This window comes from Podarcis liolepis, assembly GCF_965112155.1.
Source record: "Podarcis liolepis genome assembly, chromosome: 2".
NCBI lineage: Eukaryota > Metazoa > Chordata > Lepidosauria > Squamata > Lacertidae > Podarcis > Podarcis liolepis.
In genome coordinates, this window is record NC_139555.1 from 72880015 (window position 1) to 73023818 (window position 143804).

A 143804-nucleotide genomic window follows, 5' to 3' on the forward strand; every position below is an offset into this window, starting at 1 on the left:
CTTGGCCTGAAAAAGGTCCCCAACCCCTGACGTACACAGTGCTGCAAGCATGGTTAACATATCCAGGATTGCTGTCGCAATCAAGTTTAGAAACCAGGGCTTGAAATGTGTTTGCATCAACCCCTGGCTACAAGGGAACCTGGCTACGTTAACCACCAACTGTTAGTATTTGCTGCATGTGTAAATGAGTTCCCTGGACAAAATTAGGCTTGAAGGTCATGCTTCCATCTTGTCAGTTGGTGTCCCCTTGCAAGAACTACATTGTTTGCATGACCTTTTCCCATATCACTGAACATCATAAAGTCCACCCAAGCTGATGAAAGATAAAAGTCAGAACTGGAGCTTGTCTGCATCAGTCCTCCCACATTGCTGATCTCCTCCATGGATTCAGAGGCACATGGTGGAGTTGCCACACATTCTCCCCCACCCTCCTGAAGCCAGCTAGCCATGCTGTGTGGTCTACTGACAACTGGTCCACCTCTGGTGTGAATTCATTGGAGAGCAAAAACCTCATGTGCATTTGTCACAGAATTCAGTAGAGATAAGGCAGGGGTCAGGGAACTTTTGGTTGTCTAGATGTTGCTGAAGTAGAACTCCCATCAATCCTAGCAAGCATGGCCAATGACCAGGGATGGTAGGAATTTAAGCAACATCTGGAGAGCAAAAGGTTCCCCTCACCTGATATAAGGGGTTATCTGAATAACAGAACAAACATGAAGACTAAAGATGGGGGGAACCAGAGATGGAGTCTAGAGAGGTATCCTAATGTTTTTAAAGGACTGATTTTTTTTGTTCTCACATCCAGGATTCATATGTTAACACAGTAGCTATTGCTAAAATCCACTGGCTTTGTAGTTTTGTATTTTTTTTATCTATCTATTTATTCATTCATTCATTTTTTAATTGTGTTCTTATTAAGAATTGTGACCTTGATTTCCTATTGGGTAGCAAGGCAATCGGAAATGTTTTATAAATAAATAATAGTGAGTCAACAGGCTGCTTAGAGATAACAGGAGGCTACCATTTGCACGGCCTTTATTGGGAGATAAAACATTCATATATCTAGGCTCTCTTGGTATGACAGTTCCACAGATAAAGTTGCCACATCTCTGGTTGAGGGAGGTGAGATATTTATGGCACGCTTGCACCCATTAATTCATTTCCAACATTTAAATTTGTGATCACTCATTGACAAGGAGGGAAAGCAATAAATAAATCAGAAGATTTAAAGCCTAGTGAAATGATTTCCGATTTATGTGCCTTTGAGACATAAAGGATCTGCTGGCTTTCTGCTCATCATGGGAGCGATATGCACAGAATATAACTGTGACCATTGGACTGTTAATAGATTGCCAAAATAATATGCACAAGGAAGGAAAAGCTAGGGAAGGAAATAGAAAATGTTCAACCACTTCATGGCTCTTTGTTCTAATTTCACCAATAGCTCTGCCAACCCCATCAAATTCAAATCAAGACTTCTGACAAAGCAGGTTACCTGATCCCTCTTTCATTTCTTTAATATGCTTTTGTGGTTTGAGGTTTGGTTCCTGGAAGTCTCCTATTGATGCAGCTGTCTCCATTTTCCTGTTGCATTTGTGAAAGTGCTGCGAAAAAGGCCTGAATTCTTCCATGGGTGCAAAAGCGAGGAAAGCTCACAGGTTAGACCGAGACTCCTACCTTTCCCTTGGATGATGCTCTTTACTAAAATGGTCATTTCTGCAACATCATTAATGTTAAATTGACTAATGGGGCAGGAAATAGTACCTTTGTCTCTTTGAAGCCATTCCCCTTATGTGGCACAGCTGTTTGCTCAGTTGAACTAGCTAAGGCTTTTTGGATACCTTGCACTTAGAATTGTGTTGGTGAATCTGCTACCATTAAACAAACTGGATTTTTTAGAATGCTGCACACCATCAGCAAGCAGTAAACACAAATGTGGTGCTCCAGAGTGAAATGGAGAGCACAGGCAATGCATCAATAGAGAGCTGGTTGCATAGAATGGCTGGTGGCTATGTAGCCAAAATGGGGCTACCAAGAAACAAGGAGTGCAAAAAGAAGAAGAAGAAGAAGAAGAAGAAGAAGAAGAAGAAGAAGAAGAAGAAGAAGAAGAAGAAGAAGAAGCAGCAGCAGCAGCAGCAGCAGCTTTAGGGAAAATAACCACAAAACACCCAGTGAAGACTGTGTGCTTAATGGCCAGGGGATGCTAACTTGACTGTGGAATGGAATGGAGTAGCCTGAAAGTGAGAACTGGACCATAAAGAAGGCTGATCACCGCAGAATTGATGCTTTTGAATTATGGAGCTGGAGGAGACTCTTGAGAGTCCCATGGACTGCAAGAAGATCAAACGTATCCATTCTTAAGGAAATCAGCCCTGTGTGCTCACTGGAAGGACAGATCGTGAAGCTGAGGCTCCAGTACTTTGGCCACTTCATGAGAAGAGAAGACTCCCTGGAAAAGACCCTGATGTTGGGAAAGATGGAGGGCACAAGGAGAAGGGGACGACAGAGGACGAGACGGTTGGATAGTGTTCTCGAAGCTACCAGCATGAGTTTGACCAAACTGCGGGAGGCAGTGGAAGACAGAAGTGCCTGGCGTGCTCTGGTTCATGGGGTCACGAAGAGTCGGACATGACTAAACGACTAAACAACAACAACAACAAGCCTGAAAGAAGGCATGGTTGGCTGGCTGGCATCCTGAACAGGTTATCACCACCCTGCAACATGTTGCTGTGGGTCCCGCTTGCAACAACAATTATGACTTTATGCAACTTTAACCATGAGTACCAGTACTTGCTTGTTTTTCCTCTTCCTCTATTCCTTTTGCGCCATAAGCCTGTTAGCCGAGCCTATGTTGTTATTCCTTAGTACAACACTTAGGAGATTGTAGGCACTTTATAAATGATGGTTTCAATGACAAAAGAAGAGTTGTGAAATGTCTCTCAATGATCACATTAGGAACTGAAGAATAATTTCAAAACTAAGGTTCTGCTTAAGTGATATTCGGGCATTTTACCTGGAGAGGCATCATGAAGAGAAAGAAATAGCCCCAATCACCTCAGTAGTCTTTTAAGGAATCAATCCTATCTTCTCACATACAATAAAATTCTTTAAAGTATCTCACATTGGGTTCCACCTTGGTTTCTGCCACAGAGAGTCTCCTGAATAATATGCTCTCCTTACACTTCTGATTAGATGGAAAACATGATAAATGGAAGCAATCAGTGACCATTCTTCATTAAGATTCTAAGCCCCACAATTAGAAAAGTATCAGCAAATACAGACGTGCTGTATCTAAATTAACAGAAGAAGAAAAAAATCTACATGAAATATGAATTAAGGCTGATTGTATTCATCAGATACCAACCAGAAAAGATAGGACCACTTAATGTGGTAGTCAACACCCCTTGACCCAATCTCACGTGTCATCCCAGCAGCAATGTCTCACAAGGATTTAAAATATATTTAATGGTTTTGAACTTAAGATGGGTAATGTTGAGTATATAGGATACATAGTCATTTAATTAAAAGTTGGTTACTAAATGAGAATAAGACCTAGGGTGAGGGACAGGTCACATGTTGGGATTAAAGCTGACTATTCACAAAACAGTCCCCTTGCCTTGTACTCTTTGAATGTCACATTGAAAGGCTGAAGAGTGCAGCTTGTAATACTGATGAATATTTACGAAGAACCAGCATCAGAATAACTGTCAGGATAACCCTCTGGCCTCAAACTGTGCAGTCCCCCTCACCCAGCTATGTATATCCATACCTGCAAGTCAAGATAATGCTTCATGCATCTGGTAAGGTGGACCGTAGTCCATGAGAGCTTATGGCGTAAGTCCATCTTGGCTGTGAGTCTGGGGGACCTGCTCCCTGCCTTGCAGGCCTTTTCCACCTGGCCTGGGAGGGTGGGGCCCAGACTGACCTCAGCTACAAAAGCAGAAGCTGCTGAACAGACTCTTGGGTTGGGGTATTGGTTAGCGGGTTTTGTTATTATTGCCCCAATTGATTAAAATGGTTTAAATTGTTTTTAACTTGTGTGCTTTTAAATTCAGGGTTTTTGTTGGACCCTCACAGGCTGGTTTATCCAGTGCATTTCCAGAAGGCTCTGGGGCGTTTTCTGGCTGATATGACTGGTGCCCTGTCAAAGCCCTGGCTGATCTCTGGAACATCTGAATGGCTTGGACCACTGACACGATCTTCCCTGAGCATCCTTGCCTGCTTCGTGGGGCCTGCTTAGCTCCCTGGTGTACTCCAGAGTTTAGGGTGAGGAAATAGATGGCTCAAACATGAGTGGAGGAAAATGTCAGACAAATGCAATTGAACACTGGTGAGGGCTCATCGTCGATCCTACCTAGTGGCAGTGAAGGCATCAAAGGAGGCATACTTTGCTGCCTCCATTGCATCCTTTCTATGCCATCCAGCAGAGCTTTTCTGGGTAGTGCAAGGCCTCTTACAATCTGGCCCAAAGGAGGTGGCAAAGCCAAATGGTAGCTCGATGCGACTAGGGCTTCTCAGACCCTAGTATCCCCAAAGATTGCCTGATACCTCTCTTTTCCCCCCTGGCAGGCTTCACAAAAGGCATCTCCACAGAGCCTTGCCAAGGAATGATGGCAAGAGTAACTGCCAGAACCTCTTTAAGGAACGTCAACAGGATCCTGAGCTTGAACCTGAGAGTCTCTGAAAAGAGCTCTCTGGGGGGAAGCGCCTGTGCATCCTAAAACCCTGGAGCCTATTAAGAGTTAATCACTGCAGTTATAAATGATCTGCAAGCATTTAAAGTCACTGAATAGCTGGCGGAGGGTGTGAAACACTGTTGCATTCCTATTAACTCCAAACAGCAGCTCTAAATCCAGAAAGTGGTGCCCAGATTTTCAAGTCAATATTAATTTTACACTTGGCACCACAGGAGAGCAAGAGCAGCTGAGTTCACAAGGGGTCAGTCTAATAAAGAGACAATGGGGGGGGAATAAAAAATGAAACCCCCTCAAGATTGAGCTCCCTTTCCCAGGCACGGAACGTCTCATAACAAAACAGGCTGCACAGGGTAAAGGGGAATTCAGCTTTGTAATGAGGGGTAACCAGCAGCAGGACTTGGGCCCTGCAGGAGATGTCAGATCCGTATATACGGAGCATTAACAATGGCGATATCAGCAAGTTTAACACAGCTGTCATTATGGAATGAAGGGCATACGAGGGGGGATTGTCTGAAGTCGCGGGAATCTGTGGGCAAGAGGTTGAGATTTGTCCCAGATTTAAAGGTGGCAAAAATCAACTCTGATGAAAAGTGCTTTTCCACACATGCTGTAATTAGGCTTTGGAATGCGCCAGAGCAAAGGCTTTCAAACTGTGTAATTAGCACTGCTATGAAATGTGCTAAAATGGGCAGTTTTATACATTTTTCCTCTCTGAGCCTCCCTCACAAGGAGGGAAGAAATGTCTGAGCTTTCTTTTCTTTAAAAAAAAAGTCAGTATGTACTGATTCACACAACCATGTTCCTAGTCAGAAAGCCACCTAGAGGTGAATTTCCCCCTTATGTGTTTGCAGGATAAAGAGGTCTTGTGAAAAGTACCTTCATACTGTTTTGTGTGTTTTAGCGACACAGGGAGGCGCATTCACAAGACTGCATTCTTGTCCTAAAAATGAGTGGCAAGCCTACCTCACAGTGCCCAATTGCCTTTAAAATTTGCCACAAGCACACTCACCCAGCACCCATTGGGAAGCCTTGTGTGGTTTTGCCCAGGGAAGGAGTTACTGGGAGGTGCAGGGGCTCATGCTCCCAATGGCGACTGGGCAGTAGATTGGCTTCTTAAGCTGGTTCCGTCTCAACTTCTTCCTCTTTCTTCATTTGAAGCACCCTCCTTCTCTGTATAATGTGGGCTTTGCTAGTTGTCGTTTACAGGGTTTTTAAAGGACTCCTCTTTCTCTCCTACTTCACATTGTCTAATTGGCTTTGGAATAACATACCTAGTGTTGAACTGGTTTAGTCTAGGCAAGTGAGGTAATTTGGACAAACCAGTTGGTTAAACCTGAGGCACTGTTATATTTATATATACATACATACATACATACATACATACATACATACCCCGCCCATCTGGCTGGGTTTCCCCAGCCTCTCTGTACAACAGAATATTAAAAACAGAATATTAAAAACATGGTAAAAGATCAAACATTAAAAACTTCCCTAAATAGGGCTGCCTTCAGGTGTCTTCTAAAAGTCAGATAGTTGTTTATTTCCTTGACATCTGATGGGAGGGCATTCCACAGGGTGGGCGCCACTACCGAGAAGGCACTGTTGAGTTAAGAACCCTTCTCCATCCCCTCCCACAGCCTTTGGCTTGGGTGGTGCTTGGGGGTGCCCTTCAGGCTTTGCATGAGCACCTTGGTGGACCTCAGACAACAAGGCCACAGTGTGCATGTCAGGTTCACATACCCAAGGTTCACATAGCAAGGAGCGAGAATTTACTTCCAACCATTTGGTGAATGGCCACAAACTGAGGTCCAGCAGAGGGGAGACACTTAATCCTTCACCACTTAACCTCTCTTCCCTGGGCTGCTGTGATTTAATTAATCGGTTTGAATGGTTGCAGACCTTCCAGACTGTTGCATTTAATAAAAAGAACCTTATATTCAGCACATGTTGCCACAAGTCTTCTTATGGGTATGCTGGCAATGTTTGGTTTGGGCACTCGTCAAAATTGTGTGGGGTAAGAGAGGGGTTACACTGGCTGGCTCTGCCCTCTCTGTTGCATCTCTGTGCCCAACCCCACCTCTCTAGGTGCACTGAAGGAAGAACGTCTGCAGCAGGGAGACTGCTGTCCTTGCAGAGGCTCCATTGGCAGCTTAGAACTCTGGTGGATTTCAGAAGATGGAAAACTTTATTCCTTAGGATCATTGGGGTCTGTTTTATACAGATCTACCTAGCTCATTGTTGTCTATAATTCACTGGTAGTGGCTCTCTAGGGTCAGATAGAAGTCTTCCTTGCCATACCTGGAGATACTAGGAGCTGAAAATAGGACCTTCTACCTGCAGATTAAGTAATCTGCCAAGGAGCTTCATCTCTTCTTAAATTTAGTGACTGGTGAGAGGTGCCCTCTTTATTGGATGCTTTCTCCAGGGAGGGTCTGATGCTTCTACTTTCTAGTGCTTGGTGAATAGTTCCCACCCGCAAGGCATTTTTAAATATTCACTGAATTTGGTGATAACATAGTTGTGTTTTACAACTTCTGCTGTTTTAATTTAACCTTGGTCGTCTTATCATTTGAACCAGGTTTGTTTTTTGTTTTTTGTACTATTCTTAGCCACCCTGAGAGTGTTTGTTCTCAAGAACTGGATGGCATTTTAAAAACAATAATATGTTTGTTGCCTAGTGCTGTCAACGGATCTGGTGGAAATTCCCCACTGAGAAGATCTATGTTGAAGACAACAGCATGCCTGTCTCTCATCCTGCCTTCATGTGACTAGCTCTGAAATAGCTGTTTAAAGGTAATTTTATTTAATTGCAACTTTTTATGGCTCTTCTATATTTAACTGCGGTTGTTGCAGTAATAACTTTGGCAATTTATTTTAAGACAGTAACCTTGGCTTGCTTATTATGATAGCATCGGCGGCAGCCATTGTCAGCCCAGAGCAAACAAAGCCTTCACAGCACTGCTAAAGTTCACCCATGCATTCTTTTACCGGCGTGCTGTTATTCTCCTTCTAGCCCATTGTAGGACACAGACCTTAGAACATGATTCCTGCTCATCCTTCCATAACATAATCTTTTCCTTTCTTTCCCTCCCCCTCCTCAGCCCACTGCAAGGAAAAGGGGAAAATCTCCCTAGTGCCTCTCTTGTCCATTACTCTAAAGCAGGGGTCCTCAAACTATGGACCGCAGTCCACATCCGGCCCACCAGGGTCCTGAACCTGGCCCGCCCGGCAATTGCAGAACCCGCCGCTGTCTAACAGGTCTATGGCGAAAGGAAGTACAGCGTTTATGGCTTCACCCATAGGGAAAAGAGGGAGCAGCAGCGCCCCAGCCATCGTGCCTGCTGCAACCGAGCTATGCCAAGACCCATTAACTGCGCCAATGAGCAGCTCCAAGCGGAGGGATCCCAACAGTGACCTAGCCATTCGTCACTGAAGCAAACCTGCCTGGTGCCTCCCATGCTGCTCTCCATCTCCTGGGCAGACGGGCCGTTGGGGTGAGGGGAGAGGAGAGCTCCTCCTTACCTGGTGTGGTGGGAGGGTGGTGGGAGAAGACATCCTACCACCCACCCACTCACTACTTTGCCAGCAGGGGAGGCGAAGGACCAGAGGCTCATCCCTCCATGGCGCCCCTTCCATGCTATGATCCCAAGGTGGGAAACCGGGCAGAGACAGTTCCCCACTCCTCTTGCAGGCCTCGCTGATCTCACAGGAGCAGGTAAGGGGTTGATTGAGTGGTCGGCCCTAAGCGATCGTGCATCCTCATCCCTTTCTCCTTAAAGCGCAAGCCAGATGTCACGCCTGCCCCCCCCCCAGCCACTTTGGTAAATGGGGCGGCTGTGGTGCGCGCTGTCACGCGAGGAGTGCCTTCTCCCTGCAGGGAATGCTTGTCAAAAGAGACCCTCAGATCTCATTCTGGTGAAATTCATTCCTTTTCCACGATGCTCCTGGCCGATGTTCTATTTTTAAGGAGAGCTCACTAGTCCAGAAATGCAGAGGGATCCTTGGGATTATGTGGGGTTGTTGGAGAAATCCAACCTGGGGGAATACCTGGGGTATAGGAAGAGATTTCCCTGAGAGCGGATTTCTCAATATATACTGGAAAGGGGCAACTAAATCATTTATTACATTATAAAGAAGAGGACAGAGAGCAACACATACACACCCCTTGCAAGCAAGCTTGCTTGGGGCAAAATCGTTCTTCATTTTAAATATTGTATTGTTTTTCCTGTTTTTTTGTGCACCACAAATAAAATATGTGCAGTGTGCATAGGAATTTGTTCATATATTTTTTCAAACTATAGTCCGCCCCCCAACAGTGTCTGAGGGACAGTGAACTGGCCCCCTGTTTAAAAAGTTTTAGGACCCCTACTCTAAAGCCATTCAATCCAGTACAGCTGATGCGCATCAAACAGGAGATTATAGTAGAACCTTGTCAGGCAAGGTCAATGCGCTAACTGTGGCAATTCAGAATTCCAGATGCATCCACTGGCTTCACTAGCAAACAAGAACCAAGAAGAGTCACAGATCCCTTCTCTTTGGCAGAGATGCAGCAGCTCCCTAAACTATTAGCAGGCATGAACAACAACATCAATTCACGGACTTTGGCCTCCAAGGTATTAGCATAATCTGATGAATTATAGAGTGTAAGTCCCTAGTGTATTTTGTCCTTCAGCAACTAGAAGGCATAAGGCACAGTCCTGTATTCTAGATGACCTAGCTGAGGTGCCATAGCATTCAGTGAAACCGCTGCCACATGAGTGCAACACCAGGTACTCTGCCACCAAAACAGCTATGCTGTCAGAACATGCTGATACCAGTGTAGATGTTCCACTGGCCAAGCAACATGACAGAATGGCTGGAATGGGGCAGAGTCATGCACAGGGCATGGGCAACACAGGAGGTGTGGATAGCACAGCTGTCCCCAGACCCAGCACACCAAAAACCCTCCCTACTGACTTCAATGGAAGAAAGAGATGTGATGTGATAGATGTGAAAGGATTTCATTTGAAAAGCACTGAAGAAGCCACCACAGGGAAAATAAAGAGTTTGTTAAATTTCCTTACACTCTACTTCAGGGTTGAAATCTCTCTCTGGGAGGCACATGGCAACAAGTGCAGTCCTACTCAAAGATTGTGGGTGCATTAAATAGTATAGCTGAAGATCAATTACAAGAGAGAGAAACTGTATGAGAGGCGGAAAGCACTGCAAACAAGATGCAAGAGCTAGTTTGTGTTCATGTTGACCCCATGGACTGAAATTCTCCAGTGCTTTTATTGCACAAGACAAGCTCTCCGAGAAGAAGAATTGGACTTGCAAACATGCGCAGACCTCTGCCAGTCATTAGCAGAGCACTTGCACACTTTGAGGAACGATCTCAAAAGATTTGAAGACATATCAAAAGGCAATCTTCCTGATATAGACTACAAAGAAGCCCAGTCCTACAAGCGAATCAGGAAAAAAGTGCAAATGATGGCAGCGCACCAGAAACAGCATTGAATCTCAGAGACAAATTATGTGTATACTGACTACACTATATTTGACACACCTGAAGCTAAAGTGTGGATAATATGGTGAAGCATACGAAGAAGTATCAAGTAGATTCTTTTCTAAACAATATAGACTTATCTGATGAACAATATGCACAAGGTCCTCAAAAGCTAGCTGACTCATACGCTCTTGTCTTGAACAGGCATCTCTGTAGAGCACTATAGCAGTTCTGCTGTTACACGTGCCCCAAATCTAATGAAATAGAGAAAAATGCAGTCACATTGAGCTATATGACACAATTGTGAAAGACAGAATACAATGTGTATGTCCATATGCAGAGACCACACTACATACTTTCCTAGCATTGATGCTTACTAAATGTTCCACACAGCCCTCTTTTTTCTGAGCTGAAAAGAAGTAGAAGTAGCAGTAGAAATAGAAATAGAAGAATAAGAAGAAATAATAATCACCAGAGAACAACAATGTGTCAGGACAGACTTGATTCACTTTCCCTCCTGTTCATGGAAGCGGAAATGCTTCGCCAAGTCGGTTTGAGGAACTTATCCAGAATTTTGCAATCAGAAAATTTCAAAAGAAGCTTTTGCATTTTCAGCATACATGTAAGCTTGGTGTCAGTTCAAAAAAATATATATTTTTATTTTATGGTTTAGTGTCATCTTTATTTTGCATTACGTATGGCTGGTACCATCATCTTTCCAGAGCTGAGGGCCTCTAAATGTCTTAATCTGGCCCTGGGTGGCATTTCTCCACCCTGCTCCCAGTCACATGCAAAGCAAATGTGGGGTTGTTCTGCCAATCTCCAGAGGGATCTGCTCTGTCTCCAGGGGTCCTCTTGGAACATGCTGGGGCAAAACACTCTTCAGAACAGCTCTGCAGCATCTCTGGCATCCCAAGGTGTGTAGAAGAAGGTCGCCACACTGTACATTTTTAATGGCCCCGGTCCTGTTTCTTAAACAGTGACTTGATGGACATCTACTAGGCAAAGCTTTAATCCATCGCTGATTTGCCGTGCCAGGAGCAGTTTCACCTTGTAAATGTCTGCATGTCAACTTGCTGCTAACTGCATGACTTTAAAAAAAAGGAAAAACATTTCTCTCCTTTTCTCAGTCAACCTCACCCCCACCTGAAGGAAGCTTCAGCTTAAAGTATCCTACTTGCCAAGGTACAGTGGTGCCTTGGTTTTCAAACTTAATCCATTCCAGAAGTCCGTTCCAAAACCAAAGTGTTCTAAAATGAAGGTGTGTTTTCCCATAGAAAGTAATGCAAAGTGGATTAATCCGTTCCAGACTTTTAAAAACAACCCCTAAAACAGCAGTTTAACATGAATTTTACTATCTAACGAGACCATTGATCCATAAAATGAAAGCATTAATCAATGTACTGTACTATAAAATAAATAAGACAGTATTGTAGATGATAAAAATTAAATTATTATTTTTTTCTTACTTGCACTGATGATAGTCATTGTTTGGATGAGGGGCTTTTATCCGTTTCCGCAGTCACACAATCAGTCAATCAGTAGCTGAACTGGGTTCCACACAGTCACAAAAACAAATTAAGCCTCAAAAACACCAACGCAAAATAAATAGCAAAAACAAAAGCGCCAAACTTAATCTGTTCCAGTAGTCTGTTTGACTTCTGAAATGTTCAAAAACCAAGGCGCAACTTCTGATTGGTGCAGGCACCCTGGAAACAATAGCTGACAACCGCATCGGATGTTTGGCTTCTGAAAAACTAACTTCCGGGTTTTCAGCGTTTGGGAACCAAGGCATTTGAGTCCCAAGGCACTTGAGAATCAAGGTACCACTGTATTATGAGTACACAAAGACAGTTTGTGCCTCTGATTTCTCTAGTTTTATTTTATTCTTTAAAATGTACAGCTCAAAATAAAGTGTTTGTTATGGTGGTTCAGGAGTTATTGAAAGTTGCCCATCCCCACACAAAAAAAAACCATGATCAACATTTTATAAATAGAATTCAGGCCCCAGTCTCTGCAAGGTTTTATAAGTGAAAGCCAGCATCTTGAATTGTACATGGATGGCCAATGCAGCTGCTTTCAAATAAGCTATATTTACAAGGTCCGCCATCTGTGCAGGTGCTAGACTTGTTCGCACAGCTTTTATGGAGCAAGCATAAAATCTTCATTCTGTTGCTGGACTCTGTGCAAACTAGTATGCAGAAGGAGTGACATGGAGAAGGATTATATCCCAGCACTGCTTAGAACCATCATTCCACTGGGCCCCAGCTGGAAGCCTTCATTGGGGATTAAGCACACACCATTGGCTGCAAAACCTCCTCCACAAACCCTGCGTGAACAGGATGCTGGTGCCAAGCACCTTGGGGCCAAGCCAGATCAACACCTGCAGCTGCAGCAAATCCCATACTAGCATAACAAGTAGGTCTCCTCATCTCAGGGGCATTGCAAGCCTGTGTAAATGAGTTTATATATTTTCTTTTCCAGGGCAAGGTGTCAACTCTAAGAGGCTGAAGGTGTGACCAAGGCTTAATCCAGAAGACAGGGAGCAGGTTGTACACCAGTGGACTATTCAAAAGGTGAGGCAAGGCTTGTCCTTGGAATGAAGGTGGAATTGGATTCACAACTTCATTGTATTGCATGTCTGACTTGCAGCTTAACTACTAGTCAAAGCAAACAACTTATCACGAAGGTGAGAGCTAGGCCATGTCTCCTTGTTTCTCGAATCCACCCTGGCTTCAAGCACTGGATATCAGCACCTAAAAGTGTGGGCGGATGTCCCACCAGCATCAGCAGCAGATGCAGATTTAGGGGAGCATGACTGGTTCACCTGCACTGGGCAGCAAGCCAAGAGGATATTACAGGGGATGCCACAAAAATGATGGACAACAGAAGTTGAGTGACAGAATTTTGGTGTTGCACAGGGCACTGAAGCCCGAAGTCCACCACTGTCATCAGTCCCATGCCAATAAGCTTTGAGGACTAGCTCCCTGCCCCCAAATCTCCCCAAGCCAGTAAAGGTAAAGGGACCCCTAACCGTTATGTCCAGTTACGAACGACTCTGGGGTTGTGGTGCTCATCTCGCTTTACTGGCCGAGGGAGCCAGTGTACAGCTTCCAGGTCATGTGGCCAGCATGACTAAGTCGTTTCTGGTGAACCAGAGCAGTGCACGGAAACGCCGTTTACCTTCCTGCCTAGGTGGTATCTATTTATCTACGTGCACTTTGACATGCTTTCAAACTGCTACATTAGCAGGAGCAGGAACCGAGCAACGGGAGTTCACCCCATCACAGGGATTCGAACCGCCAACCTTCTGATCGGCAAGCCCTAGGCTCTGTGGTTTAGACCACAGCAGCAGCACCTGCATCCCAGTCATCAGTCCCATGCCAATAAGCTATGAGGACTAGCTCCCTGCCCCTAAATCTCCACAAGCCAGTAAACAGTGTGTAAATATCCTTTCACCACTCTGATGCTTCTGTATTTTCCCCCTACCTGCACTGAACCTGCCACTTGTAATTTATTTAATGGCAAGGCCAAATAGAAGCCATTAGTGAACTCATGCTACGTGACAGAACAGAGGACATGAAAGAGGTCAGGTGGGCAGGTGGGCTGTCACTGCACTGAGAGCTGAGCAGTGCTGGATTTACATATAAGCTAAACAAGCTATAGCTTAGGGCGCCACTCTCTTGGAGGCCCCCCAAAATATACTTCTTCTTAATTGTATTTCACTATTAATATACTTCTTCTTAATTGCATTTCAGTTCAACAATTAGTTTGATAAAATACATATTTTGTGCAAATGGCTTTGGATACCTATTAGGTCCATAAACTACCATATAGCATATATTCAACACAAAATAACAGTGACAAATTGTTGTTGACAAAGGACAGCTGGACATAGAAAGGGCCCCATTATCTTCAGTAGCTTAGGGCCTCATCAAACCTAAATCCGGCCCTGTAGCTGAGTCTTAGGAGAGGGATTATCTACCTTCAATAAGCACTGCTGTCCCTGATTGGCTGGTATGCACAAACATCTCCTCCTGTCTCATCCCTCAAACGGGTCCATGTGAAATTGGCCCACACATGGCCATCAAGGTAGTCCTGGGGGGTAGACCAACAGGGAAGGTGGTGTCAGACTGCGTCGTCAGGCCAAAGCTTTACTGTGTAAACAATTTGCCCAGGAGGATGAAGAGCCAGGGAAGATGCTGGAAATGAAATCCCCATGGCTATTGGTATCAAAAGGCTGAGGAACATGCTGCATGTGCCAGGGAGCATGCAGCCATGCTTCCTTCTAACCATTGGCAGTGCCCAAGCACGATGGGTAACAGTCTGAAGGTACAGTTTCTGAAGGCTAGGGACTAGATCTGACAGTAGTCATAGGAGTTACCATAGGAGGTGTTTGGCTCTGCATCATACATTGCATTCCCTTACGAAAAGGCATGTACCCTTCCTTTGAATTGCAGTGTGATTCCGCGCCACCACCCCTGCACTTCACACACAGTCAGGTGAACACAGGTGTGGGAGCGGTTTTGTGAATCAACTTTCTTCTGCTCCTGCTGCCTTCCCCCCTCCTGGGGCAGGGGGAACATTCAGGGTGCATGTCCAATATTATAGAGAGCACATGTTCTATGTATCTTGTCAATGGACCATTCTAGGTACCCCTTGATGCTGTGGTCAAGATATGAGAAATCCCTGTGAATACTAACCATCCCCCAGCAGCCCAGTTATCTGTGCTCAGGATATTCTGTGAATATTTCAACTAGGGTCGTCATAGAAAAAAGAAGACTATTGCCCATTTGTATGTGCTCGTTCACTAAATATATACCAAATCACCACCATCTCCCAGATGTGGATTGTACATAATTAGAATAATAATAAAAACTATGCCGTTTTAAACTCAACCAGACAGGAACCCTAGGAATAAATTAACCCCATTGCAAAATGCAGCCGCTTTCACCAGGGGAATGTAAAGATGACGTGGTTGTGTTTATATTTGTCACTATTGAGTGGAAAGTGCAGACAGAAAGCCGCTCTAAGATATGTGATGGAAGGGCACCACCCCATGGACAATTGGAGTATTTCATCCACTGCTATAATGTTTGTTGGCTATTCCATTCACCCCCTCACCCTGAATTTTTAAAAATTCAGAAATCAGTATTTTGACTGCCTTTTACTTTTGTTTTCTTCTTCCATGAGTCACTCTTGCATTTAAGATTTTTGTAAGCCAATTTTACACTACGTTTCATGATAAAAATCTACCAGGCTTGTGTGTTGAGCACACTGCTTTGTGGAAGTGAGTTGCGGACAACTTAACAACCATCAGGAGTGACGCCTCAATGTGCTGCACGGGGAAGAATTTGGGTATTAAACAGCAGGATAGAGTCTCACTCAAGGATGTGTTCTTCCACACAAGATGTGGCACCCACCCACCATTTGAATGGCAATGCCTATTAACTGGGGGGGGCACCCTTTCAAATATTTTATTGCGAGAGCCGAAGGGGCCTTTGTCCCTAGGAGTTGGCTCCTATGTGTGTCAGCGACACCTGTGCTGACTTAGTCATGTCCACAGAATCCAGCATCATGTTATTTTAGTTCCTTGGAATTTCATTATTTATTCTAATTTGGTGGATTTCATCTGTAAAGTTGGTTGACTGAAAATGAGGGTTGAAAAAGGCTTAAAATAAACAACAATACCCCAATTTTCCCTTTCCTCATACCTCAACAGAACAAATTCCCATTTGAAAATCACATCATTTGGAGGTGAACTATTCCATCTTACCCTAAAGATAGGGATCAGATCTTCCATTCCCAAACCTTCATTTTTCTTTAATAAATGTACTGGGGAAAATGGTATATTGCATGCAAAATAATGAATATACAGTGTCAGTAATAAATATATCAGTTTGGCAAATATTCAACTCTTATTTCCTCAATATAATTCAATTCAGTACATTTAGTTCATCTTCATTATCCACATTACCACTATTTTTACTCCAATACGGAAAAAACTTGTTAAGCAAATGCCAATTTCTAATCTTCTTTATTTTTCTCTATACCAAACATAATGAGTTAACTTGAAACAACTAATCATGCGCCACCACTTATTTCCACACACATGAATAGATGGCACCTCTTTCTTCCCCAGTAATGAGCAATTAAACATATTGCTGCTGTTACTAAGTGAAACTGTTTCCTGTTTCATACCTAACTCATTAAAACATCCAAAAATTATATTTTGAGGGTGTAATGGAGCAAAGATCCTTGCTGTCTTGGAATGTTTTGCAATAATTCTTATCTAGAAAACCTGATTCCCACTTTCTTGATTACGTCACCCACAAGAAGAGCCAGCACCAAGACAGCTCTACTTTCATCTCCTTCGTCTTACAAACCAGCATGTTAACAATGTATAGTAATTCCCCAACAAATTGATACACAAGGATGATTTCATATATGCCTACCATAATTGCTGCCACAAGCTATCTGGAATCTCTTCAGCTATCAGAAATTTATTCCTTATTTCCATTTTCTACAATAGAATTAACTTTTCCTGCAAACCTCATTCAATACTTAATTGGAAAATTCACCTTCATCTGGTCACTCAGTCAGATGCCACAAAACAGTTTACAGAGGAAGGATGGGAGACCTTTAACCCTCCATCTGTTGCTGGACTCTGGCTCCCATCATACATGATCATTGGCAGTGCTGGCTAGGGCTGATGGGAACTGGAGTCCCAACACCAGAGTTTCCCCACTCCTGCACCTTAGAATGTAACCATTTAATTTTTGATGTGCCCATTCTCATAGCTGCAAATGCAGATAGCAAAGAAATATCTTGTCAAACTTTTGCTCTGATCAGTTTGTCCCAAAACATTCTGAACAGATAAGCTAAAACATTACAGTGGTACCTCGGGTTACATACGCTTCAGGTTACATACGCTTCAGGTTACAGACTCCGCTAACCCAGAAATAGTACCTCAGGTTAAGAACGTTGCTTCAGGATGAGAACAGAAATCATGCTCCGGTGGCACGGCAGCAGCAGGAGGCCCCATTAGCTAAAGTGGTGCTTCAGGTTAAGAACGACCCTCCAGAACGAATTAAGTACTTAACCTGAGGTACTGTACCACTGTATAGCATATGAAAGGCAGGGATTTGGGGGGACGTAAAGGGCAGCATGCCCAACCAGGTGCTTCCCAAGAGGGAAATGGTGCCTTTGCCAACTCATTTAAGACAAGGGAGTTGTGGGGTATGTACCATCACATCCCAGAAGAAGAAAGGGGAAATTCAGCACTCATGACATATCTAACCTTCTTCTAGCTACACAGCTGTCAACAGAGACAGGAACCCTATCCTGTATTATACCTATTCAGCCATTTGAGAACAGCCCAATGGAACAATCTCCCTTCTCCTCTCTTTGCATACTGCTCTGGGGATTCTCCTGACCCCCTGAGCCAATTGGCAAGGGAGCAATTAGGGAAGAGGGGCAGAATTCCCATTGTGCCAGTTGGCTTCCACCAGCAGGACTGGTTAGTTGAATCTGGCAAACGTGCAATCTAGAAAATGTCTAAAGCTCAAAAGAAATCTGTGTGCCATGAAACAGAGCAGTTGCAAGTCATAATCAGTCCCCAGAAACTGCCTGCAGAAAGTGACTCAAATGATTTCTTCTAATTTAGATTTCTTACTTGGTTTGTTAATGTTGAGGGAGAGGGTGTTTAATTTGGCCATGTGGATGTAACAGAAGGTCCCTTTAATAAAGAAGGGGGCTCCCATACCCTTAGAGCCCCTCAATGATACATCCTTTGCAAAGAGCTTTGTGAGCTTTGCCGTGGGACCTCAGCAAGGCAAGGATTCATATTATAGTGTGTGTGTTCCCCGTTCTTGATCTGGGATCTCCCATAATAATGTTAGTGTATTTTGAAAAGATGTTTGTGATATGATGAGTGCTGATACGGGGATTCTGATTCACATCACAAGATTAATTTCATCTGAGTGACCAAATAAGTCTCGATATGAGAGGAGAGAGAGAGAGAATATTAACCCCGTGAGAACCTGGGGTAACTGGGTGCATGAGTAGCACTGCCTCTGGCTCCATGTTCACCCTGTCTACCAACATCTCCAGATACATATATTCATCTAGCCTAGCTAATCTAGCCTGTGCACCTGGCTTTCTGTGTTCTGGAGAGGTCCTCTTTGCATTCCTTATCTGCACAGGTTCAGAGAGTAATAACTTGAAAACATTCTCTTCTGCAAAATGTGGTGTGCAGCCATAAATCACTTGGTGTGAGTGAAATCAGGAAGCCGTCATTGTTTCCAGTACAGTCTGCAAAGAGTGGAAATCCTACTACCACAGGCCACAGGGTTGTTGGTTTTTGCTGAGGATGTGGAATGAAATAAAGACCACACTGAGTTTGGAAGGACCCATCTAAGTGTCTTAACTGTTGTATTTCACAAAGATAGATGACTTCCCGCCTGTGTGACTTTGAGTGGCTTTCCCACCCTCCTCAGCTCCTGCTGGGTGAGACTATTTTTTCAACACTGTAGGTTTTTATATGCTGTTAATGCTTAAACCAGACTCACTCCCCAGCTGTTGCCGAGGACCCCAGATCTATAAGGCAGATCATTCTGCTTTGGGGTGAAGAATTCATATGTTTCACACGCACTTACTGACTCTTTCTTTTTGTCTGCATCTGGATCCAGCGGATCCTAAGCAGGGCATCTATTTCCTCTCTAAGGGTCAAGCAAGTCTACTTAGGGCCTCACTCTTTAACAGAGTAAAACAGCATCAATAGACTTAGGGGTGAAATATTAGCAGTGATGTGTAGCTATTTGGTACATGCTAGGATAACACGGGTGGTGCTGTGGGTTAAACCACAGAGCCTAGGACTTGCCGATCAGAAGGTCAGTGGCTTGAATCCCCACAACGGGGTGAGCTCCCGTTGCTCGGTCCCTGCTCCTGCCAACCTATCAGTTTGAAAGCACGTCAAAGTGCAAGTAGATAAATAGGTGCCACTCCGGCAGGAAGGTAAACGGCGTTTCTGTGTGCTGCTCTGGTTCGCCAGAAGTGGCTTAGTCATGCTGGCCACATGACCCGGAAGCTGTACGCCGGCTCCCTCGGCCAATAAAGCGAGATAAGCGCCGCAACCCCAGAGTCATCCGCGACTGGACCTAATCGTCAGGGGTCCCTTTACCTTTACCTTTACATTTACCTAGGATAACAGAGGTAGTCCTTGCACTTTGTAAGGCTGGTCCATCCAAAAAACTAAAAGGCAGGACTTTTCTGTTAGGGAATGACCTTCCATGGTTCAATGGAAGAGCACAAGCTTTGTATTAGAAGTTCCCAGGTTCAATTCCTGGCTTCTACAGTGGAAAGCCTCCTGTAGCAAATGACCTCTGGTTGAGTCCCTGGAGAAATAGGGAAACAGGACTGCAGGTTTAACTAGTCTTACTCAGTATAAGACAGCTTCACATGCTCTTTGGGGAGAAGCGAGTGCTCTCTTTCTTGTGCTTCCACTTGCTCACATTAGTGGCCGACTAGAAACTCAGGCATCTGTGTTGCAGGCCTGACCTTAGTTTAAATCCCTAGCTGTGCCTGTTTAATTCTAATCTGAGTAAGTTTCCAGTCCTGTGTGTCACTGTGAAGGCTGACGTATGACAAAAGCCCCAAAGAGTTTTGCATGCAGACCTAGAACCATTCTGCCTCATCTCAAACCCAGTGTATGTTTCATTTCTTCATATGAGAAAGCAGTTTTAGAGAAACAAGGTCGCGATGCATGGAATCACCCTCCTTTCGCTGCTGGTGCGTAAAAACGTTATGTCCTCTCTGTTCAGATCCCTCTTGCTCACTCTTTAGGAAATTGGTTGTATTTGTAGTAAATGGGGAAGCTGAGAGAACCAGCGCTTTCTGGTTGGGTTGGTGGGGTTCCCCTCCCTGTCTGAGTCTAGCTGAGTTAAAAAGTGAACGTTTTCAAGTTTCACTTGCTGCCACAGTTCAAGACTGCCATCACTAGAACATAGGCGGCAGCACTCAACCTGCTTTCCATATCACTAACCAGGAGTGAACTGCAGACAGGCATTGTAAAGAGTGAGGCTCCTGAAATGAACAGACGTAGCTTTCAAAACTAGCGATCCACCTCCCCACCCCTCCCCACCCCGCGCAGGAAAAGGGTGACTCACTGAACCACTCTTTCTCTGCTCCCCGCTCCCTTCCTTAGGTGTCTGAGTGTACTGGGGCCAGAGCAAGTTGTGCTATCTAAGTTCTTGACAGGTAAGCTTCCTCTTTCTTCATCACCTTTCTGGGTCTGTATCTAAAATGCACATGTGGATTGCCTGTTAAAAGAAACTGGGAAATCACCTTTGCCCTGATGCTGCTCAGACGATTCTCTTAATGAATCTTTGGTACAGAGGGAGGGACAAGAAATAGTGTTAAAATGTTGCAGGTGATCCTGCCTAGTATACCCTCCTCTTTCAGATGCTTTTCTCTGTCCTCCTTGGGGAGGAAGCTTATTTTTGTTGAATATTTGGCCACTAGCCTGAGTTGCACAGAGCTGAAAAGTTCTTCTGCATAACCCCCACTGAACTGGCTACCTCCAGTTGGTTCCTCCATCATTTATGGTAAGTTGCTGTGTGGAGCCTTCTGTGGGAGCCGTGTAGGAGAACAACCCTGAGCCCTTTGGAGCTAACACAACCCACAGATAGGTACTCCATAAAGACTTTGGGACTCGTTGAGGATGGAAGGAAAAGGTGTAAGAACATGATGATACCTTGTCCTAAGATTCATCCGGTGGGGTATTAAAAGCCTCGAGGGGAGTGCTCCGTCATTCCTCCTTCTGCAGTGTACAGCTGAGAGCAAGCAGAGTAGAAGTGGGATTGTTCACTCCTGTTCCTTTAAAAGGCTGCAGCGTGGGAAAAACCATTGGCTGATCATCTCCAGAGACTGGTGAAGTGCGCTATGAGCAACATTGGGAAGCAGGCGGGACCAGGGTCCACTGTTCCGACCGAGCTGCCCAAACGAAAGAGGGGACGTCCGAGGAAGCAGCCGCAGGTAAGTGTTCAGCCTCGGCGCTTTGCCTTCTCACCATGTTAAGATTTATAAGAAGGAAGCTGGTGACAGTTTTTTAGACATAAAGAAAGTGGTATTATTAGAATGACTAAACTTAGTTGTGACCCACCTCAGAACAGTTCGGCATGTCCAGAAAGCTCTAATGTTTGGGTTCAAGGGCTCTTTTTTTCTACTAGGCAAGACATTCTGCTAGGCAAGAAATTAACCTGTCTGCTGTTAAGTGAGTGACTGGTTGATTGTTCAACCTTAGCTAAACTGGGAAAGGCATATCTAGCAGCATATCTTACAGCTTCAAAGAGGAGCGTGATTCATTTCTTCAGTATCAGCTGCTAATACAGAATATGGTTGAGACAGCTGGGGCCACCTTCACAGGCATGTGAAGGGGCACATCTTATGTAGCCAGGGAGGTCTCCTTACCTTGAGAGATTGGCTGAAGATTAGAAAGGGAAGAGCAAAAGGTCTGGAGATGTCTCCAACCCCCATTCCTTCTTGAAACCAGGAACTGGGCTCTGTGCTGACTGGGGTTGGTGCAAGTTGTAGTTGAAAGCATCTAGAGGGCACCAGGTTGGGGAAGTCTGGGTGGCATCTTAACCTGGCTTGCAGTCAGATTGAAATGCACTTAAATGCCTCTCAGTTGGCAGGGCAATTGCTTTGTGAGCAAACTTGTACAGTTTAACATATGAATGGCAGCTGTAGTGCCACCAACTTTTGGTGGTGTTTGTGGCTTGCCTGAGCAGTCAGAGCAACTCCCAGTCAGGAACTCCAGGTCTGCAAGACCCTGCCAGTGCCACCAGCAAGAGTGGGACTATATCCCAGCTCCCTGGTATCCCTGAGTTTCTTCAGGCTTGCCAGTGCTGGTGCACTTTGAGGCGGAAGGAGACTGTGAGGGTTAACACTGTGAGACAAAATTAGGGATGGACTTCTGAATAATACTGGACTGCCAAAATGACCTTAAACATTTTGATGTGCAACATGGAATGACTCAGCTCTAAGTGGAGGGTGACATATGTTTGTTTATCTGCTGACCTGTACGCCCTGGGAAATCTCTTTTCTCGCCATACACCTATTTTTAAAAGGAACTGAAATTTACCAGTGATGCTCAATAACATTTGCACTACTCTTGCCCCATCTTGGGAAGAAAATGAAGTTGTTCTCACAACATTCTCCTCAGAATTCTCTTTTGCAAATATCGATGTCAAATACTCTCTTGAAGTTTCCTGGTGACTCAAATGTTCTCTCGATATTTGTGAGTTGATACACTGCAGCATTTGGATAGTAGTCTTTAAATATCTGACAGCGTTGCCAGTGGCGTAGCGTGGGGGGTGCAGGGGGGCCGGCCGCACCGGGCGCAACATCTGAGGGTTAGGGTTAGGGGGCGCAAATCCACGGGTTAGGGGCGCAAATCCACGGGTTAGGGGGCACAAATTACTTGCCTTGCCCCGGGTGTTGACAACCCACGCTACGCCACTGAGCGTTGCTGCAATGCTACACTTAGTATATAGTAGTGGTTTTCATATTTTATTTTTTTCAGGGAACACTTTCTATACCTGCCAAGGAACTGCTCCATGTTGCAAAGGATTCTGGGGCATGCTCTAGAGTTCATACTCCAAATGGAGCAGAATTCACCTAACTCTCATGCACTGTTAGAACATCCTAGAATATACACCAGGGGTCAGCAACCTAAGGCCCATGGTCCGGAAGCAGCCCACAGAGGTTGTTTGACCAGCCCACGAGCCACCCCTGAACTGAACCACCTGCTCATGCGCTGCACTAAGTTGCCACAGCATGGTGCAGGGACTTGCTTCCGGGGCATCAAAAAATGCATACATAGATGCCAAAAATTGCAGGCGTGCGTGTGATCCAGCCCATAGAGGGATCTCCGGAGGACCAATCCAGCCCAGGCAAGATAAACCTTGCTGACCTCGATATACACAGTGCCCCCCTATTGCTGTAACAGCACAGTAGAATATCAATACAGGGCCAGATTTAGGTTTGATGAGGCCCTAAGCTACTGAAGGTAATGGGACCCTTTATATGTCCAGCTGTCCTTTGTCAACAACAAATTGTCACTGTTTTTTGGGTTGAATATATGCTATATGGCAATTTATGAACCTAACAGGTATCTAAAGCCATTTGCTGTATGTAGGTTTTATTTTATTTGTTTTTTATCTTATATTTTGGAAATGTACATCCAGGTGTTTGTTTTTTTACTTTAATTTTTTAGGGGGGCCCCCAAGAGAGTGGGGCCCTAAGCTATAGCTTGTTTAGCTTATATGTAAATCCGGCACTGGTGATGGACGAGGTGTTGTTTTTCTCATTGGGAAATCTTTATCTAGAACATTTATACCATGCTTTATATCCCTGAAACTTAAGGCAGTATACAGGAGTTTCCCTTGAAATCTCCCATCCAGGCACTAACCAGATCCAAAGATGCTTAGCATCAGTATCATGGCTACATCATTTGCCCTCAGTCCACACCGGCAAATTCTTAATAGGCTTTCAAAGCACCTCACCACTGCAAGAACCTGGCTTGCAATTCACTGCTTTGGTTGACAGTATTTGATGGTTGGCGAAGAATGAGCAGCGTTTTATAGTCGCTGTGCATGTCACTTTTTATCTCATAGACTTGTATGGATAACATGAAATGGTAATGAATAGCTGACAGTTGGTTGCTTATGAGATTTTGGATTGCCAAAACTGAAACACTCCAGAGTTCTTAATCATTTGGGTTTTGCATGATGAGTTACAAATGTCACACATTCAAAGGCATACGCAAAATATTTTACTTTGAAATATCTTTATTCAAAATTACACATGATTTAAGTGGAACAATTGCCAAATTTCTAATCTTTGTAAATATTCATTTCACCTTTACTCCATGTTCATTTACAGCTATTCTTTCTCCCTCTCCTTTAATGATGTTTGTACTAGCTTTATTTATCCACTACTTCCTTTTTTTTAAAAAAAAATAATGTTAAGATCTCTCTTCTCATTGGAGGGCATTCATCATTCTCCCACAGAACGAAAACACTTGCATAATCGCATACCTATTTTATTTTATTTAAGCTTCTACGATAAAAACTCTTAACATTTTGTCTTGGATTAAGGCATGGCCCGAATTGAATTTTGACAAATGCAATGCAAGGGCTGCATGCAAGTCATACTTGGGCATAGAAACCAACTCCTAGGGGCCAATGTCCCTTCAGGGGGCCCAATAAAATATTTGATCAATTGTGTGGGACAGGGCTTACCTACCCACCCCCCAATATTTTACTCAAGTTGGCACCCTTGTACTCAGGGTAGGCCTATTGCAATCAATTAACTCAGCGAACTTAAATGATTTCTACTCTGAGTGTGACTTAGGCTGCAACCATAACCCCACTTAACTGGGGAATAAGCCCCACTGAAGTCAGTGAGACTTACTGTAGGTTAGGACTGTCCCTAGCTATCCATCTAAGAAATTGCAGTGGATATGAGCTGCTCCTTACTGTTTGTCCTGATAAAGAGCTTGTTGCACAAAAGCACCTGGGTTAATAAAATTCCTGTTCGATTTCTGGTTGCTTTTGTTTTGTGCTGGTGCTGCTGCCCTTTTAACGTGTGTGAAACACACAATCTTTGCTCTCTACTGTACAAGTAAATGCCCCTTCCCTATCCAAACAGGAGCCTGTTGGGCCATTGCCACCAAAGAAACCTCGTGGAAGGCCAAAAGGAAGCAAAAAGCTGAGTGCTGGAAGTGGACAGATGGTAAGAACCAGTGACAGAAAGAGCTTTCATGCTGATTGGCACTCAACCCATATCCCCCGAGAAGGGAGAGAAGGAAGGTGTCCATCTTTTTTATTATTATTTTCAAAATTTTGACATTACTAGCACCTCATTATTAGCTGGGCATTGCATCATACCATATAAAAAGCTGATAAGCAATAAATTGTAAGAAAAGGAAATGGTAACACACCAATATAAATCAAGAAATCGATACTTCCTGAGCGGACGTGGATGGCGAATATCGAGCAAAAGAAATAAAATCCCACCAGATGGCATAGAAATGTTCTGGATCCTCCAACCTCCTAGAAACTCACAATTTGTGTGTGATTCCCCCCATCCCCAATAGCCAAATTCTATAGGTTCTTATATCACACAGCCAAATGCTGATTTTTCAAGGTTTTCCGTTGCTAAGCTATTGAAATCCCAGCTGCAGATAACACCCAAGTCAGAAGCTCTTTAGAGTAACAAGCTCTCATGTTGTCCATCTACATATTCAATAATAACAGTTACTAGGAAGCCTGAACAGGTGATTTAATTATTTTAGTTATTTCTTGGTATGCTTGGGACCAGAATAATGAAACCCAAGGGCATTCCCGCCAAAGATTGAAGAATAACCTCACCAGCAATGCTGCATTAATTGTGATGCAATATGTGCCCATCTTTAAGCATTTGGCATCCTCTCATTCCTATAGCTTTAGGAATGATTAAATTCACATGTAAATTCCATGCAGCCTAGAAGCCTCCTTTAATTATCTACCACCTCTACATAAATATATTTCACCAGCTGCAAACTCACCATCGTCTCCCTTGGGCAGCTGCTGTTGTCCATTTGTTTTTCATAATTCTCCACTACTGTAATATAAATCACTGCCTGGTTCTTATGAGTGGATTAAATTGCATTAAAGAGCTCAGATGCCATTATGTAACGAATCCACTTTTTAAAGAGGTGGTGGGTTTGCAGTTAGGAAAGTGACAAGGAAATGCACAGAATAGATGAATGATGAAGAGGAAGCCACATAATCACTGTGCAAGCAAACCAAGATGAATTCAGAATGAATGCTCAGGAAAGACCCGGCATAGGCTAGCCTCTGCTAGGGACGACATGTCTCGTTTTGGTGCTTGAGGCAAAATGCACTGCACCACCTGCATCGACCTAAGCATCTTCAGCACCTTCCTCTCTGTTGGCAATAGCTTACTTAGAGAAGGACCCATAGCTCATGGGTAGAGCATCTGCTTAGAGGGTTATAGATTCAATTTCCAGGGAAGGCTGGCAAAGACCCTGAAACAGGTGTGTACCTAGGAGCTAGCCAGGCTGGCCCCACCAAGGGCGCAAGCACAGAGGGACACAAAAACCATACCTCCCCACTCTGGCTTGGAATGACTAGGAGCTGGAATGGCTGCCTGTGCACTCCCTGAGCTGCTCCTCTGCTGCTTAGGGCAGCCAACATTGCTTGCCAAGGCCACAAAGGGCAGGGGGCGGTGGTACAGCTCCTTGCCAAGGATGTAAGGGAGCCTAGGGAGCTTCTGATTGGAAAATCTTGAGAGCTGCTGCCAGTCAGCATAGGCAATAATACTGAACTAGATAGACCAATGGCAGGCCTCTATATATGGCAGCTTCCTCAATTTCTTTGTTCTGTCAGTGGTTTCCCAGTCATCTTCTTAATGCTCATGCTATCATGCATCACTGTTTATCTTTCACTGTGGCCCCTTTCCAAAGAAATCTCTCTCTCTCATACACACACACACAGAGAGAGAGAGAGAGAGAGAGAGAGAGAGAGAGAGACATTTAGGCACTGCACTTTGAGGAAAAAATATAGAGTTTCCCGTTCCTTTGCTTCTGTGACCACCTGTTGAATAAACAGAAGGTTCTTATTGATTCTCCATTATTGCAGGTACACACCTCGGTTGAAAAAAGGCCCAGGGGTCGACCACGGAAATGGGTAAGTTAAATGGAATCAAAAATGCCTTTTTTAAAATTTAAAAAAAGAAGTGGCATCTGATGTTCCTAAAGACTGATCACATAAGCCTGGGATCAAGTTACATCTGAGGAGTGACCAAGTTACATCTGGGGAGTGACGAGCTAGCACATCCATTCACATGGCATATTTGGGAAATTTGAAATTGCTCCTCATCAATAATGCCATGAAATGTGCAAGATCAACTCACATGCAAGAGATTGAGAACAAACTTTAGTATCAACCAGCAAAAAGAATGAGCCTGAAATCTTGAGGCAAACCACTGTGTTACTGATGGATGGACCAGCAGCCAGTCTATTCCAATAGCCTGATGGAAAATGTTGCCCTCCAGCTGTTCATAGAGTTGTAGAGTTGGAAGGGACCCCTAGGGAATTGTAGAGTTGGAAGGGACCCCTAGGGTCATCTAGTCCAACCCCCGCAAGGCAAGAATCTCAACTAAAGCATCCCTGACAGATGGCCATCCAACCTCTGCTTAAAAACCTCCAAGGAAGGAGAGTCCAGTACATCTGGAAGGCCACAGGTTCCCCAGTGTTGATCTACATGCAGTTTAAATTCCATTTTTTACCATCACTCCTTAGCAACCAAGAGGACAGCTGCAGTTCTAAACATTATTTGGGAATAGGCTCCACTGAACATAATAGGACTTGCTTCCAAGTAAATATGAACAGGCTTGCCCTAAGATTATTCATCAGTTAGTGCCCTAATTGCTTTGGTCCTTTTACTTTGGGCTCTGTGACAATTGATCTCTCTCCTATATGGAGACAGAAGATGTTTCTCAACAACAGAACCTAATAATCTGTTATATATTGTATCACCTCCCTCCTCCCCTGCATTTCTAGTATTTCAGTAAATTAGTTACCTCCTATCATCTGTGCATAGAGATCTCTTATTACCCATGTTCCGGAATGGTCAAGGCAACTTGCAGTTTTAAAAATCATAAACAATACCCCATACTAAAAATACAAGCAGGAGGAGGCTGTTCGCTAAGTATTCAGAACCGTCACAGTGACTAGCAGTAAGACACCTGCTGACATAGGCTGGCCTGTGGTTAAACTGCCAGCAACACAGAGAGGGGGAAAGGCTCCGTCATGACTCACACAACATAGCTTTGCAACTGTATATCTGATACACTGCTGGAGACAATGTGGAATCTGAAGCAGAAGGAGAGGTTTGTTACCGTAATACCTAAGCCTAGGTCATGTCCACACCATGCATTTAAAGCACAGCATAGGAGGGGTTGGCAGGACAGGTAAGCAAAGGGGTGCAGAACAGGAGTGCCAACCTGGCCCCGTAACCGTGGGTGCCTGGGGCCATGGGTGCCATACAGCATGCATGGCCCTGGCACCAAAATTTGTGGGTCCCCAGCCCATTCATGGGGGATTTTGTGGGTGCTTGGGCACCCAGGGCCTCAGGGAGTTGGCACCTATGGTGCGGAAAGTGGTGTTTTGGCGAGGGGGGTAGGTGGGTTTGGTGAGCAAAGAGCTTAGTGGGGAGGACTGAGGGTTTGGCAATGTGTAGAGATGGTTGGCAAGCAAAGCAAGCAGGGTCACAGCCCCTATCAGTGTCACAGGGCCATCAGAGAGCCCCTAGTGGATCAGACCAAAGGCCCACCTCGTCCAGCCTCTTGGGGCTGCTATGGGAAGCCAGAAGCAGAACCTGGGTGCAACAGCCCTCTCTCCATGTGACATGCTCAGCAACTGTTACTAAGCGGCATAATGGGGGCAGAAAGAGCCATCATGGCTAGTAACTGTCAATAGCCTTATCATTCATGTCAGATGCTTACATTTCTCTTGCAGCTTGTTGTCCAGGAGGAACAATTTCAGAAAGCTACCATTCAAGGGAGGAGCAACCCAAATTCTAATACATCGTGCCCTGCCACAGAAGGTTTGTGGCATTCAAGTGGGGCTTCTGCAGATAACATGAGAATCAGCCCTCGCATAAACGGGGGTGGAGGCACCATAATGCATTGAAGGAAGCCACTCATCAATTTTTGTTGTTGTTGTTAAGGCTTGAGGTTAAAAGGGAGAGACAGAAGAGATCTCACCCTGCTGCCTGTTAGGTTTGTTTAATCATGTGACGTATGAAGTAAGCTGGTGACTGACAAGCACTGCCTTGATTTCTAAGAAAGTTGATGTAGATGCCACCTGATAAATGCCAGGGTGTTTAACCTCACTTGTTTGAGTCCATTTCCTCTCCGACTTCTGCTGTCGTATCATTTCCCGCCTCTAAGGCGCCCGGTGATGTCAGCTACAGCCACAGACTCCTTTGTGATGGCCTCACTTCCTGCCCAGTTCTGCGTCAGGTTTGCACAGTAGGCAGCTCCTTCGTGCCACTTCAAACCACGGCTGCAGCAGGTTCATAGAATCATAGAATCATAGAATCATAGAATCATAGAGTTGGAAGAGACCACAAGGGCCATCGAGTCCAACCCCCTGCCAAGCAGGAAACACCATCAGGTTGCGCTTTCCTCTTCTGCTTAGGATAGCCGCATTCATGCGGCACCTCCTGTCCTGTGCCATTTGATAAAACATAGATGCAAAAGGGTGAAGCAACAGAGTGAGTATTGGGAAAAGATTACCCGTGCCAGACGGGCCCATTTATTGAGCATTTGCCCTAATTGTTTTGCACAGGGTTTATACAATGACACCATCAAGTGGCAGCTGCCAGTGCTTTTCCTATTAGTACTTTTCTTACCACAGACAAATCCTGTTGGGGGTAGAGGGATGAAAACAGGTTTGTTGTGCAAGAGCACCTCAGTGCTGTTGCTTGCTCGCAATGCACCTGCTTTCTTGGGGGGTTAGGAAGGTGCACTTTATAATGGACATATCTCCAGCATCTACCCAGATGGGTGAGAGATGTATGCCAAAAGGCTGATAGTCTGTAAGTGAGATATATAACCCAACTGATCCAGCACAGATCTGTTTTTAACCAGGTGGTCAAGGCCAACTCGAGGGGTACCACCCAATGAGGCCCTTCCAACACTCACATCCCCCCCCCATTGCAGGCACTGCAGCTTCCTGGCTGGCAACCAACACCTTCCTGTCATTGAACATGGATGGGTCAGAGGGCCAAGTACCAGCCAAGTAGCTTCAGGGCATTTGGACCAAAGCAGTTGCCTGACAATGCTGAGTGTTGCCTTGGGCTGTAGCTGTAATCCCGTGCTCACTTCCCCACTGAAATAAATGGAGCTTAGCCAGCCAAACTGTGCAGGTGCTGCAGCCTATGAAGTGAGGTCAGAAAGAGTGGAAAAGTTTCCCTGGAAGGTGACCTTTAGTCCATTTGCCGATTTCTCCCTACTACATTGTGCTGGGATACACATTTGGTTCAAGTGTGGCAATGCCCCACAGCCCTATTGGCAATATTCCATCAGAACTGGCTGTGCTCCCAATAACAGGCACCGCTGCTCCAGAGTCTTCTGTCATTCACAGGAATTCCTCCTTCGCAGACATTTCAGTGTTGAAAGGGTTGCCTGAAGGAGGAAAGTTTTATGGGGAAAGCTATTGTTTTAATGTACTCTTTGTCTCATGCTTTCTTTAGGCACATCTGGAAAAGGATGTCACAGGATCAACAGAAGTACAGAACCCAGTAGATCGTTGGACACCTCTCCAGCTGTGGTTCAGCAGCAGACGGCTTGTTGATGTGTCTCTAAAGTAAAATATATTACCATCATAGAGTTGGAAGGGGACTCATTGTTTGAGTCCAGAGCTAGACCATCCCCAACAGATGGTCTCTGTTAGACCTCCAGTGATGGAGAGCCCATCACCCCTCCAGGGAATTGGTTATATTGTCAAATTGCTCTTGCCATCAAGAAGTGTCCCCTGGTTGGCCACCGTGGGAACTTCCAATTCTTTGTTCTAATATATTAAATTCCTTCCCTGGGCCAACTGTGTCAAGCGAATCCCAATGCTTGTTCTTCCCCCATGCTGTTGATATCAATTTTTGCCCAGTCCAACAGCCAATCTCACAAGATTCAGACATTCACTTTTAAAATGGTACATTTGGGCTGAAGGAGGTTGATTAGAGCTCATCAGGGTTTGCCTGGAATGAAAGTAACAGTGTGCTCTTTAAAAACCTTTTTGTGCTGTGTCAGGATGAATGTTCACACTCCCAAAGTGTTTAATAAATTTAATAAATGAGAAAAAATTGAATGGCAAATAGCAGCAGGTTCTTATGTACAATCACTCAAAAGTCCATTGGGGTTTGTGTCCTAGGAACCGAAACTTAAATCTGTAGGCCTGAGTTGAGCAGAGAATCACTTCTTAGAGGCTTGATGCTTTATTATAGAATCTTGGGTTTTGCCCATGGGAAATGCTGACTCGCCACCTTTCCCCTTCTACTAAACATCTGCCCCATCAGCCTCAGCTTTCCTCTTCTTGCCTAGCTAATAGAGATGTTCAAAGAAAGAAGAAGAGGGAGGCCACCCGCCGCCACCTGGAAGTAGCCTTGGGAAAACTACAAATCCCAAGGACCACCACAGCTTTCCTACTGGTACTCAACATAGTAATACAGCAAGGGGCAGTGGGGACAGGCCTCTGTCCTTCTTAGATACCACCATTGCTCCTCCCACCACTTGCACTGGCCAGCTACCGTAAATAAAGGAGGAGGTGAGTGTTATGGAGAACTGGTGAGTGATGGGAAGGATGATTTGGAGGCTGGGACGATTGACAGGGGAGTGGGAGGGAAGCCAGGATTTTAATCCAATCTTCTCTGAGTCTAGTTCAGACAGATTTCACCCATCTCCATTTACTTCCAAGCTATCGGTGTTGGAGCAAGGTTAATATCACAGTAGCCACAAGGAAAAAGTTGTTTCTGTTATTCCAGAGAAATGATTGTCAATGCACAGCCTTACATAGTTTATGGCTGCATGTGGAGGGAAGCAAGAGGTAAACATGCCCTTTTTCAAAGAAGATCTGGAAAAAAGTAACCCAGGAGTTGCCCTTGGGTTTGGGTTCTTCTCATCTCTTTGGTCCAATAAAGGGCTGTTGTTCACCTTTTCAGCATAAATGGCTTGGACTGCAAAGATTGCCATGCAAGTCTAGTGTACCTGCTGCTTCTCAAGGAAATCTTTGTTTACTGGAAACAGTTGCAACCTTTCTGCGAGCAAATGTAGCTTTGGGATAGTGCATCGTGCTGTAAGAAGACTCTTCCTCAAGAAATGGATTAGTCCTTGATCTGTAAGAACAGGTCATTTTTACATATTTATCACACTGTAAGGGAATTCGAAAAAGTGACTTGGGTTGCCTAGGTCCTACAGCACCAGCGCAGCTCTCAGGAGAGAGCTAATGTGTTGTTTTCTGTGCTGCAGCGCCATCTAGAGAGGGGCACTGCAAATCTTCAGCCCAACTGAACCAGCTAGGTGATCTGGGTCACTAACTTATAGCCCTCCAGATGTTGGACTCCAACTCCCATCAGCCCCAGTCAGCAAGGGCAATTATCAGGGATGGTGGAAATGTAGTCCAACAATATGCAGAGGGCAACAGATTTCCCCACCCTTTGGTTAAAGAAAGAGAAATCCAAATGCATAGGTTTTTGTTTATTGTACAGTTTTATAGCAGGGTTAGAGAAGCTGTTGCTCTTCAGATGTTGTGGACTCACATCATCCCCAGCCAGCATGGCCCTAACACACTGCTGTTTGTAAAATCCTGAATGCCTTATCCTCATTTATGTGCCGCATTTTCAGATGGGCACAGACCTCAAAGATCCCTGGACTTTCTTATGAAGATAAGGTCTTTGAAATGCAGCAGGCCAGAAACAGCTGAGAAAATTGGGTTTATGTTTATTCAGAAGATCACTGCTTGAGATGATGCAGAAAAAAAGCTAGGATCTGTTTCATCTGAGGTCTAAAAATTTTTGGGGAGCTTTTGACAGCTGATACTGATCTACTGATAGAGCAAAAAAGAGGGGGAAGATTATGCCTTTAGAGGTGGGAAGTGGGGCTGAGGTCTTTGATTTCTCCGTTAATAAGCCTGTATCTCCAACACCACCTTTTGGTTCCTAATTCTCTTGGACTTTGTGCTTTCGTACAAGATGTGATAAGCACAGTGGGAGTGTGGGACATTTGCACATCATAAAGTAGCTCAGCTTTGACTATTTGAATTGGCAACATATGATGAAGATGGGATGCAAAAGACAGGAATAACTATGGCAGCACAGAGTCAATGGTTCCTGTGAAATATGTAGAGGTGACTTGCAGCCTTACAATTTTAGATGTACACCTTAAAATGTAGAAACATGACTGTAGCAAACAGTATCAAAGAGGGACACATGGCAGGGCTCTGGGATTGCCTGAGGCTTCCCGTTGAGTGTTATTTGTTTGTTTTAAATTATGTATATAGACTGCTTTCTTCAAGCTTGCATTCTTAAGAACTCAGAATAAACATTTCTACAGACTCTCTCCCAAAGCAATAAAAGAACACTCAGGCCAAAATACAAAACGTATTTTCTGTAAGTCTGGGAGTTCAAAGAAAAAATACCAGCCCCCAAAATGCATTGATTATGAATAGGCCATATAAAACAGGCAGGACTCCAATGCCTTCCAAAATGTCTGAAGTAAGGTAGCCTTCTGGAGAGCAGCTGGTCAGGCGTTCCAGAGCCATGGAGCCACCACAGAAAAGACTTTCTTTCTTGTGTTTCCCCAAACCTTGCTGATCTAAGTAGTGGGGCAGGTTAGGAGATCTGCTGCTGTAGACCTTATAGCCAGCACTTTGAATTTGACTAAAAACATGCTTGCAACTAGTGCACCTCAAAATTTCCTCCAGATGGTTGGGGGGCCACTTTCCACCCCATCCTAGTGGGTCCCAAATAGAGCAAGAATTATCTCCCCTCCTATTAGCATACATCTCTGCTGAATCAAAAGTCCTCCCATAAGCGCAAGGACACCAACTGTTTTTCACCCTATGAGTTTACTACTGAAAGCTGTCACATACCAGACAAAACATTGACAGCCATTTACCAAGTAATACTCTTCAGGATCAGCAAGCAGAGCAAGTAAAACACACGCTTGGTTTCACATAAATATTTTAATAACGTCTCAAATACGGGAACATATTGCAATGGTTATCCTACATTACGCAGAGACTTCCAAGTACCATGTAAGAAAGGGCTATTGCATTCGAAGAATACGATGGTACACAAGCCTAACAAATACCTGCGCTGCCCTTTCAGTGAAGCCATCAGCACTACATTACTGAAAGCCTTCCAGATGCAGGGCAGAAAGGAACTGGTAATAATATCCCATTTCCTTTCCAGAACCATTCATACTATATATAGCATGCCCTTCAGAAGCAGCCTATGATCAAAGTGCACGTTTCTACCAAATATGCAGTAAGTTAATCACTCAGCCTCTATGTTTTCAAGTGCCTGAGAATTGCAAGGATTTCAGTTAATGGCACTTCATGGAGCATATTGTTGCCTTTGGAAACAAATTTCATTTTCCAGTCATTTTTTATTTTATTTTTTTGCTTCAGTGATGAGAATGCTAAAGAGCCAATGCTGTCAGTGAGAAAAAGAAACCCAGCACTGCAAAGAATAGAGCAGCCTTTGCCAACCAGGTGCCCTCCAAATGTTTTGGGGATATACTGTCCTGGGTAGGTGAGCATTGTAGTCCAAAACTTACGGTTGGCAAAGGGTGGTGCACAACTTCTGAGTAGCAGCTGCTGCCTGCTAACGAACCACCTCATAATTCAGTGTTGGAGGCCTTACTGCCAACCTCCAATGCCTCAATATACTTCACTTTATAAGCTACAGCCTTATTGAATGCCATCAATGCCAGCCAGGGTTGCTGTCTTATAGATCTGGGTTGCAATGGAAATTGAAGTCACAGTGAAAGATATCTGTGAACTGTAGATTCAGCTGAGCTCTTGGAATCTTTTGAGAGTCTTTCTTTCTTTCTTTCTTTCTTTCTTTCTTTCTTTCTTTCTTTCTTTCTTTCTTTCAAAAGGAGTGTCAAGTAGGACTGGCGGAGGGAATTGAGTTACTGGTGTTTGTGTGAAAGCCCTTGGGAAATGATCATTGAATGAGAAAGTTTTCATGATCCGATGCAATTATACACCCCAAAAGTGAAGAAGATACATAGGGAGTAGGGAGACTTAACACTGATTGCAAAGTTCTAATTCATGGAGTTTGACACTATATACTCACGTCGCCAGTCATATGCATTATACACCTCTACACACACGTTTTACAGGTCTAGAAAAGACCTGAGTGGCAAACTTGCATGCACAGGCCAGGGGTGGGGGGGGCACATTCAGTGACAACACATCAACAGTACCGCTCTGCATATGTCAGGCCACTTACTCATCTGCATGACAGCAGAGCATCTCAAATCTATCATATGGATCCAGCTTTACATGATCACAACCTGCCTCTTGCATGAAACAAGTGTGCCAAGCAAAAAAATTCTATCAAGGGAGGAAAGAGAAACTGGGGTTAGAAGGTTAAAGGGTTGGAATGAGGTTTCTCTGACGTTTTCAAGGATACTCTCATCCCCCACAAACACTTCAATATGAAATCCTACTTATACTGCGCCACACTTTCCTTTGCCCTGATAAGCAGCACACACATAAATAAGTAGTTTGTGGTTAGCTTCGGAACCTGCGCTAAAGTGCATAGCTGCCCACAAATGTCAATACTTGCACAGTGGCCCTTCTATGCTTCACTCCATCTCCCATCCTCCCTGACCATTAGTCATCCTGGTTGGGGCTGATGGAGTTGTGGTCAAAAACATCTGGAGGAGTACAAGGAGCTATGATGCTGAACTACACAGTGATTGTGGATAGCAGAAGGGCTTTTTACCTGCCCACGCTTCGGCTTTTCTCTTTGTACACTAATGACATTGTAGGGCACAACCAGCCGCCAGCAGCTCTCCCATTTTCCATCAGGCTCTCCCATTTTCCATCAAGAAACACTGTCCCTTTGATTGTACTTTACTTTGATGCTTCTTGACTGATTTGTTACAGCAGTTTCGTGTAATGGCTATTTGGTTTGTCTCCTCGAACGTGGAGGTGGAAAGACAGGATAGGAATCTAATAAATACGTAAATATCAAGAGGGTTTCGGAAACAGGCATAGACATCATCAGACCACAAAGACTGACCTAACGCAGCACCTGGCTGCTACTGAAAATTCCTGAGTATGTAAGCCACCACTGGGGAGGAGAACAAAACTATCATATTCATAATTCTAAAAGAAAAATTCAGTGTCCCAAAATATCCCTGTTAACTCATAAGGAACCTGAGCTCCCAGCAGAGCCAGTGTGGGGCTTCTTTGCTCAGCACACGACCCTTTACATCAGCATCACTATTGTTCCCTTGTGTTCTGCATCAGCATTTGCCAGCCTGGTGCTTTGCAGATGTTTCACACTACAACTCCCATCAGCCCTCAGGCTGGCTGGGGCTGATGGGAGGTGTAGTCCAAGACATATGGAGGGCATCTGATTGGAAAAGGCTGTTCCAGAGGAATGGTAATCCCCTCTCTTCCTTGGTCCTATGCTGAAAATAAGGGGGGGGGCAAAACAAAATCTGCATGCTACACCCCGAGCCCTTCGAGCATTCTATTTTTAGTCGAAAGCTGGGATATAAATTATCTTAATATATATAAATAAATAACAACATTCTCCTCCCCACTCTACCAGGAGTGTAAAATAAAACTGTGTTAACTTACATGTACTGAGGTTTGCCTGCATTGTAGGATTTATTCGATTTAGTAACTATCAGAAAATTTGGAATATCTTCAGCATGGAACACAGAGCCAGGTCAGAACAAGAACCTAATATACAAAACTGTCCTGCGCTTTTTGCTTTTCTTGTAATGTTCTTGAATATTTTCAAAAGAATGCAAAAAGAACCTTGAATGCAGATCCTGTGGCAGACACAGATCAGGCTTTTAACAGTTCTGTATGAACATGAACCCATATCTGATTAAGTATATGCAAGAATATGCATGTGCACAGAAAGGTCTTCAGCTAAGGCTTACTGTCTTTGGCTGAAGAAGGATGGGATAAATCATCTCAAAATCCATGAGTTACATATTGCTGCTCCTACTTCTAAGACTCTCCCTTTAGTTAAGTGCTCATGAGAGGTAGCCCTTCTGATATGGGAGAGTCCCCAGCTTCTAGAAGCCACACTCCACAGCATCAGCTTGCAAATGGTCCTCAAGATGAGCTAGCTAGAGTACCTGGGCTGGAGAAATCTAATAGAAGGTTGCAAGGAAAATTCTGGACCTTGTGCTCAGGCTTAAGGTCAGCCTCTTATGCGCATGAAACATGAGATGGGACAACCAGGTGCACATCATAATATAGGCTTGAGTCCAGATAACAGAGGCAACTGCCCAGGCTTCCAGTGCCAGAAAGATGCACCCACATTTCTGAGAATGGGAGTCTATTGCATGGAGTGGATTGGGTTAACCTGCAAGATTCTGACGTTAGGATACTCTGACAACAACCCAATGGAGGAAGGCCTTAGAAACTGATGCTCTCGTTCCTAACTCTAGCCTGTCACAATGCATGTTCTTATCAATTTATCTCAAATAACCTTGCACTTTTCAGCACACACAGCTCGGTATTGACATTACCAATCAAGCTCTGAGTGAAGTAGCTTCTTGATGGCAACAGATTCCCGACAGGTTTCACATTGGTTCCTGGCACCTTCTCCCCCAGCTGGAATCAATGGTCACTGTCCGTGGCAAGTTGCTAGCTGGCTGGTGTCACCCTCCTGCCTCTCGGACTGAGGAAGCACTGCTCATGCATTGATGGCGTTTGCAACATCTGTGAACACAAGGCGACTAGGTCTCTGGAGCACCCCTTGATTTGTCTGTAACCCAAAAAAAGAAATTGGAAAGAGACGGTGGTGGAAACAGATTTAAGAAGGAATTTGTGTGTACTTTACCCTCATCTGCTTCTCTGGGACCTGTAAAATGTTGCCCTCATAGGCAATCCTATGACAGAAGTAATAGTGAGCCAGATTCTTTAAGGTCCATGTATCGTAAAAGTAAACACACAACTAATCTCTTGCTCTCTGGTGGCCTGGGTGGCAGAAAGTGGTTGTCCACATACAAATATTGTTAGGGGAAGAAAAACACCAGGTGGGCAGGGAGGGAGAAATGAAGCAAAAATTGAATGCAGGTGTTGCAACTGCTACTGTCATGCCCCTGGACTTGGAATAGGGAGGAAATCACACTAGGAGAGGCCCCTGCAGTACCCGCCTCGCTGGAGTGTTGTCAGGAAGGGGACCCAAGGAGATGGCACTGCCAGGTGGGTAAGGAGGTAGCCTTACCCTCCTCTGACTTTTCAGAACCCCAACTTGGTGGCACCCAATCACTACCACCCTATAGCCAGGGGCAGCTCCAAGCCTACCAGAGCCATTTGCTATTTCTAAGCATGTTCCACTTTGGCTTAAAATCCCGCTAAACTGCCTCAAAAGCTGTTTGTTTGTTTTTTTAATTATAATATTGCAGAACTGATTTCATCACACTGAACCAGAGGCTCGTAATCTCCTTAGTTATCAATGTGAATGTGAACAGGTTCTTTGCTGGCATGAGCTTGTCGCTCTGATCACGAGCCAAGATAAGTTTCTCAAAGCTACCAGGATTTCTCTACTGATCTATTACAGAATAGGTTCAGGTACAAGAGAAGGGTCTACTCTATTCCATTCCCACCGCCTGCACAGAAACATACCGGATCTTCCTGTTCCTGCTGGCTAAGCTTTTAGAGAAAATGCGAAGAGAAAACAAACATACATTGTGAGATCAGCTAACGCTTCTCCTTTCCTCTCCTGCTTTACGGAAGCCATGGCTCAGTTCTGGAACTTGTTTCTATGCAAAAGCTTAATTTGAAGCATGCAGAGCAATAGTAAAGATTTCTTCTGAGCATTTGTGAAGCGTTTCTCCCTCATCACTTTTTAACACATTATTTTTACAGAACTCTGAGAGTTGCAGCCAATATAGGTTCCACTCTATATCGCCTTGACTTCAATACATGCTTTACATTAAATGAAGGCAGAAGGTAGGTCAGGATCTAATGGATGATTGCTGGCTATTTGCAGTAGATTAGCAAGGTTTTAGTATTCTCAAGGGTGAAACAGCAGCAGCAACAACAAAAACTCTTTACTCCCACAAATTATGTTGCTGCAAAGTATTTTTTTTATGGGGGAGAGGAGAACCAGGCATGTATTTTTGAGTGAAAGAACTTGCAAGTTTGGTTCTGGTGCTGATCACAAATTCCTGGGCTGAGCATATGCTCAGAGGCATCCAGCCGGCCTGAGTTACTATTTTACACCCAACTGTCATTGGGGAACCTCAGAGCGCTAGTAAAAATGACACACACACACACACACACACACACACACACCCCAAAGGAGATCCTGCAGGCCTGGTCACCCCTGCTTTACATGCATGAGATGCCAGGTTCAATCCCAGAAACGACACTTAAAGAACTTATGTCTGAAGAATTGTATCTTAAGCCTTGGAGAGCCACTGCCAGTCAAGAGTAGGCAACACTGGGTTATGTGGACCAATGGTCTGATGCAGTATAAAAGCAGTTTCACACATTTAGGACAAGGATTATAGGGCCATTACAACTGCCATCTAAACAGTTCAGCTGAACAAATGAATCTTCCAGGTGTCTCCTGCATTCAGGTTCCACTCAGTTCATTTAATTAGCATTAGAGGTTGCGATCCTTTGTGCACTTACTAAAAGCAGCTCCCATTGAAATCAGAAAGTTGTGTGTGTGTGTCTGCGCGCGCACACACATATTGTTGCAATAACTTCAGCTAATCCTTCATAATCACTTACAGAAACTTTTTAATTTTGGCACTAAAATTGATCACAAATTCCAATCCCATATATGTACTTTGAAAAAGGGGAAAGAGTCATGGCTTCAGAAGGAAAAGCAGCACAGAAAATCTTCTTCTAACCTGATGTGGGTCTAGCCTGGAGCCATGCAAGCAGAGATGATCACAATACCCCTTTAAGATACCAAACTATCAATGCCTTGGTCGGGGGCGGGAGGGAGGATTACCTTATTCTGTGAAGCTTGCAAAGAAGCAGCATCTCTGCCATGCTCCAACAGCTCTTGTTCCAGCTCATCCTGTTCTTCAGCAGGATCAAAGTTGTACATGGGCATGAGCTGATGTCGCAACTTCTCTAGTCTACAGAGGGGAAACGGACAGTGAAAATTCCACCACTGTGAAGTTATCGGACTGCGCAGGATCATCAATGTTCCAGTTTTTGCTCAGCAACCGTTTAGAATTTAAGTACTCTGAGCAGGGACCACATCACCAAAGTTGCATTTAGGCTGAAATCCTATACGTATGTACTTGGGAGAAAAATCTCATTGAACTCAATGGGACTTATTTCTGAGGAGGCATGTATAAGATTGCTTTAACGGTACAATCTTTGGCTTGGTTCAGTCTCTGCTGCCTAAGTGCAGAGGTTATTGTGAGGCATCTGATCAAGACCTGTATTTTAAAATGAGCTTAAAAAGATATATTTGCAAATGTTTGTATGTTTCATGCCAGGCAGAAAGCAGCTGGCTAAGTACTCTGGCAGCTGTTTATCTTCCTAAACAGGGTGCCTCTGATTTATAACAGTAGCAGGAGACACGTTTCTCAAAGTTGTAAAAGGAAATTACAGGCTGGGAGCAAAGTTTACAGTGACCCTACATATTACAGAATACAATCAAGCTGCAAAAACACTAATTAAGAGTTGGTAAATAGTAAAAATTATTGTTTAACAGAAAATAATACTAGGTGCCTCCCATCAGACTCGAGCCACATCTTCCTAAGGTTAAAGGGCAAGAGCTAATAGGAACAGCAGCTGGCTGGGAAAGGGAGTTGTAAATTGAAGAGGTTTGAAGCTGTTTTGAAGCTGTTTTTACTAAGTTCCTTTCCTTCTAAAAATCTATGTTAATGTATGAAATTTATTGGCTAACTGTAATTATGCAAAGGATTTAGAAAGTAAGAAATGTTAGATTCTTATGTTAGATTCTTATTTCATTGATGGTGTGTGAGAAGGTGAACCCAAGATCTCTGTTTAAGATAAAATTTAAAACCATGAGCCATCTGTTTTGGAGTGAATAGGGCAATAGGGCAAAGATGATCTGGTAATTAAGGTGTCTTGTCGAGGCAAATGTAAGATATATGGCTACTTGTCTGCCATTTATGGATAGAAGGAAATATAGCTCTTTGTCTCCCATAAAAGGTAATAGGAAATGGGTGTATCTTTTATGATTGGTTCTAGCAAATAGCCAATAGGAATTTCAACCAGACTGATTGGACAGAGGCAGCCAAAGGAGGAGCAAAGGGGCTGGGCTGAGGAAATATAAGTGCTGGCCATCAGGGCTAGAGTGGGCAGAGCTTTGGTAACCATATACCACTGTGTCTCTCATTTATTTGTCTGACAAATAAATTATTATTTTAATTTCTCTATTGCTGCGTTGACTATTTCATTCCAGCTAAGCATTAACCACAAGCAGGGTGCTACAATTACAGGAGATTTTCAAATACAGAAACAATCAGTCTCTAAAAATTGCTTTACCAACAGCAAGGAGCACTTACCGTTTTCTCTTCCTGATATATAAAACCTAGAAAAGCAAAAAGTTGTTGTAAGTACTGGAGAAACCTTTTCACACCAATTCCTAGGAAAAACAAGTACTGTATACTCTTTGGCATGCAAAATTACATTGAGTGCAATGGGGCTTACTCCTAGGAAAGCAGGTGTAGGATTGGGGCATTCGTGTACACGAATGCACACTAGGAAGAACTAGTTGGAAACCCAGTTAACTTTACCTCAGTAAGAGGTAACTCAGTAATTAAGAGAGCAATCCTAGACATGCATAATCAGAAGGAAACCTCACTCCCAAATAAGCCCATATTGGATTGCAGCTTAATTTACAGTGCAACCCTTGGAAGCAAGTCACACTGTGTTCAACTACCTTACTCTCAGGAAAATATGAATGGGATTGCAACCTTAGGCTGCAACCCTATACACATGCTTACCTTGGAGCAAGCCCCATTAAGCGCAACATGACTTACTTCTGGGTAGACATGCACTGGCTTGGACTTCATCTCTGAAGCCAACGCTATAGCTAGACTTAATAATTATTCCCTTTTCCTAGGAAGTGGCAGTTCTGTGTTTTTGGAGAGAAGGGGTGTCTTGGGATCTCTAACAGAGGATTTTAAACACCAAAATGAGAAAATAATTCCCAGGGTCCTTCGGTGAAAAGCCATGCCATTTAAACTGATACATGATCAAGGTAGACTGGCACCCAAGGACTGGCCCAGTCTTAGGCATTTTTGTACCCTACTTGAAATATTATAGTGGAGCTCCTGAACTAAGCAATCTGCAGCCCTCCCATAGGAACCACATGGTAGACACTGTCTTACCATAGCAACAGCCAACCCAATCACAGTGATGATGCCGAAGGACAGCAGCATGGTCCCCATGCCAGAACCATTGCCAGCCACATCTGGAATTTTGGTGCTGTTAAAGCTGCTAGTTTCAGGAGTCAGCGTAGCAGTTTCTGATCCAGCCCCGTCAACAGTAATCCCATGGTCTGGCTCGGAAGTGCGAGTGCCACTGTGGTACAAAGTGTTCGCAGTGGATGTGCTATAATTCATTTTGGGCCAGAGCTTTTGGTTGTCTTCTCCTTGGTTGATGTCTTGAACAACCAAGTTCTTACTTTTCTGCTGCAAAGTGCATTTCCTTGCCTCTTCAGTCAAGAAGCCTGATGGGAAAGCTCTTTCCTTGCATTTTCTTCCCTTGCTCTTCTGAAGTCCTATTGGCTAATCTCTAGCAATAGAGGGGAAAGGATAAATCAGCCGTTACCTCCCAAGGTATCCTTACAGCAACCCTATAAACTAGACTGGTATTCTTAGGACCATATTATAGATGAAGAGCTGAGGAAGGAGAGCTGCCTAAGACCAGCCCAGTTCATTCATGGCTGAGCTGAAATCTGAACCAAACTCTTAACCACTTTCCAACACTAATACTGCAATCCTAGGCACATCTCCCCAGAAACTAGTCTCAATTGATCCCTTTTTTAATTTGAACATTCTGTTTTGTTAGGAAGGCTATACTTTAGTTACTCAGCTCAAGCCTTCTGGATGGTGGCATGTGCCATAAACATAGATGTGAGTCAATAAAGTAGGAATAAGTTTAGCTGAGTATCAAGTAACTCACCAGCTGGCCAGCTGACCTTCTGGAATCTCACATGGCCTACTCAGCTGGCCTACAGAAGTATCATGTGAGTGGACTTGGGTGTGGTCAAGCAACAAGGGCACAGTACTTGAGGTGCCTTCAAGGCAAGACTCAATAGCAATATCCCACGCCTGTTATTAATGCTTACTATTGCACATTTGGCAATGAAACTTAGTTACCAACAGATCAGTTCTCCTGAATTGAATCAAGTCATTTAAACATATTCTCACTATAACAATGTCCTGTGACGCTAAGTTCGAAAAACAAACTACACGCATGCATTGTGTGAAGCACTTCCTTTTGTTGCCAAGTTAGTTTTAATGAAAGAGCATGAATTCTTCAATTTTAAGATAATGACTGTACAACCCTAGGCATCTTCACTCAGATGCAAGTCTCACTGAGTTCAATGGCATCTTCTCTCAACAGGAGGTAGTGGGCATAAGACTGCAGTTATATTTTATCCCTGGGCACTCCATACTATTTGTTACTACATTTTTTTTAAAAAAAAATGCCATTGAAATGCCTTTTTCCCCCTGTGCTAAAAGTTCCTAATGATTAAGCCTTTCTTCTCTTCCAACTCCTAGAATGCAATTGCCCCCTTTTTTACATTTCCTCCTCCTGCCACACCATGCTTTTCTTTTAAATGAGAAAACTAGAAACTCACCCTGCACATATATGCCAGCATTCAGGTGCTATGCATGTTTATTCAGCAGTCCCACTGTGTTCAGATGGACTTACTCTCTCGTAAATGTGCAGCGCATTGCAGCAGACTCAGTTTTATTTTAACCCTTGAGGGTTGTTGTTTTTAACCAGACACTATTTTTGCCTTAATATTGCTACAGCTGAGTTGTCATCAGAGCTGACATTTTCAAAGAACTTTCGACCATGACCACAACATCCCATCCCTAAGCAGCCCTAGCCACTTTGAACATCACCCATCAAAGTTCATATGTGGTTAAGACTCTTTCCCCATCACGTCAGGTGTCCTTCTTTCCCCAGGAGAGGAGCATGCTCATGAGAATGAAGGAAACCAGGAAAGAACATCGGGACACTTTTTTATATAGAAGTCTATTTTCTATTTTTCTAAGCCCCTTCATGGATCACTGCCTTGCCGTGGCAAAGGGGCTTGAACAACTCAGAGAAGCTATGAGCTATGCCATGCAGGGCCACCCAAGATGGACAGGTCATAGTGGAGAGTTTTGACCAAACGTGATCCACCTGGAGCAGGAACTGGCAAACCACTCCAGTATCCCTGCCAAGAAAACCTCATGGACAAAGACAACAGGCACAAGCTGGATTTCGAAGGGGCAGAGGAACCAGAGACCAATTGCAAACGTGCGCTGGATTATGGAGAAAGCTAGAGAGTTCCAGAAAGACATCTACTTCCGTTTCATTGACTATTGCAAAAGCCTTTGACTGTGTCGACCACAGCAAACTATGGCAAGTTCTTAAAGAAATGGGAGTGCCTGATCGCCTCATCTGTCTCCTGAGAAATCTCTATGTGGGACAAGAAGCTACAGTTAGAACTGGATATGGAACAACTGATTGGTTCAAAATTGGGAAAGGAGTACGACAAGGCTGTATATTGTCTCCCTGCTTATTTAACTTATATAAAGAATTCATCATGCGAAAGGCTGGACTGGATGAATCCCAAACCGGAATATCAACAACCTCAGATATGCAACATGCAAATAGATTTTCATTTCCCAAGATTGATTATCATTGTTATAAAAGACCAGCCTGGGTTTTTTGGGTGGAGGTGGGTAGGGAGCTATTTACCCCTATTCCCAAAGGCCCTGTTGAACCTGAAGAAGAATTGCCCGCTTGGCTGGGGCTTTGCATGGAAGTGCGTTTAAGCACTGAGAGAGAAAGAGAGAGTCAAAGAGAAACTTTGTCCGGGCAGAGCTCTGCTTATTGCAAGGGATGAGTCGGTTCCCAGCCACTTCTGAACTAAATCCAGCTCCCCGTCCCACTTCCCCAATTCCCAACGTGACAGACCAGGAAAGCGAAAGGAAGCCTTCCAGGGAAAGGTACAACACATGATGGATGTCAGGGAACCGAGAATGATTTGGGGGTTTTTTTCCTGGGGTGGCTGGCTGGCCTGGCGCTCCTCCCGACCGCCTCCACCCATCTCCGTGGCCTGCTTAAGAGGTCAGCGCCGTCCTCCTCGATCCTTGCCGGGCGCGCGTGGCCGGGCCGGGCCGGGCCCCGTTAGCAGCAGCCTAAACAAAACCATGATGATGACACCAGCACTTACGGAGGCGATCGCCGGGCAAGGAGGACCCGGGTCCCTTGCAAGTCCCGGAGACGTTGAGCTGCTCGGGTTGGGAATGCAACCCCCCGCCCAGCCCAGGATCGCGGGGGCCAGAGAGAGAGGGAGACGTTTGCCCCCCGCCCCCTTCTTTTGACACTCTGGCGGATCCCCGTCTGCAACTTGTGAGAGTGGCCCTGGCGAGGAGGGCAAAGAGATGAGGACCAGCCAGGGGCGCTTGTGCTTGGACGTGGAAGACTCTTGCCCCCCTCTCCGCTTCCCATGCAATGGCCGCCTAGGCTGGGGACCTCAGCACATCGCTCTGGTTGCTGGGAGACTGGGTGGCTCCGGGGGCTTTGCTGCTATTCGGATTACCTGCACAGGAAAGCAGGAGCTGCTGCTGCTGCTGCTGCTGCTGCTGCCATGGTCTTACTTGCCATTGTTTTTCCCGAGATGCTGGGTGAAGCCCTTCCTCCCTCCCTCCTGTCACCGGCCCTCTTGATGCTCCGCTTTGATCTCCCCTTCTCCCTGGGATTGGCCAGTAGAGGACAGCGCTGTGGCTCGGGATTAGCCGGCCGGGATGTCACTCACAGCGGGGAGATGCCACCGCGAAGAGATGGGCTCCAATGCGAGCCCTGGAGATGAACGGCGAGAAGCCTGGATCCGGGCGCGTCTCGCGGTCGGCCGAAGGAAGCTCGCGTGCCCGGCAGGGCGAGGGAGCAGGCGCTTGAGCCGGTGAAAACTCTACTAGGGTTTTTCTTCTCGGCAGCTGCCCCTTATTGCTGTCCCATTGACCGGGACAAATCCATCGTCTAGTGCAAAGTGGTCCTCGACTAGTCAGACTGCCTACTCAGCAGGACTGTATTTTACCGCCTGCGCTCCTCCAAACCCATCCTCGAATTCCCTAACAATAAAGCAATGAAGAAAACGCGTATGTGTGGAATTGGTGGGGGGGCGGGTTCTTTAACGTGTGCAACATACATTTGCTGTTGTTTTAACTACCTTTGAGAGGTGGGTGCTCTGCCCATGCTCAGAGGCTCCATCTCATGATTCTTACAGTTGTCTCTTGCAAGATATCAAATGCTGGGAGTGGGAGGCTTCCTCCCCACCCAAAACGCAGCACTCATTGTTGTCTGAACCCCCCTGCTGGATCTGCGCTTCCACTCAGCATGCATGTAGTCCATTATCAAAACCACTTCAGTTATTTATTTATTGACAAACCTCTACTTTTGAGACCCCAATGAGGGTGACGAGAAAGTGGCTTAAGGCCCAGTTCAGTTAGGAAAGTGATGCTACTAACCTGCATTAGTTTTTCTATATATTTTTATGAAAACCAGTATGTGATTATTAGTAGTAGTATTATGAAATAGTTAACAGTTCTCAAATTAAATCTACTTAGGACAGAATATCAAAGAAAAAGTGCTCTCTCAAGCCCACATTCCCAGCATGTTTGCAGATATCTACGCTGGTCATGTCCACAGAATGGAAGATGACAGGATCCCAAAGGATCCCCTACAGGGAGCTGGCTTCAGGCATCAGGCCTGCTGGCAGACCAACTCTGGATTACAAAGATGTATGCAAATGTGACATGAAGACTAGCAACATCAACCCTGCCATTTGGGAATCCCTGCAGTACCTGGAAACAGTCAGGTTGTGAATCCACAGCAGTGGCCAAAGGGGAATGACCACTGGGAGGAGCGCAGAGAGAAGAAACACCATGATGCATCTGTAGCAGCACAACCTGACACCTTCATCTGCCCCAGCTACAATATAACTATCTCCTGTATTGGTCTCTACAGCCACAGCAGGCGCTGTAACCCTACAACAGTTTGACTTCACTCACAAAGGCACACTCTATCAGGGTTGGAGTCAGACACAGGTCAGCAATAAAGGAAGCAGATCTCCATTATCTCTTTATTCAAGGAAACAAACACACAACTTGACCTAGTGATCTCAGCAAACTAGTGGTCTTGCCCCTATGGAGCAGTTGCCAGGACTGAAGGTCCCTGTCTTCCATGCCTCTCTAAGGCTCTTCCCCAGCAACCTCAAATTGCATGCGCATACCTCTGGTCTCTGTCCTTCCCTCCTCATTATTCTGCTTGTTCTGGGAGATGGGGGAGGGGAGCTTCTTGAAGCAGGACAGATTCCTGGGATTCTTCAGCAGCCTCCTGACTCCCCTCCTCTGCTTCAGCTGCTGAATGTGAACTACTCTCTGGCACAGGCTCTCCCTGCTCACTAAACCCTGTTGCCCCTTTGGCATTTGGCACCTCTTCCCAATCTTCTCCCTTTCTCCTCTCCCCAGTGTCCCACCACTGATCTCCTGGCTCTGAGCCTTCTGCCTCCTGGGCTCCCCTTGGGGGTTCCCTGGTGGATGCCTCCCCCTACTCCTCTTCCTCCAGCCAGTCTCTGACACACTCCTCCATTGTCTCCAGAAAGAGACAGATGCTAAGAGACAACAGCAGAACAGCACCTGTGTGCAATCTTCTATGCAGTTGTTTGGATTGAAGCCCTATGAACACAATCAGGCTCCCCCCCCCCCCCGTGCTAAATTTAAGGCTTAAATCCTAGGAAACACTGAACACTGCAGGACTTCCTTCCAAATGAACTTGCAAGGAAGACTCTATTTCTCTCTTTCGTGCACAGTTTTCTGCCGTAGCCACTCCTGTGGAACTGCTGCAATGGGCTAAGGCTTCCATGCGGGGTCCCCCTTGCCTCGTTCGCTCTGCCTTTTACGGAAAATTGACGCTTTGAGGCTTTCCCTTTCAGGCGGAACTGTACGCCGCCGTCGCTGTTAGCGAGTAAGGCCGAGTTGCTTGCGGCCCCAACCGGAAGCGCGTCGCTTGCCAGTCTCGTAATTTGCGTAAGAGTCTCGCCTTCTGCTCTTGGGAAAGAAGCGCGGTAGTTGCATTGGTGCTTTGTCAATTTGCAGGTAAAAAAAGGAACAAAATATCTCATTGCCGCCACATTTTGTTATAATGTACGTGTCCATAAAAGCCTTCCGTAAGGCTTCTCACTTGGAAGGAAGGACCTGCGAATTGGTCTCCCTCCTTCTCCCCGTCTTTAAATAGGAAACCGTTCTTAAGCCAAGCTTCGTTCCCGCGCTTTATTCAGAATTTCTCTCTGACTTCATCTATCTGCTGTTCAGCTGCATTGATCGGGCGGCGGAAACGGCTGTGTGAAGGTTTAGCTGAAAATGGTTTCGCCTTCTTCCACCCAACGAATAATGTATTTTAAACTGCAGTCGTTTGCAGCATAAGGTTTGCACACTAACCTAGAAGTAAATCCCGTTAAACTCGTGCAGGCATGCGTAGGAGCGCCCTACTGGGCTTGGAATACTATGGGAAAGGAAGTTCCTATTTCTCCTGTTGACTGTATGTGACACTCTCACTGCTCACAGAGGATAGTATCTATCTTCACAGAAGAAGGTGATGGGATGATGGAGGCAGGGATTGTTGCCAGAGGCATTTGTGCTTATTCCACTATCATCTATGTGTACAAGTTCCTGTCGTTGCTACCTGTTTAATCAGAAATGACACCAGAACAAAATAAGTGTGTGTGTGTTATAGGAAACAGCTGTATCATACTACTTTCAACTATTTCAGACTATTTTGTCAACTCTCATTGTCTGTGGCTACTTCCTGATTATTTGGAGAAAAGGGATAACATTCTGATCTGCTTGGATCATGACAGGAAGACATTTTTAAAAATGCAAAATAGCACAGATACCTTTTATATGCTTTATTATAGAGGAGCCTTGGCTCTTTTTGTCCGCACCTCCCATTCTATATTCCTATGCTTTGTTGCCTGCATCAGCTGTCCATTATATTTTTTTCCCTATGTGGGCAATTTGTGAACTGGTCAAGCATGAATTAAAAAATGTGGGTTTTTTATATATTTTATAGTCTAATCAGTCTAAAGCTGGCCAAATATCAGTCTTACCACTGTGGATGGTGGAACCCACACCTCACTTAGATTCATTTTATTCGGCCTAATCTCCTATGTAAACATATTTAGGATGAATGTCCCAGGCCACAGATCACAGAAGGCACTGTTAAAAGGAAATCCACATGTAGTCAAGACAATCACACACAACAAACATACTCTGCATAACTGTGTTGGGAAGCCATAATTGACAATATCACCATTGCATCATGTATATAGCTGGGATTAGCAGAAGAAAGATCCAGACCTACTGGTAGCTCTCTGAATTATTTGAGAAGCCACAGAGGACATAGTTGTATATTGTGAGTTCCATTCCATTCTGCTACTCAAAACAAATTCCTGGGCTCAGAGTTCTTTCATTCTAAGTCTTTTGTGCTAAGCTCCGGTTGGTATATCTCAGAGTTCAAGTAAAAAACAAACCAGATCCCACAAGCTTATAGTCTGTGTACCCTTGGTATATAGTATATGTGTGACAAACAAGGTGTGTAGGAATTATGTAACACCTGAACAAGAGCCCTTGTAGTTTGCATTCAGTTCCCCCAGTGGTCAATAAGATGCGCTTTGGAAACCCACAAACAGGACATGAGCATACTAGCACCCTCCTGATTGTGAACTAGCCTGTAGCTTGAGTGTTGGTGAAAAGCAAATCTGGGCAGATTCAGTACTGCTTAATTTTATTCAAATGTGGTTAGAATCACAATTATGGAACGTGAAATGCATTATGCCTTCTTCATTTTCATGTGTCATATGAGTTCATCATTTATGCTGTGTCTATAATGACCTCTTTAAAAATTACTTCAGCCTAAATGGTAAGTGAGCTTATCCTGAATTTGAGATGATTTCCTTTGGTTGTCTCTTTTTCTCTAGGTTACTACTGGATGAATGAATCACCTGTGTGCTCTGCAAGGACAAGAGAATCTCCTGTTGACATTCTGCTGTATAAGCACTGATGAGACTGGAGTATTTTCTGAAACCAGACTGCTGGTGTTAGAGACTCGTGGTGTACTTTGGTGGCCTATAAAAAGTTGAGCCTGTTCTCATTCTTGGAAACCATAACCTTCTGGAGCCATGAAAGTTCTTACTAGCTCTTTGTACAGGAAGCTTTTGCATTTGTTCCCTCATCTTGGGAAGAGTCCTGCCAAAGGCTCCAATCTAAATCCCTGCCACAGACTGCTAAGAAAGTACTTCTGTTATAAGGCAGGTGTGGTTACAGCTGCTGACTTGGTCAACTACTGGCAAGGCGTGTTTGAAGTGAATGAGATCCCCGAAGCACAGGCATCTTCCGAATATATTGTTTCTCATGTCCTGAGAGCAAAAACAGTTAAGTGATGTGGGTAAAATAGTGGTTGTCTGTGCAGAGCACCAAAATGAATGTTGGAAGATCTGCCTCATGTCTGATTCACTAGCCAGCAATTCTGCGCTCTAATATATCACAAGCTTCTCCAATGAAGTAAATAGTGCTTCTTGTAGACAGAGAGGCTAAGCCTTGACCTCCTTTTAAATAACTTTGCTCTGCTCTGATCAAGGTTCAACAAGCACATCGGCTGTTTGCAGTAGCATCCAAGTACAGTTTATCCTGTTTACATCATTGATGCTTTTTCTGGATTGCTATTTATATCTGTTTGCCATAGATTGTAATGGCTAAATAACTGCTTAAACAGTTCCACAACTGGAAATAAGTTGTACCACTGTGGATGTTTGGCAGCATGCTATTTGGTCAAAATGTCTGACATTTAAGTTTGCCCCAATTTTCATAAGCCCATAATTTTTGGTTTGAAGTACTGCAGGGGACATAGATTTTTTACTGCTATGCCATCAGAAAGGGAGAGACTGCTCAGAAGACTTTTTACAAGAATGGTAAATGAGCCCACAAAGTTACTAGCCAGCAAAAAAAAGAGAGAAAGGAATGAATGAATAATTAATCTATTAAGCAACCAATAAACAATAGCTAACCTTTCTAGCTTAATAAGAGATTAGTAGCCTGCATTTCCTTGGTGGAAATCCTCTGTGGTCAGCATGGAAATGCAGGCTAGTAGCCTCTTAGCAGTCTAGTGTATAAACGTGCCTTCCATTAAGTGAACTAAAAAAGTAGGGATGGAGCATTTAGTTCATTCTGTGCCAGCCCGCTTGGTTTCCGTGCTAGTCTTGGTGGAAGGGTCTTTCCTTTCTGCATGGCAAGGCAGAATGGTGGAGGGAAATCACAACACTCCACCCCTCAGCCACCATCCTTGTTCACTTCTGTGAACAAACCATCCTCTACAGCCCAATTGCTCCTCTGCATAGCTACAGTTGTTAAATGCGAGGCTACTTTAAAAGGGACAAAATCATGTAGAATGGGCCTATTAACAGCTTTCGGTCATAATAGCTATTAGGAACCTTTGTTCATGAGGCAGTATGCCAGTGAATGGTTGTGGGACTATTTCCTTCATTCCCTGTCATTCCCTGCTTGTTGGTTTTCCAGATTAATCAAGTTTAGTGGGTTCTATGGCCTTCCAGAGGTTGATGGATTTCAGCTCTCTTTAGGCCCAGCCAGCATGGCCAGTGGTCAGGGAAGGTGGGAGTTGTAGTCTAGCAACGTGGGTGGCGCTGTGGTCTAAACCACAGAGCCTAGGGCTTGCCAATCAGAAGGCTGGCGATTTGAATCCTCGCAACAGGGTGAGCTCCCATTGCTCGGTCCCTGCTCCTGCCAACCTAGCAGTTCGAAAGCACCTCAAAGTGCAAGTAGATAAATAGGTACCGCTCTGGCGGGAAGGTAAACAGCATTTCCGTGTGCTGCTCTGGTTCACCAGAAGCAGCTTAGTCATGCTGGCCACATGACCCGGAAGCTGTACGCCGGCTCCCTCAACCAGTAAAGTGAGATGAGCGCCGCAACCCCAGAGTCTTTCGCTACTGGACCTAATGGTCAGGGGTCCCTTTACCTTTAACGTCCGGAGAGCCACAAGTTCTCCCCTCCAGATCTACCGTAATTGTTTATTGGGAAACAGAATGCTGTATTAGGTAGACCTTTGGTCTCACCCAGCAGAGCTCTTATCACAGTACAATGGAGAGGGTAGGTGGGCTGACCATCAAGAAAAGCATTTAACCCTCCTGGGTGCTGAGTTAGTTTTGTGGGCTACCAGAATTTAGTCTAAATGCCTGTAAATAACTTTTCAGTTCCAGAGCTTGAATGCCAGCAGCATCTCTACTCCCCTCTCCGCAAAGCAACAAGAACAGATCCAGCAACTATGTGCAAAACGGCTACAAAGGTGGGTACTTACGCTGATTTGTTTCACTTTCTCAAGGACTTTGCAGAAAAAAACTGTTCTATTAGGATGCCTATGGAATGTCAGGCAGCTAAAGTAGTTTTAAAATGAAGACAGGGGTCAAGTCCTGTCTTCAAGGTTGGAGGGATACGTTTAAATTCGTTTCTTTTACTGGGAATTGACCTCAGTTTAGCTTAGAAATATGCACCCTTACATATTACTTAGTAATAAAAATAAAATGCAAGACAAACCAGTAGGTACTAGTGCTAAAAGTAGCTGCTGAGCTATCACTACCACTCTGCAGTATAGTAGCAAACATTTAGTCGTCCATTTAGCACTTTAATAAATCATGAGCAAATCCCTTTTTAAATCCATAGGGCCTTTGCAAGAACTGAGCCAGCAGAGGGGTGCAAGTAACAAGCTGGGCTGCTAGGCTTACATAATGCCATTCAACAATTAAGCGGCCTTAAATAATTTAAATAAATGAGGCATTTCCAGCAAAGAGACGTCCAGGGTAGATGGAGAATATTTAAGGCTTGTATCGCTGAAATGTGTTCTTCTATGGTGGCTGAATCAGTTCTGTAGATTTCTTAGCACTCATAATGACAATTTTGCATGAATTTTAAAGCCACAATTTCTTAAATTATTTGTGAGTTTAGAACAATTAGGGTTAAGAAAATGACAATACAGTATTGGAACTCATTATCTTGGATAGTGAATCGAATTGCCCACTGTCTCTTTGGTTCTGATTTTATAGCAATCTGCATACTAATTAATCCTCCTGTTGAAACAAATAAGCCGTTATTGCTGTGTTAATATGTTTATGCTTTAAAACCTAGGAGAAATACAAGTAGCCCCACTGTTAATATTCCATATTTTTCACAATATAGAATCGGACAGAAAACTGGACTTCTTTTAATCTGGGGTCTGTTTTATTGTACTCTAAAGGTAAAGGACCCCTGGATGTTTAAATCCAGTCAAAGGCGACTATGGGGTTGTGGCACTCATCTCGCTTTTCAGGCCAAGGGAGCTGGTGTTTGTCTGCAGACAGCTTTCCAGGTCCTGTGGCCAGCATGACTAAACCGCTTCTGGCACAACAGGATACTGTGACAGAAACAAGAGCGCACGGAAACACCATTTACCTTCCTGCTGCAGCAGTATCTACTTGCAGTGGCATGCTTTTGAACTGCTAGGTTGGCAGGAGCTGGGAATGAGCAACGGGAGCTCACCCCAGCGCTGGTATTCAAACCGCCAACCTTCTGATGGGCAAGCCCAAGAGGCTCAGTGGTTTAGACCACAGCGCCACCTGCATCCCTTATTGTACTGTAACCCCACTAAGACAATAATAGCATCTAGCTCTTGAGGGTACTGAGTAAAAGTTTTGAAGATGAAGGGCAATAGCCAGGGCTGGCCCAAGAAGTTTTGACACCTGAGGTGGACCCCAGAATGGTGCCTCCCTCCCTGCCAGAGAAGAAGGGGTGAGGGAAGGTCCAAAAGGTGAGGAAGTAGGATTGGCAGTGTGATCTGCTGCCCCTGTGAATCCTGCCACATGAGCCAGTTGCTTCACCTTGTTTCATGGGTGGGCCAGCTATAGCAATAGCTGCTGAAAGCTTAGAAATCAATAGACTTCTAAAGTGGGCTGAATCTTTATCTCTCCCCACCCACCCTGGTGGGCCATGTTGGACAGGTTTGCCCACATGTCAGTCATCCAATGTCACAGTGATGTCAAGTGACCTGTTTTTGCACAGCACTGTGTACAGAGTCCTGACGATCAGCTGATTTCTGACACTTAAACATAGTGCTTCACAAAGCACTTTGCAGGTGTCACCAATCAGGTGATTGGCAGTGGTTGGAAAACCCCTTTTGGCTCAGTCACATTTTTACCTGTCCCCACCACCACCACCTGATGTCCTATATGAGGTCTAGAACAGCATGTAGAGAACCTTCTTGGCTCTGCAGGTCAGATCCTTATCAGGATCAGACTTGCGGGCCTCATTTGACAGGTGAGCAAAGCCACCCACCTATGAAATCACACAAGGCTCCTTCCCCCACCCCAGGCAAGAGCAGTTCTTTTGCAGAGCGCTCACACACTATGAGCCTCAGAAAATCAGAGGTGCAAACAGGAATGTGGGCTGTTTAAACTGAGCAGGAGTTAACCCCCGCTCATCAGTTCTTGAGTAGGCTTTAAATCCTGCTGCTTTGGCTGTGAAAATCTCTTTCCTGCTGGGAGCAGGTGTGCACAGTCAGTGCAGGATTTAGCTCTGTCCTCTTGCCCACCAGCTGAGGTCACCAATGACATCAGTTGATGTGTGGGAATGGTTTGGGGGAAATGGCCTTGTGGCTTGGAGGTTACCCACCACCGTTAGAGAGAAGCAACCACCTCAGTAATCAGGGGCAGTTGCCTGGCTGTTGCTCCTGAGGTCTTCTCCACCCTCCCAGGCCCTTTGTCTCTGTTGTGAGCTATGTATGCCACACAGCCTACCCTGGGACCTTAACTAGCCTCCCTCAGGTGCAGTAGAAGATTGGTAAAAGAAGAGCTTTTTGATCTCAAACTTCCCCATTTCTCTCTGTGTCTTTTTACATTGTGTGCCTCAGTTTGGAAGTTGATTTTTCAGCTGCTGCACTTCATCTTTGGTTATGAAAATATATGCGCTTTGACCCGGCCACCACTAGAGGCTGTATTTGCACAGTTCATGAAACTTTTCAATGCAAACCTGTGTGTTTGCTTACTCAGATGTAAGCCCCATTGAGTCCAGCAGGGTCTACTCCTGAGTAAGTAGGCATAGGATTACAGTCTTATATAGGTAGCCGTAGTCCATACTTGACCATTATGGTTTGTTTCATGTTGGGCTTAGGAAATCTGTCTGTGTAATTTCCTTTGCTGTTTTCCTCTGCTATTCTTTCTACTTTCTGGTAGAAACAGTGACAGGGTACCAGACCAGATGCATTTTCCACCTGATGTGCAAGTTTTGGAGTGCAATTGCATTCTGAAGTTTGGTGCTTTCTTTTGCAATAGATATTTTAAGTTTGGTGCTTTTTATAGCTGAAAGGCAAGACTTGCTGTTCAGCTGTGCATTGGGTATTATTTGCATTGTGTATGAATTAATGAGTTCTTTTTTGAATACTCAGGACAGAGGAAAGCTTCAGCTTCCTTTAAAAAACACAACAACCTACAATTATCTTTGCAGAGGAGTGGGGTGGAGGAAACCTATGGAGAAAATGGAAGGTGTGTGGGGTTACTAAGAATTCAGCGCTCTTGTATTCATTGGAAATAGCACTGTGTGCATGTGTTAATCATGTGTGATTGGATTTAGCCCACTGTGCTCACTATTCCCACTTCTGGAATGTGGCCCCTGACAGCTTTCCACTGCAGTAGTGTGGCCCTCTGCCCAGAAAAGGTTCCCCACCCATGAGTTATGCTTCTGTTCCATAGCAAGGCACTTCTGGAAACATGGGAGAGATACAGCAGGTACAGCCTACTCTGAACCTGTGCTTCCCTTCAGGCATTCCTTTCCATGCTAGAGTGTTTTAGCCATCTAACTATTAATGTTTTTTCCAACCATGTATGCAAAGCAGCTAGTGATATTATAATTTATTGACTACATTTGTATCATACATTTTCTTCAGTGAGCTCCAGGTCATTTACATAGCTCTCCCTGCTATTTTATCTGCAGAACAATCCTGTGTGGTACGTTAGGCTGAGACAGTTGCTGGCCCAACCTCACCCATTGAGCTTCATGGCTGAGTGGGGATTTGACCTGTGTCTCCTCAATTGCACTCTTAACCACTGTAACATAAACACATATTTTTGCTGGCATTTTGCTACCACCAGATGTGGCATGGTTGTCTGAATTGAGTATCACCTGCCTCTTTAGGCATCTGGGATCTTCCTCTTGCATAGCCACTGGATACTTCCTGATGTGTGCAAATCGCGGTTTTTGAGTATTTATACCTTCCACTTAGATTTGGGTCAAAGTGAGAAGAGACAGCCTCTTCTTTCTGACCATTCAGGGGAATTAAGCATTTGCTTACCAAGGAAATATACAGATGGAGGAACTTTACCCTTGATCTATCTATCAATATTTATTAGCTCATGTTGTCACAGCTATTAATTATAGTAAGCAGATTGCTTCCCATGAAGGCAAAATTAAGATATGAAAGCCAGATACTGTACTTAGGTTTTAGTTTGTTTGCATTCTGCTTTTCCTTAGTTAACTATGCCCAAAGGGGCTCACAATAAATATTTACTTATTATCAAGATACATAACATTTGGAAAAATGTATTGTAGGACATAATAAATTGAAATAATACAAAATCAGCAATGCAATAAGCACAAGATTAATTCATTACTACAATGAAATAATCTAGACTTAATATATAACCAGTGGAGAGCTGAACCAAAATTAAGTGACCAAAAAGTAAATATATACAAATAAAGTTAATGCACATTGCTAGTGTTGTGGCAGAGAGCAGCCTGACCAACAGGTCAGAGAGGGCACTGCCTTCTCACAAAGCTAAATGGTTCACAGCTGACTCCTGCAGAGGAGACTTGCAGCTGCAAAATGGATGTGCAGGAGAAGACAGTGTGGTTACATCTTCTTCTCCAGCCTCCCAGAAGTCTGGCTCCTATTGCTATTCTTGCTGCGTTTCAGGTGCTCATTTGTGCCCCAATCATTAGTGCATGTAAAGTTAAGAGTCCCACAAAAGTAGCACGTGCAGCCCAATTCTATTTATGCTTAATTAGTGAGTTTAATGGAACTTAGTTCCTAGTTAGTGTTGTTAAGATTGCATTTACAGCACATTTAATATGTAAGTGGATTGTATATGTGGAGGCTTACAAAAGAGAGAACAACCCTGTCAGCAAAGTTGGGAAAGAAGACAACAATGACAACATGGGAAAGTCCATTGTTAAGTTAACACAAGCTTTGCTCCCAGTTCAGTAAGCAGTTTAAAAAGTAGATGTTGAGATACAAAGATGCTGTGAGCCTTTGGAACCAAAAACAGTTCAAGGTTATGTTGCTGTAGGCAGAAATGCATACAAGTCATCAGTTCCTGTCTCTGGCTTTCTTCTCTTGTTGCCCAGAAATCATGAAGAAGACTCAGGTATTCAAAGTATGAATAAACTATACAAACCCCAACAATAAATGTTGCAGCTGTAGTTGTAGGCCAAGCTAAGCAACCAACTCACCAAGCTTCAGTTCCTGGTTGTTCTTGGACCATCTAATGTTACAAGAGAATGAGAGAGAGAGAGAGAAAAGTGGGTAGCATGGATATTTCTTTCGGTGGTTCAGCTTCAGAAGCTGAAAGGCAATGCAGCCTTCTAAGTTTTCCTTTTTCTTTTTTCCCTATAAGAAAAGATTACAGAATAAAAAAATGCTCGTGATTGGGTTTAGGTACACATCAGATGTGTTAAGCAATGCGGATACCTTTAAGACAAGTGGGCTTTCACAATGCCTTTTGCCTATGAAGAATGATTTAACTGTCAGAGAGTGTGTTGCCTATCTAATAAAGATGCCAGTAGATTTCTTATCTACATTTCTTGGATCTGTACGTACCTGAAAGCTAAAATATATAACCTTATTGGATTCTAAATTAAACATGCTGGATCCTTATCTTGACGCTAGTAAGAGTGTATATTGAGAGATAAAGGGGGTGGGGAGTGAGAATAGTACCTTGGCTAGTTTATGATTCCTCAGGGTAGAATGTGGGGCTTGCTTTTTGTGAGGAGATGGCAAGACTACCTGACCAAGAAGCTTATGGTAACATGACAGCTGCCTGGCCTTCCTATAGTACAGGGATAAGGAGACTGCCCTTCTAGATATTGCACTCCAGCTTCCAGGAGTGGCCGACAAGGAGGGGCAGTAACACACACCTGGTCACTAGCATAGCTGCAGCTTAGCAGGAGGGATATGGGGGGAGTTGTGATGGAGCCAGGAGGGCATGGTGGGAGACAGATTTCCCATCCTTACCATAGTCTTACGAGCCTGATTGTCATATTTTAGCTTTATACAGTGGTACCTCGGGTTACATACGCTTCAGGTTACATATGTTTCAGGTTACAGACTCTGCTAGAAATATTACCTCGGATTAAGAACTTTGCTTCAGGATGAGAACAGAAATCGTGCGGTGGCGGCACAGTGGCAGCAGGAGGCCCCATTAGCTAAAGTGGTGCTTCAGGTTAAGAACAGTTTCAGGTTAAGAACGGACCTCTGGAATGAATTAAGTACTTAACCCCAGGTACCACTGTACTAAGCACCGTCAGGAATGACAGACTTTAGAGACAGGAATCTAGAATAAGTTCCTTCTTGCTGGATGGAATCTACCATGTGAAATGCCAGTGGTGACTTTTTCTGATCCTTGGAACTGGGGATTCAGCACCCACAAAAGGAAGTGTAGGAAAGAGGAATGCTTCACTGGATCAGTTTGCTCGAAGTGGTTATTAAGGGACTGTCTATCCAGAATTATGAATTTTTGCATTGCTCAGTGAATGTCGGAGGAGAGAATTAAACCTGAGCTGCAGGAAAGGGCAACCAAAGAGCTCAAGGGTGTGGAACCAACTCCCCTGTAAGGAAAGACTTCAAAGTTTGGGCTTTGTGTGGGGACATGATCAACGGGGAGCATATCAAGAGGACACATGATAGAAGTGCCAAATTATGCACAGTGTGAAAAAATAGGCCATCTCTCATAATACTAGAACCTGAGATAATCCAGTTGGGAGATTCAGTAAAGACAAAGGGAAACGCTTCTTCATGCAGCACAATACTATGGAATTAGCTTCCACCGGGTGTGGTGTTGGCCACCAACTTTGAATGGCTTCAAGAGGAGATTAGACAAATTCAGGGGAGATAAGGCTATCCGTGGCTAATAGTCATGATGGCTGTGTTACTTCCAGTGCATGAGACTTCTGGATTCCAGATGTGGGGAGCACAAAGAGGTCACTGCTGTCACACTCGTGTCCTGCTTGCAGGCTTTCCACGGGCATCTAGTTGACCACTGTAGGAAACAGAATGCTGGATAAAGATAGGTGTTTGCTTTAATCCAGAAGGGCTCTTACATTCTCATCTGGCTCCTGGTCAGTAGCTTGCAGAATTGCAGATAGCCTGTCACGGAAAACCTGTGGTATCAGTTTTAGCTTCAGTAGCACAGTGCTTCAAACTTCGCATTAGGGAACATTTGAAATCTCTCTTGTCATAGGACTGAATGTTCTTTTTCCTTCCCACTCCACCCATTAGGGAAGGTACTGCCTGTCCAGTTGTTTGTGCTTTGGAAGAGGGTGGTATATTTGAGAATGATGATGAGTTTCTGTAAGCTACTGGATTCTTGGCCAAGTGCACAGTGTAATTCACGTCCTCTGTTCCAGGATGCCAGTGCAATATGTTCTGGGTGAGTGGGATTTCCAGGATCTGACACTCAAGATGAAACCTCCGGTCTTCATTCCTCGACCAGAGACAGAGGCAAGTCATCAAAAGGGACAAACCTCAGCTCTTCTCCAGAGTGGCATTGCTACACACATACGCCCAACTCCACTTAAAGGAAGCACAATATTAGGCAGCCATAAGGACATTCCTTCCCCTGCCTAGTCTTTGCTGCCTGGCCAGTGGGAGAGGTGAGCACTATCAAAGCACAGTCTTTGATGAGGTACATATTTTTACCTTGGTTGGTTGCAGCAAATCTCAGATAGAAAATCTTTAGAATATATGTAGTTGATTTACACACACACACACACACACACACACACACAATGGCAAAGTATGTATGCAGTGACCCAGCTCACGTGTAATGTTAAGCCAGACCATGAATGTCCAGGCTGCTAGAGACAAGATCATGACCACTTTGCTTCTCCAGTCTTGCTTTGGCTGCTGTGAGCTAAGACATGGTTTGGCTTTAAGTATTGTCCAAACCCTGGTTCATAGTTTGTCTTGCTCCAGACAAACCATGAGCTGTAAACCAAGAACAGACCTTGGCTGCAGCTTGTGTGTTAACGAGTGAAACAAGCAGCTCCTCCCCTCCCACTGGTCTTCCACTCAGGATTGCAGCTACTCCTGTTATTTTGGGGTTGTGCTTATTTATTTATTTTTAAAAAAGAATTAGAAGGGGGTGGGAGGTTGGAAATGCATGTGACTGAGCATCACATGTGATTTTGGCCTGGGTTTCATGCTCCTTTTCCAAACTGACATTCCTCTGCTCCAAGAGCGGAATAGAAAGTAGGGCAGGACAATCTCAGCAGTAGCTTGGCACAGCCTAAGAATTGCAAAGTTAGAGTCCCTTCCTTGCTAACCTCCAACCCTTCAGGACTCCGGTGTCCAGTGATCTTTACATATGTGGTGGTCTTTACATATGTAAAGATGGTGCTCTTCTAATAGTCTTCAATTGTGAAATTCTGCTTTTTGTTTCAAAAATGTATATATCTCTTTTGAGGTATAAGCTACCTCTGAAACAATATAAAAACAAAACAACATTATTGGGTAGAGCTTAAACAGAGAGGTTAGACTAAAGAACAAAAACTTGGGTGCATGAAAGAGGCACCATATGCCTCTAAAGTCCAAATTATTTCTCAGTTTTGCCTAACCATGAGGCAAATTATATTCCAGAAGCAAAGGTCCCAGGGATCACAAAATATGGTTTGAGCCATTCAAGAAGGTAGGAGTATCATCTCATAATTTTCTGGCTCCTCTTTAGTTATTTTCTGTATTCTCCTCTGCTCTATCCAAGTGGTTTCTAATGTGCTTTTTTCTCTTCTGATTGTTCCTTTTGCATTTTGCTGTTGCTTAAAATCACAAGACCTAGAAACCTGAAGTTCAACCTATGGAAAGTTCACTGAAGTTTCCAAGGTTCTGTGTCCTCAGGACTGGAAGTTGAAGTTTATTAATTAGACAAAATGAATGCCCATGTCCCATACAAAAGCAGGAACTGCTTTTAACTTTGGTATCCTTTGCATAGATATCTACTATTCTAACAAAGACATCCCAGCTTCAAAGTATCTGTTAATATTTTGGGTGCCAAATCCTTCTGTGCCAAATGGAACTTACAAGATAGTGGATGGCCCAACACAAGTCTATCTGGTGCTATCGCTGTTTCCCATGCTGTGTTGTCACTATCTTCACGCAATATCGCTCCCTGCAATCATTAAACAAATGCCTGCTGTGTGTGATGCAAGTGTTGATAGTAAACACAAGAGTGTGTTGCTTATTTTGCCCATATGCTTGCATGATCGATGTTTGCTCGTGCCAGCCTAGTTTGCAATTCAATGCTGTGTTTGATGTGAACCATTGACTAAGTGCTAACCTCTGTACTTTTTAAAAAAAGCAAAAAGGTATTTGTAATGTGACCTCCTTTTCAAGCCCCAAAGCCCTTGAACTTCTTCCCTGATCCTTCTCTTTGCTAAAGCATGTAAACGCTGGTTTGGCCTGATCTGAACCTGTGGAGTTTGTCAGTGTTTCTCAACTGGCTGCACAGTTTGTAAGGGGTTATATCTGATCTGCTTGCCAGTAATTCACATTAAGCCCCTTGGGACTTAGGAACAGCAGTTTGAAGGCATCATTTTAGAACCAGATTGTGTAGAATGGCTGAAGGTCTTCTTTTCCACCTAGCAGTATGGGACTGATGCCAGTTGATCTTCCAGGAATATTTCACAGATTAATGAGAACACCTGGAATTTGCCAGAAGTTGGGGCTGCCAATTTTAGAGAGACTTGGGGAGGGGGTGTAACTTGCTAACAAAAAACAGCAGCTGCGTAAATGATCATGGTGGAGGAGATAATAAATAAACAGGGAAGTGTTTCCTCCAAAATAACTACATGCGAGATTCAAAATTTAAAAAGAGCAGTGTCACCATCACAGAGCTGCTTCTACACGATTGGTTGTTGCATCACCTCTTTATTTTCCGTGTTGTCCTCTCATCACCCAGGGAAGAGATCACGGCATGCTTAGTTGCTGACCAAACCATCAGTTTTTGAACTCTTGGACTTTGCTATATTTGCAGGTTGCCAAGCACCAAAGCAATAACACAGATCTAAATTCGGAAGGCAGAGCAAATCCACTTCCATCTGCTTTTGGATCATTTTCTATTCTGCTGCTTCTAGACATAGTGCAAGCTATCAACAGGGAAGTCTTCAATTGAAATCTTGCCTCAGCTGTAGTTGCATGTAGCCTCAGCCCTCCATCCCTCTAGCAATATCTAATTTAGTCTACCTTCCAGGAACGTTGTGAGGCTTTATCAGAAACACTTTGAACACTTTAAATTTAAAAATAAATGTTGTTGTTGTTTTGTTGTTGTTAGGAATGCTTGCTCTCATGCATTTGCTGGTGCTTTAGATGCACAGGTCTGGTGGAAAGAATGTCCACATCTTTCGCACAATAACCACATGGATTTAAGGTCAAATTAGGAGATGGATACTTGGATATGAATGGAGGGAGAGTGAGTGTTCAAGCAGTGAGATAATGCCGTATGAATGTGTGACGTCCTGTAATTGCCAGCATTTCATTTATACATATAAACCTGTTGCTCAGGCTGTGTACTTGACCAATTTCTTTAAGCAAAGATCGTGGGCTGCAAAGCCATTATGTAGCATTTGAAAACAACAGGATTTCTCTTGCAGGTACTTACCCCGGAATTTCATTTGAACTCTGGATGATTAAAAAATTGCATTTCAAGGATCATATAGCATATTTTTGTTACCCAGGTAGCTGAGTTTTCATCTGTGAAATACTTAGAAAACTTTCTTATTAATACTTGAGTGATAATTGGCCATTTGCCACAAACTTTCCTACGATGATCTTTGTTGATAAATTGATATAAGGGGAGGGGGCAAACCCATTTGTTCAGTGCCTGCCACAATACAGATCTACTTCTATATGTGTGAGTAGGTGCATGTGTGTAAATAATGTTTTACTTGAGCGGGGGAGAGAATTGGAATATTGTAGGCTTCCCATTAGGGATGCGTGTGGCGCTGTGGGTAAAACCTCAGCACCTAGGACTTGCCGATCGTCAGGGCGGCAGTTCGAATCCCCGCGGCGGGGTGCGCTCCCCTTGCTTGGTCCCAGCGCCTGCCAACCTAGCAGTTCGAAAGCACCCTCGGGTGCAAGTAGATAAATAGGGACCGCTTACTAGCGGGAAGGTAAACGGCGTTTCCGTGTGCTGCGCTGGCTCGCCAGATGCAGCTTGTCGTGCTGGCCACGTGACCCGGAAGTGTCTTCGGACAGCGCTGGCCCCCGGCCTCTTAAGCGAGATGGGCGCGCAACCCCAGAGTCAGACATGACTGGCCCGTACGGGCAGAGGTACCTTTACCTTTACCTTAGGCTTCCCATAGGTGTCTGGTTGACTGTACAGAATGTTGGGCCAGATGGACCTTTGACCTAAACCAGCAGGGCTCTTCTTATGTTTTGCTTTGGGTATCTGAAGAAGTTTGGAAATAAGCATGCAATTTTATACATGGCTACTAGGAAGTCAGTCCTACTGATTTTAGTGGGACTTGCTTTGTAGTGACTGTGCCCAGGATTACAGCCTTCAACTTCAACTTGAGAAAGTTCTCTTTCTCAAGCTCTGGGAGGAAGACCTTTCATTGCCTACAGACAGCCACCCAATCTTAAACAACTCCTAACCCACAATAATACTACAACCAGACTTAGCACGGACACTGGCACCAGAACCTGCAATAAACCCAGATGCCAACTTTGCTGCCACATACACCCGGACAACACCATTACTGGCCCCAACAACATCACACATACCATCTCGGGACTATTTAATTGCTCATCGTCTAACATTGTGTATGCCATCAAATGCCAACAGTGTCCTTCAGCTCTCTATATTGGACAAACAGGACAAACCTTACGCCAAAGAATAAACAGACATAAATCAGACATCAAGAAACACGAACACAGAGAAACCAGTAGGAGAACACTTCAGTCTCCCAGGACATTCTATACAAGATCTCAAAGTAGCTGTTTTACTACAAAGGAATTTCAGAAATAGACTGGAAAGAGAAGCTGCTGAATTGCAACTCATTACCAAACTTAAAACCATGGAGAGACCTGGTCTGAACAGAGACATTGGATTCTTATCTCATTATACATGACTAAGCCATTTTTCACCTTCTCACCCCTTGCCTTTTCCTGTAAGACCTATTGCAGTCGTTAAGAGTCGTCAACAGGCTCATCTCAGCTATCTGCCAATCACCCATTCCCACCACCCTTCTGAGTAATACCCCTCCCCACCTTCTCACTATATAGAAGGATCTGGCAACTTCTGTTTCAGTGTATCTGAAGAAGTGTGCATGCACACGAAAGCTCATACCAAGAACTAACTTAGTTGGTCTTTAAGGTGCTACTGGAAGGAATTTTTTTATTTTGAGCCTTTATATGATTAGATTTTAGGTGGAGAATACACTCCAACATTTTGTTGCAGGTTTCTGTTGCCTCTTTTCACAAGTATTTTTAACACATGGTCCAGGCAAAAAAAAATAAAAATCAGAAGTAATTTTCTGTGGGAGAAGACATGCACCGTATTTTTCGCTCTATAGGACGCACCCGACCATAGGACGCACCTTGTTTTAGAGGGGGAGAACAAGAAAAAAAATTCTCCCCCTCTCTGCTCTGCACCCCTTCAGCGAAGCGGCGGGAGAAACGGAGAATTTTTTTTTCTTGTTCTCCCCCTCTAAAACAAGGTGCATTCAAGGTGCATTCACCCAAAGCCTCTAGAGTGCAGGTCTGTGCGCAGCCTTGCCGCTGCCCCCCGAGCTTGTGGGGCTGGGGGGAAGCGCTGCTTTCCCCCACCGCCAGCCTCAAAGATCCCTGAAGCCTTCGGAGCGCAGCACGAGTTCCCACTGTGCTCCGCAGGCTTCAGGTTCCTTTTGCTGAAGCCAGGAGAGTCTTGCTCTCCTGGCTTCAGCAAAAGGAACCCGAAGCCTTCGGAGCGCAGCGCGGGTTCCCACTGCGCTCCAAAGGCTTCAGGTGGCTATCCCTGAAGCCTGGAGAGTGAGAGGGGTCGGTGCACACCGACCCCTCTCGCTCTCCAGGCTTCAGCAAAAGCAGCGTGGAGGGAGCGCTCCCTCTGCCCTTTGGGGGCTTTGTGTTGCTATCGCTGAAGCCAAGGAGCCTGCATTCGCTCCATAGGACGCACACACATTTCCCCTTAATTTTTGGAGGGGGAAAAGTGTGTCCTATAGAGCGAAAAATACGGTATACCATCATCAAACCTTTTATTGGCATCACATACAAACATCCATAGCAAATCAATACAGAATTACCACCTCCCCAGTGACACAAAATATTTGTCAAATGAAAAGAGGCAAAGCAGTCTAACGTTACATCTCTAGGTCTCCTGGGAGATCAGACATCAGCAATGTGTTTCGACAATTAAAAAAACAGATAAAGCTATTTAGCTACTAACTTGGTGAGCTCCTAATCATTCCCCAGTAATAGTAAATGTATGACCTCCAACTCTTGTTTCTATTTGGGGATGCAGAGTTGATCTAGGAACTGCTGGCGGAGATCAGCATATAATTTACATTTAAGGACCATGTGTGTAAGAGTTTCCACCTGATGGTCTTCACATGGGCAAATTCTGTCTCCTTCCACCATGCCAGAGAACCTTCCCCAAAGGAGGTTTGATGGATTTGAATTTAACCTGGCCAACGAAAATGCCCTTCTTTCTTGAGGGTTAAGCAAAAATTCAAGATAATTATGGTTAATTTCATGTGCCCAAGAAAGATGAAAGTGAAGAGGGGAACACATTTTTTCTGCTGCTGCTGTTAGTTCCTGACGTCCAGTGTCCCACAACCTTGTTTTTATTATAGCCTTGGCAGATGGTGGGGACACTGCTCACAAAAGTTCCACTAACAACCCAAATTTCTGTACCTTTATGTTAAACCGTTGTAGCCCTGGGGAAGGAAAGGGGTCTAAAAAAACTTCACTGAGGAGAGGATCTTTATCTGTTGTGAGGCAGATGTTTAACCAGCATAGACGAAATCTCGCCTAGGCAATGGTCTCTACCTTGTGTTGACCTCCCTCTAGACACAAGGCTGCATGGGTTACACAATGTGGGACAGCAAAAATCTTAAAAAGGAAAGCTGCCTGCACTCATTCTACCAGCTGGGTAAACCCTGGCAGCCAGACTGGAATTCCATAGAGCAGTTGAGCTATAATTTTGGCGTTGAAGACCTTGAAGGCAGAGGGGATGTGCGGATTACCTCTTGTTTTGAAGAAACATATTATGGCCTGCATAGACATCTTACTGGCATTCACCGCCATTAGATGGTATGAGGACCATAGAAGCCTATGATGGAATGTAATTCCCAGATAGTTAAATTTGAATGCCTGCTGAATGGATTTCCCACCAAATGCCCAGCTATAGCTCTTGCGTGAATTCCCAAAAACCATTATTTTGCTTTTATCAAAGTTCATACACAATTTCATTCTGGACAGATAGTCAATACAGGAGTTTAGCAATCGTTTTAAGCCAATTCTGGTCCATGAGAGCAAAATCATATCATCTGCGTATAGGAGGAGTTCCCATTGGCTTATCATAATATTTTCCCCTAAATATGTGCTCTTATTAACTTTGTAAAGTCAGGGAGACACAGCTTAGAGAAGCATCCTGCCACATTCCACGATAACAACTTCAGAGAGGAATATTGCACCAGGTTCCCGGCCATGGCATAAAGTCAGTCTAGGTGCATGTCGAAAGGTTGGCTATTGCTTGGAGCCCCAGACGGTTCCTGATGTATTTTCTCCACTACCTCTGGGGCCGCGGTTATTAGTCCGTGGACCCTGGTGTCATCACTTCTTGAACTAGCAACTGATCATACTCAAGTTGTCAATTTGGGGGGTAAGTTCACTAGAACTTGGAGCAATTTTAGAATAATACTCCCTTGTAGTTTCTCCTGGAGGGATTTCCTCTGTTAAAATGACCTCTGATGACCAAGCCAGCATTTATGGGTCGGGGCATGGATTGATGTATTAAAATGTCAATTTCCTGTAGATGGACTTTGGGGCAGTCCTGGAACACTGGGGGGAGAGTGAGTTGATTAGTGATATGTACTGAATTCAGCAAGTTTGGCATTGTGATTCCTTCCCGGGGAATTTCTAGTTGGGCTTCGGCTGAGTTCGGACGTCCAGTATCCCGAGAGATATATCTTGTTTGTTTTTAGAATATCCCCCTTGCTTCTGAGTAACTTCTAATCTAGCTTGCTTGTCATCCATATCTATATCCTCTCTAACAGGCCTTTTAGTGTTCATATTCATGCAGCCCACATTGGCCAGATCCAGGGGTTTTGCCTTGGTCTTGTTGAAATCACGCAGCAAGACTTGGATACGGTTTGTTAAATCCTCTAATTCTGCTAGAACAGGGTTAGTTGGTGCTTTAATTATCGCTGTTGTTTCCTCAGTATTCCTTTGGAGCAGCAATTTCTTCAGAGGCACTAATTGAGGCCTCTCCGGATTAACTGGAGCTATAGCAGAATCAGCCAGAGGGGCTGGCTGATTTCTGGGAAGGTTTAACCTTGAGAGTGATGTTATTCTTAGCTCAAGAGTTAGTCGACTAGCAGGCCTTTGACTGCCTGATAATAAAGGCACAGCGTCCAAGTCTGCAAACACCCTTCTGATTGAAATGTGAAATCTACTTAAAAAGTCACACATTTTAGGAAGCAGCAGGGGAATGGCATGGCTATGAAATTTGAGAAGCAGTCTTATTACATTTGGATGGCTCGGCAATTTTTCTATTGTTTTTAGGTCCAAAGAACCTATGTTTAATCGCAGTAGTTTGGATAAGGAGGAGCAAACTCTTGGTCTGGTAATCCAGCGCCCTTTGTTCTCCCAATTATTTCGGATGATCAAAGCTATCTGATCCAACTGCAAACACCTTCTAGTGGGATGTGGGCCATTGGTCTTATTCCGGGGACAGAATTTAATCTGAGCTTCTTGGGTGCTCTTCCTTGAAGGATTGAAGGGCTCCAGCCTGCTTTGTTGAGCATTCTCAGCATTCTTCCCCTGGGGCTCAGGGGACCGCACCAGGCTCTCCTCCTTCTGACCCCTCGCCACACGATCCTCAATGCTCTCCAACTTCCAGAAGATCAACGTCAGAGACCTTCCAGTGAGTAGTCTTTGCTCTCCAATCAAGCTTAGCAATTCTTCAGTAAATAACTCCTCTGTTGCTTCAGGCAGTTTGGGTAGCTTTTGAGATGTTATTTGGGCGGTGGTATGGGCTTGCTGCTTGAGCTGCTTGGGTTGCTTTGATCTTTGAGAGCTTTCCTGTAGGTCTGTTTTCTTTAAACCTTTTGATCTAGGGCCTTTTGGCTGCTTGGGGGGATCTTCCCAGACCCTGTCTAACTGCTGAGAATTTGAACTATCTAGGGACTGTTCATCACGCTATGGAGATTATCCCCCTCCTGCCATTGCTCTTCCGACCTTGATCCTAGTCCTTCAGTAGCCTCTTGTGCTGTTTCAGGAGTTATCCAGTCCGAGAAGTCAGTCAGACTTAGTTGTTTAGATTTGGATCTGGTCAAGCGGCTTGGCACGGTAAGCACTTTCTGCCGCAGCAGCTGCTTTTCCTTGGGCATCAGGGCAAGGTCAAGACCCCCGGAACAATCCAAAACAATCCTTGTTTCTTACGATTTGTTCAGTTTCCGAGCTGGGGGAGAGGGTGTCACTCCTCAGCTGCCTCAAAGGATTTGTGTATACGATTTGAATCTATGAGCTAAATAAACTTTGCTGTTTATATTTCTAGGATTTTCTGCAGCACATGCTATCCAACTGTCTTCTGTTTACGGGTTTTTGTTAAGCCACCAGAGGGCAGTCATGTTTTAAGCTGTCAAACAGCTCTTACCTTCACAAATCTCCTTTCTTGTAACTTGAATCCATTGGTCTAGTTCCTACCTTCCGAAGCAGGAGAAAACAACAACTGCTCTTCCTTGCCCTGTATCTTGTGTGCAAACTGAAGGACATTTTCTGTAGGGATTACCAGGATAAGAGGTGCAATGCCTTCTTCTATCAGCAAGTGTTTATGCTAGAGATGACGTTGGAACCAGAGCACTGTTATGGCATACAGTGACTTAGTTCACACATCACATGTTTAAACCATGGTTTTAAACCCACCCTGGTTTAATCTGAAGAAGCAGCATGATAGTTCACACTGCCAAAAACTATCCATGGCTGCTGTCCACAACTGTTATGTGCTACCTCTGCTGTTGCAGGCAATACGCCTCTGAATGCCAGTTGCTGAGAAAGGGAGAGTGCAGTTGCACTCGGGTTGTACATGTGGACTTCACATAGGCAGCTGGTGAGAACATGGTGCTGGAGTAGATGGGCCATTAGCCTGGTCCAGATGGACTCTTCTTATGTTCTTAATATGGGATAGACTGCCCTACTTTTTCACTTGAAAAAGGCAACCAAAATGATCAATTAATGGGGGCACTGCCTTCAGGGTCAGACACAGGCCACACCTCTCAGTACCAGTGGCTAGAGATTCACAAGTGTGGGGAATGCTGTTGCACTTGGGTGTGGCTTGCAAGCTCTCATGGAGCATCTGGTTGGCAGCTGTGGAAACAGGATGCTGAGGGCCTTTGGCCTGATCCAGTAGGGCTTTTCTTACATCTCTACTAGAACCCTGGGATCATCTAATGTAGCTGAATGTTGGAAAATTTAGAGCAGATGAAATGAAGGACTTCTTTGCACAGCACTGTTGCACTTAAAAGGGCCCCGGCACGCGGTCTCCCACTAAGCAATACTCAGAGGAAACCCATTAAAACTCAACAGATATGGGTACCTTAAGTCTGTTGATTTCAGTGGGTCTTCTCTGGGTACGACTTTATCTGGATACAACCCAAATGCCTTCTCCTCACATGAAAGAAATTCATAGCCCCCCCCCCCCGAATAACTTCTCCATGAATTTAAAAGGCTATCCACTTCCAGAGATCAGTATTCTGCCATTAATAGCAGGCACCAGCAGTAGTGCTGAATTGGCACTGTCAGTGGCCATGGAGGCTTGTCCATTAGGGCAAACAGGGAACTGATCCGCCAACCTCAATTGCCCCCACCTACCTGCTTTCTTACAGCCAGTCCAGGGGGTGGCACTGGCTCTCAGCTTCCTCCTATTTAGTCCTAGGGTTGCCTTTGTATAACTCATCAGAGATCCAAACTAGTATTAGTTGGCATGGTCGGTCGTAGCCTCTGCCTCTCTGTGCCATTGGCTCTGGCTCCACCTACCCTTAGCCTCCCTGATTTCTGCCCTGCCATTCCCAATGGGCACTAGCCACCACAGGGCAATGTGCCCACACTGCCCCAACCTTGCTGCTGCCGCTTGCCATCCCAGTAAGCAGTGGTGCCAGCTCCATGGCTCTTCCCCATCAACCATTCCTACCTGTGTATAGCTATGACTTGGGAACTGTTAGCAGTTTTCATTCCTGTAGTCCTGTTTTGGACCTGTCCTATTTCTTTGTCAGTCCTGTTCTACACCATTACATACTATGGAACTAATTCATTTCATTGTTTTCTGGCCAAACTATTTTACTTCTGGAGTTTGCAGGGAGGTAACATCCCTTTCACCTTGCTATGCATGATTTTATGCATCTCTCATGTTCCTCCTTAACTACTTTTCTGAGCTAAAATGTTCCAGACATTTGTGGGCCTTTTCTCATGGGGGAATTCTTACAGCAGTGAAGGTCCTTCCTAATGCAACTATTCTTTCTTAGTAAAGATTGCATGGCTATTCTGTCACTTCTTGTTTCTTACAATGGTGTCTTAAGAGTTTAGGATGTTAGCTTTGCATCATAACATCCTGTACATCCTAGAGAACTGGGAGACTTCCTTTTTCATCTTACCTTTTACCCAGCCAAAAGACAGCTAGGAGATATTGATTTTGTGTGTGACAGCTGCCCCCCCCCCCCCAATAACAGGACAGGAGGAATGCCTTGGTATTTCCGGGAAGCAAATTGGAATATGGAGAAACTGTTTAGTATTCCTTCAGATGAATGAAATGAAACTATACCAGAGCTCATGCTATATTGACCCCCTGAGCAGCAGAGTTAAGGGGCATGATGAAATAAGTTTGCATTATCTCATTGAACTGCACTTTGTCAATAATTTAGTCAGGGAAAATAATGCTTTCCTGTACAGTGGTACCTTGGGTTTAGTACTTAATTCGTTCCGGAGGTCCATTCTTAACCTGAAACTGTTCTTAATCTGAAGCGCCACTTTAGCTAATGGGGCCTCCCACTGCCGCCGCGCTGCCGGAGCATGATTTCTATTCTCATCCTGAAGCAAAGCACTTAACCCGAGGTACTATTTCTGGGTTAGCAGAGTCTGTAACCTGAAGCGTATGTAACCCGAGGTACCACTGTATGTTGTCATACAGTGCCAACATACTACTTGCAAAAATTTCAGAATGCTTTACTGGGTTGTTTCTAAATAATTTCTGGCCCAGTCAAGCCTTTGCAAGTTGTTGACACGACATCTGGAGACACATAGATTGTATGTTCAGGTGAGGTGATCTTCCCTTACAAAACTCCCAGAATTAACTTTCTGGGGAAATGTTTTCCAGATTAGAAACTTGTACTTCCAGGAATGTATCTTCTGGTGAAGGCATCCACAAAGTTCATGGAACTAAGAGAGTCTGCTCCAGCCCTCTTTCCTTCAGCATTGTTCCTATATTCTACTTTGAATATTCATATGCCAGTGTTCCACTAAAAGCAGGACACACACACATGTTTACCACAACTAAAAATTTAAAATTGTAGAAATGTTTGTATAAGGCAGTAAAATATTTTGTGCATCAGCACAATAATCAACAAAATATCTAGTAAAACATAATCATCACCTGCTATTGTAATGGCCTACTAAACCCTTAACTATACAAGAATAGACAAACACAGATCTTATAGCAGCATCCTGCCCCATTCCTCTTACAGCATTTTATGCTGTTGTTTTTCTTGATCATCGTTTAAAGCAAATGAAAACCAAGTAGTCCTCTTTTTTTGGTTTCTCTCTCTCCCCTGCCCTTCCCTCAGTGTCTCTCCCAATGATAGTTCAATATATACCAGAGCAAAGCTGTTGAAAAAGCTGGTGCTGCTGTTTTCAAGGCCGGAAGGGAGGGAGGGAGGGAGGTTTCATTTTGAAATGCTTTTGCTCCGCCTCCAGTTCTAGGAAAGAGGTACTAAAATCCTCAAACTGCTTTTTGTAACCTGTGCCAGTGACTCAGACTGGCAGGGTGTCTAGCATGTGGGATGTGCTCATAGTGAATGACTAGTAGGTAGTGCTCTTAAGCAGTTACGTGCATTGTGATATTCCCAGAGGTCGAGCCTGTTACCACCACGCTGATGACTCATCTATCCAGTTGCTGCGGGGTATACATGAAACTAGGTCAGATGCCTCTTCAGTGTTTTAGCATGCCATGTGGAAAAGGCTGCAGACAACATGGAAGAAACTGTGACCAATGTGCTACTGATTCTTCTAACCTCATAATTTTATCCTCTGTAGCTCTGATTCTCTGTAGCTGCATCATTAGGCTGCGTCCAGACCACCGCTCTTAATTTCCCCATTTTCCCCTTCGCTGTTCTGGTTCTAATCTTGGAACATTTTGCCCTACGCTAGCTCCTTGTTCTCCTGGGATTACCAGCATAGTTTTATTTGTAGTAGTAGTAGTATTTCTTGATAAAGGCTGCATCTCTGACATTGTTCCATTTGCACCCTAGTAGAAATACGATGCAGTCTGCATATATATATATATATATATATATATATATATATATATATATGCTTTTGTAGATTTTCACGGGTACAGGAATGCAGGTTTTGGTGTCTTCGGGTGTCTTCCCGTGTAAGAGTTGGGGTGTCTAGGCGACGTGTCTAGGCACAGGGCACAAAACCACAGCTCGCCCCTATACACGAAGCCAAGCCAGAGCACAACTAAGTGCAGTACAGCCATCTTCTCAGAAAAACTCTTCACAAGCTCAAGAGGTCAAGACACGAAAGCTTTAGCAACTAATCCACACTTAATGACCCACCTAAGTGGTACTCAGAATATCACTCAAGAAATCACTCAAGATATCCCTCAAGTAATTAAGGAACAAAAGAAGAAAAGGCACACTAACCTGGGAACTTCCTCTCTGCCCAGAACGTTGGAGGCTATACACCACACCCCCTCAACAATATTTATAGGAACTCAAACACTGAGATCCTGCTCTGTTCCAGTAACAAGAAGCCGAAAGCACCAGCCTGAAGATGACGAGTGAGACCTCGTCGAAACGTCGCCTAGACACCCCAACTCTTACACGGGAAGACACCCGAAGACACCAAAACCTGCATATATATATATATATATATGCTTTCGTAGATTTTCACGGGTACAGGAATGCAGGTTTTGGTGTCTTCGGGTGTCTTCCCGTGTAAGAGTTGGGGTGTCTAGGCGACGTTTCGACGAGGTCTCACTCGTCATCTTCAGGCTGGTGCTTTCGGCTTCTTGTTACTGGAACAGAGCAGGATCTCAGTGTTTGAGTTCCTATAAATACTGTTGAGGGGGTGTGGTGTATAGCCTCCAACTTTCTGGGCAGAGAGGAAGTTCCCAGGTTAGTGTGCCTTTTCTTCTTTTGTTCCTTAATTACTTGAGGGATATCTTGAGTGATTTCTTGAGTGATATTCTGAGTACCACTTAGGTGGGTCATTAGGTGTGGATTAGTTGCTAAAGCTTTCGTGTCTTGACCTCTTGAGCTTGTGAAGAGTTTTTCTGAGAAGATGGCTGTACTGCACTTAGTTGTGCTCTGGCTTGGCTTCGTGTATAGGGGCGAGCTGTGGTTTTGTGCCCTGTGCCAGCCAGATCTGTGTAGGGATTGCAGGGGGGTGCAGCATCCGGAGGTGCCACTATGGTTTGGCTACTGGATGGTGTCTGTAATTTATCTGTGGAGAGGGTCTGGGTTTGGGTCTGGTGTGGTTGATTGGTGATGGCGTTCTGTGTGCCTCTGGTTCTGGTGTCGGTTTTTGTGGGGAGGGCTAATTTCCAGATGTCTGGCAGGCGGGACGTGTCGTCACGCTTGTTCATGTTGTGAGGGTGTTTCTCTATCTCGATGGCTTCCATGATTATTCTCTTGTGGTGATGTTCCATGTTAAAGAGCAATTTGGAATCTGCAAAATTAATTTCGTGTCCTGTTTCTTTCATGTGTTGGAAAAGAGAGGAAGTTTTTTCTTCTTTTTTGACGGCATTCTTGGGCTATACACCACACCCCCTCAACAGTATTTATAGGAACTCAAACACTGAGATCCTGCTCTGTTCCAGTAACAAGAAGCCGAAAGCACCAGCCTGAAGATGACGAGTGAGACCTCGTCGAAACGTCGCCTAGACACCCCAACTCTTACACGGGAAGACACCCGAAGACACCAAAACCTGCATATATATCTATATATATATATATATATATATATATATATATATATATATATATATGGGAGGGGAGCCTTTAATGGAGATAGTGAGAGTAACCAGTTTCTGAGATAATGATGCAGCAAGATTTAGCTTTTCCTAGAAGAAATTATAATTCAGAATTACTAATATGCCAGGGTGCATAGATGTAGTGGTTCAAATTCAAGATGGTGTGTGTGTGTGTGTGTGTGTGTGTGTGTGTGTGTGTGTGTGTGTACCAGCAACTGATATTCAGAGGCCCATTGGCTCTAAGAAAGGTAGGACATAGTCATTGTGGCTGGTAGCTGTTGATAGCCTTGTGCCCCATGAATTTCAAAGCCATCACTGCCTCCTATGGGAATGAGTTCCATAGTTTAACAATGTGCCATGCGAAGTAGTTTCTTTGATATGTCCTGAATTCCTCCGACATTCAGCTTCACAAGTTCTAGAGTCCTGTCTGCATTTACCTAGTTGGAAGTCCCACTAAATTCGGCGCAATGTGAATCAAAATACCCTGCATGCTGAATGGGTAATCCAGTTAAACCCACTCTCTTATATACCCATAAATTAATGGCATTCACCGGTCCATTGGTTAAGGATGAAACTAGACATGGTGATGGCAGGCCTGGCTTTATGTCGAGCACATATAAGCCAACCAAAGAGCCTACTGATGAGGAAAGCCTCTGGGAGGACCAACTATGGGAGGTTTAAGACATGGGTAGGGCTAGTGTGGAAGATCTAGCAGTCTTCTTTCCCCCTGTGCTCCTTTTTCTCCCACCCTTTTTTTTTTACTGGGCACAGATCCAGGGTTGCATGGATCTGCCTCTGTTGATATGGAATTTTGATCCTTAAAGCAGTAAGCTAACAAGGAAAAGGGCGGAAGCAGGGCCCTTCTTTATGCAACTGTTATATAAACACCACCGTGAATATAAGCTCATTGTTTGTATGCTCATGTTATACGTCTCAGCATTCCATCCTGGTGCTTGAAATTTTTCCTGAAGTGCTGAGGCCTTTGTATGTACAACACACATTGCTGCAAAGTACCAGAAAGCCAGCACGCTCAAGGGTGCTTTTGCTGACAAAGCTTTCTAAGTATGGGTACAAACTTCACCTGCAAATTCGTGGAAGTGCCCCTTTTATGACCGCTGCCGGCAGCACAATTCCCATCTCTTAGTTGAAAAAGAGAGAGCAAAACAAATGAAAGTAGAGAGTACTAGAGACCTGTGTTTCCTGAGTTTCTGTGTAATCTCCAGCCTTCTTGTGGGAGCTTTAAGAATATTCTCTGTGTGAGCATAGGCTGCTTGTGAAGGGGGGGGGGGTGGAAACTCTCCTACACCAAAAATACTAATCCTTTTCTTTTCATCACTACAGCTTTGCATTTGTGAGAATGTAGCCCAGGATGAGTTTCTTGTTGCATACTGTCATCTGTTCCCCTCTCCCCTTGCTTTGTACATAATCCATTATTCTCACTTTTAGATTAGGAAAATTAATTTAATTCTGGAATGCATATGAACATGGCCTCAGGCATTGAGGGCCTCCTAAAACAGGCTTCACCAACCTGGTGCCCTCCAGATGTTTTGGACAAGGTGGGGCTGATGGGAGCTAGAGTCCTAGAGCATTCATAGAATTGAACAACCTGCAGGCTGAGTCCTATGCTGAGCATCATCCCTCCCTTTTCCCCATGTCAGTGTGAATATCTCTAGTCATCCACTCCCCACAGGTAATTGTTTTGCAGCAAACCCTGAAGGACTCCTCTGCCCCAATTTCTACATTTCATTACCAGTTTTCAACATCCTAATAGTTCCCACAGCAACCAGCCATGCTGCAAACACGTGGGAGAAAACTGGAAGAGACAGATGGGATTCCTTCTAGGCTTCTGTAGCCTCAGATGTACTATTATGACCCACTTTCTGGTTGCTCAATTTCCAGAGGAGGAGGTATGCAAATACACAGGTGTAACAGGCAAACAGGCGTCTCTCCTGGGGAAAACTTTTTGGTCTAAAGCCACTCAGGTGAAGAAAGCTGCCCTTCTGAAAAGTCTCCATTCCACACTAATGCAGGCATTAATGTACACACACAAAATACTAACAATAACTCAACATTATTAAAGCCCTATCATTTTTTTTGCCTTTGCACTTTGGGGCATTTGCGTTGTTCTTACAGGCTTTGTTTCTGCATGGTGAAGGGGTTTTGTACAGGTTTTCACTGCATACAAAACTATTGTGCTAATGTTATTAAGGGTTCCTAGGCATCCTTTTTAAAGAAATAAACGAGGACCCTTTTCACAGCACTTGGCTTTATAATATATAATATATTGTGTTCAGCACATGCCTCAACACACCAGCTAATTCTACAGTATCATACAGAAAGCTCTGCATTCAGACAGTAAACTGAGAAATTAGGGTCAGACTTCAGTGGACTCATCACAGAACCTGCTTCTTACCTGCTAGGAACTGGTCTCCCTTATTGTGGATGAAGAATGCAGGAAGCGATCGACCTCAGCAAACTGCAAGCACCCCCAGCTGTCTGCAGAGAACAGTGGGCTTGTGATCCTGGAGGTTGGCTGTGGCTCAGGGGCGATTGCTCTGAGTCTCCTGAAGAAGCTGCCTCATGTGAGTGAAATTTTCATTTATGACAATAATGTTGAGAGACCTGCCCCTGCCCTGCTTCACTAGGAAACAAGACGAGCCACTGCTTCCAAAAGTTTGCCACCTGAGGTCTAAAAGTCAAGAACAAACATCATATTCATTTATTTATTTTTTGCTCCAGCAGCCTCGTACTTGGCATGGCTCAGGAATTCCCAGGGTGGTTTAACAATCATTCCCTCTTCGCAGGCAACTCTTGGAACTGTAGCTCTGTGAGGGGAATAGGGGATCTCCTACCAGCTTTCAGCATGCCTAACAAACTACATTTCCCAGGATTCTTTGGGAGAAGCCATATAAAAGTAGTATGAAACTGCTTTGAATATATAGTGCAGATGGGGGCTTAGAAAGAGCTCTGTTCCAAAGCATTACAGTGGCCTTGCTCATCTCAGTTGCTCCAAAGGGCATTTTTTTCCCACCAGCTGTGCCCAAGAAATTATTTCATGTTTGCTTCTGTTGTGCTTGTTCCCTTTCTTTCTTTCTTAGAGCAGAGTCATTGCCACAGATAAATCACAAGCTGCTGTGAATCTCACCAAGGAAAATGCAGCAAGGTAAGAGCACTGTAAGGACGCGGGTGGCACTGTGGGTAAAACCTCAGTGCCTAGGACTTGCTGATCGCAAGGTCGGCGGTTCGAATCCCGCGGCGGGGTGAGCTCCCGTCGTTCAGTCCCAGCTCCTGCCCACCTAGCAGTTCGAAAGCACCCCTAAGTGCAAGTAGATAAATAGGTACCACTTTATAGCGGGAAGGTAAACAGCGTTTCCGTGTGCGGCGCTGGTGCTGGCTCGCCAGATGCAGCTTCGTCACGCTGGCCACGTGACCCGGAAGTGTCTCCGGACAGCGCTGGCTCCCGGCCTCTTGAGCGAGATGAGCGCGCAACCCTAGAGTCGGACCTGACTGGTCCATACGGGCAGGGGTACCTTTACCTTTAAGAGCACGTACCCTATATATACTAATAGCCAACATTTTCTATTTCTTTAACAATGTGTCTGACATTTGGTCAGTTTTACTGGTGCTCTGTTCCTAATTTCAGGCAGTTTAAACAAAGCATCTGAGTTGTATAAACAAACATTTTTAATGGTCAGGATTTAAAACCGTGGGATGCAGCGTAAACAACTCTGCCGTAACTCTCCAAGCGCTATTGCACTTGTATATTAGAAGGCATTACTAAATCAACTATCATACAACCAACCTATAATTACTGGAGAAACTCGATCAGATTTTTTTTAAAAAATAAGACAAGATTAAGATCTTGGCTGTGAGAACCTGCTCCCTGACTGACTCCAGCTACAAAAGCTGAGGCAGCTGAACAGATTCTTGGGTCGGGGTATAGCTTAGTGGATTTTGCTGCTGTTGGTGTTGCCCCAATTGTTTACAATGTTTTAAATTGTTTTTAACTGCTTTTTAACTTTGTAATTTGGGGGTTTCATTATTTTTTAAAAAAGGGAGTAAGACATTCCTAGGAAGAGAAGAGCTGGGAATAACAGGGGCGACCCCAATCACAGTAATTCAGGGTAGGAGGGCAGGCCAGGTAAAGGGCAAATACCACAGGCAGTTAGTGGCTGTACCCTGTGCCAGCTCCTCCTCCAATCTGACATGTTGCGGTTGTCCTATCAGTCAGCCCTTGACTCTGTGGCTGCTGTTGATGAATGCCAGGGGTGCTCTGAGTAAGACCTCTCTCATCCATGGTCTGATAATGGATGAGGAGGCTGATCTGGTCTGTATCACTGAGACCTGGGTGAGTGAGCAGTCTGGAGTTGGTCCCACGCAGCTGTGCCCACCTGGGTACTCAAGCATCAGGGCAGACTTGAGGGACAGGGAGGGCAAGTTGCTGTCATCTATAGAGATCCCATCTCTCTTTCTCCAGGCTCTCTGTCCAGTTTGGGGAAACTAGAATTGAGTTCCTGGCATTGGGCAGTCAGGACAGATTAGGGAGTCTGCTAGTTTACCACCATTTCCCAGGAGTTTCCTTGCCTGAGCTGACAGAACTGGTCTTGGAAGTGGTGTTGAGGACTCCCAAGACCGCTGGTTTTGGAGGACTTCAACATTTGTGCCAAGGCAACTGGCTCAGGACATCATTGCTGCCATGATTATCGTGGAGCTGTCCCAACATGTCATCGGACCAACACATAAGGCAAGCCACAGTCTGGACCTTATTCTCTCAACTGAGCAGAAAAAAAGGTGATCTGAAAGTGAATGATATTGACATCAGCCCCTTCTCACGGTCAGATTACTTTCTGTTGAGATTTAGGCTTTCAGCACCTTTCCCCCTCTACAGAGGGGGAAATTAACACGTGAGAAAGGGCCTCAGATGATGAACGTAGAATCTGGCATGGTTTATACAGGGAGAGGCGTCCTTAAGGCCCTTCTTTTTGTATTTCCTCCACAAGAGTTCCAGACGGTGGCAACACATGAACAGGCCTTTTCTGCAGTGGCCCCCCTTTTGTGGAATGCTCTCCCCAGGGAGACTCACCTGGTACCGTCATTACATATCTTTAGGCGCCAGGCAAAAACATTTCTCTATAACCAGGCCTTTGGCTGATTAACATTCTACAAATATGATTTGGGAGATTTGTGGGAGGAGGTGGGTTATTGGTTTGTTTTTGTTTTATTATGTATTTTGTGTTCTCATTTTGTATTTTTATGTTGTGAACCACCATGTGATCTTCGGATGAAGAGCAGTATACAAATTTAAATTCTTATTCTTATTAATACATTGTTTAATTTTACCCAGGTTTTTAAATATAAACAAGTTTTACAGTATAAGACATGGGCTCGCTCTATCATCATGATCAAGTTAAATTAATTACTAAATATCACCTGTTGGTTATGTGACAGAGTGAAGAAAGGAACAATAAACATATGCCTTCTTTTTATTTCATAAGAGTTACCCTTTCTTAATTATGGCTTTGTTCTCTTCTGACAGCTAGAGACTTTACTTTATTCCCCTTCCTGTAGCACCCAGACCCATTTGGGATGTTTACACAGTAATTCAGAGATTGTGTTGTAATATCAGTAGATAACAATGGGTGCAACACTGTAGAGCTATCTCATAGGAGGAGTATTTTGATACCTGTGAATTTCTGATTAACAAGCATGACTACTTTTCTGCTGTGCTGGTGGGGGTGGGGGGGAGAGGAATCCGTTCAGAATGGCAGCAGAGTTGGGGGAAAGTTGAACCAACTAACATGTGAGCAGGAGACAGTTGCATTAGTTTAGTTTAAGATCATGAAAATTGCAGCTTGCAGGTGGAACCGCCGATATTCTGAGTTAGACTGCTGGGCCTCTTTTAGGCCACCACATTCTGCTCCAATTATTGCTGAGCTAGTCACAAGCATTTTTGCCCTCTGCAAAGGTGCCCTTCCCACTTTGGCTATTCTTTGCAAGTCTTCACAAAAGAAAATTCAAGGGATCAGATCAGGGGTGAGTGGTTGGAGAAGAGCCCAGCCCCTCTGCTTCAGTAATGGAGACAGCTTTCTCTCTCATCCTTGAGATTGAATATGCCCACCTAGGCATGTCACAGCTATTGGTGCAAGTCTTGGGGGCCTGTCAGCTCCTCACCACCATCTATTCATTTGCCCTCTATCTCTGACCCAGTCTGCACAATTTCCTAGAGCAGTGGTAGGGAGCCAGTGGCATTCGAGATGTTTTTGGGCTCTTATCTGCCCCAGACAGGGCAAGTGGAGGGTTCTGCTCCATCGCTTCCCTACTTGCATGCTTGAAGAGGGCAATTAGACAGGTGACCGGGCAGGTAGGAACAGAACCACTGTAGTCCAGTGTCTCCACACTGCATCCCACACAGTTGATCTAGGAAGAGACCATATTCAATGATATCAAAAGCTGCTGAGTGATCACGTAAGAGTAATAGGGTTGCACTTCCCCTGCCACTTTCCCAATACAGGTCATCCATTAGGGTGACCAAGACTGATTCAGTCCCGAAACCAGGACTAAACCAAGACTGAAGTGGATCCAAATAACCAGTGTCATCCAGGAGCACTTGCAGTAGTAGAGAGGACTGCAGCCTGTTGATGAGTTAATTATCAGAAGGGACTCTTATCCTACTGTAGATTATCCCTCTGTTTCTTGAAAAGATATGCCCTCTGCAAATAGTTTTGCTAACCAAGACTATTAGTAATATTTGGTGGAGTAAATGAGTCCTAAAGGACTCCAGATTTGTTTGCATAGTCTTGGAATGGTGTTTTCAGATTCTGAGTCATTTTTGTTCATTGAACTGGTAAATCAGGCCAACCCAGAAATGAGTTGAAAAAGAGTCACCCATCCTGGTTCTCTGTTTACTCTACTTTCACTTTGGGAGTAGATACGAGCTGCCTGTAGCAGAGCAGAGCCACCTGTTTCCCACACGTGGCTTTTTTCTTACAGGCTGCTGGTGAAAGAGGCACCAGCCACAGGATTTTCAGACTTCTAGATGTTATGTCAGGTGAACTATCTCCCGATCTGCTAGTGCTGGAGAATCTGATAAGGAGATGCGAGTAGGAAGCAAACATGGAGCTTTGCAAATTCACCTTTTCATTTTTACATTTTAATCTTGAGAGGCTGTCAAGGCCTGTCCCCCTGCAGCGGTTTTCCACAAGGCCACCATATTAAGCCACGTTATCTTCCCATCTAAGCCAGTTGTGCGCTTGCTACACCTTTTAAGCGGCATGTTATAATGTTAGTGCTCCCCTGTGGGCAAATCTTGGGTAAGACCCATTCTCTGCTAATGAGTCCCACGCCCATATCTTCCAAAGGCATGTGATTGCAGACTGGTGGATTTTCTTTTCTTTTTAGGGGGCCCTTTATTCCTAGTCAGGATTTGCCATGTGCTTATGATCCCTGTACTGAGAAACTTGGCCAGAGCCATGGGACTTGGCATCCCTTTCTTTCCTAAATTCCACCACCGACTGTTGTTGCTTACCCACGTAAGGACTTGTCAAGCAACTGTTCTCTCAGCTTCCACTTATGTAATAACTATTCTGCAGAATGTTATACAGCTGCAAAATTTCGTTTTGTTTGATCACAGTTCTGTTTTACCCATCTTCAATGACAGCAGTGGGGAAACCTTTCTGTGGCTAAATTTGTCTGGCAGGGGTCCTAATTTGGCCTGTGAGGCCATTTCCTCAACCCATGGCCACCTTCTCCACAATCGCTGCTATGCCCCACTATAAACAATATATACAATATATACAAACCCCACTAAAGCAATGTTGCAGACACATGGTGGTGTTGAACATATCACAGCAGCAGCCAGGGTGTGGCGATTTCTGCTTTCTAACATCATAATATACCGCCAGCTAAACTTGGTGATTTAGCGGTATATTATGATGTTGGAAAGGAGATGGGGAGGAAGAAGGTACCGTATTTTTCGCCCTATAGGACGCACCGGCCCATAGGATGCATCTAGATTTGGGGGGGGATAAAGGGGGGGAATTATTCCCCCCCCCCAGGCATGGGGCTGGGGAGGGGAAAGTCTGAGCTTCCTCCACCCCAGCCCCCAGAACAGGCAGCTCTCCGCAAGCCGTTGGAGGCCAGCGTGAAGTCGCGCCGGGTTCCCACAGCTTGCAGAGAGCTGCGCAAAGCCTGCTCTGGGAGCATGCAGGGCTGGGGGCGGGGAAAGCCCGAGCTTCCCCCTCCCCCAGAACGGGTCCCAGAGCGATCCCGAAGCTGCGCGCAGCTTAGCGATCGCTCTGGGAGCTTGCGGGGCTGGGGGTGGGGGAAGCCCGCCGCCAGCCTCCAAACCATGTCGGGAGACAGCAGGATGGCGCACTGCGCCTCCCCGCTGTCCCCCGAGCTTGTGGGGCCCGCTCTCCAGGCTTCAGTGAAAGCCTGCATTCACCCCATAGGACGCACACACATTCCCCCTTCATTTTTGGAGGGGAAAAAGTGCGTCCTATAGGGCGAAAAATACGGTAGTTGCCAGTCACGGAGACTGATCGTCTTTAGTTTTCTAATGACTTCCTACAGAGGAGGACTGCAGTGAGGAGTGCAAAATTCCTTGCTTAATCAAAGTTTTGCATAATTGATGGTTACACTAATAACATCTCTCTTTTTCTTTTGAGCTTGTGCCAAACAGAACCATAATAATTACTTCACAGTTTTCAGACTGAAAAACTGTGCTGTTGATTGTTGCAATGGTTTTCTTCATTAGATTGGATGTGATGGGTTTTAATGCCATTTTCAATTGTTACATTAAAAGATGATCTGTATCTCATGTATGATCTCTTCTCTAAAAGGTTACATCTGCAGGACAGGGTAAAGATCCTTCACCATGATGTGTCTTCAAGTAAGTTTCATATATGCAGTTGCTCATGTTAATTGGTACCAGGGGAAGGTCAAAGACAAGAGCCATTGTGTATTAAAATGCAGAAGTGCTAATTCTCACATGTCAGAAGTGACCTGCAGAACACAGTTGCCAATAGCCATTTCTGTACATTCAACACTGTATTAGTATGTGGTACCCAAAATGCATCAATAATTTGCCCAGTTACCTCCGTCATATTTTGTATTTTGCTTTTTATTCCTTTTAGTGCTCTCTGTTTTCAATTATTTTATTGATTTATTGTTTTTTTAAAATGTGTCATGAGCTTTTGTAAAAAAAAAAATAGCCCTGTACTGTATATTATTATTTTCAGTTGAAGAATGAGTTAAATGTGTTGAGCTGAGGCCTTATATGGCAGCACAGTACTTGCAAAGTGTGGCTTGCTGATTTTTGTAAACAATTTGAATGCTGAGGTAAGCAAACCTGGCTGCACTTCAGTAACCTTTTTCCTCCCCTGAAGAAAAAGTCCCTTTTTCAAATATGTCACTTTAAATGTCTTCACAAAATTCTGAAGCAGCCATTTTGCCAGATTTTTAAAACTTAACAGGTACGAGTCCCTGTCAGGGAAAAAGGCAGGATGTGAATAGACATAAAAATAACCAGAATTTGGCTTTTGAGAACTGTAGGGCATTGGCATTCATGATGCTGGGAAACACTTTGTGTTATAAGGCTGCCATTATATAACCATTGGCATGTTTCAGCACCCAATATAGTGCTATGAAACCTGTGGTGCTGTAGCTCCCTTAAGGTATTATTTATTCCAAAATTGCCACAGCTTCATATGTTGTTCTTTATAATCCAGCCAGGTACAGCAGCAGCCCATGCGGGGAGCAGAGTGGCAGCAGTGCCCTCCCAGTGGCTAGGAATAGAGGGGCAAGGCAGTGAGGTCAGGGAGTTCCAAGTTGGTGGTAGAGGCCTCTGCAAGGCTGCCACCAACCTGTAGCTTCCCCCAAACTTGCCACCATCATGCCCAGTCCTGACAAGCAGGACACACTTATTGGGAGAGCGCTACTGCTGTTTTTCACACCACTGTTTTAACAGTATACAGTTCCCTTGAACATTGTTTTGCAGTTTATAAGTTTGGAAGGGTTTTCTAATTTGTTTTTTTATTGGGCGGGGGGACCGTGGTGTCATTTAGATGATCAGTGTAGGCCTTATAAGCTGCTGTTTAGTCTCTGGACCAAGTACTTCTCCTTCATCTTCTCTTTGTCAGAGGAGGGAAGGAGTGCTTGACACCCTTGATTTATGAACCATGGTTTATGAAGGCTGGATTACACATGCGATCCAGACCAACCTGCTAGTTATTCTGGCAGGTCGGGAGGGATAAACAAATACAATTTCGCAAGTTACCTTTGAGCCTGTTATTATACCTAAAGTTTGTTTTGCTTTGCTTTTGTTTTTTGGTAAAGCTTTTTATAATTTTTATTTCGTTCTATAATGTAGACAAAAATTAAATGGTGAAAAACAAAATTATAAAATAGGCACATAGAATGAGTAGTTGCACATGATTTTAAAACAACAGAGCCCAAGTTAGGACTGTCAACTCTAGTTCCAGATTTGCCAGGCTTGTCTTGAAAATGATGGTTCTGCTATATATGTCATAAAGGAATGCCAAACCATATAAAAAGTGTCTGGGGATTCTAGTCCTTGCTGAAATCTCAAATTATATGTGATTTTCTCCTTTATAGCTATATTCCAGAGTGAGCAGTACCAAGCACCCAGTGCAAGTTTTTTGGCTGTTTTCCACTGAGTTGCAATTTGTGTTGCTAAGATCGTATATAAGATCAATTCTTTTGACAATACGTATACATTGGTTGCATCAAAAATATTCAGTAGCATTAATTTTGGTGATATTTATCATTTCTGTCAACCTAACATTTGTTTTTATCCTTTCTTCAATGTAGGTTCCTGGGAATGCCTACTGCCCTGGGGTTTGATAGATATTATAATCAGTAATCCACCATACATTTTCCATGAAGACATGACTCAGTTGGCGGCAGAAATCCTCAGGTAGCCAGAAACCTCTCCCCTCTTTGTTCCTCACTACATTTCTGCCCCCCCCCCTTTGCTCTTTGGTGAGGACTGCTGGCATTCTAAAGGCCAGTCTAGGTATGATGTGGGGAGATCTTTGAGTTCAAAGGGGCTCTCGCCATTTTTTGAAGAGATGGTAGCAGCTGCTGGACCCCTTCCCCATCTCCCTGGCATGGTTCTGAGGTGTCATGACCTTTTCCATTTCCCTTGAAAGAATGGGCCATAGCTGAGTGATAGAGCGCGTGATTTGTATGCAGGAGGTTCCAGAATCAATCCCTGACAACTCCAGGTATGGCCAGAAAAAATATTGCCTGAATGAAACCTTGGAGAACTGCCACTGCCTGTCAGTAGCAAACATGTATTTCAGGTGGCCTTGTTTGTTTTGCTGCTGTGTGTAAAGCTAGGTAATGCTTTGGGTTTTTAGACCTTGTCTTTGGTTTCTAGATATGAGGATCTTGGTGCACTTGATGGAGGAAAGGATGGGATGAGTGTAATAAAACAGATTCTGAAATTGGCTTCATACATCCTCAAGGATGGCAGGTAAGTTCTGGCTAATGCTGGCTGCTTCTTTTCCAACAATAAGGGAGCTTCGTTGCAGGGAACTGGGAATAAGACTTCCTGAGGGACACCATCTGCCACCACAGCTAAAATAATTTGGAGGAAGAGAATGACAGGAGTGTGCAAATGAGAGCAGTTTCCGTCTTTCCCAGTTCTCTTCCTTTTCTGTCTCAGGTTCATAGATTGGGGATTGAGAAAAATTCCACAACTGAGGTGAGAAATCCTCCCTTGTTACCTATTCCCCTTGCTTAAAAATCACACAGTGACCAGGGCAGAAGAGAGGGGAGGCAGACAGACTGCTACGTCAGCCTGGAGCGGGAGCAGCAGTCAGGTCCAGATCAGGCCTGGTGTCATCCCATGACAGCAGCTAGGCTGGCTCATCCCTGCACCTAGAAAGTGCCATTTAGGGGGTTTCTTCTGTTGCCACCAGTGCAGATCTTGTCAGGAGCGCTTTGGCATGCCCACATGTTTGGTGGGTGGGAGGGGGAGCTAGGCCCAGCATTCACTCCACAGACAGTGGGTGGTAGAGGCCAGCAGGGGTGAAACAGGGGCACCCCCACTCAATCCAAGCCCTAGCCCAGCACCTTTAAAGTACACCTCCAAATTTGCATTTTGGTGTGGAAATACCACGGGACTCCCTTTTACTGATAGGAGGAGGAATAAAACCCCCATGTGGGGGTCTACAGCCCCCTGCCTAACCATTCGACCATCCTACCTGTGTCATTAATTCGTTGGTTATTTTCAACAAACCATAAAGATATCGGCACCTTATATCTATTATTTGGCACCTGAGCTGGTATGGAGAGAGAGAGAGAGAGAGAGAGAGAGAGAGAGAGAGAGAGAGAGAGAGAGATGGAGTTACAAAAAGATAATTTAAAAAATAGTTGAAGGAATCACTGGAGTTGAGGAAGTTATATTAGGTGGCACTTGGGAAGTGATCCTAAGATATTATATTGCGATGATTTGGGGAAGTTCATTTGGGAACTTAAAGGCCAGCAGCCAGCTGCATCTCAAAATACCCTGCTGTGGCTGAGATGTTCCAATTTGCGGCTCTGTACTTTTAAGAACACACCCATCCACCAGAAAACATAGCTTTGCTGGTGAAGATCTCCATTAAGATAGATTGGAAGGAGAGAAACCGCAGTACGTGTAATAAACAAGTGTGAGAAAGATCTCTTTAATGTTTGCTTCATTAGCCAGATTATTACAAGCCCAGTTTGAACTCAATCCTAGGAAACAACCCACAGCTTCCTTTCGCAACTACGATGTTTCAGCGGATTTCAAAACACTTGAAGAAAACCCCACAAATCACAAATAATTGAAAATGTCGAATAACATTTCTGGGTAGTGGTTGTGGAAAACTTGGACACCTCTCTCTGGAGAATTGGGGTATGGCAGTCAGCTCTGTGCTTTCTCAGTGGAGCACAGCTACTACAGTGGTACCTCGGGTTACAGACGCTTCAGGTTACAGACTCCGCTAACCCAGAAATAGTACCTCGGGTTAAGAACTTTGCTTCAGGATGAGAACAGAAATCGTGTGGTGGCAGCAGGAGGCCACATTAGCTAAAGTGTAACCTCAGGTTAAGAGCAGTTTCAGGTTAATAACAGACCTCCAGAACGAATTAAGTTCTTAACCTGAGGTACCACTGTACAAAGGATGGTTAGTGGAACAGCCACCAGTGGAAGCGAATTCAACAATACATGTAGAGATCTGATCTGGGTAAACAGCAGCAATGCCAGGGCTGTCCCTACCATTATGTAAGTGTGACGCACTTGCCTCAGACAAATGCTAGGAGGTGGGGAGCAGTGGCAGCTCCCCTGGCTGTTTTCCTACTGGGAGAGGGAAACTGTGTGTGCCCCCTTAACTAGCCTAAAGCCCTTAGTGGCAGTGTCCACTGACTGGCAAAAGTTCTCTGGGGTTTCAGCCAAAATTGTCAATTCTGGGGATTGAACCTGGGGCCATCTGAATGCAAAGCAGTTGCTCTGAGCTACCATCCTTCTCATCACTATTACAGTAACTAGGTCTCATTGGATTGTTGTGTAACATGCACTTCATTATTGTGTTAGGAAGGGCTTTCATTTTATTTTATGCATTCTAAATTAATTTACTTTTTGCATGCTACATCTAATATGTGTTTGCTGTTCCTGATGAATATACTGTACTTTGGGTAAACTGGGCACTACATTGTTCTGATCAAAGTCAACTTTGTTCTGGACCTCCTTCCCTGCTGTCCCTGTCTGAGCTTAAGGGAAAGGCTGCTTTATTGGCTCAGAGTACTCTAACCGAAGGGATGTGGGTGGCGCTGTAGGTTAAACCACAGAGCCTAGGACTTGCCGATCAAAAGGTCGGCGGTTCAAATCCCCGTGACGGGGTGAGCTCCCGTTGCTCGGTCCCTGCTCCTGCCAACCTAGCAGTTCGAAAGCACATCAAAGTGCAAGTAGATAAATAGGTACCGCTCCGGCGGGAAGGTAAACGGCGTTTCCGTGCGCTGCTCTGGTTTGCCAGAAGCGGCTTAGTCTTGCTGGCCACATGATCCAGAAGCTGTACACCAGCTCCCTTGGCCAGTAAAGCGAGATGAGCGCTGCAACCCCAGAGTCGTCCGCGACTGGACCTAATGGTCAGGGGTCCCTTTACCTTTTACTCTAACCAAAGGGGAGGGTTAGCAGTGATGTAATGGTGGCGGTGACTGTATTGAAGAAGTTGATAATCTCTGGGCATAGAGAATTCCTCAACCAGCAGACTTCAATAATGAACTAACCAAAAAGAGAGAAAAGTGTTTAAAGTCTTTTAGAACTTAGTATTTTTATTTTGTTTAATAATAAACAAAGTTTGTTAAGCCTAGACGGATAATTGGAAGGTGGTTAAATATTTTCCAGCAGTTTCTTGGGATGGGGAGGGAGAGCGCTGGGGTGGCAATGTTTTTCCCGGAGCATGAGAAAGTAAAAACTGGTAGCACGTATATTGCTACATTCTTGTGGGTTTTAAAAAGGCACTGGTGATTTAACAGCCAAAGAAAAGCAACTTGAAATCCCTCCTGCAAAGTTGGAGCACATATCTTGCCATCTCATACTCCAGGGTTTATAATATCATTTTTCATTGTTAACCTCAAAGCATAACCAGTGTTTCATAGACTCTGTGGAGTTTTTGCTTTATTTTAGTTATTTATTAACTCCCCCCTTCAAAAAAGGTGGCGGAGGAATTGAAGGAAAAACATTTTGAAGGTCACACATGCCCATTTTGTGTGTGTGACTGGGCCTGGTTGATTCAGAGGGAATGTTCCGTGTGGGAAAGCTCTGAAAGCACTCACTGCCTGGGTTTGGCTCATTCTCCATCAGTTTATTATTTAGCCTGCAAAACTGCCATTGGCTGTGTTGAAGCTGAGAATCATTAGGGATGGGTTTGGGTATAGTCATTAAGATGTCTATCAGGGTGCACTAGAAACTTAGATTGTAAGATTCCTAGTCCAGTAGCAGAAAATAATTAGTTCTGGTGACAGGTGTGGAATCCTGAATCTCTAAATAGAAAATGTCCTCTGGGAACCAAACTACATGATATGTTAACTGCAGCCGTGCATTTCATGTATCTGGGTTAGTTCTTGTTAAACAGCAACCACAGCAGAGGTGGAATGCGAATCTGGACCCTTGGCGCAAGAGGAAAGGTTTGTAGTGCCTTGTCCTTTCACTGTCCTGAGGAAAATCCTATTATTTCCCCGAAGCGCTTGTTTTTTCTTGGAGAAATTCTCTCCTGGTTGGTTTGTTTCTTAAAAACGAAAAACCCTCTTCCATTCCACTGCGGTCCCAATCCTGAATGCCTTCCCAACCACAACTGCTAATTAACAACAGCAGAAGGACGCATTAAATGCAATAATACACAGATAAAATACTGTGTGTTCTAGCCCTTGTTGCACTCAAGGACAGATTAATGCTTAATGCTCAGCATGAACAAATAACTGATTTGGCAGATAAGGAGGGGATTATGATTGTTAGGCATGTATGAATGATGCCCCCAGGATTCTTTCATAATACTAGAACTCAGGTGATTCCATGACAATGAGTGGCAGTAGGTTCACGACTAATGAAAGAAAATACTTTTTCACAATATGCATACCGTAGAGCAGCCATGTACAACACGTCGATCGCGAGCCCGCGGTCGACTGCCAGGTTGTCTCTGGTCAGTCGTGGGGCCTTTCTCTGCAACCTCAGATGCAGCAGCAACCACTGCCACTGCCAGTCTCCACAGCAATGCAACCCTGAGCAGCACAGAGGGAGGCATGAGGCACTATCGGGATCCCCATCAGCTGCGAGACTCCCGTTGACAGGAGAGAGAAAGAGAGAGAAGCTGACTCCTCAGATCCATGCAAACTAATATAAAAATATAGTTTGACTTTTCTCACTTGTTTAGTTACTTCTCCATCTAGTAACTATTTGGATCTGTCATAATGATATCCAAACATAACTTCTGTATCTGTGAACTAAAGATTATTTATTTCTTTGTTTAATAAACTGAAATGACTACGGAGGGGGGTAGATCACTGCCAGTTTTTGATACTTGTTGGTAGATTGCAGGCAACTTGAGGTTGGACGTGCCTGCCGTAGAGGATTAATTGCAACCAGAGATTCTGGTAGCCTCCGACTTGGGGGAGGGCAGGCAGGTCCACCAGCAGTGCTTTTTTGGGTGGAAAAAAGAATGTGCTTCAGGCTAGCACAGAGTGTTACACACCCACCCAAAAGTACTGAATATCAGCCATAGCTGCTGAATATCGTTTTTAAGTGCTTAGGGCAAAAGCAGGCACTGTCTTTCTCAATCTTGCTTCGCTTGCTCTTGGCCCCTGTTCGGAGATAGTGTGTTGAACTTAATATACCACTGGTCAGATTCAGCACCAGCAGTTCTTAGGTTCATAGAATTCTATTTTCTGGTCCCAAGTAACAGGTTTTTACCCCCTGCTCCACCAAACGAATCCATCTGCTACTGCTTGCGCCACCATTCCTTCAACACCATTGATTGCTTCAGTTTAAAGGAGTCATAGTGTTCTTTCTCAATCACTATTGAATTATATGCTGTCAGGTTAAGAACTGAAGTGCATAAATAAGAAGTGAGTATTCAGATGAGGAGCCTGCATCAATTGGACTAGTCTGTATGGGACTTGATGAACCACCGGATGGTAGCTTGAGGCTCCCAACTATCATGACCTAATTGAACTGGGCGTGTGATTGCATCACGATTCACCCAGCTCTTAATTTAATCCATGCTCAACTTGCAGCCTCAAAGCTGCCAAAAACATTTGGAAGCTCAGCGTATTTGAGCAATTGCACAAATCACTTCAGTGTGTGCTTAAAACGCTGTGCAGATCCACTAAACCCGCATTCTCAACATGCCAATTTGATCATGTGAAGTGCCCTGTCTATTAGGAAGTTTTGATCAAGTTGGCTCATTCTCTTGCTTCTCTGCTTTCAGGAGTGTGTTCCTAGAAGTTGACCCCAGGCACCCAGAGATGGTGGAGAACTGGCTGGGCAGTCACCCCGACTTGCTTCTCTTTGTGTCTGCCACCCATAATGACTTTTGTGGAAAGTAAGAGCTTGTTTTACATTCATTCTTGTTCTACTGTCTACTAGAGTAGTTTCACAAAAGCGTAATGAGCACTGGCAAGTGTTGCCCCCTGCTTGGAATGCTGTGAGTCTCAGTGGAAAGATGCTCCAGTTCAGGGGTAGGCAACCTAAGGCCCGGGGGCCGGATGCGGCCCAATCGCCTTCTCAGTCCGGCCTGCGGACGGTCTGGGAATCAGCGTGTTTTTACATGAGTAGAATGTGTCCTTATATTTAAAATGCATCTCTGGGTTATTTGTGGGGCACAGAAATTCGTTCATTCCCCCCCCCCAAAAAATATATATATATATATATATATACTCCGGCCCACCACATGGTCTGAGGAACAGTGGACCGGCCCACGGCTGAAAAAGGTTGCAGACCCCTGCTCCAGCTGACACATATTCTGCTACAAAAGTTTGAGCCACATGTTTTTCTCCTTCCATGGCATGCATGCCATGGCAGGACAGCCTTCGGAAAAGAAATAACAGTTTGGAAATCCATTAATCACATGAAAAAAACTCTATTCTCTTTCTGTCCTAATGCGTTTTGGGCATCATGCCTAAGTAACTGAGGGTGAACACCACTTGTCACCTCCAGCTTGCCACCAAAATAACTCAGGCATATCATGAATGTACTACACTTCCTGTATCTGATGAAGTGGATTCTAGTCCAGAGAGGTTTGTGCCATGAGATATTTTCTTCTTCATTGTAGCCCTTGTGGTCTCTCTATGGGGGTCAATGCTGTGTTTTGTTGTCTTCCTGTATAGGCCACGGTTCCTGCATATTCAGAAACATGAGGGAGAAAACAACAGAAGATACTGAATGAGTTCTGTCATCCCAGCACAGCTGCCTTTAGTGTTAGTCAACACAGAAAAGAATCCTTCTGTTAGACCTCAGTGCTGCAATAGGGATGGGAGTTTGGAACCTGTACCAGTGAACTCTGACGGTATATTCTCAAACAGCCAGTAAGAACACTCCATGCTGGTGGACACTTCATTCAGGTGATCAGCAGGCCCCGTTGTGTGATAGATGTTATGTAAAGAAAGTTTCAAACTGTCACACGGTTGTTGCTGTTCTCACATGAAAGGTGTTTGCTCTGCATCCAACCTAGAGGCATTTTCTCTCTCTTTCTTTCTGCCATGATTTTTGCCAGCAAGTGGTTTTCATCAGGTGGAATAGTGCCACTTTCCAAATACGGTTAAGCAGATCATTGAAAGTAAAGCCCACACTTTGCTTGCTGCATAAGCCTCACAAAAACGAATAGAAGTTTATATTGGTAAAATATGATAGAGAGTTCAACTTTGCATTAACAACAGTTAAGAGGGAAAGTTTTCATATGTGAAGACCTTAAATTGATTGAACCTTCCAATGAATGTAAGAAGAGCCTTGCTGGACCAAGTCAAAGACCCATCTAGTCCAACCCCCTGTTCTCACGGTGGCCAGCTTGATGCCTGTGGGAAACTGGCAAGCAGGACGTGAGTGAAACAGGACTCTCCCCACTTGGAATTCCCAGCAACTAGTGTTCAGAGGCATACTACCTGCAACAGCAGATGCAGAACATACCCTTCTAACCTCCTTATCCTCCATGAATTTGTGGAAATCTCATTTTAAGACATCCAGGTTGGTGGCCCATCACTGCATCTTTGGGGAGTGAAGCACACAGGTTGCTTATGAAGACTGGGTGAAAATTTGCTCCTGTTCCTCTTGATCTTTTAATCTGGAGTCTACCAGAAATATACAAGTACAGGGCAAGCCCAACCATGTGGGGCAAGACAATCAAAGCAGTTACTTGGCAGGCAAACATTATGCTGTGTGTGATGCAAGAAGTGTTCTTGCCCCCAGGTTCCACTGGAATGTGGCAGCAGACGCCGGGGCAAAACATTTGGGTTTGCAGCAAAATGTCTGACCCAGCCCTGAATGAGCTGGCATGTTAACTTACGAGATTTTGACCTCAGTGAATTTGAACCAAATTTAGACCTCTGCCTCTAATTCAGATCCAAGTCCAGACTTGTTTATCCAGGGATTTTGGTAGGGGAAAATTACTCATCCAGGAGGAATGTCTGGAGAAGCAGGAGAATTTGCTGAAGGAAAGGACAAAAGTGCATGTATCAATAGTCAAGCTTCTTTCCTAAATGGAACCAGCTAGAGGATTTCGGACCGAATACGAACAGAAGCAACAAATGGGACAAAGAAAGAAATGTCCTGTGGCTTCTGCTCAAAAGTTAGGTTTTGCAGTTTACTCTGGTTTGACTAAACATCTGGACAGAAAGATCATCTTGGCTATTCTGGATTTAGTAAATGCTGGTTACATCCTTGCATCCATAAAAACTGCCCTCCAGTGTGCATTTTAAAGGTCATGTGACTGGTTAAGTGCCTCTTATGCTATACCACCCTACTGTGGGCTAAAGTTTGGTAAGGGAGAGGATACATGTTGCTTCCATGTGTACACAAGCAAGAACTCTACTGTTTCCCTACATCTTTTGTATGGGGTAAGTTGAAGTCTTTTTGCAGCCTTTGAGCACAGACAGGAATTCCTTTCCAGTCATCTTATAAGCTCTTTGAAATAGCAGGTAGATCCTGCCGCCTTACCTATCTTATTCACACAATTAGAATGGCTGAAGTGGACTAAGAGGCAACATTGCAGTGAATATTCTGTAGGACAGGCTCTTATTAGCTGTAACCCTGATAGATAGATAGATAGATAGATAGATAGATAGATAGATAGATAGATAGATAGATAGATATAAAAATAATAATATACGTACACTTGTTCAGTTTTCTTAGAGAGGATTTTCAGGCTACACAACTAGAGAGCACACACTAAACATGAAATGCTCCTGTAGGATTGTTGAGAGGTACGTTAACTATTCTGTCCATCAGCTTTATAATTTCACACTCTGATGTAGTCATTAAACATGTTACTGCTGTATTTTCCAGTGTGCATTTTAGGCTACGTTGTGCAAAATGGTACTCAGCTGGACTGACTCAGCATAGGATTGTAGAGTTGGAAGGGACCATGAGGGTCATCTAGTCCAACCCCCTGCAATGCAGGAATTATTTGACCAACGCAGGGCTTGAATCCACAACGCTGTGATTTAAGAGTCTCCTGCTGTACTGGCTGAGCTATCCCAGCATTATATCAGCATTCCTAACTTCTTAAGCATTTTGAGAAAGCAACCTTTTTTAAAAAAAAATATTTATTGCTTTTACAACAATTTAAACACTACCAAAAAAAAACAAAGAAAAAACAATACATTACAATACAAAGACACTACCTTACACTAAAACATTAAACTAACAAGACAAAACAAAAACAATTTAAAAACACATCAACAAAGAAGAGAAAAGAAAAAAAATTCAATATCTTATCTTTCTTTCACATATTTCCACGACCTCCTCACACCTCCCTTTTTGTATTCCACTTCTATTAATTATTTCAGCAATTCCTTTCCATCTTCCCCTGTTTCCTATGCTGTAATTATCTTAACACATTTCAACCTTATTTTTCCTTTAATACTCTATTAATCTATTTGTACTTAATTCCTTATAACCTTTCTACTAAAGCCATATCACTTCGTTCCAACATTCTTCTAGCATTCCTTAATTTTACAATATTTCTGTAAATAGTCTTTAAACTTTTTCCAGTCTTCTTCCACCGACTCTTCTGCCTGGTCTCGGATTCTGCCAGTCATTTCCGCCAATTCCATGTAGTCCATCAAATTCATCTGCCATTCTTCCCTGGTGGGTAGATCTTGTGTCTTCCAATACTTCGCGATGAGTATTCTTGCTGCTGTTGTTGCATACATAAAAAAAGTTCTATCCTTCTTTAGCACCAATTGGCCAACCATGCCCAGGAGAAAGGCCTCTGGTTTCTTAAGGAAGGTATATTTAAATACCTTTTTCATTTCATTATAAATCATCTCCCAGAATGTCTTAATCCTTGGGCACGTCCACCAAAGGTGAAAGAATGTACCTTCAGTCTCATTAAATTTCCAACATTTGTTATCGGGCAAATGGTAAATTTTTTCAAGCTTAACTGGTGTCATGTACTACCTATAAATCATTTTCATTAAATTTTCTCTTAGGGCATTACATGCCGTAAATTTCATGCCTGTGGTCCATAACTGCTCCCAGTCAGCCATCATTATGTTATGTCCAACATCTTGTGCCCATTTAATCATAGCTGATTTCACCGTTTCATCCTGCGTGTTCCATTTCAACAGCAAGTTATACATTCTTGACAAATTCTTGGTTTTTGGATCTAACAATTCTGTTTCCAATTTTGATTTTTTTACCTGGAAACCATTTTTTTGTCCAATTTGTATGCCTCCATTATTTGATAATAATGGAGCCAATCTCGCACTTTGTTTTTCAATTTTTCAAAGCTCTGCAATTTTATTCTGTCTCCATCTTGCACCAGAATTTCCCAATATTTCGGCCATTTGGCCTCCATATTGAGTTTTTTCTGTGCCTTCGCTTCCATTGGTGACAACCATCTTGGGGTTTTCTTTTCTAACAAATCCTTATATCTTATCCAAACATTAAACAATGCTTTTCTAACAATATGATTTTTAAACGCATTTTGAGAAAGCAACCTGAATTGCAATTATTAATCTCATTCTTTCCTGGCAACAGTCTTCAGAGGTCGATGACCATTTAGTCCTAATTTACAGTTGGGCACAATGCAGAGGAAACTGGCCTAAGGCTGCCCAACAAGCTCATGGCTAAGAGGGAAATTGAACCCAAGTCCAACTGCTGCTATATGCCTATGCTTACCTTCCCATTTTGTCTCCTTTTATAAAAGTTTGTGTTACAGTTTTTGAGCCAATGATCTTTAAGATCACATGGCATGTGCTGACCTCCTCTTTAGGACACGAGGGGAGAAAATTGCCATTTTCTTTTGCATGAGTTTCTTTGCCAAAGCGTGTGCCACAGCATCTAATACACGTTTAGCAAAACACTTCATCTCAGAAGCCTCTGAGAACATATTAACGTGCCAGGCTCCAAGGGGCCAGTGACACCCCAGGCCAAAGACTTCTCCCAAGAGGGGAGGTTCCACCATGGAAAGTCTGCAATCTGACAACCAGTTCACTAGAGAGTTTCTAATTGCTTCATAAAGCTGCGGGCAGGTAATATTACTGCTTTCCTCATTTTACATAATTGTATCATAATTTAATAGAACTCATTCCTAGTCAGTTGGCACATGTTTTCAATTCCTTGGAGCCTCAGCAAGGAGGGGGTGGGAGTGTTTTCCTTAAATGAAATTTGCAGAGGGCTGGGTTTTGTTTTCCCCCCTGAGGCTGCTGGTGGTTAGGTTTCTTTGGGGACAACGCACTGCATCTGACAATTTGAGCTTTCCTGGAAAAGTGTCTGGAAATAACATGGGCTTTGCCAGAGTACCAGGAGGTGGCGCAGCAATTCCAACTACAGGCCCATGGTGATTCTCTCCAGGAAGACCCTGATGTGGAGACGGGGCTGCTCTGTGATCTGTTACAGAGCCATCCATTCTGAAATGAAAGGAAACTAGAAATAGAAGAAGAAGAGGAGGAGGAGGAGTTTGGATTTGATATCCCGCCTTTCACTCCCTTTAAGGAGTCTCAAAGCGGCTAACATTCTCCTTTCCCTTCCTGCCCCACAACAAACACTCTGTGAGGTGAGTGGGGCTGAGAGACTTCAAAGAAGTGTGACTAGCCCAAGGTCACCCAGCAGCTGCATGTGGAGGAGCAGAGACGCGAACCCGGTTCCCCAGATTACGAGACTACCGCTCTTAACCACTACACCACACTGAAACCACAACCTGATTGAAGCCCGTGCAATGTTTGTGATTGCCTTTGCCATTACCTTCCATCTCCCCCAAAAATGGTGGAGACTCACAACACGGATCACCAAACTCTGTTTACAGGCTGAATAAGAGAAAAGTCTTAAATCTCTGTATATGTGAAGTCGTCTTGGGAGCACAGCTTTCAGGCACAGATAGGCATAGCCAACCAATTTGGTGGAGTGGATAGAGCATTTGGTTGGACCGGAGAGTCAAATCCTCCTTCAGCCAATAAGTCCACCGCTTGTCACCTTGACCTACCTCGCATAATTGCTGAGAGTGAAAGGGGAATAATACTAGGCCTTTTCCCTTGAGCTCCTTGGAAGATGGCCAGTGTAACAAACGAGATCAGTAATAGTAGCCAACATGAACTGCACATGTTGAATAAGGGCCTCTTCTCCTTGCCACCTCACCACATGGTTGGTGATCAGGGGAGAGACCCAGTTGTGGGCACATATCACCATGCACAGAATTAAGCTTTTTTTTCTGCCACTCCAAAGATGAATGTGCCAAATCTGAAGCCTGTGTGCATCATCTGCTTAGCATGGATTGGCAGCCAACATAGGCAAGCTTTTTCATCTAGCTGCCATATGTAACCTGTTCGACATGATTCACTGTATGAAAGCTTGTTAAGTGTGAGCAGACCTGCAGGTGGGCTTAGCTATCTTCCATAGCCTGTGAATTCCTGCAGTCCTTCTGCAGACTTTCTTCCCATACAGTGCTGAGGTGATTGCGATAATGGGCCATAAGTAGTGAATCATAAGATCGTCTGCTGTTTGTTTGTTTTTCCAAGGGGGGGGGGGAGAAAACTAGACATCTGTGTTTTATTTTCCAAGAAATATTTCTCTGATCCTTCTGCATTCTATGTGAGGCAAGTTTCTTTCCCAGAAGTGAAATTGACACTTCCTCCAAAGAAGTGAATGGATGTGCTTCAGTAAATACCTTGACTTCAGTTTGGGTTTTTTTAATTGAGGTTGATAGTTTTGCTCTTTGTCAGATATCATGGTGCACTAAACTGTTGACTGATTTGTATTAGATTATCCTTTTTTAGAGGAGGGAGTTGGGTTATGACTCTCAATACCTACCTTAGGCTACATGTGATGGGTAAGTAGGCCTGATGACAGAGCTATGGGTAACTGTTTTTAACAAAAATTATTGTTTACTGCTCCATAACAAAAAGTTGTCCAGGACAGACTGGTTTCTCCTGTTATTTGGACCAAATACTTTTCCACTGCCCTAAGAGCAATTGTGATTCAAACTTATTCTGAAACCCTCCACACAACCACATGTAGTTTTAACAATTACTGCATGAATCATTGTCAGCTGTTCAGATTTTGTTCCTGCCAGTGCTAAAAACACAACCTTTAGCAAAATATTCTTAGCCTGTGTTGGCTTCCAGTGTTGTTTTTGACATTAAGATAAAACCAAAAGGGGAATTTAGAGTGGCCCTCTTGCCACAACTTTTTAAAGCATTTTCTCTCTCTCTCCTGACAGCAGTGAGAAGACCACAGTAGGAAAATGCAAGTCACTGCATCTCACAATACTGAAAATGTCTACATCCTTTTCCGATATAGTGGTACCTCGGTTCTCGAACGTAATCCATTCCAGAAGACCGTTTGACTTCTGAATTGTTCGAAAACCGAAGCACAAAGGGCTGGTTGCAAGTTCAACTGGAAAAACTGAAAAACATGCAGCAGAAGCCATTCGATTTCTGGGGCACGTTCGAAAACCGAAGCAATTACTTCCAGGTTTTTGGTGTTCGAAAACTGAAACGTTTGGCTTCCGAGACGCTCGAAAACAGAGGTACCTCCTGCTTATATGAATCATATAAACAAACACAAACAAGGCATGCATTGCAGTTGGAATACAAGCACCAACAAACCTTGTCAGTCGTGTCACAGGCTTTAGGGGCCTTTTAGCTCTTTTTATGCTGCACACGATAAAATACATCTACAAAAATTATATTTCTACCTTAAATCGCTCTCTTCCCCTTCCTTAGGGAAAAGTGTCTAATTTCATTCTTGCAGCAATCCTGTGAAGTAAGTTAGGTTAAGAGTTGGGAAGTGACCAGATAATATCCAGTGGGCTTTATGGTCAACTAAGGATTTGAATCCATGTCTGTCCTGCCAGCTACCATATACGGCGCTCATCTCGCTTTCAAGCCGAGGGAGCCAGCGTTTGTCCACAGACAGTTTTCCGGGTCATGTGGCCAGCATGACTAAACCACTACTGGTGCATGGAGGACCGTGACAAGTGCCAGAGCGCACAGAAACACCATTTACTTTCCCACCACAGCGGTACCTGTTTTTCTACTTGCACTGGTATACTTTCAAACTGCTAGGTTGGCAGAAGCTGCTGGTGGTAGCCTACTTGCAATGTCTGTCTCTAAGGCATTGCATCATTCTTTACTATTCAAAACTGTTACATAGACTGGTATTGTCTGATACTAGCCTGTTGTCTAGAGATGTTGCTACACACTTAGTTTTGGGGAATCCTTGCTTCAGCCGTCACATTACAAGCTGTCACAGAGAGGGTGGGGAGAGAGAGATTAGGGTGTGTGAATAGGGTCTGTATGTGGCTTTGGCCTTACTTCCCTTTGGCATTGGCCCCACCTACCACTGCCCTATGGTTTGTGGAAGGTTGTCTACAAAGACATGTGGTCCTGAGGTTGAAAAGGTTTCCAAAAGGGGAATCCTGGCAGGGATGGCAGTGATGTGGTGCAGACTATGATGGTGTAGCCCAGTGACCAACTGAAGCCAAGACCTTACAAATGCAAAGTGTGTGTTTATCACTAAGTTACAATGGTCTCTTGTCAATAGAGCCCAAACAACTACAACCAACATTGGGTAGATGGTGGATGTTGGTCAAGCTTTCAGAGCCTATTTTATCGTCTGATCCACTTGTTCACCCAATATTCACCCCAGTTCTCTCACTCGCTCACACATTCTACCCGAAGCCAGTGTTGACCTTGTGGCGAAACCATTTTATGGTATGAGATATTCTGTTTGTTATTTCCTCTGATACAGCACATCACCACAGAGCATCATTAAATAAAAGCTAGTTTAGCAAATCAATAATTAAACAGAAAGTGTTTTGGCAGCAGAATAATTAAAAACAGAAAATATTTGTGAAAAGGAGTGCCATGTTCTCCCCGTTCCGTCCTCCCCATAGCTGTGCACAGCCGTGTGGCAGCATATGTCTGTGAAACAGACTGGATGATGCATCAGGAAAGGCAGCAGCTATCACTGAAGAGAGCAAAAGGTCAGCAGCCAAGCATAAATGAGGAACTGAGAAAGCCCCAGCCCAGCAGTGTGTGAGAGAAAGAAGTGGGAGTCTAGAAAGAACTCATGATATTTAAACTTAGAAAATGTTGTGTAATCTGAGATGCTGAGTATTGTATTGCTTTGTATTTATAATAATAATAGCCCTCCAAGCAGCTCAAGGTAGCATAATGGTTATGCCCCTCCCTATTACACCCTCACATTCAATCCTGTGAGGTACATTAGGCTGAGAGGTGATGACTGGCACCAAAACACCCAATGAACATCATGATTAAGTGTGGATCTGAACCCTCCTCTCTCAGGTCAACCAATCAGTTGTTGCTTTGTTATATAGGCCTACCAGGAATCCCAGTTTTATGTCCAGTTCATGTCAGCCATTTTGTGACATTCTCTCAAAAATCCAAATGTGCCCCTGGGCCCAAAAAGGTTGGCATCCATTGTTCTGTATGTCCAAATAGCCTGATATATTTGTAATTGGCAGAAAAGAGTGATCTGCCTGTTAGCGTGTTGACTGATTGGTTCACACCAGTGCCTGACAGAGTGTTCTGCAAATGTTGCAGTTGCTATGTGCAACTTAAACAGTTATTCAGTATGCAGTATACTCCACTGTGCTAGGCCCCAGTAGCCCTGGGCTTTGGAGAGAGCGGATTCTTGCAAGAAGTACAGAACAGGCATACAGCCTTTCTCAGACTCCTCTCTATTTGTTTCTTAGACATGCGTAATTGTGGAACTAGAACTGTTTGCCCCAGCAGTAGCAATATGTCTGTTGCTTTCATCTTGACTTTTTGGAGCCCTTCCTCGCTGGCTTTCAGTTGAATGCAAGATAACGGGAATTTTTATTTAGTTATTTATCTATTTTAATAAATTTATACACCGCCCTTCATCAAAAGATCTCAGAAGATAAAAAAAATACAAGAGAAAACAGACAAATAAACAGTTAAAAACAACAAAACAATAGCCCCCCCTTCCACAAACACATTTAAAAGGCTGTATAATATCAATCAGCCAAAGCTTCCATCTCCCATGCAGATGCAAGAGTGAGAGCTCTTGAGCAACAGAACCTTTTTCTCTCTACAACCTTAAGCAACCCCTGTTTACACAACAGCCAACGTTTCTGAGAATAGAAACAAATCTGCTTGGAAATATAATTCAGCCCGCAAAGGCTGAAAGAAGCAGGGGATCTATGCCAGTCGGTGTTTGGGGGAAGATTGTGGCCCTACAGAAAAGGACAGCATATTCTAAAGAAAAAACAATGGTCCAGGTTCCAGCACCCAGGATAATCTGCTTTTTTTGTGGAAGGGGTGCCAGATGGAGTCTGCTATGGGGCAGCTCTCATTAAAGGGAAATCCTCTGTATGGAAAGTTTGGATCAAGAATGCATAGGAATATTAGGAAGCAGATTCGCCGGGTGAAGCCAGTGATCAGCTGTATGGCACATACAGTACATGTCAGTACCAGACAATACCTGGGCTGTGGGGCTGGCACATCAATTCCACTGGTACCGACTTTTCAGCAGCCCTAGCCATGAATAATGTTTTGGTGAGAGCTGGCTTAGCCTTTAGCCCTTGTTTGTTGTCTTATTCTTTGTAATGAGGAGGTATGATAGTTGATGTTTGAAATGAGGGTGTGTGGGACCAGTAGGTGGGGTTTTTGTTTTGTTTGTTTTTTCCATAATTATAGCCACAAATAGGCAACAGCCTAGGCACTAGTCACATATACCGTGACCAGGTGCAATGGGCATTTTAAGGTGGCTAGAAGTTGCAGCATCTGCCATCACCTTGTGTGTCCTTTCACGTGCAGATCGTTTCCTCTGGACTACTCCCTCCCCTACCTAGTGATCTAGGGTGGGAAGAAGTTGACACATCCCAGGAAAGGCACAGCATCTGCAGAGGCCTCTAAGCCACACACCACCATTTATGTCATCTACGATGTGCAGGGGCTGATATATAATTAACCTGGCTGGTCTAGATTATATCACGGACATCTGGATAATGGCACACTTTTGATGATTTGCCTCTGAGGTGCTGCTGCCGGATGCCGTCTATGTTGCAATTTTTAAGCATCGTTCTTATTTCACTGAGGTACTGTTTTACGAAGTGGTGTTACTTGCTTCAATGGGATATAAATATTTTAAACAAATAATCTTGGGTTTTTTTCTTGAATTGTTTATGGAAAAGCTACAGCCATATCTGTTCTCAAGGGCTCCAGAAATATTTTTCAAGGCGCAGAACATGGCAGGATGTCAAAACAGTCCAATATGTAATTAATATTGTAAGATCCAGAAGGAATGCCACCTGCGCTGTGAAGAGCACCATTCATAAATACTATAAAATGGTGGAAGATCTAGTGCTGGTGTGATGAACCTTTGGCCCTCCAGATGTTGAACTACAACTCTCATCACCCCTATCCATTGGCCATGCTTGTTGGCAACATCTGGAGGGCCAGATGTCCCTCCTTCAGACAGAAGCTCTCCGCTCAGTTCCTTCCGCCATAGCAAAGCTCTGCTCCCAAGACACATCCAGCAAGACAGTGCAGTTGGTAGCTGGATCCTTTTGTCAGTTAGCTTTGACTATGACAGCTGCTACTTTATTATTATTATCTCTCCTGCCGTTGCCACCAATCTTAGGGGAGACTGGCTCCCTTTCAGTACATCCCTGCCTGCCTTCTTCCCATCTCCATCTGCATAATGGAGCAAGATGGTTGCTGCTGTTCTCCACAACACCCCCTGGGTTTGGTTGTGGGCATTCCAACCTCAGCCATGCTCAGAGAAAATGGCCTGCTAAAATGCCTGCTCTGTCCCTTGACCAAGATAATAATAGAAGGAACAGCTCTATCCTAACATACCTATTTTCTGATAACCTTCATACTTGCTAGAAACTACTCCAGCAGGCTAGATGTTTCTGGGCGGAGGTTGGGAATGCAAGGTATTTCTATGTGCTAAAGCAATTGCTTTACCATTTTAGAGAACAGGTTATGGGCAGCGATCCAGTTAAACTTGATCCCTAATAGAAAAGCTTGAAATTGCAGTCAGTGCCTCCCTCTCTTTGGTTTCTCTTCTCCTTTGTAAAACATGGAAGGACAAGTCACAGGGGCTTCATGTGAAAGACAAGCCAGCCTGAAGGGATTATAAATACTCCTTTTATTGTCCCTGCATCAGTGAGAAAGCAGCAGCAAGAGGGAAAATTTCCAAAAGCTCCCAGTCCCAAGCCTAACTGCTGTGAACTTTGGGTTCCTATTAGGAACTTCTATTCCTAGCATAATTTTAAAGGAATTACTCTATATGATGGAACCCACAGCAATCATTTCTGTGTCGTTATACTTCCAGGAGTAAAGGCTTCCTTTAACTGGAGAAATGGGTTTCTAGAGCATGTAGGAACATGGGGTAAAATAGCACTTTGCAAATGATGCGTTAGCATCCACACCTTTTCTTAGAAACCTGCTGTGTAGGCAACATACCTTCAGAGTTAGCAACATCATAGTTTGAATGTTTCTTTGCCCCAGCATGTCTCTGGGTAGCATGAAACCTTAACACAATCATTTTCAATCCATGTGCTGTGAGCAAATGGCTAATGTGCGGTTGTGCTGTAAGCAGTTACAATGAGATGAATACAGCCTTAGTGAATTAACTGCTGGTCATCATCCTCTCACAAATATTTACTTGGATCTGAATATTGAGAAGTACTCCCGAAATCAATCTGCTGGATGCACTTCCTCTTGGCAGAGATGGAGAACCTGTGGCACTCCAACTCCCATTGTCCTCAGTCAGCAAGGCCTGTGATCAGGGATGATGGGAGCTGTAGTTTGGAAATATCTGGAGGGCCACAGTTCCCCCATCACTGCTGTATGGTTTTAAGAGAGCAGTGAAAGTTTTCGTGCATACAGGCTTTGGGTAGCTTCTGGTTAGTGAAAGTGACTGGCATTGTGTCATGATTGGTAGTTTGGTAGGCAGAGGCTGGTACTGTATCTTGATTGGCCCTCAAACCTAAAGTTCCCTATCCCAGCAAAAACCATGTGTCAAGGGACAAGCTAAAAGATATGGCCCTGCAGCCATTTTCAACTTATGGTTGAAGAGGTCTTTGGTTTTGACCTCCATTTACCAGTACTTCTCACTTTTTTTATTAATTCCACAATTCCTCTCAAGCTGTATGGATCAGTTCTTGGTGATCTGGTTTCTACATGCAGGACACGTGCAATCTCTCACAGCTGCTACGTTCAGGTATCCCCCAAAGATGGGAAACATAGGAACTATTGGGAACTGACCCATATAAATATGAAATGAACTAAATGAAAGCCATTTTACATGGTAACATTCCCCCCAGCATTTCCTTGCATCAAAGGAAATAAAAGCGATATATCAGTCAGATTCCAGACACCTCCCACAAGGGCATTAAGTAGGGTGGATGTGCAATGAAGTAATCCCTGGAAATGATGTGATTCATCCTTCATGGAAAGCTAAGGTGCCTACACACCTTAATTTAAAGGAACATTTGGCCATGCTGTTTTAGTAAAATGCATAAATTTCCATACAATAAAGAGAGAGAGAAGATAGTGGTACAACACGTAGGACCACTTTCCAAGATTTGTTGTATAGTACTAATCTCTTCTCAGTGCTTAACACTCTCCAAAGTGCTGCCCCCAAAGGGACAATAAAGGGCAGGTAGGCTTTATAGTGCTGCCCCAGCAACTAGTGCATGCCTAGCTAGGGCAGCAGGTGTTTCCAATGCTGCCTGCGCACCCAGGGGTGTGTTCCCTGGCCTACTTGCACAACTTCAGGCAGGTCCTGGTCTGGAAGTCCCCAAAGAGGCCATAGGTCCAGCAGGTATAGGGAGATGGGAGATCCGCCAGACAGCAGCTGCAGGCAGGTTCTGGTCTTGCCCCCAGGGTAGGCAACTATGCATCACTATCCACATGAAATAACAGATTAATTTAAGGACTCAGAAATATTAAAGCATTTGTGCTGCTAGGAGTTAGGGTTGCAGCCCCTTAATTGTGATTGTTCGGTTTCATACATGTTTGGCCAGCAGCTGCAACTCTTATCTTGTCTGTTCCTCTTCTGGCACAACCAGATGGTGATGTGCAACAACAAGTGACTTCACAGCATGTCATTTCCTCCTGATATTGTGGACTACAACTAGTATTATCCCTGAGCATTGGCCTTGCTTGCTGGGGTTGATGGGGGCTGTACTACGCATATCTAGTAAGTAAAAGTAAAAGACACCGCTTTGGCTACCCTTACTTTAGCCTTTGTCCTGAGCAGGAATGGGGAACCTGTGGCGCTCCAGATGTTAGACTGTAATTCACATCATCCCTGACCATTATCCATGCTGGCTGGGGCTGATGGAGTCTCAGCAACATCTGGAAGGCCACATGTCCCCCATCCCTGCTCTAGAGCAGTGTTCCCCAACCTTGGGCCTCCAGCTGTTTTTGGACTACAATTCCCATCATCCTTGACCACTGGTCTTGCTAGCGAGGGATGATGGGAGTTGTAGTCCAAAAACAGCTGGAGGGCCAAGGTTGGGGAACACTGCTCTAGAGGATCTAAGCTTTGATGTGACCTACATGGCAATTTTACAAAGAAGGCTAAGAGAGACTCTGTATTCTACTGTCTGGGTGTTCTAAACCATAGACCAAGAGGAAGGTTCATGGGAGTGGCTGGGTGCAAGTATACCAAAAAAAGAGGGGGGTGCCAAAGACAACAGAGTGATCAATTCTAGTGCTTTATTAAGAAAGGTGTAGACTTACCAGCCTGCCAGGTCTCCTAGCCTTTCACATGTGCGGGATGGACACCGCAGCAAGGAGTTCACCTTTGGTTCAACACACTGGGACGGAACTGTAAATGTAAATATAAATGTAACTCGGTTGGCCCATAAGATAATCTCCAAAATCCATATTAGCATAATGCCTTTATCAGGCCATCCAGAGTGTCACAAAACTGTGAGGGTAGATCTTGGAAATTTAGAGAACTTCCAGCTTTCGCAATTATCTTGCAAACCTATTGGGGGAGCTACTGACCCAGGCCTCTGGATACAGATAAGCGTCCTCCATACTGACGGTAATTCTGCCAAGTACAGTTGTTTCCCTGAATATCTATGTGGTCACTAATTCCTCCAGCATTGCCCATAATCTCTGAAGCTTTCTGTTTTGATTGCTCTCCAGTATTTCATCCAAACTTTTGGGACATGGTTCATGTGTGTGGCTTGAAAAAAGTAAGCACAGTGACTTGCTTCCTTCCCTTCTGTGGCTTCTTCCCATAAATCTTTCTGTCTGCGATTCTAAGAAAGCCATCTATATCCTTCGTTAACTGCAGAGTTGCATGTCTATTTGGGGATCTATTTTGATTGCTTCACTTAGAGTACTGTACATTAAATATAGAGACCTGTGTCAATGCAAACCTATGCTTTTGAATGGCAAGAATATTTATGCAGGCTTGAGTCCTAGCCAGCCTGTTCTAATTAAAGTTAATGGCTCAGATATCTGTGCTGGTTAAATTTATTATCACTTTGTGCTGTCAGTGAAGTAATGACAATTTACACCAGCCAAAAGGTCTGGCCAATCAGAGGTTGATAGCCTTGGTTGTTGTCACTTTTGGGGTTGAGCTATTTCAGGACATTTCGGTGATCGCAGGAGATTAGCTACTGGTTCTGCTGTCATCAGCCTCTGCAGAGAGATGAGGTGAGAACCTTTAAGCATCCCTGGCACCATCTGCTTCTCAGCCCTTCTGCAGATCAGACTGTCCTGGGGGAACTGGGCCCTCTCTCCACTACACCTCCCAAACCCTAAGTCTTCTCTTTGCCATCCAACAGGTCACGGCTGATTTTAGGGGCACCCATGGGGCCTTCTGTTATATACTGAGTCGAATAGGATCCAAAATGCAGCAGTCTGACTGGTCCTAGAACAGGAAGATTCAGAATGTAGCAATCTGATTGGCCCTAGAACAATAGGATTCAGAATGCAGCAGTCAGATTGGTCCACAGGAGCCACCCAATCCAGCTCCAGGTGGAAGGGAATCCGTAACTGGATTGGCCTACAGGTGAATCCCAGAATTAGCCAATCACGTGGGGCCCATTGTGTAAATAATGTACCGGTATATAAAGCAGACATTCTGGGGGAACTTCCATTCCTCCTCACCACTATGAGCTGAATAAGAGCATGAAATCCACTCTCAACTCGAGTATATTTCACCTTTAGACTTACGCTAAAGATCACTGCCTGCCTGTCTCCGATCACCCCACCCCAATATTACACATTGCTTGTTACCGGAAAAATCCGAGGGCTCCCTTGGACAAAAACAAAGACACCAACCAGGATAACTTGGAGCAAAACAGCAGCCTGTAGGCTTGGCCATTATTGAACTGTTGCAACAGGGTGTTCTCCTCACTTGCAGGAGAGAGGAAAGACCCAGAAAGATGGTGTGCAAGACCTTATAAAAACTTTTGAAATTCCCGTCCTCTAGGTCAAGCCCACCCCCAGAAACATCATGCATACATTACAGAAGGGGTTGACATGCATACATTACAGAAAGGAGGGGTTGAGGGAGGAGTTGTGGTGGTAACCTGAGGGTCCTGTCACCTGGCTTTCCCCCTCCCCATGAGTCACTTCCAGGAGACAAAGGGGAGTTTGCAGTTTCCTGCCCCCAGAGGGAAGATCTGATCATTGTCCTTTGTTTCAGTCCATGCTGAATCCACTCCCATATGCAAGTTCTTTGTGATCCTGATTGTCTTCTGTCTGGGATCATCAGGGTTGACATAGCAACTGGGCAGGGCTCCTGTGGATGTGCTGGGATGGTGAAGGGATTATGGCTGACCAGAACCAAGCCACCCCCCTTTGATAGTCCTTGTCATATGGAGTAAAATAAAAATGGAACAGTGCAAATCCGATGTATGGTTGATTTTTCTATGAATTTATAACAGAAATGTGGCGTATGTAATGTGTGAGTGTGAGTGTGTGTGAAGTTTGTACAAACAGAATGATTGGGGTGGGGGGGTTCCTGCTACAGCTGAAGGCCTCCAGCATAGAACTGTCCCCCTGTTGCATTGCATGGCCACACCAGAGGATAAAGACTGGTAAGTGTTAATACAAAATAAGATTTCCTCACAAATCAAGGGATCCCCTAAACTGAAATTTGATTATTCTTTTTTAAATTATGTGCATTCTACCGAATTTCTGTTCTCATGTCCTGGGACACCTAAATCAATTGGGGCTAAAGTGAAGAGGGAGAAAGAGTAGCCCTTACATGATAATTTATGGCAGCAGGTTGCTTTCCTTTTTGCAGTTCCTTGTTTTTCATTATTCCTTTTTTATTTTGAGTTCCTAGTGTGTTAAAAAAATCTCATTTGCTCATCTTTCTTGCTGGGTCATTGTTTGGCCCTTTTGAAATGCATGTAGGTTCAATATGTAACAAGAAGAATTTGTGAGCTTACTTGCTATTTTATTATTCCCTGTACTTCTCTGTAAATCAACAAGGACTTAAAACATATTTTTTTTCTTTTTAAAAAGGAAGGAAGGAAGAAAGAAAGAAATCATCTCATGCAAGATCCCAGTCTCTGATCTGGCATTGCTTTCTGTGCTATGCCCATTCACAGTAAATCAGATAGTGAACTCAGAAGAACACTGTGCTAGCAGTGCTAGATCAGTATGTACTTAATCCTGGAACAATGGAAAATAGCTAGCATTGAAAGAATGACTCCAGTATTGCTTTGGGAATTCTAAGAAACAAATGAAAAAACAGTAAAGGTAAAGGTACCCCTGTACAGTACTGTACAGATTTAAAAGGTTCCGTCCGCCATCTTGATTCAAAATGCTACTGACTTGTATCCAAGCAAAGACAAAAACCTGCTGCTTGCTTTCAGGAACCATCATTTGGTTATGATAACTAAAGAGGTGCCCAGATGCATGGCAAGCAAACTACAATAGTACAAACTATTTTGTACTTTCCGAAATATATGTGGAAGGGGAGAAATTCAGTTCAGTTCACTTTTCAAAATTTGCATTCCCTGGATTTTTGCAATACACTTCTCCAGCCAAGTATTCTGTACAAAATGCATATACTAAGTTAAAGTGTGCAAAAAAAAAAGTGTATATAATGTTTTGGGGAGTGGAACATAAAATGCATTATATTAGGTAAAATATGCTTAGGAAAAATGTTTATATTAGAAAAAAATGCATATAAAATGTGTGTATTGGCATAAATTTGCCCTAAAATACTGGTGGATTTTCAGGAGGGCCTTTTTAAAACCATACCGATGTGGAAATGTGCAGAACATTATGCGGTCTCCAAGACCACATAACACCGGTCTTGAAAGATCTACATTGGCTCCCAGTATGTTTCCAAGCACAATTCAAAGTGTTGGTGCTGACCTTAAAACCCTAAATGGCCTCGGTCCAGTATACCTGAAGAAGCGTCTCCACCCCCATTGTTCTGACCGGACACTGAGGTCCAGCACCTTCTGGCGGTTCCCTCACTGCGAGAAGCCAAGTTACAGGGAACCAGGCAGAGGGCCTTCTCGGTAGTGGCACCCGCCCTGTGGAACGCCCTCCCACCAGATGTCAAAGAGAAGAACAACTACCAGACTTTTAGGAGACATCTGAAGGCAGCCCTGTTTAGGGAAGCTTTTAATGTTTAACACACCACTGTATTTTAATACTTTGTTGGAAGCCACCCAGAGTGGCTAGAGAAACCCAGCCAGATGGGCGGGGTATAAATAATAAATTATTATTATTGTTATTAGAACTGAATTTTAGATTGAAAAAGTGAGCTATGATTATATTTTTTGTAGTTAAGTGTGTTAATAAACATCATGATCCATGCCTTACTTTTTGTTTCTGATTTAAATGTAAAAAAAAAGGCTTTTAAAAAATAATTTGTATTTTTAATGACAAAAAGTTGCTGGACACAAAGAAATCATACACACACACGTGTGTGTGTGTGTGTGTGTTCAAGAGTTAATTCCCAACGGTGCAATCCTAACCATGTCTACCTAGAAGTGGGGTTAGGATTGCAGGCTAATCAACAAGCTGATTCCTTAAATATATATATATTTATATACATTTAATGTATTTCTCAATGGATCTGTGGGTCTGACATGGTTCTGGATAAAGCTTCCAGAGCATTGTTTATTTCATCGGCTTATCTCCACTATCAGCTCCAAAATGTGTGTGTGTTTATTTGGTCAAATTGAGCAGGCTTGAGGTTTCAGTCCAGTTAGTTAAGGGAGGGGAAAGGGAATTTGTACAGCTCTGTGATAGGTCCCCCCCCCCCGGGTTTTCCAAGAACATAGTCATGTTCTATCCCTGCCACCCCCTCAGTTGTTCCTGGGAATAGCAGTTCAGCTTAGCTCACTACTCCTTCCTGGAAGTCCGTGGGACTTAAAGTGCGAAACAGGCATTCTCTGTAGCCAGGGGTTGTTGGGCGGAAAAAAATGAGTGGCTCTGACATCTCCCTTCCCACTGTCCTTTCCCCAGTTTTTCTGGGTTATGTCAGTCTGAACCGAGAAAGTTCGGGTGTTTTGGTTCGGAAGAAAGAAAGAAACCAAATAAGCCTATTTTTCCGCAGCCTATTTTCAGGCCTCTCGGAAACCTTATATCCTTTCTTTCTCTTTATGAGATGGTGTTTATTTTTCTCTATAATTAGTGTAAAGTGTACTAATGACTCCTTAAGCTTGAAAGCTTCATATGAATAACCCCTTCAGAACCCACCTGCAGTGTGCATGATTGGATAAAATACCTACTTTGCCTTTTTTTGAATGTAGGTTTATAACTAGAGGGAGGACCGGAATCTCTTTACCCTAATGTATAACATAGTTCCTAATATTTTAATTAGGAGTGCCAGAATTGAGTTCCGGTGAGTTCTAGCTGAAAAAAAAGCCCTGGGGTTGGGGAAGCAATTTGATGTTAAGTTCACATTTAAAGGTGAACCTACCAAATCTGCACTTTCTGTAACAATACGCCAACTGAAAAGCAGCCATCCTTCGAAATTCACATGTCCCTGAATTTTGCAATGCAGTTCTCCAGCAAGCAATGTGTGCAAAAGGGCATATAATAAAGTGTGCATTAAAAATGCATTACATTAGTGGGAATTGCTTTGCAGAAATGTGTACATTAGAGAAAGCTGCATACAGAAATGTGCATTATTGGGGGAATTTTGCACCAAATTGCTGACAATTTTTCAGAAGGTTTTTTTTAAAAAAAAATGCTGAAGAAATGTGGCTAACTGAATTTAAGATTGGAAAAATGAAAAATTGGGAGAACTGAAATGGACGCATCTTTCCCTACCACACAAAGGTCACTTGGTCCCAATAGGCTCCTCCCAATATAATGTGAGATTTCTTTATTTATTTATATTAAAGTAATGATTTCTAAATTTGCATCTATACATACAAAATAGCATGTGTGCAGTTTTGTGCAAACCTCTACATTCCTTTTTGGTGATGCATTTTCTCTTTTTTGCCAGTGCAAACGTATCCACCCTAAGGAGAATTGTGTGAGGTAACCATGCCAGTCATGAAACATCAAGGTACAATGTTTGTTAAAACCAGCAGGTCCAAGAGTGGGGTGGGCTAAAACTCTTTCCCTCTTCACATCTAGTTTTATATGTGCATGGAATTATTTTTGCACGGGAGAGTATTCAGTCAAACAAATCCTCGCCTGCAGTCTGATATGATACCGTCTGTGATGCTGATTCTGATGGCCTTGATCAACGGCTCTTCTTCTTTGGTGTTCACTCGTAGCCGAGTAAGATTGTCTTCCATTAACACAGTTTTAACAAAGAGTCCTTAAGTGACTGTGGAGGCCAATTCTGGATCCACACATCCTTCCACAGTGGGGACATTGGTTTCCGGGCAGGAGTTGATCATGGTGTGGATTTGCCAAGCATGCCTTCCTCTTAGCATGTTTCTCCCTTGCCTCCCTTTGAGTGTCTTCAAAGCCCATGACACCTTTGGTAAAGGCTGCTCTCCAACTGGAGCGCTCGCAGGCCAGTGTTCCCCAGTTGTCAGTGTTCATACTACATTTTTTTAGATTTGCCTTGAGACAGGCTTTAAACCTCTTTTGTTGACCACCAGCATTACACTTTCCATTTTTAAGTTTGGAATAGAGTAGTTGCTTTGGAAGACGATCATCAGGCATCCACACAACATGACCAGTCCAATAAAGTTGATGTTGAAGAATCATTGCTTCAACACTGGTGATCTTTGATCAACGGCTATGCTCAGTCTGTCCAATATCTCTGGTCAAAAGATATTTTCCTCTGAATCAAATTTAAGAACCTGCAAGGGGCATTGCTACCTTACTAGATGGATGGTGGCTTTCTGCTGCAACACATGACTTGCCTTTTTGTATTTGAGTCAACGACAAACTCTTTGTTCTTCAGTGATCTCATTTCCCTCCTCCTCCCCCGTAGTGTACTTTATTTCTGCTGATGATACTCTGTGGTCAGGATTGTGTTGGCGGTTCAGTGCAGGCCTGCTGCGTAGTGGGATTTCCTTTGGGTTTAACTAAGTCTTTCATGACCTCTTCTACCATTTCCTTCCTTAGCTTTCAGTGGGTCCCGACCCCAGGGTGGCGTGGGTTATCCAGCAGATCCTTCACTCCTGCTACTGCAAAGTTTCCTTGCCAGGCCTCTTCCTTTTCTCCCTCTGCCATCAACCCCACTGCCACACATTGGGCAGAGCCCTCCTTCCTTCAGCAGCACAAACACACAAACCAGCAGCACTGCTGGGAAGGGAAAGTCCATTCTGTTTGCTTGTGTTACGTGGCAGTTACAGTGTGGCCTATACAAAGTATTACTTCCTAGGCAGACACTCAGAACCACTTTGGGTGATGCATAACTCAGGGTTTCCTTTTGTGTGGGAGGTGTGAAGAAGCAGCTGGAAAGTACCATATTAAAATACATTTGCATTCTTGACAGTTGAGTGATACTATTGTATTCAAAGTGGGTGATTAGTTCTTTCCACTGTGAGCCCACTCTTTACTCCTTAGGATGTTTGCGGGTGGCTATATTCCAAACTGGGGTTTGGCTTCAATCTGCTTTTTCTGTTCACCCACCCTTTCTTTTTCGACATCGAGAGAAACACATGCTAATCTTGTGTTGGGTTGCAGCCGTGGCTCTTCAGAAAAATGGGCAGAGTGCAGGCCCTGCCTGCCCTTTGGGGATCTACCATGCAGCAGCAGCACTGTTCTGTACAAATTGTTTTAGTGTTGCTCGCCATAACAACAACACCGCAAAACAAGCCATTATAGCTTCACCCTGCTTCTCCAAATGATGAGAAGTTCCAGGGGTGCAGCACTTCGTTTGGAAGGTCTGTGGAGTTTTATTGGAGTTTTGCAATGTTTGCATTTATTTAAAAATACAGTGGTGCCTCGCAAGACGAAATTAATTCGTTCCGCGAGTTTTGTCGTCTTGCGATTTTTTTCGTCTTGCGAAGCACGGTGTCGGAAAAGTTTTGGAAAAGCTTCAAAAATCACCAAAGTCTTCAAAAACCTCAAAAAAGGCTACTACACCGCGTGCTATGAGTTGCTCCTCGAAGTCAAGTCGCAACTGTATTAACGGTGTTAAGAAAAAGGAAACAAACTTGCAAGACATTTCCGTCTTGCGAAGCAAGCCCATAGGGAAAATCGTCTTGCGAAGCAGCTCAAAAAACAAAAAACCCTTTCGTTTTGCGAGTTTTCCATCTTGCGAGGCATTCGTCTTGTGAGGTACCACTGTACAGAAGTTAAGTATGGTGGAGGGACAGCTTAAGCGCTCTACCAGACAGCCAGAGACGACTGCTTCCGCATCAAATCTCCAGATACAGAAAGTCAGTACCCACAAATGCTTGGCTCTCTCTGGCTCTCTGGGAATTTCATTTGAACACATGAAGATGCAAGCCCTGCTCCCATAATGCTTCAAATGCCAGACCTGCTTCCCAGCTCATGCAGGATTGGTGTTAGACTGAAGGGGCTGCCTTACTCAAATACAGGGTTTCCAAAAAGGGGACAGGAACCCTAGCTGACCTGATGAAAACGGTTCCCTTCAGACCAACAATGATCACATGTGTCTGGCACGCATAGCATCATCAAGGTGGTGGGGCTCATCCTGCAGATTCCTCCTTGCCCCTTCATACATTTGCTTTGAACACCTGAAGATGGTTCTTGTGTCTCAGTCTATCCAAAACCTCAGTATTCTATTGTGTCTCTTCACACAGAGACACATAGATTGCATCATCCTTAGTTGAGGATGGAGGGAATCCGGTCAGGTGTGAAAGAGGGCACAGGACAAGCTTCAACTGATGAAATCCCACCCCCTTCTACGCAACTACTAAAGGCACAGCAACCCTGTCCACCTTTACATCTAGATGGAGGTGGAGGAGCAAAGTTCTGCTTCTGCTCTTTTAGAAGACTTCAGGAAGGTTTTCTAACAACTAGTTTCTACAGAAACATATTACCTGTAGTCTCCCTAGCAAAAGAGGTACTTGGCAGCTTTGCCAAGACCATTAAGGGACTTCCCAGCATTCCTTAAAGTCTCCACTCATCCTCTCCCGTCCAACCACCCAAACTTGCCACATTATAATTCTTCACATGGTACCCTGAAGCTCAAAAGGTAGGAGAGTGATTAGCCCAAAGCAACTCAAAAGTTCATGGCTGATCACAGGGGCCTGAATCCAAAGTTTGGCTGAAGGTGCTGCTGGTTCTCAGTAATTCTGTGCCCAAGACAATACTTTCCAATGATATTTGTATGCTTAGTAATAATGCTACCCTCTAAAGATCCCCAGTGGGGGTGGTGAGGAGAAGGAGAGCAGCTTTAAGGAAAAACCAAACTCCCCTACCTTTTGTACTGGGTGGGTCTACTTAGGAATAAGCATGCCATTGCAGTGCACCCTCATAAAGTCTTCTGGATGTGGTATTTGTCAAGGTGAATTATACATGCACACAAATATCAGGACAGAAAATGGCAATGGCTTGAAAGGGCAACCTCAAGATAGCGCTTGCCCCTCCTTTGCCTGCTAAAAGTCTGGTTGAAGCACCCACAGTGCCTCTGCTGCATTTACCCTTTGACCCTTTAATGCACTTTCACATCTCTATTTTCCTTCTTCTTTCAGGACCCATGATTCTTCCTCATGATCTTTCTTTCCTTCCCTAGCCTTTCGGCAACATTCTCCATCTCAATTTCAAGAGGTGTGTCCATGTCTGTTTTTTCTCCCTGTTGCAGCAAAAGCTACAGCCTTGTGGAACCTTAAACAATAACCATTTTTAATGGCGTGAGCTTTTGTGGACTAGACTCTGCTTCCATCAGATGCAATCATAAATTCATTTTTTTCTTTAAGGTGCTGCCAGACTCCTTGTTTTCCTTTTGCTCCATCTCAGTAATTCCAAAATGGTAGTTATTTTACTAAGTAGCTGGTATGATATTAGAGACAATGCAGAGGAAGGCATTAAATAAATAACACTAAGAAAAGTGTTGCACCCAGGTCAGATGGTGGATGGATAAATTCCAATGAAATATAAGATTATAGAAAGCTGCTTTATACTGAATTAGACTGCTGGTCCATTTAGCTTAATATTGCATGCACTGACTGGTAGCAGCTCTCCAAGGTTTCAGACTGGGGTCTCTCCCAACCCTACCTGAAGATGCCGGGGATTAAACCTGGGACCTTCTGCATGCAAAGCAGAAACTCGGCCGCTGAGATACTGCCATTCCCCCTGCATTGTATTATAGGGCTGCCTTGCTTTCACTACATGTCTTCTGGAGCTGCCTTATCCACCTTTCAGCCTCACTTTCTCCTCCCCTGTCATCATGCCAGCTGTATGTCTTCTACCACTTGCCTCTCAGCAGCATTTAAGCCAGGCTCCTTGGAGTACAGAAAGAGCTGTACCAACTGTTTTGTTGGTTAACTTTTTTCTCTCTGTGTATTTATAATACCTAGATTGTTTTTTTCTTTGTAATATTGAATTTATTCCGTTCTTGCTAAATTGTTGGTTCCTGCTATTTTAAATTTATTATTATGTATTTTGTATACAGTGGTACCTCGGTTTTCTAATGTAATCTGTTCCAGAAGATGGTTCAAGTAATGAAACGTTTGAAAACTGAAAACTCAATAGCCAACAGCTAGGTCTCAGGATCTTGCACTCAGCGGAAGTCATGTTTCATGTTCGATTTCTGAAGTGTGTTCAAAAACCGAAGCATTTCCTTCATGGTTTACGGCGTTTGAAAACCAAAACGTTCGTCAATGGAAATGTTCGAAAACCGAGATACCACTGTATTCTGTATTTCCAGTGTTCCCTATTTTGAAGGTTTTGTTTGTTTGCTGCAAGCCACACTGAGCCCAGCTTGTTGTGGAAAAGTGGCCTATAAGTACCACCAGTCAGTCCATCTCCTTTACTGATACCTTTAGCCCTGGCAAGCTGCAGAGGAGGAAAGCATAGACTAAACAGGACTCAGGAGGTCTCTGCCAAATCATTGCTGAGCTCTTCTTAAATTTGATACGCCTGTGGTTCCTAGCTCAGCTGTCAGTGTGGGCAGGCAGCCCAGCACCAGCGCCTTCAGCTCAGTTCGCTCACAGCGTTTTTGGGTGTTTTCATTCTAAGAAATCAGCTAACATACAGTACTCAGCAGAGGCACCGCTCCTATGGGAAGATCAGAAGATTTAGGATCTACAGTGAGCTGTCTCTGTGGATTACACAATTTCATTTCATTTTGCAGCATCCTGTGGAGCCTTTGGGGAACAAGGCCGATGTCGCAAGCATTGAATCACACTTTCCCTTGAAGCAGACCGGGGTTCCTGACTCACTTCCTTCTAGCTATGTTTGTTTCATTATGGCTCAGCAGAATAAAAGGATCTTGTCACAAAGCTCAGTACGGACCAGGGGGCGTAACAGGCAGCCTTGGCTTCTAAACCTGAAAGGAAAAGCTAGTCACCTTCAAAACAATCCTTTTTGTGTCACCTCATTTGACTTATAATGAAAGAATCAGCCCACATCCACCCATAAGCGCTCCAAAGGAAGTTTTGGGTCAACTATTGTTTTGAGAGATGACAGATAGCACATGGCCACTGAAAAGGATCTCATTAGCAGGCTGCTGACTGAATGTTTTATTTATTGGGTTTTTTCCTTTCTTTTACACTGGGTAACAAAGCATAATTAAAACAATATTATGAATTTCATTAAAGCAAATAAAAACATACACTCACAAAAAGAAACTGTACAGTAAACACAATTAAACAGTAAATGATGCAGTGATCAGCAATTCACATATGCTGGGATAAACAGAAGTGTTTTTAATTGCTGGAAGAAGCACATTACTGAAGCTGCCTGCTGGGTCTGTTCCACAGTGCAGGCACCACTGTAGAGGGGAGGAAGCAACAAGGACCGCATTCTCATTTTGTGTTATGCCATGCCCCATGGTAGCCATTTTGTGTTACGCCATGCCACCAAGGCAGCCATTTTGTGAGTGGTGCCCACAGCACTTTGTCAAAATTCAAGGCGTGCCTGCTGGTCTAAAAAAGTTGGTGACCCCTGGGATAATGTATTGAGTTAAAGGATTCAAGCTGCAATCCTGGACCTACTTACCTGGGTGTAAGACCCATTGAAGTCTGTGGAAGTTACTTCTGCATTGAATTATGCTGTCAGTACATTTTAATATCCTCCTGGGACAGGACAAAAAGTGTTGATGGGGATAGGGGTTTCAGGTGCATATGCCCATGCTTTCTTGCAGTAAGTAGGGAAATGGCACAGAATTTATGTGTAAGTAGGGAAATGGCACAGAAACAAGTGGCATGTTCTGAGAGGGTTATTGAGGCTTTGGGATCAGGATTTGAAACAAAAACAAAAGCTAAGTTTACGTCACAGTTACCTCCAAGCTTGTTAAGCACAGCTGCTGAAGAGCACAGTGTGGCATGTGTGCTGCTCTTAATGTGCTAAAATACTACCAGAGTAAAACAGTGTGGAAACCCATGGCAAAGCAAGTGACATGGCCTGATGATTTAGTAGGGTCAAATATTGCTTTATCCTTTTAAATAAGAAGATCAGCAGGCTTGTGTCCCAAACACTTGGCTCAGCAAAAGAGAGTGCCCTGTGTGCAGATGTTTCTCTCACTTGACAAATCTGTAGAAGAGAGGTCTGAATAAAATGGCAGTTTTGTTGTCCAGGTCTGGGAACATTGCCCTGACAATGCGAGGTGGAGCAGAGAAAGCAATCTGAGACTAATCTGATCTGGATGGCAGTGTGCTTTAGCAAGGGGGCAGGAGAGCTTCTTTCCAGGAATAATAGTGTTTATTTCTATTTTATTCTCTCTGGCTTGAGTTACCAAGGTCAGGTTTCAACTTGCCCGCCTCTCCCTCAGTTACTGGAACCTTGGCAAGATCTAAACCACAATTCTGAGCTGGTTTATTGAAGCATCTAAATAATGCTTTGCACATTTGTGCCACTTACAATCTTATACAGTATGCAAAAGTAAGTAGCATTGAGTTCATTGCTTATTTCCAGAATCAGTAGAGGCTTTTCACCACTGTCTACTAGTGACAATGCAGTTTCCAACACAACCCGTAAAATAACACAGCATGTAACGCACAGATCCCAGGTCATTCAAGGCTTTGTGTAATAACATCTACATCTTAAATTGAGCCTATAAGCAGCCTGTCCATATCTCAGAAGACAGGTACTACATAGATGACCCTCGTGGTCCCCAGTGGTGTAGCGTGGGGGGTGCAGGGGGACGGGCCGCACCGGGCACAACATCTGGGGGTTAGGGTTAGGGGGCGCAAATCCACAGGTTAGGGGGCGCAAATCCACAGGTTAGGGGGCGCAAATTACTTGCCTTGCCCCGGGTGCTGACAACCCACCCTACGCCACTGGTGGTCCCTTCCAGTTTTACAGTTATATGATTCTGTGGCCATATCTAGAGACACCCATCAGTACTTTAGCAGTTGCATTCTTCATGAGTTGCAGTTTCTGCACTGTCTTCCAATGTAGCTCTACATAGAACACATTATAGTAATCAAGATGAGAGGTTACCAGAGTGAGCAATGCTGTTACCAGGCTGTTCCAGGCCAGAAATGTCCATAGCTAGCAAACCAACCATACCTGGCAATAGGCACTCCCTGGGTCTCCAATGGCAGTTGTGGATCCCCCAGACTATGTATCTGCTCCCTCAGGGGAGCAAGGCTCCATCACTCACACTCCCAGAAACAGTCTGTTTTATTCTTTTTGTAAACCACTTTGAGGTTTTATTGCAATCAAGAGGCATATTCTTTAAAAAAATAAAATAAAATAAAGAAATGGCCATCTTTACCAGACACTTCTATCCATTAAGCAATTGTTCCTTTTCCTGTGATTTAATTAATTCCTAGAGCTACAAAGACCACATTACCTGGGCCTAAACTAGCATGTGACACTAAGCCTGGCTTCCAATATTTCATTGGCTAACATTCCCAAATTTAAGTTCTACCTCACAAAGTGCTCTTTGAGTTGGGCAAGCAAGAGGGTTCTCTTTGGGAGTGTATGGGGGGTGTAGAAAATCACTAGGGGCAGTGCTAATTATTATTTCCATTTATTTATTTATTCATGCATTCATTCCCCACCCATCTGGCTGGGTTGCCCCAGCCTATAGCTCTAATCCCATAGAAAGCTCAAGTACAGAAGTAAAAGTACAGAAGAAAGCTCAAGTACTTGAAGCTCAAGTACAGAAGTTAGAACCATGATTGATTGCTAAGATGTACTTATTCATGTCTTTTTCTCTGTATGTTTTGTCAAAAACAATACTTTTTGACTTAAAGGCTCTAGACTGGTTTAAATCAAGTAACATTACTTGGCCTGCAGTGAGTCTTGAGTGAGACCACAAACACAGAGAGTAGTAGTAATAAAGTTTGTATTCAGCATATGCCCTTCTTAGCAATTTCTACTCCAAGGTAGGACTCCTACCTTGGAGTAGAAATAATAGTTCTTTGTGGGTTCTAACTACAGTATTTCTCTGATATAACCGAGAGGAGGACATTTTCGTCTGAATCCACAAGGAGCTGTGTAAAATGGTGTAGTCAAATTCCTTCACAACAGTGATCCCACACTTAGTTCTTACCATGGCAAATGCCCTCTCTTTTGAATGAAGCTGGCAAGCTTATACTTCTTTACTAACACACTCAGCTAAAGCTGTTGTTCCCACACTATACCAGCGTAAGAGTAACCCAACAGAATGAAGCAATTTTGCAAAATATTCTAGCCAAATACCTTTGTGGAACTTCACCATCCAGTCTAAGATGCATAGAAGAAGCTGGTTTTTGAGCAAATGATTAACAGAGCGTTTACTCTCTTCTCCCTCATTCCACTCCCTAGGATTTCTACCGTTTTGAACAATATCTGTCATAACAGCTGTATTGAGATGCAGGTGTTCTTCCCCAGCCTGGGAGCTCAGTTGAGCCAGATTTTGGCATTAGGGCCACTGGAGTGATAATCTGGATACTCAGGACATTAGAAAGTCACTCAAAAACTGCTGTTTGGACTACCACCTAGATTTCCCACCGCCTCCCACGCGTTACATAGTGTGGCACAAGGTTCTCAAGAGATATGTTTAAATAACTTGCCAGGTTTCTCACATCCCCATCGTAAGCATCCACTGATGTGTCTGCGAGATTTGTGAATTTGCTTCACAAATTATCTGCCTCACGTCCCAAAATAGCATGGAGTTGATAAATACATTCTACCCAAAACACTTACAGCAATGCTTAGAGCATGTCTGCATCTTCTAGTGCTTCTGTTTTAATACATTACAATGGGGAGGAGGAGGTAGATTTACGATGCAGTGGTGAGGAAACTGTAGCCCTTCAACTCCCATTAACCCCAGTCAACATGGCCAATGGTCAGGGGTGATAGGAGTTGTGGTCCAGCAACATCTAGAAGGTCATGAAGTCTGAACTGGAGGTGACTGACCTTAGTCCCAGGAAACTGCCCAATGAAAATGTCACCCAGTCAGTGAATTCCATATTAGGGATCATGAGGAAATGGATTGGAAATAAAACTGCCCGTATCATTGTTATTTTAATTATTTTTTCAAAAGTTTTCTGTTTTTACTGATCATTCCATCATTTTATTCTTTTTGTAACCTGCTTTGAGATTTGTATTTTTTTAACAACCAAACGGTATAAAAAAATTTGTGAAATAAATAAGTAATGCTGCTTAGAAAATCTATGGTGCAACTACACCTGGAATACTGCGTATCATTCAGATCACCTCACCTCAGAAGGGATCTTATGGGGCTGGAAAAGTTTCAGAAAAGGACAACCAAAATGATCATGGGGCTAGAGCAATTGTTCTGTGAGGAAATGTTTACAGCAGAGACGTGGAACTCCCAGCCTTAGAGTCAAACTTCTCCTGTAAGAGGGTAGGAGAAACATGAGAGCTGCTTCAAACAGATCTTTTTGTGAAGTGATTTAAGGCAGTTCCACAGCCAAAATAGGGGTGGCGAGGGCAAGAGCCACCTTAAAGCGCTTCTCAACAGCACTGTTTGAAACATTTCCCTCTCCCCCTGATTCACACCCATCCTTTAAAATTCACACTTCTCTGACTTTTTCAGTGAAGTTCCCCAGCAAACTACTGTGTACAGAAATGTATATACTAAAGTGTGCATAAAAATGCATATTGATGAAAATGGCATACAAAAATGTATTTTATTAGGGAAAATTGCTATGCAAAAGTGTCTATTAGGCAGAATTGCATACAAAAATGTAGTGCTTTTTAAAGAAAAAAAATGTGACGGTCCTCACTGTAAATTGTTACAGTAAGTGTCACACTTTTAACATGGGGGGGGGGGCAGGTGCCAGTACTGCGTACCCTTGAGTACCTTCAGAAAAAAAGCACTTCAAAAATGTATATATTAGGAGAGATGCACACTAAAATGCTGAAGAATTTTATGAGGACTATTAAATAAAATAGTAGTAGTAGTAGTAACAGTATTTAAAAAAACTACCTGATGTGGAAATGTACAGAACTGGACGTAAGAGTGGAAAAATGAGAATCAGAGAAACCACATTTGACAGGTGCCCCCCCCTCCTTATCTCAGGCCTTACTTTACTTGCAGTCCTGCAGGTTAATGCGATGACTACACAGAAGCTGAATCCTGAGAAGCAGCAAGTGGCAATTTCTTTGCAGAGATTTAGGCTCCTCTTAGAATCTCGCTCCCTCCTGTCAGATTGGACAGCTGTCCAAGGAGTGGTTTGGCTCTCGCCTTGCCAGGTTTCCTGGAAGATTTGAGCCACAAGCGAAAAGGAGAAGGACGGGCTGTTCTGAGGGAAGCTGATGGCAGAAGGGCTTTGGCTGAGAAACTTCTTGGAGCGCAACATTCCTGTACAGCCTTTGCAAACAGCTGCTGTCAGGAGACTCATCCCTGCAATATAAAGGGTCTCCATAGCATTTCTAAATGGGCACCAGCCAAGCAGTTCCAAGCTTTCTAGTATGTGTGTGTGTGTTTGTGTTTGTGTTTGTGTGTGTGTGTGTGTGTGTGTGTGTGCGCGCGCATGCTAATCTCAATATAGGAGAAATGCAAGCCCTAATAAATATTGCATTTCTTACATACAGAGCAATCCAGATCCATTAAAATAAAAGGTTAAAGTTATTCTGTTATGTCAGTGGCAACATGGCATAACGGCACTGCAGTTTATGCCATTTATAGCATGAGTTTTTCATCCTAAGCTGGGGCCTGCAATTGTGGTTTTATGCAGGCCTAACATAATGCTCTGTTATCATTTGTTGATGAACAGCAGTATAGAAGTACCCAACGAAAGAAATATACAAATGAACCTCAGACATGTGGGATGTCTTTGTATGTACCTGGCAGTCAGCCTGGTGCATTTTTTTCAGAATCTTAAAAACAGATTTGGAAGGGATTTCATGGGTTGTTCAACTGAAGGCTAACCTTCTTCCATAACCAGGAGCTTTTTGAACCTCATATCTAATGAATAACAGCCTTGAGCTTAACATGATGATGACCAGGAACTTTATAAGCCCACCTTGACAAATTCAACCAAATGCTGATCTAACCTGCTCATTAAGTGATGGATATTTCATGACTTCAGTCTCAGAATAAGGAGCAGCAATGATCAGCATTATGGGAATGTGGTTGCTGGCAAAAGGTGATATTTGTTACTGCTGAGGAATATGTGCATACTATGTCCCTGATCTCCTCTTGATGAAGCTTTTCATATCTGTTGGAACTCAAACACTGTCAAAAAATGTAAGTTCAACAAATTCCTAAACTCTGATCAGTGAAGTGGAAGTGCTGAGAACCTTGGGAGGAAGTGATTGTGTGCTCTTGGGTTTCATTATACAGAGGCAAGGGAAAGCTGAGTGTAGTCAAACATGCACTCTGGACTTTAAGAAGGCTGATTTCAAAAAGCTTAAGGAACTACTGGGTGAGATCCCTTGGCCAGATCCCTTGGCCAAAGAGAAGGGAGTCCAAGATGGATGGGAGTTTCTTAAAGGTGAAATATTGAAGGCACAAATGCAAACAATTCTAACACGAAAAGTGGAAGGCATCTAATGAAACCAGTGTGCCTGCATCCTTATGCTTAGCTTACAGATAAGCCGAGATTCACAAAGGGAATATATAAGACAGAGAAGAAAAGGAAAATCATGAAAGAAGAGTATGCATGAGTAGCCAACAGTTGCAAGGAGAAAGTCAGGCAGCCTTGAACTCAGACTGCAAGAGAGGTTAAAAATAATAATACTAAAAGGTTTCTTCAGCTATGTTTGAAGCAAGAGGAAAAACAAGCAAGTAGTAGGTCCTTTGCATGGAGAAGAGGGAGAAATGCTATTGCGTGACAGACAGAAGGCAGAACTGCTCAACACCTACTTTGCCTGTATTTTCACCCAAAAGGAAAGCAGTGCCCAACATAATAAATGATGCAATGAGGGAGCTGCAGCCCCAAATAGGAAAACGGGTGGTAAAGGAACACCTATGTACTTTAAATGGATTCAAATCTCCAGGACCTGACGAGCAACCAAGGGTACTAAATAAAGATCATGCAGATGTAATCTCAGAGCCTCTGTCTATAATCTTTGAGAATTCTTGGAGAACAGGTGAGGTTCCTGCAGACTGGAGCCAGGCAAATATTGTCCCCAACTTCAAAAAGAGGGGAGAGAAGACCCAAGTAACTACCAACCTTGACACTGATACTAGGAACAATCCTAGAACAGATAATTAAACAGTTGATCTATGCACCCTTAGAAAAGGATGCTGTGATTGCTAAGACCTGGTATGGATTTCTGAAAAACAAGTCATGCAAGATGAAACACATTTCTTTCTTTCTTTTGATAGCTTTACAAGCTTGATGGATCAGGGGAATGCTGTGGACATAATGTATCTTGATTTCTAAAAGGCTTTGACAAAGTCCCCCATGATATTCTTGTGGAGAAGCTGGTAAAATGTGGGCTGGATGAGGAGCTATTATGTAGATTTGTCGCTGGTTGACTGATTGAACCCAAACAGTACTCATTAATGGTTCTTTGTCATCCTGGGAAAAAGTGACTAGTGGGATGCCCAGGGTTCTGTCCTGGGCCCTTTGTTGTTTAACTTGTTGTTGTTGACTTGGATGAAGGAATTGAGGGGATGCTCATCAAATTTGTAGATGACACCAAACTGGGAGGGATAACTAATGCTGCAGAAGACAGAATTAGGGTTCAAGATGACCTTCACAGATTGGAGAACTGGGTGCAAGCTAACAAGATGAATTTCACTAGGGACAAATGTAACGTTCTACACGTAGGCAGGAAGAACCAGTTGGGGGAGGACATCTGGCTTGCCAGCAGTACATGTGAAAAGGATCTAGGGGTCTTAGTAGACCATAGGCTTAACATGAGTTCATAGCATGATACAGTAGCAAAACAGCTAATGCTATTCTAGGCTGCATCAACAGAAGTATAGTACCCCAGTCAAGAGAAGTAATAGTACCACTCTATACTGCCTTGCTCAGAACACACTTGAAGTACTGTGTCCAGTTCTGGGCGCCACAATTTAAGAAGGATATTGACATGACAAAACATGCACAGAAAAGGGCAACCAAGATGATCAAAGGTCTGGAAACCAAGCCTTCTAAGGAATGGTTGAGGGAGTTGGGTATATTTAGCCTGGAAAGGAGGCGGAGACTGGGAGGAGATAAGATAGCTATCTTTAAATATCTATAGGCCCCTCATTATGGAAGATGGAGCAAGCTATTCTGGAGGGTAGGGCCCGAACCAATGGATTCGAATTACAAGAAAGAAAATTCTGACCAAACAGAGCTATTTGACGGTGGAACAGACTCCCTCGGAAGGTGGTGGACTCACCTTCAATGGATGGGGCTTTTTTTAGGAGAGCTTGTATGGCCATCTGTCATGGCTGCTTTAGTGGAGATTCCTGCATTGCAGGAGGTTGGACTAGATGACCCCTGGGGTCCCTTCCAACTCTACAATTCTATGATACTAACAGGATTCTGTCACATGAGGAGGGGAGCTAAATAGGACTATAAAACAGAAGAGCCAATACATTTTAAGCAAAAATTGGCGACCCATGGGAGAGTAAAATGAAAGCAAGAGAAAACACCTGACGCCTGTTGGAGGTAATAACAGGTTTCAGCTGAGGATTGGCATATTGCAACAGTTCCCCAGGGCCTACTTAAGCTAGTGCGTAATGCCATGGTTTTGATTTTCTGTGTCTTACATGCTTTGGAAGTGTCTAGAAATTTTCTTGAAAGATGCCAGTTGTGTAATGTGTGCTGGGTCACTTTGACCTTAAAATAGGTCCAAAAGTTCCTACCAGCATTCAAGCTGAATTTGGCAGGCTTGTGGAATGTTGCTCCAAGACTTAGCTCTCCTAAATGGAACTTTTTACTAATAGCATTACAGGATTTTCTAAAAACCTGTTACGGCCAGCTCTTTCTATCTCAGGCTATTTATTTCTGCCTATCCCAATAATGCTAAGAGTGGGCTCTTTGGCAGTACACAAATGGCAAAAAGGGTAAGTAATCATAACCAGGCAAACTTTGCTCCTTGGCCAAGTTCAGCAGTTAGAATAGAGCAGAATTTGCTCCCCGGCTGTTTTTTGACACAGTAATTGCTGTTTTCCTTTTCAGCCTCTGGATAAGCAAATACCCATAATCAAGTGTGTAAAAAGAATACTGACAGAGTTTTTAAAAAATGATTCTAGAGAGTTGCCATTTAAAAACAAACAAACCTGCACTTACAGGGCAAACATGAGCAATAGCACCAGGCCACGTGTTCCATTTCCATACATGCCTTATAGCAGATTGGAATTTGATTTTCCTCCTGCGGCCCTCATCGAATGAAAAAGAAATTGTTCTGCATTTTTGAGCTTCTTACTGCTGGCCTCGAAATGCCAACACTTGTGCCAAATCCAAAGGAAATATGTTTTAAAAATTATTATTCTTACTCAAACATTCATTATTTCTTTAAATTGTCTTCATCCGGTATGTTTGGTGGCCAGAATATGGTTTGCTTTACTGGAACTTCCTTAAGTTGTAAACGAGTGTTTTTCTCAGAAGGTAATAGGGCAGCAAAACTACAATATGAAACAGGCCTATGGCATATTCTTTAGACAGACAGAGAGGGAGCCAGTCAATGAGACCTGGAGTGTGTTTGTGCCAGATTAGAAGAGATGGAGGCCCCCCTGTGCCTACTGCTTTTCCCACCATGCCCCTTCCAAACACCTGCCTCAAAATTGCCACGTTCTATTGCTTTCCGTCCTTCTCCTGATAATTTATCTGAGTGCTCCCACACATCCATCTCCTTTCTCTTTCACCTCCCCTCCTCCTGTGCGATGACCAATAAATAAAGTGATAATTGCAATTTTTAGCAGGCTAATAATAATAGTAATAATAATATATTTATACCCCAGTGGTTTTCCCAGCCACTCTGGGCGGCTCCCAACAGAATATTAAAAACATCAAACATTAAAAACTTCCCTAAACAGGGCTGTCTTCTAAAAGTTAGATAGTTGTTTATTTCCTTGACATCTGATGGGAGGGCATTCCACAGGGAGGTTCCCTGTAACCTCACTTCTTGCAGGGAGGGAACCACCAGAAGGCCCTTGGCACTGGACCTCAATGTCCGGGCTGAACGATGGGGGTGGAGACACTCCTTCAGGCATACTGGACCAAGGTCGTTTGAGGCTTTAAAGGTCAGCACTAACACTTTGAATTGTGCTCGGAAATGTACCGGGAGCCAATGTACGGTAGGTCTTTCAGGACCGGTGTTATATAGTCTCGGCAGCCACTCCCAGTCACCAGTCTAGCTGCCGCATTCTGGATTAATTGTAGTTTCCAGGTCACCTTCAAAGGTAGCCCCACATAGAGCGCATTGCAGTAATTTTGCTGTGCCCCCACATCCTACAGCACAGTGCTCATGCCCCCTTTTGCCTCCCACTTATATCCAGCACTGACTCACACTAGGAGATATCCAGATCTCCTTTAATAAAAGCTCCGCCTTCTGATGAAACGGAATATCAGCCACAGAAGATCTCGTAAATACTGAGGTAATCTGGATAATAAAACGTACACCACAGTGGGTGTTTGTTTTGTGAGAGCATTTGTTAGTGGGGGACTTTTTTTCTTTTTTCCTTTGCAAAACAGGCCCAGTCATGGGACCCATCCCTTTTTCTGGTTTTCTGAAGTAGTTGGACATCCCTTTCCCTTGCCTGCCATGGATGAGATCCCTCGCTTTCTCCTCTTCTGGCAGCCAGCAGCATTTTTTCCAAGTTGATTCATGGAGTTTCTAGTGATTATAGCTTCCCAAAATGACTGGTGTGGTGGTAGGATGAGGCAACCCTAACTCCTAGATCTAAAGTTAGGAATTTCATCAACCTGCTCCACTGTGTTTATGGCCATGGAAGGTAACTGTTGGTAATACGACACCATAGGCGCCGACTCCATGGGGCTTGAGGGGGCCCGAGCCCCCTCAAAAATTCGTTTGGGGGGGCTCAGCCCCCCCAATAATCTCCGGCGCCCCTCCAGCAGAGCGCCATCGCCGCCCCTCCCCCAGCCCAAAATGCACAGGGTCGGGCTGCATGCCTCCTGCCCTCCCTCCCGAGCAAAAGCTCCACCCAATTTCCGCTCCGGAGCTGATTAATAGGCGCAGCACGCTCTCCCCTATTCGCTCACGAGGAGGCGGCGCCACTTTATTTGCATATTCATGAGCTTATATATTATTCATGAGCTTTCCCGGGCCCCCCCAATATTTTTTATAAGTCCGCGTCCCTGTACGACACTTATTGATACTTGTACTTTGTACTGTGAACTGAACCGGGGAAAATGGGGTAGTGCTTTATGCATCCTTTACTGCCTACAGACTCTGGCATCTGTTAAAATGAGGCTGCAGAGCGAAACCTAACCAGAGATGAGAGATCAAATTCTGATGCCTGCTCATAAATCATATTGTGCGAAAGGAGCAAAAAAAAGTGTTGAGTCCAACCCCTCGCCAGAAGGAAGGAACACTCCCAATAATCACCACAAATGATTCATTCCAGATCACATAGTGCTACAGACATGTGCATGGCATATGTGCATGGTTATCTTAGGGCTGCCATATTTCAAAAAGTAAAGTTTCTGACACCCGCAAAGCTTTTTTTTAGGAAGACCCCAAAATTGTTGAGCTTTTTTAGGGAACGAACCCAAATTGTTGAGCTTTCCCCCCCCCTACGCCATTTTGACACCCGAAAACCAGGACATGTCAGGAATTTTCCTGGCGTATGGCAAGCCTATGGTAGTTTCATCTATTTCATATTCTCAGTAATTGAGTGCTGATACCTATCAATCCAAACTGGCACCACCCTCACACAAGAGGGATGTTTCAGCAGCCTTGGGGGAATCCTGAGTTTGCAGGAGTGTGCAAAAAGGAGGGACAACCCCCTCCCCAAGGAATGCGTGGAATCCTCAACAGCAACACTCTACACTGCGACATTTTCACATCGGTAGCATCAGTTTGGCAAAAAGCCCTTATGCATGAGCAAAACCAGAGGTCAAGTATATTTGCTCCCTGACAGTCTCCTCAGTAATTGTTTATGTTGAATGTTCACCAAGTGTTTGATATTGTTTACAATTGATTTCAGTGTTCCAACAGAATTTGATAGCTGACATGCAATAGTATTTTGTATCTGAAAATATTCAATTGTTGACACCCAGCGGTATTGAGCATTTGATGGTGGAAATTATATATTAGAAACTTGAAGAAATTAAAAAACAACCAACAGAGCAAGCCTATGTATGTCTATTCTATGGTATTGCTTACTCCCAAGATTACAATCCAAGAGATTCCATGTGATTTAAAACACTATAAATTCTGCTGTGGAAGCAAATGTTTATATTACAGCTAAAAAATCCTAAGAAAACCCACTTGGAGGAGTAATCCCTACTGAACCCAGTGAGACTCACTTCTGAGTAAAACTGCATAGGACTGCACTGTAAAAAGTCCAGGTCCCAAAATTGCATACAGTATTTAACTTTTAATTTTTTTAAAAAAATGACAAATTTTGAAAATCTGTAAATATTAGCTTCAGCTCTGAATAAAACCCACGCACCAATTTTTCAAAAAACAGAATGTCGCCATGGCTCATCAGTGATGCCCTCCCTTTCTCCACCCTTGTTTCAGCTGCCCCTGATACCCTTCTCGTTACTCACTGTAAAGAACAAAGATTTCACTCTTCGGAGATTGGAATGGTGTTTTTTCATCTAGATTCCATTTGTGGGTGGGAGGGGTTGGGGGTGGAAAACTTGCTCCATGTGCATAGTTTAAGACAGTGTTTCCCAACCTTTTTTGGGCAAAGGCACACTTGTTTCATGAAAAAAATCTCGAGGCACACCACCATTACAGCCCCGTGACGTCAGCGCGCAGTGTCACGCCGGGAGGGACATGAATTGCTAGCAATTACATAATCACCTCCTTGAGGGCTGGCTCATCTTCTCCGAAGGCAGAACCCCATTAATTAACAGCACAGACTCACACCATAGCCAAGACGAGGGGGGAAAACCTCAGTCATGCACAGTCATGCACATGTGGGGGCTAAATGAGGACGAAGACCGGGCAGAGAGCAGGGTTCAAATCACCCCACCTGGCCAGGACAATCCCTGGGTGCTCCCTTGGGCCACTCGCCTGACCCACCTCGCAGGGCTGTTGTTGCGAGGATAACACGGGGAGAACCACGCGCGCCCCCGGGAGCTCCTTGGAGGAGAAAGCGGGTGATGAATGCAATGCACGAAATATATGAGAGGCGACCAGGTTTTGCAGGTGATGGGCCCCCGCCAGCCTCCGCTTCCAACACCCGGCGCAACGACGCCAAAGTTTCCCCCCGGGCTCGGCTCGGGGAGCAGCGCTGCTCCCCCCCGGCTCCCCTTCGCCCTCCTGGCTCTCTCTGCCGCCCACTGGGGACCCCCCTCACCTGCCAAGTCCGGAGCGCCGGTGGAAGTTGCATGCATGCATGCAGGGCGCCGCGTTGCCATTGCATTGCACTGCACTCCATGCAACGCCTGCACGCATGCATTGCCTTGCACGCCCGCCAAGGGGTCTCCCCGCGGTCCGATGCGTCCCCTCCGGCGCGGATGCAGCATTGCAAAAATAAAAAAACCCCGACGCAGCCCTACCTGGGGGGCAGCCTCCGCCTCCGCCGCTCCGCCTCCGTGGGGATCCCCGGGCTCCATCCTGCCGCCCGATCTCCGCGGGGGCGCAGGCAGGCTGCGCGGGGTCTGCGCGGAAGAGCCCCTGCCCGCCCGGCCGCCGCCGCTGCGCTCATTCCATGGCCAGGAGAAGAGCGCTTCAAACAAAACGCCCGGCCCGCCAGGCCACGCTGGGAAATGTAGTTTGTGCACCCCGCGCGGGCGCGGAGCCCAAGGGTGAGGGGACTACAGATCCCGGCAGCCCCCGCGCCGGGGACGGAGGGGGAGAGGCCGGGTGCAGGGATGGAGGGACGGGTGGGCGAGCGAGTGAGTGAGTGGCAGCCGCCAAGCCTTGGCCGAGAGCCAGGAAGGGCCTCCCTGGAGGAGGAGGAGGAGGAGGGAGGCGCAGAGCGGGAGGGAGGGAGGGAACCCCAGGGGTCATCTAGTGACGGCGCCCCAATCGAAAATTTGACTTTTTTTTAAAAAAAATCTTTCGAATTTTTTAATTTTTCCCGCGGCACACCAGGCAACATCTCGCGGCACACTAGTGTGCCGCGGAACAGTGGTTGGGAAACACTGGTTTAAGACACAGTACCTCCCAGGACGGTTTGTAATCCCTCCTCCCCTAAAGTGATTTAGGACAGAACACTCTCAGGTTGCTAATCCTCGCAGCTGCTCCAAGTGGGCAAGCAAAAGAATGTGTGTAAACTGGCATGGGTAGATGAAAGGGTTAGACAAGGCCTGCTATCTGAGTTTACTGTCTGCTGATCAAGGCACTTCCTCTCAGTGAATACTAGTTTTTACAAGGCACTATATCACAGGCAACTGATGAAATTCCAACCTCTGTATAAAGAGAGATGAGGCGTTTTATCATCATTATTTGTTTCCCCCGCTTCTGTTAAATGATTCCCAGACCTTTTGCTACTGCCTCACCTTGGGAGCTTCCAGATTAATCTCTAGGATTCTGTGGCATATCAGTGAATTCAGGCTGCACAATTAAAGTGGATTTGGAGCTCTTGTGCAACAAACACACTTCCCTGCAAAAATCCCCAGATTTTTTTGCAGTAAGGAAAGTGACAGGAATATGCACTCCCTGAAAAAAGGGGGTGCTCAATGAGCAGCCAAGGTTACATGATTTTGTGCTAACAAATCGGACGTTCTCAATAAACAGGTTGTTTGGGGGTGCCTTAAAGATTACTTGCAGAAAACTCCCTGGATCCACCTGCATGTCAGGATTAATCCCCTCTTAAGGGGCCTGCCACATCTCTGAATCCCATGCACCTCTGTTAAAATCCAAAATGGTTGTGGTTGTTTTGGCTCCAAATTTTGATTCAGATTTGGGGTCTGAATTGAGATAGATCATATCTGAATCTATCTGTACCAAGTCAGGGTCCAATCCAAATCTCCAAATGTTGGGTGAAGCTTCCACAGCCCTGATTTTCACACACAATGCTAAATATGCCTTTCAGACTTCATTATAATATTTGTACATGTACATGACAGTGAATGAGACTGAAGAGATATTTTTTAAAAATAAAATCTACATTCTAGTCTGTGTGAAATTTACATGCAAACTGCAGGTGCAAGGTAAGCAAGCATAATTTCAGACCCTCCAATTGTCCCTATTTTCCAGGGACATCCTGCTTTAGAGAAACTGTCCCGGTTTCTGATTTGATCCTGGAATGTCCCACTTTTCCTTAGGATGTCCCTATTTTCATTGGAGAAATGTTGGAGGGTATGGAGTTATGCGACCCCTGAGCTGTCTGAAGGCAATCCTGTACAGTGGTGCCTTGGTTTAAGAACAGCCCTGTTTAAGAACTATTCAGTTTATGAACTCTGAAAAACCTGAAGTAGTGTCCCGGTTTGCGAACTTTACCTCGATCTAAGAACAGAATCCACACGGCGGAAGGGCACCAGCAGCGTGAGGCCTCATTAGGGAAAGCATACCTCAGTTTAAAAACGGTTTTGGTTTAAGAATGGACTTCCGGAACGGATTAAGTTCGTAAACCGAGGTGCCACTGTACAGGAAAGGTTTTTTTAAAATGTTTAATACTTTATAATGTTTTTATATATGTTGGAAGTGGCCCAGAGTGGCTGGGGCAACACAGTAAGATGCGTGAGGTATGAAGTGTAAAATTATAATTATGGAATGGGACGTCCCTATTTTCATCAGAGAAATGTTGGAGGGTATGTAATTTCAGTGCCATATGTGAAAACAGTTTCAGACCATGATCCTGAAGTCAGTTGCGTGGAAATAAATTCCACTAAAATCCACTGCACGTATCAACAAAAATATGTTTAGAATTGGAGTATTAGCTTTTTGCAACCTTTATATTTGAGGCCAAACTTATGATTATGCCGTACAGAATCAGCCATTTGTTGTCCTCCACAGAAAACATTTAAGCAGAGCATTAAACACAGCACTTGTGGCGCTGCGTGACTGATAAGTGAAGGATTTATTTCAGATCATTCTGGGCCTCATAATTCAAAAACAGGCTTAGAAACCACACACTGTCACTACTGTCTTCTACTTCAGAAAATTCAAGGGCCCAGAACATTTGGAAGTCTCAAGTCCAATCAATGTAATTCAGGGAAAAAAGCTTCATCTCCTGAATGTCTGCCTGTTTTGCAGCTATTAAAGACACAGGAACCCTGTCGAAAAGCATGCCATAATGCTGTGTTAAAGTTCCAGTGGAGAGTTGAGGGCCAAGATATGCCTTGAGAGACTTCAGCCTTTAGGGAATACAATGAAAAACATTTTTACTGAGACTGGAGTAAACACAGAAGGAAATAATATAGGAATGTCCACTGTGTTTTGATGGAAAAGGAGGGGGCCCCTCCAATTTGGGAGCCAATGACCTCCCATTCCCTCATGACGTGTCTATTTTCTCCTCCGCTCCCCCACCTCACCCTCCGCCTCCTCCCTAAGGCAATTAAAAGGCCAGTTTTTCTAGGAAGAGCTTTGTGGAGTCAGCAGCTGTGAATTCCAGTTCTAGGAATCGTGGCTGCTGGTCTTGAAGAGAAACTTCCTGGAATCCTCTCTGCCATTCCATGGAACGCAGATGCAAAAGAGCTGTCACAGTGACCTTAAGCAGTTTTAAGAGCCTATAGTGGAGGGGAGGGATAAAAGAGGCAGAATAGTTTGTTTTGTTTTGGTTGTCTGGCTGGCTTAATTATAAAACCAGGGCCAAGCAGTGGCGGGGGTGGTGTGTGCGTGGGTATGTTCTTACTTCATTTAGCTCTGAAACTCTGAGAGACTGTGGAAACGGAGAAGGAAGATTTAACCCCCGAGGGGTGCAGGACTTTGGAAAGAGGATATCAGGTTAATGGGTAAAGGTTTTCAGCTATTGATCGTAGCTTCCTGAGAGGTTAGCCAGGGCGGCAGACTCTAAGCAGTCAACAGTGCTCTGAGCATGCTGGAAATCCATACAGATACACACTTTCCCCTTCAAAAAATCAAGTAGTGGCCACAATTGTTGCAAAAAGAAATAATAATAGCCACAATTACATTGTGTTCCCCTTACATTATCTCAGTGATCCTCACATCAATACGGCAAGGCTGATCAGTATTACTGCATTGCAAATGAGGACAAGGCATGTGGGGTAGGCCTGAGAGATAGTTAAATCCACCTAATAAATTCAGGAGTGAGGTGGGTTTTGAAGCGGAAGGGAACACGTTCGCATGCTACTCATACACTTCAGAAACAGCATCATAATAAATTCTGAATCTAGCTTGTTCAGGGCCGAAGCTACAGCCAAAGGAAGATGCTTTTTCTCTCCTTGAATATGGAATTTGCAGTGGAAGGGCTATTTCCCTTCCAACCACTAAGTAATACTGTACAATTAAACTCTAGTTGACTTTTTTTTACCTTGTACGCCACCAAAATTAATGTCTGATTTTGCTAAATCAAAGACAGTTGAAGTTCTCCTTGCTTCTGCTCTCTGCTGATCCATCCTGTGTGTTTCATTCGAGTTGTTGGACTGATGTGTCTTTATCCCAGGATCATAGGGGTGTGTGTAACCTTATTTATTTATTTACTTACTTACTTACTTACTAACTATACCACCCTATACCCAGAGGTCTCAGGGTGGTTCAAGATCAACATAAAAGCTACTGTGTGTGTGTGTGTGTGTGTGTGTGTGTATAGTCAAAATAATTTCGTACATGACAATGAGAAGCACTTTTGAACCTCCAGTTGTGGTGTTTGTGGTGCTGTTGATGCAAGAAAGAAATTTGAAGAAGAAATGGGAATGTACATCTTGGCCACTGTTTTGCTTTTAAATTAGGGACAGATTTTCAACAAGATGTATTTAAGTCTCATCTGCAAAAAGTGGCCTGAGAGCCATTTCATGCATTCCTCTCACAGCTGTACACTGAAGCAGCTTAGGAAGGCAGCTCAACAAATGTAATACGTGAAGAGAATCTGGGTGTTTCATGATGAAGGTTCTTCAAGCAAGTGTTGTTTTTTGATGTTGTCTCCCTATGTTAATTTTACAACCATTTCCCCACATTCAGGCAACTGTCACATGCTCTTTTTCTTCAGAGCAGGAAATGGCATAAAAACTGAAAAGCAATTAAGGCAATATATCCACTAAGGCGCTTTCAGTTGTCATTTGCTCTCCAGCAGTTCAGAGAGCAGTACAGAGTCCCCCTCCCTGGTTTATGGAGAAAGGAACATATTTCTCAGAATGCTAGGAGATTTCCTATGAGCTGAGATAGATACTCTGTTATCTTCCTTGGAACAATCTGAAATCTGCAACAGAGTAATGAGGGAAAATCAATACAATAAACAACTCATCCAAAGGTAAGCGGGCTACTACATAACATGCTGCACATTTTACACCAAAGGTACTTCATGTTAAAACAACAGTGAAGGCTCAAACACTAAGCATATAAACTGTGGTGGATTTCTACACAGGAAAGACAGTGCAATTGATTGCCATTCCACCGAATCACTGCGGGTGACATGGCAGGAAGTTCATTAGGACAAGCTGCAATTTGCAGCGGTAGCATGGTTTTTACACTATCAATTCTTATGCACAGTTCTCACAGGAAATGGTTCTGTTTCACAGCTTTCTTTCAATGGCTTTGTTTGTTTTTTTATAATATTTTATTGGGTTTTATCAATAGAAAAATTCAGAAAAACACAAAAACGAAAAAGACACAAAACTACAAAATACAAAAATACAGACATTAAGCACAAAAAAGAAAAAAGGAAAAAACACATATAAAAGAAAACAAAAGTTCCCTCTTTCTTAATTTCTCCTCTTTAGTTAACTTATTTTCCTGACTTCCTCACGTCTCCCATTTTTGTATCCCTTTTAAGAATTGGTTCAGCAAATTCATGTCCTATTAGTTTGTCTATTGTTAATCCAATCTTACATTTTACCTTGTTGCTAGAACCCCTGCAGTTCATTTCAATGTCATCAACATTCAAAAATTTTACAATATTTCTGCAAATAAGTTTTAAATTTCCTCCAATCTTCTTCCACCGACTCTTCTCCCTGGTCTCGGATTCTGCCAGTCATTTCCGCCATCTCCATATAGTCTATTAGTTGCATCTGCCATTCTTCCAAGGTGGGTAGGTCTTGTGTCTTCCAGTGCTTTGCAATGAGGATTCTTGCTGCTGCTGTAGCATACATAAAGAAAGTTCTATCCTTCTTTAACACCGATTGGCCAACTATGCCCAGGAGAAAGGCCTCTGGTTTCTTCGGGAAAGTATATTTAAATACCTTTTTCAGTTCATTATATATCATTTCCCAGAAAGCCTTGATCCTTGGGCACATCCACCAAAGGTGAAAGAATGTACCTTCAATTTCTTTACATTTCCAACATTTGTTATCGGGCAAGTGATATATTTTTGCAAGCTTGACTGGAGTCATGTACCACCTGTACATCATTTTCATAATATTCTCTCTTAGGGCATTACATGCCGTAAATTTAATCCCGGTGGTCCACAACTTCTCCCAGTCAACAAACATAATATTATATCCTATATCTTGTGCCCATTTTATCATTGCAGATTTTACCGTTTCTTCCTCAGTATTCCATTTCAACAGCAGATTGTACATTCTTGAAAGTATCTTAGCATTGGGTTCTAACAATTCTGTTTCTAGCTTTGATTTTTCCACCTGGAAACCAATTTTTTTATCCAAGTTATAAACCTCTCTTATTTGAAAGTAATGTAACCAGTCTCGCACCTTCTCTTTAAGTTTGTCGTAACTCTGCAATTTCAGTTTGTCACCTTCCTGTTCTAAAATTTCCCAATATTTTGGCCATTTGGCCTCCATGTTAAGTTTTTTCAAAGCTTTCGCTTCCATAGGTGATAGCCACCTTGGGGTTTTACTCTCCAGAAAATATTTGTACCTTGTCCAGACATTGAACAGTGCTTTCCTGACAATATGGTTTCTTTCAATGGTTTTGAATGGTGCAGTCCTACCTTTAAGTGACACTTGCTGGATGACAGTAGGATGGCTACTAAACCCCTTACACTGGCAACTCTTCAATTCTATGATTCTATGATACTGGGCTTTCTTGTTTGCTGACTGTGATGATCAGAGTGTATCTCTTTCTAGTCACTGGCAAACGTGTAGGTTGGGCTACTAGGAGATTGGCACTCCTGTCAGAGGGTGGGGACTTGCCACTGAAGGTGTAGGTTGCTTCTCACCTAATCCATGGGTGATAATGATAACAACAACAACAACAACAACTTTTATTTGTATCCCACCCTCGCTGACCAAAACCGGGCTCAGGGCGGCTAACATCAAATATATAACATTGGTATAAAATTAAACAATAATTAAATTACCTCCTAAAAACAAGTCAGGATCAAATTAAAATCTAATTATATGGCTTTCCGCGGGATTAGGGTGTTAGTTATGGTATATTTAGGGAGGCATGGTTTGTTCCTGGTGGGACAATGTGTGAGGAAGGGTGTGAAATGCATGGTCATATTGGCATTCATGTCACTGCCTCTTGCTGGCTGGTGATTTCTATGCAGGGATAATGCAGGGTGTCATTTAGTGAGTGGTGGTGTGATTTTGTCAGGGACTAGACTGAGGAGGAATGGTGGAGACTGCCTCCCACTCCTCCTCAACCTTCTGGAGAAGAGGAAGACAGTATAGATTTACAACAGTGGTTTGCAGAAGGTCACGGCTCAGAGATAGAAGAGGGGCAAAGCTGGGGGATAATGGGAGAAGAGGAGGGGGGAGAAGCAGAGCCAGAGCAGCTGGCTGACACGTTATCACTAGAAAGCATTCCAGACCCCCTTCTCCCAGAACATGGCGAGCAGTGAAAGTAGGAGAGCAGAGAGCTAAGAGGCAAATGGCCTTAAGCAGCCACTGTAAGGGTGGTGCTGCTGCTGACAATTGAGAAGGCAAGGGGGTAGAGCTTACTCGGATCAACACCATTACTCCAAGAGGCAGCATTTCTAAGCCTCTCTCTTTGAATATTGAAAAAAAGACATTGGTAAGATCTTCTTGTCTAGCTGTTACTGGCAGCCTGCCGTGGGTGGGTGGGATCAGATTTCCTGAAGCATGGCAGATTTGCAGGTGGCAACAGAATTCTTGTGTATACTGTGGATGAGACTGCCAATGTTTTTACACTACCTCTTTTCTTGTTATTTTCCCCCATACTGCTTTTAGTGTTGTTGCTTTTTGATGTTGTTACTAGAGGAAGCACACCGACATCAGTGACTCAGTGACATGGGAATGGGTTCCTCTCAGTGATCCTTGCTCTCTGACAATTTGAAAGTAAACTAGTTCAGGAGATAAAGTGAAGTGTGTTTCCACTCTAACTTCAGAAGAAAAGTTAGAGTGGCTGCCATTTGCAGGGGAAAGTATGTCAGGGTCTCGCCAGCATCACTACTTTGTCACCACCTGCACAGATGCCTCGTGCTTCCCTTTTTCCTAGCCAATATGTCATCTGTCTTTATTTCTGGAAAATGCAGCAAAACAAGCATTAATTAGGAATGGTGGTGGGGTAACAACCTCAGGCATGCCATTCTCGAAATAAGAAATGTGATACTTAATAAACATACAAAGGTTGGATTACAAAATTCACAACACACACTTACGTGACAAGGTCGCTTGTCTGGACAAACCCAGAATATTAGAAAAAAAGACCGAAATCAAGTCAGTGCATCCTGCAACCATGACAGGTCATGGTGTGAACCTTCTCACAATCCAACTAGGCAAGATTAGGCAGGGTTATGAGTAATGTAAATAATAGACTTTCTAGAAATGACTAATTATTCTTCAGTAAGAAGCAGAGTCCTTACTAGCAGGTCATTGTCGTGTAACTGCAGGTGTAATTAAAAATGTCATTCAGATGAAGTGTTAATAACCTAAGCTTTAGGATATTTTTAATTAACTCCCTTACGGGAAATAGGTATAGTCACTGCTTTTTTGCTTTTGCTTATTAAATGGGTGTGCCTTCAAGGGATTGCATTCTATATTATTATTCTGCTATTAATTTCTTCTTTGGCTCTCCTAAAGATACTGTGACTTGATGAACAGTTGCTGCATTCTGCTGTGGGAGGTTATACAGGTGTGTGCACATTTACACCTTTGGGCACCAATGTTTTATCGACTATGCTTGACTTTCCCATCTGCACCTAAGCCAAGAACAGGAGAGCCCCTTCTCTTTTGTGCTACTACAGGGTATTGGCTCACAAAACAACCTCCCAAGAAGTAACAAAGGCATTGTTGCAATAAAACATGCTTAATTAGGTTCCTTCGGTAATCTGGTTAGAATTCCTGGAAAAGCATGAATGATGAAAGTATAATTGACTCTGGGAATTAGAGGCCTGGTTCTTGTGAAAGGTATGTCTATGCAGGAAACGAGAAACTCGTTCTGTTTTTCCTTTTGTCAACTGAGTGTTTGCTAGCTATGTCACAGCGAATTACCTTTCTAACGCTCCTGTACTTCACTGAAGAGATGGCATTAGCAGAATCCCAATAGAGCTTTGCTTTTCATTTGGCATATTCTTTCAAACACACCGATTTGTGTAGCAGAAAGGAGCCATTCTATGGACATGAGTACTGGCACAGGTCCAGCAATGAAGAATATAATCACTCTACTTTGTATGATGATGATCATTTAGTAAATTCATATTCCACCCTTCCATTCAAAGGTTCTCAGGGTAGTACAGGACAGAATTTAAAATGTAGAAATGCCATAAAGCAGCAACATAAGCCAAATATTAAAACAAAAACAAGACATTTAAAGCAGTCCTCCAGCCAGTCAGAAACAAACAAACCTTTCAACCAATTCCATAGGCCCAAGAGACCAGCTATGTCTTGAGCTAGAACTCAGAAGCAATTCATGTAAAGGACAACTGGAACTCTGTGGGGAGGGAATTCCATACCATAACAAAAGGCCCTGATCTTATATCCTGAACGAATGTAAAAATACACTGAAGAGAAATACACGCCACATAAAATGGCAGAAAGTATCAGAGGGATGCTATAACCATAAGAAAATAGTATTAGATGGAGTGGAAACCATTCATATGCCAAGGCAGTGGGGGCCCTGAAAATTAGGAGTAACTGAATTCACAATGGCCTGGGGTAATGCTGTTGAAGCCAAATTTATTTATTTATTGAATACATGGACTACAAATGCTATAAACATCTTCTCAGGCCAGCTTCAGGAGCTAATGGTCTGCGCTCCATGTCCTTCCTAGTAGAATACAGCCTGCTGGATTAGAAATTACTTGGGTGGGATGGATAAAAGATGGTACACATTTTCCAAGGCTATCCCAGGTGCGTATTACCTCAGGCATGGGATAAGGGTGGGAAACAAAAATATAATGGAAGGATCTGTTCCCATGATCATCAGCTTCTGTCTTGCTAAAGCAAATTACAGCCAATGCAAGTGTTATATTCACATGAGGACGACTGAGCTGAGGTAAGATCACAATATCACTTTCATGGATAGATATTACACGTTGAGGTCTCCACCCCTTCATGGAAGAGGCTCATGTGGGGTTTCCACTGCAACTTTACTTTGCTCATGAGAGTAGAGTGCATGGCCAGTGATCTGTGCAAGGCAGATAATCAGAAAGGCTTCTATAAAAAGAGATTTAAGAACTCACAAGCAGATGATTTGCTTTATTTTTATTTGTGGCACAAACTGAAGAGCAAAAGGCAAAGGGCTGTTGTCCTGTGGCTCTTTGGCTATGTCACAGAGCCTGTGACACCAATATAAGGGGGAGGTGGGAATTCCAAAGGTCTTTGCACTGTGGAAGCCACGAAAAGAGACACCGTAAGATCCATGAACAAATCATAAATGATGGGCCTAAATATGATTGGGGTGCACTGTGCTAAGTGGTTGTTAGAGGAGGGCTTAAACCCTGCCCTGATCTCCATTTTCCTCATCAAGTGACGCCCAGCAAAGCTACTACTGTAGTTATCCAGTAGGAGAGCACAGATGGTGTGGTAGCTACATGACTGAACATTCAGAAGACTGCTGTGTAAGGTATGCAAGGAGTCCAGCTCAACATACCAGCAATTCAGGGGGAAGCTGAGGAAGTTGTCTCTGCCATTGGAGGTCTTTAGGCAGAGACTGAGTAACTATTCATTTTTTGGTATATTCTAGCTCTGGATCTCCTGCACTGAGCAGTAGGTTGGAAAAAATAACCTCCATGGTTCTATCCAACTTTCTGTTCCCAGGAAAACAACACAGTGGGGTTTCAGGACTCTGGCATCGTCCCAATTTTCTGGAAACTCCCCAAACACCCGTCATATATTCTCTTAAGTTCCATTTGAGGAAAGTATGTTTTTTGACCATGGCAGATAAATTCACATAACGTAATGGACTATTGAGATGAGTAAAATCAAAACGAACCCTTGGCAGTACAGGGTACCAACTGATCGTTCATGTGTTGCAGTAAGGTGGTTAAATCCTTCCACCTAAATTAAAAAGCTCAGTTTGGATTAGGTACAATTCTACAACACTGTTGGTCTCCAGCTTGAACTTTTATTATTATTGTTGTTGTTGTTGTTAATTTTATGATGTATTTTGTCAATGCTTTCCAAACTAACTTTCCCCTGTAGAGCAGGATATAAATAGCAGGCACTCGCTTTTTGTTCTGCCTTTATTTTTTCATAAAGTTGTTAGTGTTTCTCTTGTGTGGTTTGTCTGTAAAATTTTGCAGAAAACATAATAAAAACATTATAAAAAAAAAAGTTCCATTGGGGAATCCCCACTACAATGGAACAAAATAATTTCCTGCCTTTGCTTGGTGAGTTTCCTGTTAGAAATTGCTTAACAAAAATCAACAAGCATGTCCTCAAGCTCTAGACAAATCTGTTCCTGATCCCACCCACCCCCTATTTATTCATCCTGCTAGGAAGTCTATTCCTTTCCTTCCAATGGCAACTGAGCTGCTGTAGTTCTAAAATCTAACAAGGTCCCCCCCCCCCCACTTGCTTGGACTTGTAAAGCCAGCCCCACATCACTCAAAGGGAAAACTGCAAGAGGCAGCAGTTTGGAAATCCATAACCGAATGTGGAGAAGTGCTGTGGGAATTCATCCAGCCATAGCTGTCACTATTTTGCAGTGCTCAAAATGCTTGCGCAGATGGATTGCTTTTGGTAGCTAATGGGCTTCTCATGGAAAGCCGGCTCTATTATTAATGAGCCACTCCCTTTTCATAATATTACAAAGGCAAGTCCTATTCCACCCTGCCTCCACTTAACTGACGTCTGACTAAGATAGTATTCTTGGAAAAGCTAGTTACACAACAGCATAACGTCGATCTTCCTGCTGCCTTTATATAACACCACGGATTTGTTTCATCTCTCGGTGTTGTTAAATATCACTCTGCTCATTTATTTATTTATGTGCCAGAGGAGATTAGAATCATAAGAAAATAGGAACAGCCAGGGCTTTTTTTTCCCCTTCAGCCAGAACTCACCGACGCTCTCAGGTGGGTGCCATTGCCATTATAAGAGAACAGGGGAGGCATTCGTGGTGAGTTCTGGCACCTCTTTT

At 44.0% G+C, this 143804-nt stretch overlaps 3 protein-coding genes and 2 long non-coding RNA genes across 10 annotated transcripts in view; 3 read left to right on the forward strand and 2 right to left on the reverse strand.

The window, feature by feature from the left end:
• Positions 1 to 20368: 20368 nt before the first annotated feature.
• Positions 20369 to 30645, forward strand: LOC310700010 (uncharacterized protein). Of its 3 annotated transcripts, none has more exons than XM_083488807.1 (6): positions 20369 to 20439; positions 21067 to 21216; positions 24895 to 24978; positions 26889 to 26936; positions 28769 to 28856; positions 30510 to 30645. In XM_083488807.1, exons 2-6 carry the CDS (start codon positions 21124 to 21126, stop codon positions 30608 to 30610), a joined length of 414 nt encoding a protein of 137 aa, XP_083344933.1. In that variant the 5' UTR covers positions 20369 to 20439; positions 21067 to 21123; the 3' UTR covers positions 30611 to 30645. The 3 variants fall into 3 exon arrangements, with proteins under 3 accessions (XP_083344933.1, XP_083344934.1, XP_083344932.1); XM_083488808.1 differs by having other exon boundaries at positions 20390 to 20439; positions 21008 to 21216; XM_083488806.1 differs by lacking the exon at positions 20369 to 20439 and adding an exon at positions 20561 to 20786.
• A 3331-nt stretch (positions 30646 to 33976) lies between these two features.
• LOC310700006 (uncharacterized protein C3orf18) lies at positions 33977 to 45953 on the reverse strand. 2 transcript variants are annotated; one of them, XM_083488802.1, is made up of 5 exons: positions 45789 to 45953; positions 42349 to 42754; positions 41521 to 41546; positions 39984 to 40113; positions 33977 to 37778 (listed from the first exon to the last, which is right to left on the reverse strand). In XM_083488802.1, exons 2-5 carry the CDS (start codon positions 42580 to 42582, stop codon positions 37707 to 37709), a joined length of 462 nt encoding a protein of 153 aa, XP_083344928.1. In that variant the 5' UTR covers positions 42583 to 42754; positions 45789 to 45953; the 3' UTR covers positions 33977 to 37706. The 2 variants fall into 2 exon arrangements, with proteins under 2 accessions (XP_083344928.1, XP_083344927.1); XM_083488801.1 differs by having other exon boundaries at positions 42349 to 42740; positions 45847 to 45902.
• Positions 45954 to 48206: 2253 nt separating this feature from the next.
• HEMK1 (HemK methyltransferase 1, mitochondrial release factors N(5)-glutamine) lies at positions 48207 to 100251 on the forward strand. 3 transcript variants are annotated; one of them, XR_014522336.1, is made up of 12 exons: positions 48208 to 48342; positions 50223 to 50675; positions 52509 to 52600; positions 59959 to 60052; positions 77432 to 77593; positions 78110 to 78174; positions 83852 to 83901; positions 85842 to 85947; positions 86413 to 86508; positions 91982 to 92095; positions 92880 to 93113; positions 99425 to 100251. XR_014522336.1 is itself a non-coding variant. In XM_083488761.1 (11 exons), exons 2-11 carry the CDS (start codon positions 50424 to 50426, stop codon positions 92932 to 92934), a joined length of 1086 nt encoding a protein of 361 aa, XP_083344887.1. In that variant the 5' UTR covers positions 48208 to 48342; positions 50223 to 50423; the 3' UTR covers positions 92935 to 93171. The 3 variants fall into 3 exon arrangements, 2 of the variants coding, with proteins under 2 accessions (XP_083344888.1, XP_083344887.1); XM_083488761.1 differs by lacking the exon at positions 99425 to 100251 and having other exon boundaries at positions 92880 to 93171; XM_083488762.1 differs by lacking the exons at positions 83852 to 83901; positions 85842 to 85947; positions 86413 to 86508; ... (1 more) ...; positions 92880 to 93113; positions 99425 to 100251 and adding an exon at positions 79489 to 80164 and having other exon boundaries at positions 48207 to 48342.
• LOC310700021 lies at positions 93322 to 97032 on the reverse strand. The gene is made up of 3 exons (XR_014522364.1): positions 96708 to 97032; positions 94915 to 95290; positions 93322 to 94705 (listed from the first exon to the last, which is right to left on the reverse strand). It is a non-coding gene; the product is annotated as an uncharacterized lncRNA (long non-coding RNA).
• A 41814-nt stretch (positions 100252 to 142065) lies between the features above and the next one.
• Positions 142066 to 143804, forward strand: part of LOC310700035 — a 13596-nt gene continuing 11857 nt past the window's right edge. The window contains exon 1 of the long non-coding RNA XR_014522380.1: positions 142066 to 142286. This is a non-coding gene — a long non-coding RNA (uncharacterized lncRNA). The remainder of the gene's footprint in view (positions 142287 to 143804) is intronic.

Bases quoted from the DNA above. Each gene is read 5' to 3' on its own strand.
- LOC310700006 (XM_083488801.1), bottom strand. The intron at 41,547-42,348 runs GTAAGACAGTGT...TTGCTTTTCTAG, and splicing joins TTGGGTTGGCTGTTGCTATG to GTTTTATATATCAGGAAGAG. The intron at 37,779-39,983 runs GTAATCCTCCCT...TTTGGGTTACAG, and splicing joins TGCAAGCTTCACAGAATAAG to ACAAATCAAGGGGTGCTCCA.
- HEMK1 (XM_083488761.1), top strand. From the start codon at position 50,424: ATGAAAGTTCTTACTAGCTCTTTGTACAGGAAGCTTTTGCATTTGTTC. The intron at 52,601-59,958 runs GTGGGTACTTAC...CCTCTGTTCCAG, and splicing joins TGTGCAAAACGGCTACAAAG to GATGCCAGTGCAATATGTTC. The intron at 77,594-78,109 runs GTGAGTGAAATT...TTTCTTTCTTAG, and splicing joins TCCTGAAGAAGCTGCCTCAT to AGCAGAGTCATTGCCACAGA.
- LOC310700010 (XM_083488806.1), top strand. The intron at 24,979-26,888 runs GTAAGAACCAGT...CCATTATTGCAG, and splicing joins GTGCTGGAAGTGGACAGATG to GTACACACCTCGGTTGAAAA. The intron at 26,937-28,768 runs GTAAGTTAAATG...TTTCTCTTGCAG, and splicing joins GGGGTCGACCACGGAAATGG to CTTGTTGTCCAGGAGGAACA.